General features: G+C 33.2%; 1 protein-coding gene across 1 annotated transcript; it reads right to left on the bottom strand.

Annotated features, from left to right (window-relative positions):
- Window positions 1–5154: 5154 nt before the first annotated feature.
- Window positions 5155–110028, bottom strand: LOC129224260 (hemicentin-1-like). Its single transcript, XM_054858687.1, has 12 exons — window positions 109804–110028; window positions 105947–106231; window positions 102024–102129; window positions 99070–99251; window positions 93033–93146; window positions 53723–53908; window positions 29678–29792; window positions 24228–24385; window positions 24016–24132; window positions 17443–17619; window positions 12314–12449; window positions 5155–7034 (listed from the first exon to the last, which is right to left on the bottom strand). The coding sequence occupies exons 1-12, from the start codon at window positions 109910–109912 to the stop codon at window positions 6980–6982; spliced, it is 1740 nt and encodes a 579-aa protein (XP_054714662.1). The 5' UTR covers window positions 109913–110028; the 3' UTR covers window positions 5155–6979.
- Between the last annotated feature and the right edge of the window lie 5085 nt (window positions 110029–115113).

The raw sequence follows: 115113 nt of genomic DNA on the forward strand, positions 1-115113 counted from the left end.
CAACCAAATTTAGTATCAGATCTGTGCTATGAGGGCGACAGTTGTAGTTAGATTTTAAATATTTGTGTTTTTGTGAAATTTATCGAATAAAAGTTCCAATATCTTCTGGCGCCCTTATAGTGACACCGATTTTGATACATATTTTTGATGTATGTAAGTGTGGCTAGAAAATGATCTAAAAATGTTGGCATCATCATGAAGGCGCTTTGAGAAAATTGGCCTTGAATATAGAAAAAAATTCATTTTCGGTCATTTTTAAACGGAGTTTGTGGGCGTCGCCCTCGTAGTGTCACCGATTTGACAGCTGTAACAGTATCTAACAAGACCATAGAGTAATTTGGAATTAAAAAATCCATGTCATTATAAGGGCGCTTCAAGCAACAAGCACATTAAAATCTGCAAATTTGAAAAACCAGCAAAAATGTGCCACGCCCCCTAAACAAAAGAAACTGTTTTCTCAAAAACGGTGAGTCAGACAAAACTCAAATTTCGGATTTACATTACATTCATGATAAGAAACAACCTATGTGAAAATAAAGAAAATTAAAAATCCCAACAATCACAACCTGCCTGATCCTTACAGACAATGGCTCTTAAAGCTGAACCATGCGGTTAATTTTGCTATACTTTATATATTTTGAGCGTATTTAAAATTTTTAAAAAATGTAGAAAGCCCTAACAGGATAAAGAAATACCTTTGTGCTGAACAGTAAAGAAGAAAAACAACGTTAAAAAAAGCACAAATTTGCCAATTACAGCAGACACGTGTTTCGGCGTTACAGGGAACGCGTTTTTCAATGCAAAAAGTAATGAGCTTATGGATGAAAAGACATCCGACAAAAGCCAAAAGCGTTTGTCGGATGTCTTTTCATCCATAAGCTCATTACTTTTTCCATTGAAAAACGCGTTCTCTGTAACGCCGAAACACGTGTCTGCTGTAATCGGCAAATTTGTGCTTTTTTTAACGTTCTTTTTCTTCTTTACGACCCTAGTAGGGTCTGTTAGCTAGGTTATGATTTCAATTTTCTTTTATCTCAAGGGGTTGGTGAGGGAAAGTGATCAATGGGGTAAAGTGGTCATCTATACTAATACTGTAAAGAGAGAGGGCGGATTTTTGTGTGTTTATATGTTCGAGGTAATCTCCGGAACCTCTGCACCTATTTAAAAAATTCCTTCACTATATGAAAGGTGCTTTCGTACTAAGTGACATAGGCTATAATTCGAAAGAATCCAATAAATAGTTCTTTTGTTATTCCAATTTAGACCCAAATTTCACATAAATTCCCGAATATCGGAGTGAAAAATTACTTGCACATAATAATATTATATATCGTTGAAAAGGGTAGAATTTTCCGCGTTCTATACAATTTGTTTCAGTGCTCATACTTAATTAGGCGGGAGTAATTTGCGTTTTTAGCTCAAATTTTTTAAGTTTAGCTGAAATTTAGGCACTACTTTCTTCATTAAATCTATCAATAAAAAGTGAAGGAATTGTCCCACAGTTTTCTTTTTGACACCAATGGAAAAAGCGACATTTTTTACTCCAGATCTCTCTCGACCTGTAGTCGAAAAACTTAGCTTCTTTCTTCAAAGGAAAAAAAAGTTACAAGCGTTTTCAAATCAAGTTCGAAAGATGCCATTTTGATTCAGGTTGTCAACCATTTTATTTTCGCGTTTCCACGGTTACGCTTTTTGAATCCATTGTTTCTTTCCTTATTTTGTATTTAATTTCTTAAACTTATTTTACTTTGCGTTTCCATGGTTACACTTTCAAAATCCATCTTTCGCTTTTGAATTTCTTAAAAGTATTTTAATATCTGTCGTCATTGTTTAGAAGGGTAAATTTGCTTTTGCATGGTGCTTTTTTTATTTTTATTTAAGCCTGATTGTGGAATATATGTCACTTGACACAATTTTTACTCTCAAGATAGACCGGGCAACACAGCTCTTAATATATAAAGATTTAAAAGCTACTGTTAATGTGATTTTATACTTTTTTGTTTGTTTCGCGAAACATTTATTATTGCCAAAGAAAAAACATCCGCTTCACTCGCAAAAGAGCTGGGTTCCGGTAGCGTGGTCAGTTGGCACGTTAGGCGCCGAGTAGGTCAGTATAGGATTATTGTTTTAAAGCAACCGTAAATGTAATTCATTGTTTTGGCGATTTGTTTTGAAAGAAAAGAAACTTTTGATTTGTTTTCATCCAAGTTAAATGTACGACACTTTCTTCTCTTTTTCTGACGATGATTTTTGAATGTTACAAGGGATGGTTTTTTTTTTTCGTTAGACGGATGGATTATGATAGCGTGGTTACTGGGCGAGTTTGGCAATAAATAATAGAGTTGCGGAATTATTTTTACTTTAGAAAGATATTACTTGATGTCTTTTTTTGTTTATTTGGCAAAATATTTTAAATTGCAGTAAAAACCACTTCACTCGTTAAATAGTTTTAAAGCAACTGTAAATTAGGGTTTCCAATCCCGCAAGGTACAGCACAATATTCAGCGGGATTTCCAATCCCGCAAAGATTTCCCATTTTTTTTAAGTCCATAAAGCGTATATTTCTGCAAGAATCCTGTAACATTTTAATCACCTTCCTATATATCTGCGGAAGAGCAAAAAAACTTGATGTCCCATATGATGATCGGTAGATTTACCATTCAAGAAAACAAATTAGAGTATATTTTTCTGAGAATAAATTGATATTATCTCATTCGAGATTTCAGTGTTCGTATATTCAGCAATTGCGAAATGGCGTAAAAACTATAAGCGTTTTCAAAAACCATCACTAAAATTTGAACCCTTCAATTTTGCGCTTTAGAAACAATTGAGAAAGTGCATTACAGATTGCAAAACCCGCTGGAGTATCCAGAATACAATGTCGTAACGGCTTCAGTAATCTTAAAAACACTCAAAACCTTTAACTTACTAAAGGTGCACAATATTTTTTTCCGAAGAAGAAAACAATGAAAAATCTTAACTTCTTTACACTCTCTAACATGTAGAAAGTGCCTACAGATGTCTTTGTGCTAATAATATAAATGTGACTCATATTTTAAAAATTTTGTGTCCTCTGGTGTGAAAATTCATTTGCTCTCACATCTGTTTCTCTTTACATTGCCATGAGCTCATGCAATGTAGAATCATATTGACAATGGCAGTTTTTTTTTTTTTTTTTTTTTTTTTACGTGTGCTCCAAACATAATACACCCTATACTTTTTCGAAACTCCTATATATCTTTCTAAAGAACTCTTATATTTTTCTTTTCAAACTCCTATATATTTTTTCCCACCTGCTATGAGCCCTGCAAACCTAATTTAGAAACCAGTTAACATAAATCGTATTAACTAAAAGAAATGGAACTGAAGATCGAAATAAAAACTATTAAGTCACTAGAATGTCTCCATTCGCCGCCTGCGGCAGCTGACGATTTCAATCTTTTTATCACCTAGTATCATCAGCATATTCAGATTTAGGGGAGCACAACAAGGTGGAATGGATTTAACGGTACCAGTTTTGGCTTGGTAGGCATCAGCAGTCCAGAGAAAATATGGTTAGAAAATACACAGATTTTAATAGTACCTTTTTACTTACAAAATAAAATTCAAAGGGTTAGTAAACTGTTGAAAATCATTCACATTTCATTTATTGGCGTGAATATGTTAGCAATTGCAGTTGCCTTAATCCTCATTGGTTTTGATATGTTTTAGTTATAATAATCAAATTAACTAATGCAAGCACATTATTTTAAATTTTTTTGTTTTTCTTTTCATATGACGATGTGTTTCATTTCTTGGCATTCCAGATGGCAAAGCACAACACTTCTTTACTTGGACGATCCCAATCTAGGATTAAATTTGCATAACTTTACAGAGACTACACCGATACCTAATGAGTTTGTTCTAAAAGCTCAGCACCGAACACCACAAGACTACGGATGGAAAGATTATGGTCTTGCAACCACAATAGAAGCAGCTATTGATTACGTGTTTCAGATGGGTTCCAAAGACATTCAAGAATTTCTAACTGGAGTGGGTCGTTTCAGTTCAATTGAAAATGGAGCCAAAATACTAGCTGGAATGTACAAAAAATATATAAATGGATAAGAGTGAGTGCTTTGTACAAATAATTTTTTAAAATATTTCTGAAAGTTAGATTTCTTTTAGGTGCTGCAATTCGGTTTCCAGCTGGTCTGCCTGTTAAGACCGTAGCCAAGACAGAAAAATCGGATGGACTTATCTTTTCTAAAAAATTTCAATAAAATACTTGGAATACTTTTTTTGGATGGAAGGTAGCCTATCTTCTATTCTGCACCCCTGACAATGTGTATACAAGATTTCATGATGATCCGTTGAGTGGTTAAGTCATGCATATTTTAAAGGTGTTTTTTTTTTTTTAATTTAGGTGAGGTATACATTTTTAAAATTTGTAGAATATTTGTTTCTTATCTTCATTTTAAAAAAAATGCTATTTACATTCATTTTAATGTAAAGTGCATAAAAAGAGAGTAGCTCATATTTACCTCCAATCTGCTCAAAATATTGTAAGTATGATGTAATTTTAAAGCAGTTTTGAAAAATGAGGTTACACAAGCAAAACTGCCATGGGTAGGCAAAAGGCTGTACCTACAAAAATAAGTTTTAGAGCAATTTGAAGAAATATGCTTTTCATTTCCCACAAAAAAACAGCAAAAATTAGAAGTTATTTCCATTCTTTGCTTTTGGTGGAAACAAAATAAGCATATTCTTACAATAAAACTAACATTAAGATAGATGACAAATTGCAAAAAACAAGGGAAAGAAAAAGAAAAAAAAATTGCAGATGCAGCCCTTTACCTACGCAGAACAGAAAAGAGCTCCTAGAACATTAAAATAACAAGCAGCTGTGAAAATTCTTTTAAGGAATCAGACATAAGTTAGTTATTTGTTAAGCGGAAAAAATTGGTTCATTAATATTTTAAAGTATTATTTTTAACAAAATATATGAGATGTCAAATGCAGGACAAAATGACTGTTTTCTGTAGAATGGCCCTAATAATGAGGCGCTACACAAATTTTTTTGAGCGTAAATGGTAGAATGGTCTGATGAAAATAACTTAAGAAATAGTCTTCAATAAAATAAATTGTACAAAAATTAATAAATACATGAACACATTTGAAACAATATTTTTTCTATTTATTGAAAGTTATAACAATTACAAATCTGAAAACTTATGATCAAAATGGTTGGCATCAGCATGAGGTTCAGTACAGTTTTAGCATCTTATAACAATGGGAATACTAAAAGTCATGAAGAAAGCCAAATGTTTCAGATTATAAACTCTCTTATCATCACAGGAAACATTATTCAAATAGTGATAAAACTTTCTGATTGGTTAAAACTGCAATGGTGATTCCTAAAAATGAGTCCTAAGATATTTCCAGTTGCAATATATCTTAATTGCACAAGAACCAATCCTCATCACACAAAATGGCACCTTGTCAGAATTTGAAAGCACCTTCATACAACCCCACAAGACCTAGACCTTAGGACCTAAAACCTAAAATACTTCCTTAATATTTGGCTAAATTTCTACAAGCTGACTTTAGCTCTAACTTACATAAAATGTTTTGGAACTTCTACAGAAAATTTGACACTTTTTGCAAAAGTTTGTAAATTAAGTTATATTTAAACTTGTTGGTTGATAAAAACGGATTTCATATTACAATTTGTAAATATAACATACAGGAAAATGCTTCATGTAGCAAATTTGACTTGCAGTATTTATCAAGCAATTCTATCATAAATATTAAAGTGAAGAGTAGAGTTTAATAAAGCAACAAGATTGCATTAAATAATTAATTCAGTATTTAAAGTATTATTTTCAGAAAAATAACAAATAAAAATATTGTAACAAATAATTCCTTACATTTCCATGAAAAATACATCAAAAAGAAATAGTCTGTAAAGATGTAAATTTAAGATCTAAATACTAATCTAATTTAGATTTAATTTTATCTCAGCCAATTTGAATACATTTTATAGCTTCAAAAAAGAACCTTGGATTTTATGACCTCTCAGTAACCTTGAAGAATGCAGAAGTTACTCAAATTTAAACAAAATCACAACAAAGCCAATGTCCAAAATATAAAATAATGTAATATTAATACAAAAACATGCATTAAATATGCATGCTTTTGTGCATTTTAAAACTATTATTCAAAACTATTTGCAGTTCAGGTAACATTGGATTATGCAAAGTTTATATCTTTTAATCAATGTACACATAATAAATGCAATCTACAATATAAATGCTGTTCAAAAATAACTTTCAAGCTAAAACTATAAGAAACAACAACAAAAAAGGGCGGAAACCTCTCAAAAAACCTAATGATTAAGATGGATCAATATGACACGTTAAAAATATAGTTTTAAAATCAAAACTTAAAATGTGAAACTGAAAGTGCAAATTAAAAATGATTACATCCAAAATACAGCAACGCAATATAGACTTGATTTTTTATGACTAAAGCAAACACTATGAAATTATCGCCAACAAAGGGGAAGGGGGGTATCTCCATAATATACAAAAATGGATATTTCTTCAAATAAAATAAATTTACAATATTTACATTTTAAAACCTAGGAATCCCAAATTTTCAGGACATTCTATGCTTCGCTTGAAGTTTTATTTAACAAAATCTTTTGAATATTAAACAACATCATTAAAGACTGCGCAAATAATAAAAACAAAGTGCACAGCAAAGAAAAATTGCTAGTTTGTCCTAAAATTTCAACACTTTCATATGCAATCAACAAAACTTATAACAAAAAAATTAAAAGGTTCAACTGTTCATGTTTTCCAAATCGTAATATAATTTATATGCTTTGATAAGTCCTGATATTTCTTAGAGGATGGAAAAACTAAAGTTATACAGAAGTATATGTGTATAAATATAAAACTAACAAAGCTTCAGTATCTCTAACATGGACAAATTTTTATTTCCGTTGTCTAACATCACGGCTCTTTTCCTCTTGATCTGGAACATTTTTGCTGCAAATAGAAAATATAAACAATAAGGAAAGTATTTTGACAAAAAAAAAAAGAATAATTTTAACTTAATCTAACAAAGAAACAATTTAACATATTCGAGTCTCGTATGTTGAAACTCCAAACACGAAAAATGGGTATTTTATGTATGATGGAGAAAATAAATGTAAGTATAAGTGCCTATGAGTATAAAAAATATATTTCTACACGAAGCTGGAAGATTTTTGGATAACTAATATAACCTACTATTTCAAGTACAATAGACCATGGTTTTACGCGGGGGTTATGTTCCACTGAAATGCCACGGAAATTGAAACCATGTAAATTGAGACTTAATAGTAGCGTTAAAATAGGGGTTAGGTTCCGTAGATAAAAAAATACTTCATGCTAGTGATAACTAATTGTATAATAAATTTAATGTGTACTTACATTGATTTCTATGCACAACATGCATAAGGAAAACATAAACTAATTTTGTATTCTGTTTATACAGAAGAGCTGGCTATGATAGTCTTTTAGCAGTCATTACAAATTTTTCTCAGTAATTCTTTGCAGAGCATTAACACATCCATGATCACTCGCGTCATTTCCATGATTGAATCTTCCTTCACTACCAAATCACAAAGATCATTTCTATTATCTAGGAATGACTCAAAATTTTCAATGTGAGCGTTTTCGGTTGTGTGTCACCAAAGTCGGTATCCTTGTTGGTTTTGGCCTCCTTTGTCACTCTTAAAAGCTCTTCTTCCAGTGAGTTTAATAACTATACTTCTGGAAAGAGCTCTGGAACCAATCGCATAAAATCTTTAGGAGTTTGGATTTTGAAAGAAAGGAAAATGTTATCTATTTGCATTGCCGCATCCGCATAAAACCGAAACTCATCCCCATAAAATAAAGACGGGTCAAATTTCAAAAACTGTGTATATTCAAAACCGCATAAAATAAACCTACGTAAAATGAGGGTCTACTGTACTTGTGAAAGAAAATTCATTAACTATTGTATAATTTAATATTAAAATTCACTCGTCTATTTCTGCCACTTAGAAAACTTTGGCAATGTCCAAGTGGGATTTATTACTATATTTCATTTCTCCCTTTTGTGATATTCACAGTGAGATCTAGAAATCACAGAACTTTTTAATGATAGAATAAAATAAGCGTGGTAATATGTTTTAAAGCTAATATTTATTAATTAGCAGGATCCATAATGTTTGGTGTGGTCAACCAAATTATCCATCGACTTTTTAAATTACGTCTTGGGAATGTTCTTTAGCACATGTGCAGGGCTGGCAAGTTTCTGCCGGGGTCGTTAAAACCACTGGTAGAAACGGGTTAAAACCAGCATGGCAAAAACCACTTTCTGCCACATTTTCGGCAGAAACTGGCAAAAACTCTCTCTCAAAAAAAAAAAAAAAAAATATTGACAGACAGTAGAAAATGCATGGAAAAAATAATTGTTAAACAAAGCAAAGTTTAATTTACAATATTAACACAATTCAGAATCAAATGTTACATTGTTTGGACCCTGCAGTTGCTTCTTGGAAAAGGTGGTTCCAAAAATCCAAATAGTTTTTCAATTTAATATGCACGAATGAGAAACTTTAGAATATTCTTGCAACAGAAGAGCTAGCAGGCAATGCATTAAGGAACAAGCAATATTCATGAAACTTTCGAATTGTATATTTTTTTTTAACTTTTCCATCATGTAATAACTAGGTAGTGGTAAAAATTTGACTGGAAAAATGAGTTTCGAGAAGTGGGGCCAATTTGTTTTGCAAAGCTGTGATATTAAGTACAAAATTTAGATTAATATTGGGAAGTAAAATTTAACTTTCTTCTTGAAGCACATGATAATTTCAATCACAAGCAACTTAGATGAAGCTTATTTGTGAGCAAATTACAAACAGTAATGCCAGTTTAATTCTGTATGTCCTTGCTCTATCCTAAGAACCCATATGATTTTTGTCCTTTGTGAGATTAATTCAAATATTGCGAGCATCAGCAATTGAAAAGTTCCCTTTTTGAACTAAATGAAGGGCACTAGCATAACATTTTAATTTTTACAATGATGAAATGAAGTTTAATTTTTTAGTTTATACATATCATTTAGTAATTACCTTAGTTTTTTAACACGTTTTTGCCAGTTTCTGCCGGTTATAACCACTTTCTGCCACTGGCACGGCAAAAACTAGTTCCTGCCGGCGGAAAGCCAACCCTGCACATGTGTCATGTTGCTTTAATGGCTGGAACTTGATGGTAAATATCTCCTTTCATTGCAGTTTTCAGAACAGAAAATAGCTTTATGTCTTTTGATCAATCACCATGTGGTTATTTTCTGTTCCCGAAACTTAAATAAAAGCTTTTTTTGATGACGTTCCACCCATTAACGCAGCTGTGTCATGATTGCTGAACAGGGGCGCCCCAATGGGAGGTGACGGGAGGTCAATGCGACCTACCATAAATGTCCTTATTCAGCAACTTTTGTCTAATGATTTGGCAAAATTATCATCATTCGGCAAATTGGACTTTTTGCCTTCCAGACACGAACATTGCCTTACTTACAAGCAAATGCATGTTGCAGTCTCTTGAACAGGAAATAAGGTGAATCAATGTTTTAAAATCTCATAACTATTAAGCAAAAAATTTTGTGTACCATGATGTTTTAAAATAAAAAGTACCGGCATAATATTTATTTAAGATAAGATATTTTTTTAACCCAAACAAGGTTGGGGCAACCTGTTAATACATACACACAAAAAAACTCCTAGTAATAAATTCGAGGATGATTGAAATTGATTTTTTACCTGCCCATGTGTTTGTAGGTTCTTATGAATGTTCAAATGGGCTGAAAAAAATACTCAACATACATTTGCGGGTAGGTTAAATGCAAATTTTGACCAAATTTTAAGGGAAAAACTTTTCTCAATTACAAGGCACCCATTAATACGTCGAAGAATAAAAAGAAGACTTTTGGGACTATAATTGGGAGACCGGTAATTTTAGCTCCTCATATAAGTTAAGAAATTTTTTTTTTAGCATCTACCATGTTACTAGCTGGATAAGAGAATATCTGAATATTTTTTGCAATCATATCAACTGATTGAGCAGTAAGAAAACTACATTATTTTTATAGTTAAGTACAATTACTTTAAAGCATATGTAGTTAACTACAATTATTTTTTTTTAAGACAGTGATTACAAACAACTTTCAAGATGTAGTCAAAACTTAATTACTATTAAGAGTTTTTTTTTACAACAGATTTCAATTTACTCCAGTTAGTTGTGAAATATGTAGTTCTATGTAGCTACTATAATTTGCAATCTAGACAAATACTTCCATTGTATCATTCAGCTGTTACTTACAAACATACAAACAAGTATTTTCTACACTAAAAGTGATTTTATTTCATTATGCAAAACTAACTTAGAACAAAATCAGCTCTTTAAATTTCAAACAAGTAAAAAAAAAATCCTTCTTTCATTCCATCTAATTAACATAGAACAAACACATTTGTTTAGTTAACAACACAAATTAATAATATTTCAAACTTAAAAATTTGATTTTGGAAATTGTTATAATTTTGAAATAATAGCTTCAACCCAATTCTAGAAACCACTTTCGGTTTTTCGGTAGTATAAATTTTGCAATGTTCCAGGGAGAAATTTACAATCACATTCTTGGCCTTTCTCTTTTCACCACATGGATGCTCTCATCTAATATGATTATGCTTATAATCATATATCGAAACAAAACGGCAATAAAACTTTCTTTAAACTTAAAGGTCTGAAATTCAGACTAAAAGTGTGAAGAATCTCTAAATATATTTCTTAGTAAAAGGCATATATTTCTTAGTAAAAGGCTTATTTTTGCAACTGAGACTGGAATTTAAAAGAACTCTGATTTGAAAATTATTGCTTTAAGAGGTTATTCTAGGCTAGAAATTTAAAAGAATCTATTTTTTTTACTTCATTTTCTCAAACTTTCTTTTAAGAATAAGTTTCTAAGAGGATTTATGGAAATTCAAATTATTTTTGGATTTACAATTAATTTTGTTAAAATAAACTCTTTTGCTGAAATGAGCAATTTTAAACGTGTGTTTCTCAAACTAGTTGTTTAGATATGGTTGACAAGATAACTCAAATTCTAATGCACCGATTTACTTGAAATTTGGTTCAGACTTTCTTCGTACGATCACAAATGTCTCCATGTATAGGCCAGTGGTTAGGGAGTGAAAAAAGGTTGAATACAGAAGTAATCGGTGGAAAGCTGGAAATTGCTTTAATCTATGCTGCATGAGTCTGGAATGACCATACTAAGTTTTCCCTCATCTACTAAGTGAGCTTTAGCCATTACGGACAAAAAAGTGACAAAAAAACCTGTTTTTCCATTAATATAACAATATCTCAAAAATAAGTAGAAGATTACTTGTAGAGATTAAAATTTTGAACAAAATGAGTGTCTATAAGCGCTTGATTAGTGGTTTGAGCCTAACATTGAAATAAAGTCATGCGCTTAGTAGTTAACGAAGATATATATTGTAGATACTCATTTTGTTCAGAATTTCAATCTCTACAAGTAATTTGCCAATATGTATGGCCTTTGGAAGAGTTATTTTGGAGATATCGTTATATTAATGAAAAAACATGTTTTTGGTCACTAATTTGGTCAACATGGCTAAAGCCCACTTAGTAGAAAGGGGAAACTTAGTATGGTCATTCAAGACCCATACTGCATATATTAAAGCAATTTCCAGCTTTCCACCAATTACTTTCGTATTCAACTCCCCAATCACTGGGCTACTAGGGTTTTTTAATTTTTTTATTTTTATTATTTTTTTTAAAAATACCGAAGTTCAAAAAAGAAGCCAAAAAATGAACTTTTTTTTTAAGACCTCCTTTTGTGAAAATCACATCAACCAGGAGACCGACCTTTTTTAAAGTCCTCACTTTACCAGCTTCCACCACTTCAATTTTGAATTTTTTGTCAACTATTATGCATTTTCATACTTTTAAAGCATCAATAAAAAACTGATAAAAATGGATATTGAAAATGGTCACTGTTTTTTTTTCCTTCCCCCATTACGCCCATAAAATCTCCTTAAAATCTAGCCTCTAGACTAGAATATCCTTTTTAATAGAAGTTTTCATCATTATTTAATAAAAATTCATCAAACACTACTGAATAAATCATTAACTAGAACATTTCAAAGTATGTACAATAACCTATCAAAACCTTCATCAAGTTACAAAACTAGACTTCTACACAAAGAATGTTGCCTTACTTCTCAGTATTGTGTTCCGTTTCTGATTCGTCAAAGTCGGGCTTCTGCCTCCTCTTCTCATAGATGAAAATGATAGTACAAAGTACAGCTACTTCGGCACAAATGCCAAGGAAAGGCCATAATGCAGCATATTTATCTGTGAACATAAAGAATTTAATTACATAAACTGGTAATCTAGACTACTAAAAGTTATATGCATACAGAATACATTGAAACTGTATGAAATTTTTAACAACATGAAAGTCTATAACAGTATTTTGAAATATATTTATGTATGACTCATTTAAACACCAAATAACATTATTGCGTAGACAATTAAACTGCCTGCCCCCCCCCCTGCAAATAATTATTAAAAGAAAAAGACCTTTTGCATTACTACTTAAACAGTGCAGATTTTCAGGTTTCATTTACATGGCATAAAATTTTATTTGCATATTTTATCAGCCTAGCCTGAATATCATCAATACAAATAAATTTTTAAGTTTTCAATGAATTAACAAAACAAATGTATAAATCAATAACTAAAAATCAAACATTTGATTTGTAAATGCAATCATTTGACAATAAATATAAACAGCAAGATTACCAACATAAATCTTCTATATATAAAAATTACTCCTTTCTACACCTTTCAATGTTATTGAAATAAGAATAATCTTATTCTTGGTTTATCAGATCATCTAGACTACATATGAAGCACAAAAAGGATTTTTATTAAAAGAGCAATAACGTATTAAAATGTTTTATTACTAAATCTGACTCATTGCTAAGATAACATTTTTCCGTACTTCTTTTCTAGTTACAATTGCAATTAGAAGCAAAATAAAAACTAAAACTACTGTCCCATATCCATTCTTGCCAACCGCTCATTCCAAAAGTGTTAACAATACACAGAAAAATGCAGAAAAAATAGGTAAAAATCTTGATAATAAAAGGAAATTAGTTATCTCACTATTAAAAATTAAATAAAAAGTTATTACAGTAGGTGCCACTTAATGTGATCACGGTTAATGACATCAGAATCACGAAGTCCCGGAAAAGTTGGATATTAAAATCAGAGACTTTGTTATCACTTTTTCATGAACTTTCAATTCCTCTTTTTTTTTTTTTTTGTCCTTCAATCAACAGAAATACATAGACAAACTTTGAAAAGACCAAATTTCTGTGTGACATTTTGTGGTTTACATTAGCAATGCAACAAAGAAAGTTCATTCTTAGTCACCACAGACTCCCCCTACAATGCCCTTTGTTTGCACTTGAGAAAAACCAAGCCCTGAACATGTTGCAGGTGGTGATCTCCTCTCGCTTTCAGAGAAAATTAAGCTTCCGGGAAAACAAGTTCCTTTTCTCATCAGTAAAGCAGAATAATTTTTTCTCCCTGTGCAGTTACACAAAAAACTTCACTCTAAATGGTCAAACATTTTAGTCATGGAGAAAAAGCGATATGATTTAACTGTCAAGGAAAAATTGACATTTTACAACGCACAAATTTACCTAAGATGAGTCAAAGAAATGCTACAACACAGCTAAAAATTTCTCAGCCATTACTTCGTAAGTTATTAAAGAATCGTAACAAGATTGAAAACAAAGCAAGGCTAAATGAAAATTTTAACACGTGAACCTGTGCTGGAAAAGATGGTGAAGTTGAATTCGCTTTGAATTTGTGGCCTACAAATGTAAGGGGAAAGGATGCGCAAGTAAATGGTCCGTTAATTCAGCAAAAGCAGAAGATCTAGCTTTGAAAATGGGTAAAAAAAAAAAGACTTTGGATGGTTTAGCCGATGGAGAAAAAAGAAAGCATCAACTTTAAACATGGAGAAGAAAAGGATGCTGATTTTCAAGCAGCAGAACGATGGATCACAGAAGAATGGCCAAAAATAACTACTGATTATTCACCCGACAAACTTTATAATATGGATGAAACCAGACTGGTCTTTCCTGCTCTGCCAGAGTATACTTATTTGTTCAAAAATAACAATGCTAAGGGATGTAAGATTTCAAAAGAACAAGTAACTGCAGTCTGTTGTGCAAGCATGAGTGGGGAAAAGAAGAAACTTTTTGTTAACAGGTAAAACAAGAAGCTGAGGGGCTTCAAAGGCATTACAAAATGGCCTGTTGATTATTCTGCAAATAAAACAGTGTGGATGACAGCTGAACTGTTCAAAGACTGGCTTCTGAATAGGGATAAAAAATTAAACCATGATGTCATTCTGCTCATCAATAAATGCCGCGCCCAAGATGTTGACCCTCGCCCAGGATGTTGACATACCAAAATATATTACAATCACTTTCCTGCCTGCCAACACTACATCAATTCTTCAGCCATATGACCAAGGAACAATTTGCACTTTGAAAGCATACTACCATGCAGAAATGTGCATGAGAGTTTTGGAAGAAATAGAAAACATGGATTCAAACGATTTAGCAAAGAAAACAAATCTCCTCCAGGCACTCCATCTTTCAGTAATGGCTTGGGAGAGAGTGACCAAAACAGCAATTTGTAATTGTTTTTCACAAAAAAAGTTTAATCCCATGGAACTGGATGAAGCAGCAGAGCCAGAATCAGGCGATGAATCATTCATTCATCCAATACTAGCCTGCGTGCCCGGCGTTGCACGGGCTACTTAAAAAATGAAAGAGCTGTTCAATTGATGTTTTTGTATTATTCTGCCATCAGTTTCTAAAGCGCTAAGGAGTAAATAATTGCGCATAATGCAAGGTTTGCAAAACACCAGTAGAGCATATTTTTGGCAAAAACCTCTTTAACGTAAATCATATTTATCAATAATACAAGTTATGAATATTTTCAATTAGCACAAAAGATGAAAATATATGCATTCTCAACTATAATATGTGCTCACTTTAAACTGAATTAAATCTGATAGAATATATCTGAAATATTTATGTACAATTACAATCAGCTTTTTACATAAAATGACACACACTTTTTTGTTGATTACGTGAAACTGAAGCACCAAGACTTATTAAATACCAATAAGCATTAATTTAATATCAAGCCATCAGATTCCAATTAAGCTTTAGTTAAAATCCTCAAAAACAATCTTTTTTGTTCAACTCCGTTTCACTTAAAGAAATCCAAACAATCTTAATTTAACGTGTTCTTTTAACGATACAAACTGTATTGCAAAAACCGAAACAGGAAGGAAAAAGAGATTTATTACAATTCGAAAACTCACCCATGTGACGGAAAAAAGTCCAACAAAATAAACATAATTAGTCGCACATCCTAAATGTACCCAAATATGAGGCCGGTGAATGATAAACTTACACTTCAATCAAAAAACATTACTAAAGAAACATTTTTCATGTGCTGAAAAGAGTTAAGAACGTTGAATGTGAAAAAATAAGAAAGGACAGACGATAAATGTCCGAATAGAGCAACCAATTTTAAACTAATTAAAAATGAAATTCTAGATGGAAACGTTGTTTTAAGATTTGGACAGCAGCCAAAAAAATCTCTTTTGACACAATTATTAGAATTTTATTTGCTCACCCATATGCAAAATGGCAACAGGAAAGAAATAAAAATTCCTGAATAGCGTTATGTTAATTAACGTTTTAATTAATATCTCCGCTAATTAAAGTCATACAATTATGAGATTGGTCCTATTGTTTTTTTTTTTGGAAAATTTCGAATTGATCGTATCTCGTTTGACTCCCGATTCGCAGTGGTTCTCGAGAAGATCGATCTTCAGACAGACAGACAGACGGACGCGAACAGATTTTAATATTATAGTGGATGAGTGAAAATGACTTGACTGAACGGATGTCCATAGATGAAAACATTCAAGTGGCTACACCAATGTCTGATGAAGATGTGTGCCTAGTTGAATTTTGTTCTGCAGTAAAGAAATTGATGAAACTACATCAGATGAAGATGAAAGCGATGCTTATAATGTTGTAGGAAATCCTCCAGCTACTGCAGAAATGAGAGAGGCTCTATGTGTCTCGGAGTGCAAGACAAGGACTGCAGATGATTTTCTTAAACAATACAAGTATGAGGGTTTCATAAACAATTTGCTCTGACAAAAAAAAATTCAAACATTGAAAGACGTTTTTTGGATTGTGAGTAATATTTTATTTCACTTATTGCTATGCATTTAAAAATTAGATATTTTAATTTTCCCTTTTATGATTCAAATATTTCCATTCTACTAGTTCAGTAACTTATGATTTAAAACCACACTTAGTTGAGTCATTGCAATTTTGAATTTGCAGTTGTAAAAATAAATGCATTTTAATTTTAAAAAATCAATTTGTAACTCATTCTCTTTCTACATTTTTTTCAGTTATTGTTATCAATTGAACTTGTTCCAAAGTGATCACATTAAGCGGAACCTACTGTGTATTTATCCTACTACAATAACATTATTATAAAAAACAATTTTAAAACTAGTGAGTCTTAATTATAATTTCACCATCTTTTTTCTTGTTTACCTAAAACACTTTTGCTGTAATATAATTAAATGATGTTTTTCATAAATAGATTAATTTCTTAGATTATCTTGTTTGAAACACAAAGAAAATTTTGATTGGTGCAGAGCTCACTCTCGCAATGGCAGCCTGACTTTAGAATGAAAACAAACCGGCCCAGCTTCTGGTTCTAATGGATTTATGTTTCCCAAATGTGAGGGAGATTTGGATGATCAATAAAAGAGTACATATATTGTAATTAAAGTGCTTAATTAATGGGGAGAGATGGGTACATATTTTTCCCTTACCTGGGCACCTGTTCGAACATGCCTTAGGTAAGCAGAAAATAGGAAATTTTAGTTTAAGCTATGGACATAGCTTTTAATCCCTAATGAACGCACACCACATTTGTTGCCAGGTGGATGAAACCAATTCAAAATTCAGCGTTGAACGCTACTTCCATCTCTAAGCATGTAAAAAATAAAAAATAAAAACATTAAATGTTTATATTACACAGTAAAGTCTTTACTTATAAATCTTCGTCTAAAGCAAAGACTCTTTCCCGATTAGGAACCACACTTTCTGTTAGCATCTTTGGAGGTTAGTTTGTAGGTTTTCAGATCTAGTCTCTTCACATTTATATAGATAATTGTACAATGGAACATAATTCTCAACAATTTAGCAATACTTTTTACCTTTAACTCTCACTAAAATAGTGGCATTCACTGTGTTTACTTCATTTGTAGCGACACAAGTGTATTCTGCCCGATCTTCAAACTGAGCATCTGAAATGGTCAAAGTAGTTCCTTCGATCCCACGAGGATCAGCTTGCAGAGTAATCCTAGGATTTGAAACATTTAGTGGTTCTTCATCTAAAAGACAAAAAAAAAAAATTCACTATTAGTCAATCAATCTACCTAAAATTTGAATAAAGTATTAGGACAGCTTTTTTTTGTCCCTACAATTAGCTATAATTTTTAAAGTATAAGAAAATATTTTTCAAACCGATATTTTATTTATGCTTTAATTTTTGTTATGCTGTTTGACCACAGATGAGATGGAAAGGTTAACATCTGGTTTACAGGCGGAAATAGACAGTTTGCAGAGATTTCAGTTTGTTGACAACAGATATGTGTTTGCCTCTTATTTTAGCAGAGTCACATTAAAATGAGCAAAACATGCAAATCATATCAATTTTTTTCCCTTCTCAATCAGATCTGTACTAACTGGCCACTTGCTAATTCCATGGTGAATATGGTCATGTAGCACAGGTTTAATTTTTTAGTAAAATTCATAATAAAGCTTTAAATATTGAAATTTGCATCACTTCTTAGGATAAGTACAGCAAAAAAAATAATTTAAAAAAATAAACAAATTTTAAATCAAACCTCCATTAAATCTTTACAATTGAAAATTGTTTCCTTTTTTTATTTATATTAACAAGATTTACAGCATTTCAAAAAATGAAATTGCAAATTAAAAATTTAACATTATTATTCAAAATAAAAAATACATATACATGTAAGCCCAATTTTCATATGCCTCGTATCAACTTCAATATCACTTTCAAATCTGTCACAATCAATTTGATACCAGATTGCGTGGGATTTTGCCATGTAAATGGTCAAAAACATCATGGGAAGAAGTTTATCCATCAGGAAATTCACCCTGTCTGACATGGCAGGGGTAGAGAAGGTAAATAAAGATTTTCAAATGACCTTATATCATATCACCTGTATAGGCAGGAAAAAAAACACCTGGAATTATTCAGCTTTTAAAATTACGTTGTTGGTTTGTCGATATTAATTCATTTACTAAAGCATAACTAAATGAGTCAAAAACAAGGTATATGCATGAAGAAATTTCAATACAAAATGAATGCATAAAAATAAATCCAACTGCCACATATGTGTATATTGTTTGTAATCTGCAACAGACAGACAAAATTCAGTAACCTTCCCTTTTTTGGTATGCATGAAAAATTATTTAAACCATCCAGTATTCACCGGGTGATGCATGCCACTTAACTTCTCATTTCTGTTACTCAGCTCAGACTGCAAAGTATAAATATGTATATTGCATAGATATAATGTAAAGCTTAATATTAAAATGTGTATTTTCTATCCAATATAAACTGGGTGCTTGTGGTATGTTCAAACAGAACATGCTATAATATTTAAATAACTACTTGAGGTTTAAGAAAAAGCAGTGAATACTTTTAATTAGTGTTTTTTCCTCATTTACTTTATTGGAACTTAAAAATAAACAAATTTCTGCATGAAGTAAAAAAAGTAAATTTCTTCAATATTTACTTTTAAAAAAAGCTTGGTTACACATTTCCTAAATATATTAAAAAATATTCTTCACCAACAGGCAAAAACAAAAACATTCAACTTTTACGGCACAGTATAGCCTATTTATTGTTCCCGCTAGGCCGTTTTTGAAGGGCGCAGCACCCTGCCCTTTTCTATATCGGCAGAATGTGCCCTGTTCTAGTTTTAGATCGCAAAATGCGCCCCGCCCTTTTCAAAAATATATGCGCCCTGTGTTTTTTAAAAAGATGCCTCATGCATCGTTTGGACCCTCAGCGATATCGGAGCAATTTTATTTGTCAAGCGATCATATGCAAAACCGCTCACGTGTTGCCATTGTCCCCGGAATTTCACCCTGAAAACGGACCAATGAATAAAAGGAGATGCAAACACCTAGGCAAAGATGGGATGAGATTCTCGGAATTCTAACAGACTTAACAGTTGGAAACAAAAGATAGATTTCTTCCTTCTACTGAGGATGGGTTTGAAAGGGTGAGGGAAGGTGTTCAGTCGTCCGCGATGGCGGGGGGGGGGGGGGGGGGAGAGATTATTGTTTAATTCCTCCTCATCCTTGAGTTTCTGAGAATCAACAATGAGAGAGAAAGGGTAGTAGATAGTCTTCCTATATTATTTTCATCTGTAGGACCAGGGGGCACCAGTTCCAGGAAAAGTAGAAGGGGTACTATTTCTCAGACAAGAACAGATACAGATGAACTGCTCCATTTCTTGTCCGAAAAGTCTGAGTGCAAACGTAAACGGTTCTTGATTTGAAAATACACGGTTCTTCACGATGATGTCGGCCAAAAAAATATGAAGTTTACTGAAATATTTCAAGCTGTTCTTTTTCTTTTTTCCTGCAAAACAGAACAGAAGCAGAGGGTTTGTATGCTCTTGATAATCCTTGTAAAGGGTTTGGAAAAAGCGTTTATGTTGAAGTGATTGATAAAGTTTTGAAAGCTAACATTGTGCTTGAATTCCTTAGAATCTACTAAGTTTGCGAAATTATCATTTCAAAACTCATTTACTGTTCTAGTTAACAATTTTAAGGTCCAATACAGGTCGAGTTTACCCCATTTAGAACTATCCCTTCCCCGAAAATCGCACGTGCAAAATCATCGGGAGATTAAAAGAAAATAATGTAACAAAAATGGCACCTTCACCAAAATGAAAATTATTTTTGAAATATAGTGTTGAATTGAGCAATAAACATCGTATGAATAGGCCATTTTCGTAGCGTTTCAGCCCTTTGTGTCCGTTTTCCTTTTGCACGTGGAAATTAGGTATAGCTCATTTTGGCGCATTACTAGTGATTGTGAAGCAATCTTTTTGCATCTGTTTCTGATTGGTGATCTTTCTAATTGTTTTCTAAGTAGTACACAGTACAAAGCCTACAGAACCAAAATAAAAGGGTATTTTTTTTGTTATCTTGAATTTTTAGCCCCCCCTCCCCCCCCCCCCCCCCCGTAAAAAAAAGAACGTCTGAAATGGATACATATTGTTCTGTGCAAAATTTGCTAAGGAAATTTTCTGCTGCGAATATGTATTATCTTTGAATACCATTTGTATACTAACAGATTATTTAAAAAACTTATTGACATAACTAAAAACATACATTTGACATACTTGAGCTTTATCCAACTAAAATGATCTTTCACTGTTTCTTTTTTTTTTATATATGGAAAAAAATTATAACATTACTTTTAAAAAAATCACAAAGATAAAATGCAGATGTATTAATTTTTCATAAAAATTATCAGTGAAATTAAAATCTTGGATTGGCCCAGCTGGCTGGATAGCATATACATCTGCAAATACATTTGTGTCAAGTCCAACTACACTAGGTATTCAAATAAAGCCTTTTTTGTTTTGCATCTTGCTACGACTGCATTTTTGAAGCACTGCACACAGTACAGGGTGGCGACAGGAACTGTGAAAAAAAAGTTCCCTGACTTTTCCCTGAAATTAAGTTCACCAAATTTCCCTGATTTACGTTACCAATGATAATGGTTTTCTTTCTTTGCTGTACTTGAAATCCATTGTATGTTTGTATAAAATGCAGTATTCTAAACGTTTTAAGCTGTGTAAAGTTGTTGAATTAAAGATATATTTTAAAAAGATGCTACTTTTTTAATAAAATGGTTTAAAAAAAAACATATCAAGTCAGTTTTTTTTTGGGGGGGGGGGGGGGGGAAGCCTACAAAATCGTATATTAAATTTCTCTACAAGGAAAGATTTAAAAAAAAAAATACTTTACTTCCAGAAACCACTTAGCATAAGAATTTTGAGAAGAGTAAAATCACTCGAAAAAACATATGTGTATTTATGATAGAACTAAAAAGTATTTGAAATTTTTTTGAACTAAATTTTCAAACAGTATAATAATTGTTGCAAGAATAACAAGTAATAGTGAAAGAAAACTAATTGACATATTTATGCAAAAAAGATGAAACCATTTGACATCCATTCATAGGGAGCTTTTCTCCAGTCAAGAACATAGATTTTAATGAATGAATACAGCATTTTAACAATAAAAAAATAAAGATATTTACTTAAGTATACAAGTTAACTCTATTTGAAATGATTTCAGTATGTAACGAAAAAAATCTTAGATTGCTTTTGTAACAAACAACTTTGAAATGCAAGAAAAAAAAAGAAATAAAAGAGCAATTAGTTAATTTTAAAATATATAAAAGAAGAATGCAACTTGGTTATAAAATAAAAGAATCACTTAAGTCTGAAGAAAAGAAAACCTTTATAACTTGTGGTGACAACAAATAGTAAAATGGCAAAAAACAAAGTTTCTTTTATTGAAAGTTCAATTTTAGCAATTAAATTAAAAATGCGAAGAAGTAATAACTTTTAAGCTTTCATAGTATTAATTCAAAAACCAAATATTTCTTCTTGAAATTGTGATTACAGTATGCTAATTACTTCGAGACAATGGAATAAAGGCAAAGGAGCTAAGGCATTAATGAAGGCTTCCTCTTTGCCTGTATGGTTGTTTATTTTACGTAGCATTGAAAGTGTAAGAGGAAATTTCAAGCTAGGTAAAATAAACAACCTAACAGACACAGAAGCAATCTTAGGAAGTTCATCCTGTGGGGAATAAGTAAGATTCAATACTTTGACGTTGAGGAAAAAAGATGCACAAATATGCGGCAGTGTATAATCGAACCTCATTAATTTTACTTTTTTTTTGAACAGATAATTGGCGGAAAATGCGTAGGGAATTAGAGTACTTAATTTTGTAAAGCCAAAAAAAAATTCTTCATAAAATCAATTTTCCCTGATTTTTTGTTTTTTTTTCAAAATTCCCTGATATTTCCCTGACTTTTCCCTGATTAATAAAGTTCCCTGACTTTTCCCTGATCTCCCTGATTTCCCTGATCTGTCGCCACCCTGCAGTATTTTAATAATTATTCTGTTTGACGTATAATATTTTTTAAAAAGTTGAATTTATATTCATCATGATTCTGATGTATACTAAAATACTTAATGGCATAATGTACATTACTAGGCAGTTTTTAGATATGAAGAGGGGATCCGTAATTAAATACTGTTCATCTTACATTGAAACTCAAAGGATTTTGAAATGTCTAGAATTTTTTATTCTTATAGGAAAAGTAGTCACAATTATGGCTGAAAAGTGTTGAAACACACCCAAAGCAAAAATTCAGCATTAGCTAAATGTTCCTACGGAGTTTAGAAAATGCTTAGTTGGCATTTAAGGGAGGGGGGGGGGGGTAATCTAACTCCAAAGACAAGTGCATTTTCTGAAAGAAATGATATTCAATACAGAAGTTAATGGTAGCGATCAGGAGGGGGGGCAGGGGGCATACAGAAATTTTGGGGCCCGTCACAAATGACTTTTCCAGGTCCCCCTCCATGTTGTTTGCCTCTATATTTCACCCCTAGTTTAAAAAATATTGGACCTCCTTTGAGGATCAGGCCCAGGCCAACAGGTGTTCCTTCTCCCCCCCCCCCCGCCGCTGTGCACGCCCCTGAGGGGGGGGGATGTGCTCATGATATAGAGGAATGAATGAAATTTGCACAAGGTGTTTTAAAATGTTACTTTCATCTTTTTTTTGGGGGGGGGGGCCTCAGTACTTTTTGAGAGATGAGTCATTGGTCTTGGATAGGGGAAGACCACGCTGAAATAGTGCCCCTTTCAAAGACCAGCACCCTGCCCTTTTTTTTCCTAGAGTGAACACTAGCCTATTAATGCTTTTGCGCTAAAGAACCTAATAAAACAAACCCAATAAACTAATTTCTTTTTTATATTGGTATTACTAAAAAACAATAAATAGTGAATCCTAATTTCAATAATAATAATTAGTAAGTGATCCGAGTAAAACATACCATGTTAACATGTGCTCCGTGTTCACATGAGCTCCCTTTTCTCCTACATGTGTTACTACATAGTTAAAATATTATCTTATAGGTGATGCTAAAAACAGTACAAATATTTCACCATTTCACTTGATCACAAATTCCCCTACAATAAGATGCTTGTTAGGGGGAAAGAAAAGAAATCACAATAAATAGAAGTATGGTCTATTAATTAGTCTCCAAACTTGTTATATTCCAATTTATGTGTAAATAGAAGAGTAAATATATTAAGTTATTGCTTTTCAAAGACTGCAAAAAGCAATTGAAATATATTGTTTAAATTTGTGCAAACATTTTGATCCAGATACTTTCCAAATCTAATAATTGTTTTTTAGCGGGAAAAATATTTAAACCAAATTTTTAAGATGCTATTATTTTTCTAAAATATGTATTCATTTTTTAATGCAGAAATAAAATTGAAAATGCAATTAGCATTTTTAAAAAATAAATTTTAAGACGAGTTTTTCCTCATATGACTTTATCTTAAGAATAGCTTTCCATGAAATGGCAAAAGAAGTATTTATTCTTAACAGAATTGCTTGCACTTAACAATTCTTAAAAGCTTACCTTTTAGCCATTGCAAGGTTGGCAGTGGCACACCTTGAGTAGCATTACATATCAGGACAATATTTTGACCCTGGACAACATTGCGAGAGTTATCAAATGTACCTAGCTTTACAGCAGCTGAAAAAGTTTAAAAGTCGAAAAGGAATTAAAATTTAAAATATAATTATCATACTGAAATGGCTATTTTATGGTATGATTCAAATAATACTCACTTCGAACAACAATGATGGCACTAGCAGCTGAAGGTGTAAAGGTACATGTATAATTCCCTGTATCAGTTTCAACTGCCTTTTCAATCAACAACGTATTAGTAGAGGCATCAATCTTTATTCTTTTATCTGTAGTATTTACTGGCAAACTTTCCTTCAGCCTGTTTATTAAAAAACATAATCATTTACTAAACATCTCTAAAAACAATGTAATACCTCAAAAAGAATTTATAAGGAGATAAATTTAGTTGTAATGTTTTGTAAAATTTCTTTGATATTTACAAATTGATTTCCATAGAAAGACATCAAAACTCGGTATTAATGTATCATCAGGTCAAGTAAATCTTACCAAACACACACAAAGAACTAGAGGCAGGGGTAGAAATTTAGAAAAATATGTGAGTTCTCCAATGGACCAATAACTATGAAATTTCACTGGTATGTACAAACTTTTAGTAGTCCAGTGCTGCATCCTAGTTTCAAATAAGTAATTAAAGAAAAACAAAATAAAGTAACATGACATATGGAGTCAACTAGCAGTTTACACGAGACAAGAAACAAGAGATAAACTATAAATGGCATAGCTGTAGACATTTCTTAAATTATCTATTATTGCATTGTAAGTATTGCATTTTGAGTAAAGGTACAATCTTTCTACACAATCAAAAAAACTTTTATGCTTAAGATTTTTGGAAGTAGTCCGGAGGCACAACGACAAATTTTAGGCGGATTGTGCACTTCAAGGTAAAAGCAATTTTGCTTTGGATTCTTGTTTTGAGACCTTTTAAGAATGTCTTTAGAAACGGAGCCATTCGCTGTGAGGTTTGAGTAATATTGTTCAGCGCCCGAAATTTGAATCGATTGTAACGATTTTTCCGCCTAATATACGTTTTTCAATGTGTTCCAGTTACTGTTGAGGCTGAATGCAATAATCAAAGCTAGAGAATGTAGGTGTGGAAGATATATCCTTTACTGAAAATTTAGTTTTATGAGCTCAAAAATGCTAAAAACGCCGATTTTTCAGAGCTGCCAACAGTGAAAAAATTAAAATATTCTTAAAATACTAAAAAAAAAGCTACACAGATACCCTTACAACTAAACCTAGTGAACTATATTTAAGAAACTTAAAACATCCACTTGCTTTGTCAAAAAGGCCGCGTGTTTGACGTTTAGCCACAAAAAACCAAAGATCTCTTTTGCCGCCATAGTCTGCTGGCATAACGAGAAGACAGCATTTTGAGGTAAAAGCAATTTTTTTTCTTAATTATGTTTTAGAATCATTAAGGGGCGTTTTTAGCCATGATAGCATTTGTTACATCATTTGGATCGTATTTTATAGTGTCGCAAAGTGTCTCACCCAGTAGTACAGCTGAGTCATTCTTAGTCGCTTTTCACATCAAAAAAAAAAACTCGCCAGGCTCATCAAATAATGGCATGTGCGGTTTTTGCATTGCGCAAAAAAGCCTTTGAAGAGAGTATGAAAATCAATGAGAGGACAGTCTGGAAGCTACAGATGAAAATGAGTGATATCTTTTCAGAAAAGGGAAAAGTTCACAGTTCTGTTCTTGTCAGCTCATCCTGGAGACCTAACTTCATGTCTTGACTTTCACACGGGCATTAACTTACATGCTGGAAATTGCAAACTCTACGTGCAAACTTTTTCGAATTTAAAGTGGATGTTCTTCTCCCTTGATCAGCTGAACTACGCTCACGTTGTGTCAAAGGGGTTTGTCTACATCATATCTATTCCGAATTCGGCAAAAGAAATTTTATGGTACGGAAGACAAGATGAGGGCATTTTCAGGAATGTCAATCGACGAAGCTCACAAACAAAACAATGCACTTATTAAAGTAGACGGTGGAGCTGATGACCGTCTACTATGCTCAGATGGATGGTTGCAGGACCTGAAGGCGCAATAGTCCATAAATTCAGTAATATTCTCAAATAAGACCAGCAGAGACGAGGGTAGCACTCACTATCAAATTTCTAAAGCAAAACAACTTTCATTCATCAACAGCGTTGAGGGTATGGTTAATATTTTGAATGAAATAAGCAATCCGTTCTTAGAACCAAGCGGTGACCTCATGGATTTGGACACACGATTACTTGAAGATTCTGAAAAGGCATCCAATTTGTGCAGTATGAAAATAATTGCGAATCTCAAGCAAATGAGTTCTTTTAAAAAATACTCATTGATTGCTCCGTTTCTATTGATACACCAATACACAAAAACAAGTTGGCAGTATCTAACAGTGCTTCAGTGAAATCCTTATCTGGGAAAGAGGAATAGCTTGCTGTCATAAAAAAGTTCGCAGCCTTTTTTCAAGGCCCTGTTACATTGCTTGTCAAGCACATCAGGGGAATTAGGATGCCTTTTCCAGTCTCGAGTATCTTATTTACCCTCCATAACTTTATGAAAACGGCAAACTTTGATTTGGGAAGAAAGCTGATCTTTACGCTTGTTTACAGCCTGACGAAGACAACACAGAGCAGCAATCTCAGAATTTCCATATGGTGGTGATGGATGGAATAGCGATTGTCAAATACCTTCACCTAGAGCCAAGGAGCACATTTTCTGACTATGAAATGAAAATCGTTGTTTATTTGAACAGTCCACATTTTGAAAGGCACAGAGAATGCATGTAGCATTTGATGAGTATATACCTGCTTCTTTAAAGTCTGCGTTAATATTAAAAAGAGGAAAATGTTCTCATGGCTGAAAATGGAGGCTACAAAACAAGTTCTTAAAAACTGGTCTGAATTTTTGAGAAACGACTCAAATAAGCAGGAACTACTTGAATGCTTAGAGGACCTTTCAGCACAATAAATTTTCAGTAAAAAATCGTTATTGTCACTCGTCACAGGAGTGTCCTTTGCAATGGCAGTTTTGATTTGACAGGCTTGATGCCTTGCTCCTATGATGAAGCCGACGGTAGAATATTGTTCCATGGGCACACGGTGCATCTCATGATTACAACCAAGTTTTCGTCAGGACAGTGGACAACTACGTTGTCGTTTTGGCCACTGCGCTTCTCCAAAACCTCGAGGGGTGTGATCAGCTGCTGTGGATTTGGTTAGACACTGGAAAATCATACCGAATCTTCGATTATCTGCTCCATAAAGCAACCACTTTGTCCGGAGAAGTGTGCCGGACTTTTGGCTTTTCACGTCTTTGCATGCTGTGACACAACCTTGTCTTTCAGAAACAAAGGAAAATGATCCGCTGGGGCAGCATGGCAAGCTTTATCAGCAGTCAACGACGTTTTTTAATCTTTTGCTACCCCTTACTCCAGAAGAGGTACTTTATATTGTATTTGGGCTAGAAAAGTACATCATAAAACTATATGATAGATGCAGTGAAGAGGATAACATCAACTTCTCACAGAAAACATTGTTACTCTTCTCAAAGGAAAATTGAAAACCTTCCCACAACTTAGGATGCACTAATAATAATGCTCTTCGAATTTCGCTACAAGCAGAGCATGTATTGAAGAAGCATCTACAAGTAACTCCATTCTTTCTTACCCTCAAGAGTATGGTTGAATAAAGTCAAGCGAATGGCCGGCGACTTGGAAGATATACCTATATTTTCTTCTCCCTTTCATTTAACTTTATATTAACTTGTAACATTTTACTATAATATAATGCAACCAAAAACAAATTTTCAGGTTGAATGGATTTCTATTCTGCTTCTGAAGCCTGTCGGGAAAAAATCGCAAGATCAAGTGTCATAACTCTCGATGCCGATGTGGAAAAGCTGGTCTCACTTGCACTTTGTGCAAATGTTCTTGTGAAAATGATGAAACCAGCTGAGATATGTCCCAGTAATGTTTAAACTCTGCTTTTGTAATAAAATTACCTAATTGATCACAATTTAAAATGTTTTTGACTGAAATTCTGTTACTTTTGTAAAAGTTAAGTAGATGATAATTAGTGCTATATTTTGAGACATTTTCAGGAACCAAATTTTTTAATGTCTTTCTATCGCTGCTTTTAACCAAACCCAGTGGCATGACAGCTCATGGGTGCCAAGGCCTACTTTGCCCATCTCAGTATTCCTGACAAATGAAGGGCTCTAGGTAGATGTTCCGATTAGGTGGTCAGCCGAACGCGGAACCCCCAGGGATTAGTTTCAAAGCACGCTTGGTACTCGCTGTTTTTAACAATATTATGAGACATGAAAAAGTGAAATTACACACACTATTGTCCGAAATACATCTATTTATTACAAACTACCTGAGGTAAGTCCTGTCCACACGCAAGATAACTTTGGGACTGGATAAAAAACAATCCAAATAACGTAGCGAATGCCTCTGTGGCTAAATATAATCCTTAAAGACCCTAAAACATAATATAAAAAAAAAATTGCTTTTACCTCAAAATGCAATCTTTTCGTCATGCCTCCGGACTAAAGGTATTAGAACGTCACTGGTCCCATGGATGGATCCAGGGAATCTTTCAAAGGAGGGGCAATTGATTTTTATTACTTAATTTTTACAATGCATATACTGTTTAAAAACATTGATCACTAACGTTTTGAACTTTAATTCTGAAACAGTTCCAAGATAGGGTCCCAAACCTAAACCTCCCTTTTCCCAGCATCAATGAAACCCGTGTAAATTATGTTTTTTGAACTTCATTTTCAAAAAAGTACCGGTGGAAAGTCCCTCAAGGGAGGGGCGCTCGCCCCTCCCTTATATCTCTCCCTGCATGGACTGACCACTAAAATTTATATTCCAATATTTTTCAATTAGCCTTGCCAATAATTAAAAATTATGTTAGTAGACTGTTTTATTATAACACAAAACTATTAAATATTTTTTAACCAGTAATTTAAAATATTGTTTAATTGTTCACTTTTAAACTATTCTGATTAAGATGTCCCTCCAGTTATGGTGACATTTTTGTAGATAGACCCAAGGGTGATGCAATAACGAGATTCAAATGTTCTCTACTTCTTTTCAAGCTGTTAAAAAAAGACTACAACTTTTAGGTTTGAAAAAAAAAAAAAAGCTGTTGAAAAAGGCATAAGTTTCTTTTTTTACAAGTGATGATAAACATTACTTGTAGCAGGTAAAAATTTTAGAAGTTTGGACAAAAATTGGAAATATTTTACTGAACTTTTGGGAAATAAAAGTTTAAAAAGAGGGAAAAGGAAACAAAAAAGTTTTAAAAATGATAGGCGATATTATACAACTTTCATACTCATGGGTGAAAATAATTAGATATCGATCTAGCTATTTTTCCCGAAATACTATTCACTGAAAATTTTTTTGAGAAATTTCCTTGTAGTGATGAAAATTCCAGAGGCATTTATTTCATTTCGAGAGTTGGGAGAAGGAACCAAATCTCTAGAGTCTATCGAACAAATTTGGGGGGGGGGGGGGGGACTGAGTAGCTATGACATAAGTTTTTTCACAACATTTGAGTTCCTAAAAATATGCTAACATACCATTGAATTGTGTCAGAAGGATAATCTGTGTTGTTGCACTGTAGCACTAAATCCAAGCCAGGTATTAAAACAATTCCTTTTCCTGGATAATTTTCATTAGTACTTACTTGATTATCTATGAAAAAACAAAAATATTACTATGAAAACACATTCCAAAAATATTACTATGAAAAGTTGAAATAGTGCTCAAACAAGCCGAGAGCATTATATTTATTTACCCATCAAGTTTTAAGTTAAACATTTCATTTAAAATTATTATTTAAAAACAGAAAATTATTTTTAAAAAAAAGGAAGAAAGCTAATAAATAGTAGGGCTGGGAACTCATTAGGGCACAAAACTTGTGTGAATCCCACATCATTAAAATGATTTAGAATTTTTCTCCAGGGTTGTTTGGTTTAAACCACGTTGGTTTAAACCAATTGGTTTTTTAAAAAAACCATGCGTTTTTTTTTTTTTAAAAAAAGCCCAAAAAAAAATTTATTTGACAGGTTTACATTGATTTCTCCACACATATTGAATAAGAAACAAATTAGGATTGGAAAAAGCTTCAAAGCTAGTCTTTTTCTTCAAGGCTTTCAACTAAATGAATTTTTTCTAAAGACTGTTAGAGAAAACAACAGTTATTTTGGTTTAAAGCAAAATATTTTTAATCTGTTACAAACAAAAACTGTAAAATTACATTTATAAATAAATATACAGGGTGTCCGAAAAGCAAGGTTCATACTCCATCCAGATGAAAAATTCCATGACTTTTCCTAGACTTTTTCATGACCTCATAAAAATTTTCATGACTGTGTTACAAGAAGAGAATAGCACTATTTAATTTCAAACTTGTATATTTTTGGAAATGAGCATTAGCAAAACTTCTAAGTGAATGTCAATATCTCATTGAAGCACTTATTTGTAATTGAAAAAATATCAGTGTACACATAAAAAAACTAAACTATTCCTCTTTGTCTTCATCAAATAACTTTAAATAAAGTAAAAACACAGTGAATAGAATATAATGATGCTAACTGTCTAATAATATTTTTTACAAACCGGCAGAATGATAATGAATGGGATAAAGGTTGAATGAGTCATTCTAAGTTTCAATAAATTTGCTTCAAAGGTTGCTTATTTACTGTCAACAGTACATTTAATCATCCACGTAACTTCACAGTATTTTGCTTCTTTAAAATAAAGAAGCCACATTCTTTCATTTATTCATGTTTCTAAACAGATATTTATTTTAAAAAGGCATTTAGTAGTGAATAAATCTTCAGATTCAAATGTACTTGTTTACTTATTTGCACATTTTCAAATGCGTAACAGATTCAGAAATTCCAGGACATAGTGTTTGATTCCTGACATAGAGCATAGCAGTGTATCACATGGATTAGTTCTGTGGGCCGCATGTTGGACACTACTGTTTTAGAGTATTAAGAATTCCCCTATTTCTGTATTCTATTGCCTGACTAAAGATCTTTCTTTTCTAAAAACTTCAACAAAAAACCTTTTACGAGTGATGGAAACGAACCGGGATGCAACTAATTGGCGTTTTTTTGAGTGGGCGTGGAAAAATCTAGAACGTACAAGTTCTCTACTACAGAATATAAAATAAAAGAAGTGTTGAACATAATATAAATTCAAAATGAGTGATGTCCAAGCAGTAAAATCACATTGCAGAAAAAGACAAGAGGCTGCCACAGAAGTGGATGCAATGAGATTTCAAAATTCAGATTTATTTTTGGGATCGTTCAAATTTCCAGTTTTAATGGCTATTATATGAGAAATACTGTAAAATCACCATAGATTTCTAAAGCTATTTTAGCTACTGTTGCTTTCTCTCTGCCCAAGACATTTTTCCTCGACTGAAAATAAATTTCCATGACTTGGAATGAAAATTTCAATTTTCCATGACTTTTCCAGGTTTGAAATTCGCTTACTTTTTTCCATGACTTTCCAGAATTTCCATGACCCGTACGAACCCTGGAAAAGTCCTTGACACATTTAGCTTAAAATACCATTGTTATGTGTCGAGGACTTTTCGGACACCCTGTATCTGTAATGTATTCAACTCATTTCAGAAATATGTGTATAAATCTTTTTACAATTACATAAAATCAACTTTAAACCACAATAACATATGCATAAATACATAGCAACTTTTACGTTATAAATTAATATTATTTTTATGTTATTTAGTACTTTGAACAAAAAGCAAGTTTTGAAGCTTTTCCAGAGCCTAATCAATTTTTGAGTTATGAATGATATCTAAATGACGAAAATATATGCACTGCACTTTTCTGAAGCTTGTTTTAGTAATCTTGAAGACTTTTAAAGACGGTTGCATTGCATTTTTCAAATTCTTTTTCCTGGCTTTTCCACCACTCAGTTACTGTTGCAGAAGATATAACATTTTTGGCAAAAAAAAATTCTTGAAATAGAATTTGCTACATATTTATGTGTTCTAAAGAGTTTACATTTAATATTTTTTAAACTTCAATGCTGAATGCAACATGTATGCCAGTAAATAAGCTGTAATTTAAGCCATGTTACATCAATTTTTGTATTTTTGATTTGGTTCTTTGTTTTAGCGATAGTCGATATCTTTTCCAAGTCTTTCCAAAATAAGAACGGAGTCTAATATAGAGAAGCACTTTTTTTAAAACTTCGTCAGTACAACAGCAATCGATTTTTTGACTGTTCAATCCTGTACTGTTGTACATTTTGCTTTACTTCAATATTTGCGACATTGTGTATGTAAAAATCAGCGTTATGTAAGATCAGAAAGAAAAAATATGAAAATTGTTCTTTTGAAAAGATTATGCTTAAAAATATAACTTTTACCTTTATTTGATAATTATTCATCTTATGTTGCAGGGGTCTGGCCAGAGGATATTTGGGTCCGTTAACGGACCCTTCACAAAAATCCGATCAACCAAAACGGACCTTTCAAAAAATCCCGATCAAACAAAACGGACCTTTCACAAAATCCCGATCAACCAAAACGGACCCTTCACAAAATTCTGATAAACAGGAACGGATCTTTCACAAATTGTTTATTGAAAGAGCAAATCTGAGAGCAAAATAACGCATATTAAACCAATTTTTGAAGCCTTTTTTGAAGTCAAATTGGAGGGATCAGCTATACAAAATCTGCTAATTTTACAAAGAAAAAAAATCGGCACTCTTGTGATGCTCCTGCAAACAATAAATTGCTACTGTCAAATAAATATACTGCTTGTTTGTTTCTTGGAAAGAAATTAAAACCTGAAAATAAGTTTGGTTTTAAATAATTTTGTTTGTTTTATCACAGCTAATTAGCAGCGGTGTTGTTGTAAACTTTTCTGAAAAGGCATTGGTAAGCACTTTTCTCCCACTGATGATTTAATAAACAATAACAATATATATCAGCGAAATGAACTTGGAACTGCAAAGGGATAGTAAGGGTGGGGAAAAAATATGATCGCTTCAGATAGGATTACCAACTTCAAAATTATCCCCATTTACTGTCTGGCGTTAAACCTTTATAATGACTTGATTAGAAAATATTCTCATCATTTTACTAGCTTGCCAATATTTGCGTTTTTACGGTGCTGTGCGATATTTAACTGTTGATTTGGGAGAAAATTATATGGGTTTGAATTTTCGATGCTAAAACGAGGATCATTAACTTTGAATAAACTGTTTTACTTGCCGTTTTTTTTCTTTAGATGTCTACAATTTGAAAAATACAATCTTTTAACATCCGATATAAGAATCATATTTTGTTCTTTTTTCAAGCTAACTTTGCTTTATTAATATGCAAATAAATGAAAAGTCTATTTTTTTTAGAACACGCATTTAAATTTTTTAAAGTAAAATTCCATTTTCTTTATGAGTCAAAAATTAAAATGCTGAATTGATGGTTTAATTTTATTTTGCTTCAACTGTGTCTACAGATATGATATGTTTATCATAGGACTCTAAAATGCAATTTAAAAAAAATTTTATCTAAATTTTTTCTTTTACAAGCCGTTTTTATACCTTTGATGCCTTCACTTTGAGAATTGCGATCTCTTTGCATCCTCTACGGGAACCCGATTTTTTGAAATTTTTAGAGACGTACCGAGTACTCGGTAATTACTCGGTACTCGGCATACTCGGCCAATTTGCCGAGTACTCGGTACTCGGCCAAATTCTGATCAGATACTCGGCCAATACCGAGTAGTTGCAAAAAATTGAATATTGTCCAAGACAGATACCAAAATTTATATTTAAAAAAAAGCAAACATTATATTCTGCAATAATTTACAATTAAAATTTATAAGTCAAATTTAAATTTTGAGAACAATGAAGTTTGTAATGCTTTAATGGTATAAATCTTTCTTTTAATGTCCCCAAAGTTTATTAAACTTGTTTATTAAAAATTATGCAAAAAAAGGCAAGTATAGAAAATATGGAATTTTTATATTAAAAATGGATATTTGATACAAACAAAAATTAGTTATAAAAAATATAAAAATACCTTTGCTAAAAAATTAAAGGAAATAAAACAATGTTAAAAGCACAGTGTAGGAACACTGCAGATACGTGTTTTGGAAGTTACAAGGAATTCCTTTTTCTATGCACAAAATGGGAGCTCGTGGATTTAAAGGCATCCGACTAAAGTTGGATTTTTTTGTTGAATGTCTTTACCTTCTCTAGCTCACATGTTATGCACTGAAAAAGACATTCCTTGTAAAGGGGGGGGGGGGGGCGGAAACATGTGTCTGCAGTGTTCTTGCACATTTGTTTTATCTGCTTTAAAAAAATATTTATGTTTGCGGACTAGAACTATAATTGATTGGTATACAGTGAAACCCCTCCTAATGGACACCCCTCTTATGCGGACAATTTTTAATTCCCCAGTTCCAATGCAAATAATATTATTAAACTCCTGTCCTGCGGACACCTCTCTATTGCAGACAAAAAAAATTGTCCTGTTAGTGTCTGCATTAGAGGGATTTTACTGTAATTTGTTTTAATTCCAACTTGATTAATCATACCTTTTATTTATTTTTAATTTTAAAAATCATTTTTTGGTAAAATTTTTGACAAACAAAATTGTTTATATAATGCGTAATTAAATTTCACCAGGAATTTAGTTTTAAAAACTATTATATGGACAAGGAGGTCTATACTACTATTCCAATAACATAACATAACACTCCAGGGTCCCCCGTACCTACCACTATGTGTGGACTACTATTCCAATAAGTTCAAAATTCATCACTTGTGTGTCGGTGGTTCTTGTTAAAACATAATTGGTACTTGGTAACTCGGCCGAGTCGTGAAAGGCCGAGTACTCGGTAACTCGGTACTCGGCCGAGTAGTGAAAGGCCGAGTACTCGGTACTCAGCTACTCGGCCAAAGTGCTACTCGGTACGTCTCTAGAAATTTTGATGTTTAATACGCTTTGTTAAGAAGTAAACAAATAAAATCTCTTTTTATTTTTGTTAAAATCACGGAATTTATAAGTTTTAAACAAAATTCTGTGTTTAAGAATGTCTTGGGTCAAAAAGTTAAATGCTGAACCCTCGTCTGAATTTTATTTATTTATTTACTTATTTATTTTGCTACAATTATTTTAAATGCTGTACAGAAATATTTCTAGTATAATCCAACATAATGTAGAATGGTAGATAAATATTGCTACTTGAGGGAGCGATGCCCCCCCCCCCCCGCCAAATACTAGAAAAACATCCCAGAATGATATTCTCAACATGGAACAGGAAAATACTCTACTATAAGTTTGAATGATGCAGTTTGTGCCCGCTCTAAATTCTAAAATTTCAATTAAAAAAAAAAATTTTTTTTTTTTTTTTTTTTTTTTTTTTTTTTGCGAAATTATTTGATTTTTCACAAAATTAATTCACTTTTCACAAAATTATTTTCCACAAAAAACAGACCCTGTGAAAAATCCTGGACAGACCCCTGTGTTGGTTTTATCAAGTTTTTTTCTTGGATCTTCATTACATTTTATCTTAACTCGCATCACAACCACTTCTTGAAGTATTTCGTCTGGTCTATATATACATGTATACTAATATGTTAATCAAGTCAAACATTTCAATCAATATTTCCCCGCAGAAAGTTATTTTAATTATTCAATTTAGTTACAAGATTTTGTTCTATCTCTTTAATTAATCAAGAAATTAGGTATAATGTGACTATTGAATAACTGTTAATTACATGGAACCTTAATTACCTTCTGAAAATTAATTGTTTTTCTTGCAAATAGTATTTAAACCAAAAAAACCCGGTTGAAACCAAAAAAACCTGGTTTAAACCAAAAAACCGGTTTTTTTACCAACCCTGTTTTTCTCTAAATCAATTACCAAACCAACTACAAATGATGTACTGTATAGGCCAGGGCTGACGAGAGGCCATGTAGTTGGAAACTAGGGGCCTGGCTTGAATTCACAATAGTAAGGGCCCTCTTTAGCTTTTGGCGTCCCTGCACCAATCCACAATTGTTGCTTTTTTAATCTCTTATTTTTTTATATAAATGTATATTAACATTGTTAAAGATAACTATTTATTTCTTAAAGTTTTGCTCATGGCAAAAAGACAATTATTTTTTTTTAAGGAGTGTCATAAAACAAGTACTGCAAAAATTCCAATTTTAAAAACCATGCGGACGCTTACAGCTCGTGTTTATGAAAGAAAACAGCAAGTAAATCATATCTCTTTTTTTTCCTCAGATAAAATAAAACAAATATCTTAATATTACAACCAAATTCACGTATACAAGTTTTTCATTTTTTCAGCAAAGCATTCCCAATGAATTTGGTTGTTCACATCATGATTTGTGCTATTAAAATGTTTGGAAAAATAGTTGGAGTTAGTTTTATATTCAACAAACAAAAATGAGGTTTAAACTAACTTCATGTGGGTGGGAAAATCTTCTACATCACAGAGTGAGTTTTTGTCCCAAAAATACTAAGAGTTCGTATCAGGAAAAGCCACATTAATTATAATAAATAAGTTTTTTTGAAAACAAACTGCATCTCAGAAAAATAACCATAAAACAAATAGTATACATTTTAAAACATAGATGGTGTTTAAATATGAATTAAATATCTATACCAATTATAACCTAGCAATTGCTGCCGGAAAGAGCCCATACATTTTCCAAGACCACGTAGAATTATTAGCAAGAAAGTATGCAAAAAGAATAAAAAGGTGTGTTCTTATCAACTCATACAAAATCGCGTAAATTTTAGATAGGTTACAGTAATATAAATTCAACATCACAAAATAGTTTCTTGTTATTGCAACGCACGATGACACTTACCTACACCAAGAACACTGTATATAAAAAGTACTACAAAAAATACTGTATAAGATACAAGATTCTTCATTATATCAATATTACAGCGTTAGATAAAAATACATGCAAAACGAGGTTTAATTTGCGATAAACTATTATGGAAAACGAACTACTAGTCAAAATTTCAAGGGACGTCCAGCACTCAGATAATCCGACATTAATATGACTACTCTCGTTTCCAATGTGATTCTTGAATTGAGTCAGCTGATCAACAGCCTCGATAGCAGTTGTCCCGCTGCAGAATGACGTAAGAAATGACGTCAGAGTTTAAAGGTAGCATCTGATAACAAAGTTTAAAAAATTTCTAGAACTAACACAGAAATACCATCAAGTTTACGCATTTTGTAATTAATTTCTAAAGTTGTAATTGTCATTGTTAGTTTTACATCTATTGCAGTATTGCAGTTATTCTTAGTGGATAACGCATATAAAAGTTTTTTTTTTTTTTTTTACTGTAATGGGGGTAAAACTAAAAATATCTGAATACATATTTAAAAGTTCAAAAATTTGCATCGCTTGATATGTAAGAAAAAGAGATGGTTTCATTTTTTCCGTATACAAGTGTTTTGACAGAAATAAGTTCAACTTTTTAAGAGCACTTTAAAATATACTTCGAACGGACTAAAAGCAGGGGGAAACTGGGTACCGCAAGAAGGCGCCAACTTGATTCCAAGGACGAAAAATTATTTAAAAAAAAAAAAAAAAACAAAGATTAAAGGGCGCAAAAAATAAATAAATAAATAAGAGGTGCACAAGGCGTAAAAAAAAGAAAAGAAAACGAAAGCGCACTCAAGGGCGCAAAAAAAGAAGAGAAAAACGCAGGAGCACAGGTTTGCGAGGGCAAAAACATAAAAACACTGACATTTGTGTTTTCGTTCATAAGAATCTAGGTTGTTAAAAGTATTTTTTTCTGAAAGAGCATTCGTAAAAACATAGAATCTGACCATTTTTTAAAGAATTTGACAAAGTTTAATATTTAAAAAATATATATTTTTTATTCAGTTGCTCAAATTCAATATCACTTTTTATGCTTCTGCACAAGACATCACAAGTGATGAAATGCCATTCACTGATGCCATTAGCGCAGAGTGCAATATTTAATTTGCCTCGTTACTCACATGTTGGCAACGATATGATTGATAGCAAGCATAGAGCACAATTTAATTCGCTTCTGAATGGGATGTCGCTTCCAAAACTTTAAAAGTATTTTTTTTCTGAAAGAAGTTTAAAAACATAGGATCTGACCATTTTTTGATAAATTTGTTTACGTTTAAAATTTTTAAAAAATTACTTAAATCCGAGCGTTTTCATTGTTTACGGCTTCTGCCGATGACATCACAAATGATGAAATACCATTCAGTGTTGCCATTCACAGCGCAAAATATTTAATTCGCATCTTTACTCACGTGTATAGGCAACGATATGGTTGATAGCAAGCGTAGAGCGCAATATTTAATTCGCTGCTTGATTATCATAACGTGGAAACGTAGCAGAAAGATGCAGCAAATGACGTCATCAAAACCACGCCTTGTTTGAAACATCGGACATTTTAAAAAAAATAATTAAAATTAAAAATTTTGAAAACAAAAGATTTTTGTTTTCGCTCCATTTTTTTTTTTTTTTCTCATTCTATCATTAACTTCAGTGACTAAAAGTAGTTCTTTTAACTGAGGAAATATGGGGAAAAAACCAGTCATTGTTTTCCCACCGAATCCACAAGCCTGGTAAACACATTTGCGCTTTGAATTTATTTCATTTTGATTCAGTCATATTTATCTCTAACTCACGTCACTGTTAAATGTACGAAATATTGTATTTTGATGCATTAAATTTAAAAAATCTGCTCTATACATATGTTATTCATCAAGAGCTTTTACCAACAAGTTTGTTCGACGCAAATCCATCTTTAAGTTTGGGATCCATATTGACTTTAAGTTTTCCATAGGTGTGCTAAAGTTAAGTATTTTGTGAACTGTTCAAAATTGAACGGGAAATTGTTCAAATCAAAAGATATTTTCTGTACACGTTCTTCATCAAGAAGTTTTTCCAACAAAGTTTGTTTGCAGCAAATTCACCTGTAAGCTTTTTTGAATTACTCAAAATTGAACAAAAAACTGATCAAATCAAAAAGTAAAATATAGGAATGAGGTGTCCTCGCCGAGATCTTCCGAATGAAAAAGTTTGTTCGAATCGGACTGTTCACTCAAAAGTTATTGAGGGTGAAGGGACAGACACATCAACAGACACACATTTTCCCCGTCTAAAAAAATTACTTTCCAATGTTTAATTTTTCGATGTATATTTAATTATTTTATTTATTTTCGACTTTTTAGTGATATTTTAAAGATAGAGTAAGTCTTCCTTCATGGTTTCTTCTTTTTTTCTCAACTGGAAAGTAGGCTAAAAAGAAAGATTTTGGAAGCTATTCAATGATGTTAAAGGAAGGAATTCAACGACTCTCCTCCCTAAATTTTTAGAAATTGGAGTTTTAAGACCTAATATTTAACAATTTTTGATGATACTAGAAGGAAGGAATCCAGACCAGAAAATTTTTCGAAATTGAAGTCTTAAAAACGCGATTGTAGGTTGTAGACCACATAGAGTAACGTTAGGTGCTTCGCAATGTTTCGAAACTAAAGCTCCAAAAACGAAATTTTATACGAATTTCGACATTGTTTATAGCGAGAGACTTCGGAGGTTCTCTCTTGGAATTTTTACAAAATTGAAACTCTTCAAGCGAAATTTGTAATGATTTTGGCCTGGGGAGAGGAGCTCGGAGGAGTAGCGTTTTGAATACTTTCTTATTTCAGATGGGCTATAAAAAAGGAACTAATAAACCGTGGAAGCAAAGAGAAAAATAGGAAGGGGCACATAAGTAATTGATTAATAAATGCAACTATAGAAAATTTTTACTTTTAAGATATCTTTTCGGAAAAAAATTAGGGTTAAACCAGCGTTCTTTTCCTTCTTTTTTTTTTCTAAAAATAACTGTTTTCCAAAGAAGCGTTTATTTCTTCTTTCCAATAATAAAGAATATTTTTGAAAAAATATTCAACTCAGTATCATAGGTGGCAAGAATTTATAGGCTCCCTTCTGGTTACGCCACTGCGGGCCACATGGCCCAGTTTCACGGGCCGCATGTGTCAACTATAGCCAATCACAACCAGTTAAAAACCACTTTTTCGAACCCTCGATTTAGTCATCTCTTAAACAATAGCAATGGATCACGTATGTCAGATTCGTGGACTCTATATGGCGAGCGGACAGTACATTGTACAAAATCGGCTAAGAATATTCTCAAACCTTTAAATAAAAAAAAAAATCATCAAAATCGATTCTTCTGCATCGGAGCTACGATGTCAAACTTAAAACCCCATTCCTTTTTACGTCGATGGTTAAAAATACACTTCATAGAAAAGTGCAGGGTTACGGAGTCGGAGGGAGAATGACCGACTCCGACTCCTTTACCCCAAAATCATTCGAACTCCGGCTATGACTCCGACTCCCCAAGCGCTGGCTGAGTTGCGGACTTTGAGGAAAATTGATCAACTACTCCAACCCTTTGAACTTTTAACCTTCGATTCCTTTTCTCACAACTCCGTCTCCGCAGCCTTGAAAAAATATAGTCGTGTGTTATTTAAACATATCGTTTGGGCCGAAACAGCCTTTTAATTTGTCCTGTCATTGTGCCTTAAAACTTAAAAATTATGAAAACTGCTCTGCAGTGTAACAAATTCTGCAAATGACTGAAATAATGTTACGATAACCATTGTAACAAGAATATTTGATTTGTATATAAAAATATATAGCGGTACAAATATATTATGGCAATAATAAATAACATAACGATCGAGTTTTTGTATTAACTTCCATATTATAACGAAATATAAAGTTTGTAAACTGACTAAAGGTTAATTAATTCGCAAATTTTAGACACTTACAAACTGATTTTGAAATTTTCTAAAATCTTACTTAATCGTTTTGAGCAACGCAAGAAAACATGTTTTCCACCCTTTTTTTCCCATCTTCAGTAGTAAAAGTAATTTCTTTTGATTCTGTTATTAAATTTTCTGTTTTTCTTTTATTCCTCTCTTTCTCTTTGTCGGTCTAAAAGCACCAAGGAGAAAAGTTTTCGTCATGCGCAGTCAATGACTCGGCAAATCGGGAAATAACAATGACTCTTACACTCAACGCGTCAAATGTTGAATAATGGCCTTCAATGTAAATGACATTTTCGTAGAAAATGTACTACAGCTTTCCGTTTCTCAGTATTCTAACGCGGTCTGAGATCTTTATTTCTTTAGATATCTTATTTCTTTAATCAAAGTAGAAATGCGTAAAGAAATGCGAGGTTGGTAGAAAAATTTTAGATGAACGAAATCTAATGAATATTGTGGTAACATACAAAGAATAAATAAATAGATTAAGATTTACACTTCAAACGGCAAAAATAAAAAAAAAGAAAGAATGGGAATTTTAATTAGAAACTAAGGTGATTTTTCTTTTTTGCTTTTCTTTCTTTCTTTTTTTTTCAACATAAGTAATCCGGTCGGATGGAATACACCCCAGCATCAGGGGCATGAACATGGGGAGGGGGGGAGAGAGAAGGGATACCTGTTGGCCCAGTTCCGAGAATGAAGGGGTCCAATATTTTTAAAACTAGGCGTGAAGTATAGGCGTAAACAATATGGAGGGGGGCCCGAAAAAATCATTTGTGACAAGCCCCAACATTTCTGTGCACGCACCTGCTCTGCATTATATTTCTTTTAGTAGATTAAAGTAAGAACATTTCCAATGAGTTTTGTTGTATTTATTAGAAAAAAAAAACTGGGTTCATTTATCAGTATAAATACAACTGAAACTGTACCTTAAGTGATATACGCAGCGCCATTTTTGTGAACAACATTAGAAAACGTTTAACTTCATAAGTCCGATTCTACTGGGATGGGAAACATTATCTAACATCTCATCAGTTAAGGTGAAAATAAACAAATAAAAGTTAAAAGTGAGAGCGGGGGGGGGGGTCTTTCTTTCTTTCTTTCTTTCTTTCTTTTTTTTTTTTTAAGGATTAAATTTGGACGAACTTCGGCGAAAGAATAAAAAATGTGGGCGGATTCATTGAAAGGAAACCTTTACACTGTGAAAAAAAAAAAAAAACTTATCTGACATGTGGTTTAACTAAAACATTCATCCAAAGCTAATGAGAGAGAAAAATCTGGCTCAAATTCAATTTCCTAACAGTTTCCCCATTTTTCTGACAAGTAAAAAGTCTTAAATTATATAATAATACAGATACTCTCTAGAAATTTGGGAAAAGTGCGCACAACCGTCTAAAGAAGAGGAGGGGGGGGGAGCAACTTCAGCTTTGAATAATACCTGATGAAAGATAGAAGTAACAATTGCAGAGTCATTTCAAGTTGTAAGAACAAGTTATAAAGTTAGACATTATGTGCTTTATTAACGCTGCTTTTTCATTTTAGCCATAGCACAAACATTTTGATCTTAATGATACAAGTTATAGGGTAATGCTACCAAATTATAAATATTTTCGTTCCGAAATCAAGATAAGAAAAGTACAGTGCCGGAACACATAATTATAGTTGAACAACCTGTCATATTTTACAATAATGCTACTTAACAAACCTCGTTCTGAAAAGCTATAATCTGCTCCTCCAGTCCAATATGAAGGATTTATAAGTTATATCTGAGACTCTTTTTTAGACGTTCCCCAATTGACAATGTCCCGAAACTTCACTTAGGTAACAGTAGCTTTTTAACGATGAAAAATTTGATCCAAAATTCCTGATGAGTCAGCTTGTCAAAGAAGTAAATTGAGAAATAAGATAACATGGCTTTGGCCAATTTTATCGTTCCTATTTTCTACATTTTGAACTAAATAACCATCATTTTTTTTTAAGTTTAGAAAATATCTTCATATTTTTAAATTCATGTACTAGTACAGTATGCCTTCTGCTACTTTTACGACTGCAGAACTGCGGAAATATATTTAATGCGAGATTTAAAATTGCCACATACATCGCAGGTGTTTCAATAAATGATGAAACGAAGCGGTTCAAAATTGATGACTAAGGCTTGACGGAAATTTAAAAAAAAAAAAGAAAAAAAAATCCTATTCCAGGATGAAAATGCAATTCTTCCAGAAAAGTACTAAACCGTGTGGACGCTGTCGGTTGGCATCTTTTCGAAGTGTCATGCGAAAAGCACGCAAGGGGCTTACAAGTGCTCCTATTAGTCATATTTTAAAGAAACTTTTTGAATCAAAATCATTTCAAAACCTTGCAACATATTTTTTTTCTCAGAATTAATATGATAAAATTTGTAAAGTTATGAAAAGGGTGGCGGTAACGTATAAATAACTAAAAAAAAAGTATTACACATAAAATTTTGAATCATTTCTATCATGTTCTTAAACGCTTTGAAATTACATTATTGCATTGTGAAGCGAACATTTATTTCATTCCGATTGGTTTGTTTCACATTTTTCAAAAATCATGATCGAAAACATGGGATGAGTTACTTTTTTCTGGCAAATTTTAACTTATTTTCTCTCTTTAAAAAAATTAAAAAAAAAAATCTTAAAACAAGTTCAGTCGGTGTTTTTATTTTCGCTGCTGACGTCTCAAGTGAACAAGTCACTAGGGTTACCAGAACAAAGCTCCAGGACATTGACATACTTTTGCCAAATGAATATTTTGCTTAACTAGCAATTATCGTTCCACAAAACATTGCTCGCAGTGAAAAATCACCAAAAGGGATTTATTTTACGCGAAAAGACAACCACCGCTCTTCAATTCAAGATGGGTGTCTTCCTTTGTGACGTCACACGAGTTTTAAAAATCTGACATTTTAAAAAAATTATTAAAAATTTTAATGTTGAGAAAGCAAAAGTATTTTCTTGCTCCATGTTATTTTTTTCTTTGCTTATTCTATAAATTTCAGTGACTAAAAGTAGTACTTTCGACTGAAGGAAACATCCCCATTGAAATAGACGTTTATTTTTTAAACGAAACAAATAATATTGCTCTCAAGCTATGTTATCATTCAAAACATAGACGAAAAAAAATGCATCAGCCCAATCTTATAGGTGTTATGAACTCTCAAAAGTATTCTAATAGGATTAAAAAATTACTCGTTGAAACTCACCACCGTGTCAACGTGAAGTGATTTGAGCTAAGTGTTTTCAATGTCATTTTATTAGAGACAGTTATACCAATTGCTCCAATTATAATCACACAAACTTCGAAGGAACTTCATCTAGGGCAGTTTTTTGTGGGCTTTCACTCGGTTGAAAATTAATGTAGATACGAGTTATGTTTTGATTCTAATGTTAAATTTAGAACCTTCTAGAATTTTTTTAAATTAAAAAATCCCATCATTTGAACTTTCGAGCATCAAAGAATCACTATGTCAAGTTTGGTGTTTGGAGAAAATTCAACGAAAAAGTAGACTTATACAGGGTGAGTTCGATCGAATCTGCCATACGAAAGGGGGTGATAGAAGAACCCAAGCGGAACTTCGAATCACCCGTTATCGTATCCAATCCTTAACCGTAACCGAGTTATGGTAGATACAATGAAAATGAGTAAAAAAGCAAATTTCAGAGAAAACGACCGATTTCTGAAATTTCTGTAGGAACTACAAACAAAATAAGTACATGTTTAGAAAGAACAAACTAAAGGCTACAAAATGACTCTTTTCCCGTCAAGATAGTCGCATTTTACAACGAGCTATACTACAAGCTTTGATTGTAATACTCAGAATTGAAATGGTGCCAAAGTTTTCAATCGACATTTTCAAAACTAATAGTAATGCGCTACAAATCAAGCAAATCTACCAAAAACTGACCCATTTCACTAACTTTCAGATGATACAACAACAAATCATATTGGGCTTTAAGTTCAGCAGAAATTCAGGCTTTTGTTTGATACAGTGTGAAAATCTGCATTTGTTGAAATAGAAAAAACCAGCAAAAAGTCGCAATTTTTACTTCCTTTTACAAAAAAGGAAGTATTGTATTCGCGAAAAAAATTTCACTCAAAAATCGCCCTTAATTTCCATTTTGCTCACCCCCAAATGAATGTTGAGTTTTTTTTTCGATTCGACCACATGCGGAAAAGTGCCTAAGAATGTATAGACACGCGAAATATCCATTTTGACCATCACCGAGGTAATTACAACGACTTTTCTCGTGACGTCTGTATGTATGTGCGTATGTGTGTATGTGCGTATGTGCGTATGTGCGTATGTATCTCGCATAACTCAAAAATGGTATGTCCTAGAAAGTTGAAATTTGGTACATAGACTCGTAGTGGGGTCTAGTTATGCACCTTCCCTTTTGGTTGCTTTCGGATGTTCCTAAGGGGGTCTTTTGCACCTTTTTGGGGGGAAATCATTGTTAATATCAATGCAAACTTAAGTGGTGTTACAATTTGGCGGACACTTGGCGATATATCGCCAGTCTTTTGGTCGCCAAGTTTTGTCGCCAACTTGGCGGAAAATTTGGCGATTTTTTTTATCTGGTTTTAATTTGGCCATCGTTTTTAATATTTAGAGATTAAACTATTGAATCACATTAAAATTGCCAATAATGGGAAAATGACATTAAAATGGAGTAAAAGGAAGTCATGTGAGGCACACATCAGCTCGTTTGTATTAAATTTTCTGTTCCACGTAAGCATGTTGCTTTCTTTGTTTAAGATAATGATATTTTTGTATCAAAATAATAGTTTTAACAATTTGTTAAGTGAAAAAACACAAGAGATAAGGGTCATTCCATAGTGACTAACGTAACATTCGCAGCTGATTTTCAAACTCTTTTACCGGGAGTAAAAAAAAAAAATCTGTTTTAGTTTAATATGCAGATCTAAAATTTACAAGGTGACTATTTTTTATTTCTACCAAGAATTTGAAGCAAAATAAACGCTAGCAGGTGTTTTTTGACCAAAAAAGGCATCGTGACTAACGTAACATTTTTGCAACCCTGGGAAACAATGCTTATGTTACGAGCTAATTTTTTCTGAAACTTGGGCAGACATTTAAAGTTGGCCGATATATTTGTAAGAGGTAAACAATCTATTTTTAAAATCGTACAACAGATTTGTTACAGACGAATCTTTTTTGGCCCTAAATGGTACTTTTCCGAAAAACTGTGTGTGACTAACGTAACGTGACTAACGTAACCATCGAATAACAAGCAATAAATGCATATAAAATGCTTTTTATAGTTAATTTCTTGCTCTTATATTACTTTTACACTTTTTAGGAACCTTCTTTGTGTTGTATTATGGTTTTTTCTTTACTTTTTTTCTATATTAGTGTAAGAAATTGAATGGAAGGATTCAGTTTAATTAAGTCAATTTGAATGTGCGAAAAAAAAAACTAAATAAAAAAAACTCCTTTTACAAATTGAATAACATCATTCTTGGTCTAATTAAATCCGAAATATCTCTCTTTTAAAAAATTAACTTTTTGCAAGTTGGTAGTTTCACTGAATTCTAGTATTCTGCTGATATACTAGTTATCGTTATAAGAAACTCCGTAGTACTTTTCAATGGCATATTATTTTTTAAGGTTTACTGATTCATCGAACGAATAGTGTTGTGCATCCTTTTGAATTAAAATGTAATATTGAAAAAAAATATTCGAACGTTTTATCAGAATGCATTTTAATTCCAGATATCACCGCAAATGTTTGAATTTCTAAATGATCATTCTTGCATTTTCTAAAATGTATGACAGCAGCAATATTGTCACTGTATCATGTAACATCTTCAAATGTTTTCCAACGAGCAGCCGTTACTTCATTTTAGTAATAGTTGGAGATGAATTTTCTAAAAAATAGAGACGTTCTTCTTTGTTAAGACTGTATTTCTATTATCTTAATTCTTAAGCTTGGATTCTTGTGTTGAATGCACATTCAGCAGAGTACTCATTTTGCTTTACTCACTTTTTTCTTTTTTAATAATTCTTTAAATTGGCAGTATCTTCATAAAGACCTTTAAAAAAGTATTTTTCTAAGTAAACAGTCTACAATGTAATATTACTGGTATTTTTCACCCTTTATTTTTTTAATTAATATAGAATGCCTACATATTCAAAATTGTTCATGAAAATTTACATTAAATTAAATAAATTTTAAATATTAGCAGTCATTTTTAAAATGTTACGTTAGTCACATGCAAACCGTTACGTTAGTCACAGCTCAAATGTTACGTTAGTCACACTAATTATTTTACATCTACTGATACTGAAATGAATATTTTGCACTTTTTAAGTAGATATGACACAGATGTAAGAAAATAAAAAGTGCTGTTTGGTTCAATCATCTGGTTTATTTTTTAAGCAGAAAATAGTACATTTTCGTGACTAACGTAACGTAAATATTTTCAGTGAAATAACCAAACTAATTAAAAGACTTATCTTATAATGCATGCAAAAAGAACAGTCAATTTTATTGGGCCAACATCTATTCATGTAGAATAAACATAGTTCTTTTAAAAAATTGCAAAAAATTTTACATTACACAAGAAAACGTAGACGCAATTTTTTTGCACATCCTAAGCCTTTTCTACAACCTCACACGTTTTGAGCCAGAAGAAAAACACCGAATGAAATTTTTGCAAACTGTTATTGGATTTATGTACTAGAAAGTACGCTGAATGAAATGATAGGTCACAATTAAGGTTTTGTGGGAAAAAAAATTCTGAGGTTGAGGTTGACATTTCTATGGAATAACCCATAACAATAAATCAAAGTAAAAGAAGAATTACTTTCCCGTGCTTTTCACAAAGAAAAAATCAATAATAAAAAAGTTACATAACATCAATGAGTACATTTAATCAATCATAACAATTTACAATAGATGCTGAAATTGGTCGCTGCCACATCTGATACATGCCCTTGCCTTTTTGCGAACGGAAACAACCGTTGCTCTATCTAACTGAAATTCCATTTTTTAGTTTTACTATTGCTCCATCAAGCCAGTTGCGCAATTCCTGCAAACTGGCTACTTTGGTTTTGTATGATTCTTGTTTTAAGAATCCCCGAAGTCCACTGGAGATCTAGGTGGCTAAGGAATTGAACCCATACGACCAATCCATTGGGGATACTGTTTAATCAGAAAATTCCGAAAGGCATTTGAAGAATGTGTGGGGATTCATCGTGTTGGAAAATGATTTTCGCTCTCTCTGGAGCAGGAATAGCATCAAGTAAGCCAGACAAATGATGTTCAATGAACTCTAAATATACGTTTCCTGTTAGGTTCCCTATCGAAACACATACGAGCAAACCCGGATTACCCAATAGGCCAACCTAGGCCCTGGCCTAGGGGCGCAAGCCAAAATGGGCGCATATCCAGGAGGAGAAAAAAATGAACAGCTCATTAGAAAAATAAAAGGAAAGTGGCATGCTAGTATTTGGACAGTAAAAATACAGCTAGAACTGATTGAGACCTTACCACTGAGCAGAAAAAAGCAATTAGAGGAGAGGGGGCGTAATGCTTGAGTCTAGGTACTGCTTCTGGTCAAAACAGATAATTGTCTATGGGCGCCGACTCCGAGGGCGCTGCGATGCTCCAGCAACCCCCCCCCCCAATATTTGCGGGGGTGCCGGGCACCCCCACTATCAGCAGAAAACTGATGAAAACCTTTTTGTATGGCCTCTTTTTCTACAAGCAGAAAAAAGACGCCATACAAAAAGGGACGAATTTTTTAAATATTTAGCTAAGCTTAACAAAAAGAACAAATTATACTGTTGTGTTTTTGTTCCTAAACTATTTGTGTTTTGATTCTCACTAAAATTTTCTCTGCTTTAATTTAATTCATTCTATTTTACTTTATTTTATTTTCATTTATTTATTTTTTTCTCGTAAAATTTTTTTGTGTTAAAAACCCGAATTAAAATAAGATATTTTCCGCCTAGTGTTTCTGTTTATAAAACTGAAGCACATTTTCTTGAGAGTTATACGCTCTGAAAAATTGCCCTTGTTTGGTCCATTGTGCTCGGTGTTTGAGCACCCCCACTGGTTTTCAAAACCCGGTGACACTAAATTTTCAATATCTTTGATTTGAACAATGATTTCAAAATTCGGTAAAGCTATGATATAGAAAGTGTTCAATGTAAAAAACTTGTTCATGAAACAATTTTTCTCTTGATGTCTTTAAATCATGTCAATAAGTATATGTTTTGCAATTAATAATTTATTAGTTCATGTTTAGTTTTGACAGTCAATAATTAGCGGCGCCCGAAGCTTAAATTTTTGAAGGGATGAAATTATTAATTTACCGAATGAAGTTTCAAATTTTACGGAATGACAAAACACGAGTATGCATAATTGCACGTGTAGCAAAATCTAACGAAAACAGACAACAGACATCCCTTTAAAGAATATTTTTATGTTGTCTCCAAACTGTCAGACATTGTTTGACGCATAAGGAAATTTTGGGGAGTTCACAGTGACCTCCTGCGGCCTTTGCCAATAATATCCCCTATTTTGTACACAAAATATTCACCATAGTCTGCTTTAGTTCTCCACACTAAGCATTGCATACAAGTTTCCTAATAAATAATTTCTTTGACACAATTTTCTATCTTTTCCTTTATAATTACCTCTGTTATTGGGTTTCACTTCCAACATATTATTTTTCTGAATATTTTTTTTTTCAAAACAATATCTAGATCACAACAAAGTTGATAAAAATAAAAGAAAAATTAAATATATTTACAGAGAGAGACCAGCAGTTTTAAATATTTTCAAGGTAAAAAATGAAACTATCAATCAATTCAAGAGTCATGATATCTAAATGTAAATAAAAAGGGGAAAAAATACTTCAGATATCACTGCTAAATATCATCTCAGCTCAAACCGGTAAAAGTTTTTCCTTGGGCTACAGACATTTGTTTTCCAAACAGATAAACATTTTGAGGCGGAAAATTTGAAAATTTCACAATGGAAAACCAAAACAGTTAAATGTTTTTGAAAAAGAAAAATTGAGGCAAGATGTTTGATAACATATTTTAAGAAATGAATGAAAATTTCGTGACGTAGCAATGTGGGGAGGGAGGCGTTTTCTGAGCCTAATTCCATCATGTTACGTCACCAAAGGTAACCTAAAATTGCGAATTTTATAAATTTAATTTCAGAAAAAAATTACAGAAGAGATTCCCCCAACCCACTTCTACTAACATCTTCAAAGTTTTTCTGAGTTTGCTTTTTATGAAACGTTAGTTTCAAAAAGTTTCCGAGTGTTTCTATATTTTCCGAACATTATCGAGATTTTTTTCATAGGACCTCAACTTTTGAACATCTGTGCAGGAGGGTCCCCCTCCCCTTCTTAGCATTTTGAAGATGGTCTAAAATTTCGAAAATTTTCCGGAAAAGAGTCCTCAAACCCCCAATCCCTTTACCCAGCACCATCAGATGCATTAGAAGTCCTACAAATGCATATTTAGAATTTTCTTTTCAAAGGCTTCATATCATAACAGATCGTCTAAAATTTTGTTTTTAAGTCCTCAAGCCCAAAGATTTTCCAGGGAAGTGACCTTGACTTCAGTATCCCCTCCCCCCTTCTCCAACTCATTTAAAATCGCCTAAGATTAGGACCTGAATTTAGAAAAAAAAAAAAAAATCCGGATAGCTGCAGAGTTCAACCTTTCTCCAACATTATTAAAATTGTCTAAAGCTTTGTTTTTAGGATTTTAAATTCAAAAATTTACGGAAGAGAGTTACCCAATTCCATCCCTCCTCCTTTTGTTATTAAAGATGACTCACAATAAAGTATTTAGGCTTTTAATTTCGAAAACTTTCTGGGGGAGAATGGCTTAACCCCATCCATTTCCCTAACATCATAAAAGATGTCTTCGAATGTTGCAGTCTTTAATTTCAAATAAGTTCCTTGCTAAAGCAACCCGCTCATCAAAAAAATATCCTCTAAAATTGTTTTAGGACCTCAATTTCTTCGTTGTCTCCCAGCATCATTAAAGTTTTTCAAAAACTTAGTTTTATGACTTTAATTTCGAAAAGGGAGGGGGAGAGTTCCCTAACCGATCCCTTTCTCTAACATCATCAAAGATGACCGTTACTTCGAGTTAAATGGCCTAAAATTGCATTTCTGAAGCGTCAATTTTGGCAAATTTCTGGAGTGCACCGGCAAATCCACAGCCCCCCCCCCCTTTTGAACATTAACCATGGGAAATTTGAAAATGAAACCCATCCCTTCATTTTCAAACTGGGGAAGGGGCGCGAAATTTTCACTTATCTCCCGGACGCTGCTACGCCTCTGAGAAAGAAGGGGGGGGGGATACGATTTCGATACACTTCGAATATGTGAAGGGAGTAGGAGGGTGTAATCTCTAAGTTTGGCCTAGGGGCGTAAATAGACGTTAATCCGGCCCTGCATACGAGATCCAATCAAATGATCGCCGATTACGCCAAACCAAACATTTAAGCAGAATCAAGTTTGGAACGATGAACTTCCGGTTAAAAAAGGATTATGTTCAGCATACTGGCGCCTGTTTTGCAAATTTATGATGGCCCCTTTAGTGAACAACGGCTCATATGTACACAGTATCTTTCATAGAAAATGGTGCTCTTCAATGTCTCAGGCTAGCAGCCATCTGCAAAATGTTACCCGCTTTTCTAAATCTGAATTGCGCAATTCTTACACACTAGCGTGAAATGGTAACGGTGACACTTTTGTTTCAGTGCAATGTCTTCCTAACTTTACTTTGTGAAAAATCACCTTCTCTTGCAATCGTGCATGAACTCACACTTGGGTTTTTCACTACTCGGACCAGCACATACTAATCAACATTGACAGAACCGTGATCCTGACCCCTTTCCTGGTTCGGAGAGGGCGGTAATCATTTTTAATCCAATTATTGAAATATCCCCGTCGGTTTTACTTGCTCATTTAAAGCACCATTGAGGTTTTATGACAAATTTTCTGTGCCTATTATGAGTTTTTCTCAAGTCGCTAACTTACCCCGTACGGCTCGCCAACTTACCCCGTGACGGGGCAAGTGTGCGAACTCTGCGAAGGTTTACAAAAAAATGATGTAAAAAAAAGACAAAACATAGTACTGTCAAAACAAAAATACGACTTTATTGCTGATACCATACAGCTGATACCACCCAAGCAATAAAAGAAAAATTTTCTACTTTATTTACAACCTTAAAAAAAAAAAAATGTTTAAAAAGTTCGCCAACTATCCCCGGTCTTCCCTACAATGTTAAAACTATTATTTTGATTTAAAAATATCATTCTCTTAAGCAAAGAAAGCAACATGCTTACGTGAAACAGAAAATTTAAAACAAAAAAGAAAAAGTACGACTCTTCGTTGGTTTTCCTTTTTCAACGAATGCAAATGCAGATTTTTACAGTTTCAAACAAAAGTTTGAATTTCTGCTGAACTTGCAGCCCAATATGATGTGTTATTGTATTATCTGAAAGCTAGGGAAATGGGCCCGTTTTTTGGGGTAGATTTGCTCAATTGTAGCTCATACGGTTAGTTTTGAAAATGTCGATTAAAAACTTAGGCATCATTTCCATTCTGAGTATGTACAATGTTTTAAAGTATGTAGCTCGTTGTAAAATTCGACCATCTTGATGGAAAAAATGTCATTTTGTAGGATTTAGTCTGTTATTTCCAAATATGAACTTATTTTGTGTGTAGGGCCTACAGAAATCTCAGAAATTGGTCGTTTTCTCAGAATTTTGCTTTTTTACTCATTTTCCTTATATCTACCATAACTCTGTTACGGTTGAGGATTGGACACGATAAGGGTGGCTCTAAGTTCCCCTTTCGTATGGCAGATTTGATCGAACTCACCCTGTATAAAGAACATGCTTACAAACATACCAGCATTCACTCCCACAAGCACATATAAATCTTTCATAACATTTAGACGTATACTAGGGATTCTCTACCCCTGCGCGCTTCACTTGCCAACCCCAGTTTCCGCCTACTATAGCGGCTCGTTCACTTGTGCACACGAACAATGTTCATTTGACACCTGTGTGCAATGAGAAAGTCCTGAATAGCATTCGATAAGAAAGTAATAAAGTGATAAGTGGCTTTCAAGTTGGTATTCATGTTCCTTCCCCATCTTATTCCTTATATAAAAAAAAAAAAGCAGGACTCGTGACGTATTTTTTGAAATCAACTGAATAATAAAATTTCGCAAGTGAAAAGCAAGTTTTCAAAAAAAGGTTTTCAAAAGTTATCTGAATAATTTGCAAACCTTAACATTTTTCAAAAATCCTTAATTTCACCCGAGATCGTTGCCATCTTTCAAAAGAGAATATAATTAGTTTTTTGACACGCGTTAGTGATTTCAAAGCACAAGAAAAGTGAAAACGATTTTAATTTCGATGTAAGTGGTTTTTAATGCGTAAAATCTGCATTGACAATAAGCTTTACTTCACCAGTATTTCATTTTTGTTTCTGGATAGTATTAAAAAGTTTGTCCCAACTAAACTAACATCAAAACAGGGCAAGTATAGTAACAGCTTTCAAAACAGAGTTTTTAACGCCTTAAAAATTATTTTTTAGCTTCAAACCTGCTACATTATCGGGACAGATAACAATATATCCAATCTCGGAAAGTGACCTTGGTGGGGATAAAACACTGAAAGCAGATTACCTCCGATCTGATTTACAAGCGAGATTGTTGGGAGTTTCTTACTTCTTACGGCTAACCAAGCTCTCGTATGCGCTGATCCCTCCAAGTTCTCCACTGCGCAAATCACTTCGTGATCATCTCCGTGCTTCACAGATTTGATGTAAAAAATAGATCCGGGCAATCCCTCGGCGTTGTCCTTTACATCGTAACGACTATCGTTCAGGTGGTATTGTCCGATAGGAATGTCATCTGCAAAATAATAAAGGAGATGTGTTAAATAAATTTAAATTTTTCTTTACTAATAATAAAGCTGAAAGTCTCTCTCTCCGGATCTCTCTCTGTCCGGATCTCTGTGACGCGCATAGCGCCTAGACCGTTTGGCGAATTTTCATGAAATTTGGCACAAAGTTAGTTTGTAGCATGGGGGTGAGCACCTCGAAGCGATTTTTCAAAAATTCGAAGTAGTTCTTTTTCTATTCCAGTTTCAAGAACAAAATTATCATAAGATGAACGAGTAAATTACGAAATTGTTAGTTTAACGTGGAACCGTAACATGGGCACAAGCCAATTGGCGAGATACGAAATTATCATAACGTGGAACCGTAACATGGGTACAAGCCAATTGGCGAGAAAATTCACCATACATGATTTGTAAATATACAGGCGAACAAAATATCTTTTAATTTTTCTATTACAGGCAAAGCCGTGCGGGTACCACTAGTAAAGAATATAGATAAAAGTGCAGAAAAAATGAAAATTTAAAAATTTGCAGTTAGCCCCCTTTACCTGCCCACGTCATTATATCCTACAGATCATAAATGCACACTTAAATAGTTTGAATGGGATTGTTTCCGAAATTTCAAAAGTTTTTTTTTTATTATTTATTTTTTTTTTTAAGAGCATGCGTAGGATTTAACCATTTTTTGAATAATTTGCCAAAGTTTAATATTTTTTAACAATTGTTTTAATCGGTGCGCAGACTGAAATTCATTCTTTACTCTCTTGCACATGACATCACAAGTGATAAAATGCCATTCACTGATGCCATTAGCGCACAGCACAAATTATCATAACTTGGCAGCGCGGTCGATAGCAAAGCGTAAATATTTAGCACGACAATGGATTAGCACGCCAAAGTACATCACGTGTGACGTCATAAAAATCACGCCTTATTTCCCAAATCGGACATTTAAAAAAAAAATGAATAAGAATAACTGTTGGGAAAACAAAAGTTTTTTCAGCTCCATGTTATTAGTATTAATATTATTGTTATTATAATTATTATTATTTTCTTAATCTATCAATTTCAGAAACTAAAAGTAGTAATTTTGACTAAAGGGAAACAACCCCATTCTGATTAAAAAATAAATTATTAAATAAGTGAAAAAAAAAAAGAAAACGACAACGTAAAAACCAAAAAAAAAAAAAAAAACTAAATAGAAAAAAAATATAAGCCCAGTAGTTTAGAATTTTATTAAGCATTACGGAATAACTACTCCATTGAAATAGTTTTACAATCGGTACGCGCATAAGACAAATCATAAATTCCAAAGCAAAATAGAAAGATCAACAGTCGGGGCCCATTCAAATTTTACAGGGTTCCTTTACTGATCAAAAAGGATACACACATATACATACACACATATAGATATAGACACACATACATGCATAAAAATATTTAACATAGAATCTGTATTTTGTCTTGATTTTTAATGTTTCCACTGTTGGACTGTTGTTATTTTTATTTTTATTTATTATAATTCTTTTATTCACCTTGTAGTGGTAAGGATGACAGGAGGGTGTCCCCTTAAGTCGTCTGTAGAACATCCATAATTTCAGGGGGTTCGGCGGTTTCTCCCCCGGGAAATTTTTTTACAAATAGATATAAAATCTGTATTTTGAAGAAAATTAGGCAAACAAAGTCTTTAAAAGTTATGCACTCTTTTGCAAATCAAGATCAATCAAAATAAAAATTGCATGCTCGACAATTCGTTGACATTAATCGACACAGAGGAAAAACGAGAGAGGAGAAAAGAGAAGCACATTGTCATTTGCTGATTTCGGCTTTTATTGAAGTTTGTTTTTGATCACTTCCCCAACCCCCCCCCCCCTTTTTCATCAAATGTCCTACAGTATAAAAATTGTATTAAATGGTTTTAAAGAAATGGTGTAGAGATTCAGAAAATAAGAACGAAAGAGTAATATTCTGGCCATTTGGACAATTCGTACTTTATTTCTTGATAAGAGACAAAATTGAAGAACTTTTCAAGGAATTTCAAAAACTTAAATAATTTTCAAAGACTCTCGAACAGTTGAAATTATTCAAAGCACTTTATTTGCAATTTTCAGAAGTTGATTGCAGTCTCACAAAATGATTATAACTTTGTAAGACACACCCGTTTTAAGTTAAAAATAAATGTAGCAAAATTTTTCTCAAAGCAAACAATTTTTTTTTCTCAATCACAAGTAGTGCAGAAAATGAAATAGAATAGAGTAACTTATTTTTTTTCTCATACTTAAGATATTAACAGTATGCAGTAGAAGTAAGATAAAAGCAAGCAATAACAAAATAACTTCCAAATTACTGAATTCGGTATTAAATAAATGGCAAGACATAGATCATATAAGTCACAAAAATTTATCTTGAAAAATATGTTACAAAAGCGAAAGAATCATGATTTTTGCATTTTTTACTCAAGATGTATCGAGGAGCTAAATTTGGCATATCTTGGTAACCAGATATTAGCCTAATCGGAAAATAGGGCCCGGCCCTTAGGGAGTCCAAGGCTCGAAATCGATGCAGTGTATGTTTTATAAGAGTTTAAGGGGGAGGAGGGCATAGGAGTGGACAGGGGGAGAAGAGACACCTGTTGGCCTGGGCCCGAGCCTGAAGGGGGGGGCACATATTTTTAAAACTAGCGGTGAAAATAGGGGTAAACAAAATGGAGGGGGCTCGAAAAGTCATTTGTGACGGGCCCCAAAATTTCTGTGCGCGTCCCTGGAGGAGGGCAAGTCTACCAAACTGACAAAGTCTTGCTTTGGCTCTGAATGGCCCTGAATTGAATTGGGAAAGAGAGCAGAAAGTCCTGATTAAGAGTCTAAATTTCAAGTATGCTTTGCAGCTAATGAGAACAAGCATTGCTTTTTCTGTATTTCTTCAAATTTTCACTCGTTTAATAGTAGTTACAAAATTAAGAATAAAAGAACTTTGTTATTTTCCTTTATCTGACATTAGAAATTAAAAAAGATTTCTTCTGTTTTACGGTACAAAATATCATGAGTTTCGGGGGAGGGGGGTTCAGACCCGTCACCCCTCCTCTGGATACGTCTCTGTATTCTTGATCTTTAGCAAAAAATGTGTGAACTTAAGTCAATCAAATCTTTCTCTTAAAACTGAACAAGAAGTTCTGTCTAGAACTATACGAGCCTACTTTCCCGTATACCCATACTACTTTCTGGTACCTGATCAATATTCTCAAAAATAGCTAAATTCGCAAATTGTTTCAAACATATTTTTGCTAATTTCTAGGAATAAAGCATTTCTTACACATCTAAAAAAAAAAAAAGAAGCAGCACCTTTTAAACAAAGCAGCTAATATACTTTTTTCCCTTAAAAAAATTCTTTAACAGCTTTCAAAACGAAAAAATTAATAATTTAAATTAATAGCTTATTAAAATAAATGCATCATATCAAAAAAAAAAAAAAAAAAAAAACGTTTATTTTTCCCTTGTTGCCAAAAATATTTTTTTTAAATGAATTGATGCACTTACCAAAATAAATAAAAACAATAAAATGTCAACTTAAAGAAATACTTTTCATTGTCAAAAAAAAAAAAAAAAATCGTCTGCGCATATCGTTATGTAGGAACATAAATGACTTCGAGTTTATTCGCCGAAAACTGAATACCTAAATTAAAACTTTAACGTAAAAATAAAAACAAATCATATCAACAATAATTATTTCACAGTGAAAACCATAGCTGCGGAGTCGGAGTATGAGTCAATCTCATTTTGGGGTAAACGAGTCGGAGTCAAATATCTAAGAATCGGAGTCAGTCATTTGTGCTCCGTGTATAAATTTTTGCCAAAGCTACGAAGTCAAAGTCGAAGTCGGGGAGTCTGAGTCCGATTAATTGTCGGGCACAAGAGTCGGAGTCGGAGTCAGGTGCCTCTAAATTCTCGGAGTCGGAGTCTGGAGTTTGGCGTCAAGAGCTATTTCCAACAAAATTTGTTTGAAGTAAATCCGCCTTCAAGTACGGAATCTACATTGACTTTCAGTTTCCCCGTAGGCGCTAATGTTAAGGGATTTGAACTGTTCAAAATTGAACGGAAAATTGTTCAAATCAAAAAGATATTTTATATACAAGTTTTTCATCAAAAGCTTTTTCCTACAAAGATTGTTTGAAGCAAATTCGCCTCACAGTTCGGAATTGCCTTGAATTTTCCCGTAGGCGCTAATGTTAAGTTTTTTTGAACTGTTCGAAATTGAACAAAAAATAGTTCAAATCAAAAAGTGAAATATGGGAATGAGGTGTCCTCGCCGAGATCTTTCTAACAAAAAAAAAGTTTTTTCGAATCGGACTATTCATTCAAAAGTTATTAGGGGGGAGGGGACAGAGCGACAAACCGACTGACAGAACGACAGACATTTTTCCCCATCTCAATACCCTACTTTCCAATTTTAATTTTTCAATATTTATCTAATTATTTTATTTATATTTTGACTTTTTTTTTGTTTTTCGAGATATTTTTAAGATGCATCAAGCCTTCTTTCATGCTTTTTTCTTCTTTCTCTGACTTTTACTGGGAAAGTAGGCTAAAAAGCCCGTCAAGAGAGTATGAGTACACGTCGCGAAACTCAGACCCCTGAATCACGACAAAAACAAATGCAACATGTTACAGATAGAAATCGAATTAGTAGATTTAGTAAACAAAAAATTCAGGCAATGAAAACGCTACCTGCATTTGTCGCACGCTATGTAGCACGCAGGTAGCGTGCGACACGATCCCAAACTGGCAATATGGCGACTTGTTGTTGAAATGATGAATTTTGATTACTGTCATGTGTTTAGTGAAACTCCCAAGGTTAAGACAAATCGATTGACGTAAGATTTATCAAAATCAGCCAAGGAGTTTAGCCTGTACAACGCCACATAGGAACAAACATACATACATACATAGACTATAAACACATTACCCTCCTTTGCGTCGCGCACGCGTAGTCAAGTAATAATAATGGTATGGTCAGCTGCGGTAAATTGGAAACGGAATTCAAATCTCTAGCTATGTTTCATCTATTATGCAAATCTTTCTCTTTCTTTTGAATAAGCTTAGAGATAAAAATTTGTGCATTTTGTCCAAGTGATCCCGATCCAATACTTTCTTTTATGCATTAGGTATAGAAGAAAGCAAAAAAGAAAGAAAATAAATTTATTTACCTAAAAAAAAACGCGAAGTAAAATTCCTCATCGTGAAGATCAATTTTCTAGTAAAGGCATGTTGATTTGATATGGAGTGGCGCATTAGCATTTTTAAAATTATTATTTTGAAAACTGGTGTTGAAAAGTTGCAGAGTGCGCCCCCCCCCCCTCCCGTAAATTTAGTGGCGCAAATTTCCCTCTAAAATTTTTCTGAACCCTCTTTCTGTCATTCCCTTTTTATTTTTTCGCTCTCCTTTTTTTTTAAATTATTTTTTTTAAGTATTTTTTATTTATTTATTTATTTTTTTAACCATTATTATTGTTATTATTTTATTTGAAAAGTAAGTTCTGTGCTATGCCAACCCCACTAAAAAGGATCTCAAAATTTTCTCTAGAAAGTGCCGCTTTCTTGAGAAATTCTGCAGAAATCTGAAGATATTTTTAAGATTTTGTTTTGCCTCAAAAATATCTCAAGAATTTTTTGAATCATTTTAGAGTCATTCACAGCTTGCTAAATTTGTCTCAAGAATTTCTACACAAATTTAAAAACAATTCGGCGCTAAAGTAAAATCTGAAAAAAATCTGCAGATACCATTAACATCGAACGAACAACGATTTTTGCGATTTTCTTTTTCGAAATTTTAAAGTTTTTTTTTTTTTTTTGAAAATTCATTTTATAAATGTTGTGCGAAGGTCCTTTGATGCTCAATTCAGAGGGGGACTCCTCTCATTCCTATAGTTGGGGGGGAGTGTCGATTATCCCCCCCCCCCCCCCATTGAAAAAGGTTTTTCTTATTCAAATTCAGTTTTCATCGGATCTAAAGGGATTTTGGCACCAAGGTCCTTTGATCAGGAGGAGCTCATATTGGTGTTTTTGCTCCCTGTAGGGGGTCGACCCCCATGGGGGGGGGCTTATAAAAATTCAGTTTACATCGGATCTTTGCTAAATTTGAACAGAGGTCGTTCAATGCTCAGAAATTTATGCAAGGGGAATCTCAACTTGTGTGGGAGGGGGGACCCTTAATGAGGGGGGCGACCCCCCTCATTGAGATGTCTTCTTTGTACAATATCTGTTTTCGTCGGATCTCTCAAAAATTTGACACAGAAATCCTTTGATCAGTAAGAACTCGCATAGGTGGATTTTCGCCCATATGTGGGGGGCGGGGGGTCACCCCCCATGGAGTTTTTTTAATACTAATCCACAGTTTGCATCGGATCATTGCTAAATATGAAACAGGCTCTTAATGCTCAGGAGTTTACATGAGGGGTTTTCACCCCTTTGCGCTGGGGGGGGGGAGTGATCGACCCTCCAGGGCGTTTCGCAGAAAATCTGTGAAACAGAATGTTTACACTTTTTTTTTTTTTACAATGACTGAAATTTTGGGATTCTAAAAAAAAAAGTAAGAAATCCAAAGTTATATAAATTTAAATTTTGAGTCATAAAATAGCTCTTTGAGAAATTTTACACTTTTTTTTCTTTTATTAAATGATGATGTCGAATGGAGTTTTTCGATGTTAAAGAAATTATTGTGAACATAGGTGTCCTTTAGGTTTTAAGTATATAATCTGTGATAGTACAATGCAATTTTGATGTTTTTGAAGATTGAAACTAGAAATTTGCAAATACTTATTTACTTTATCAAGTATTTATTTAAATTATTTTTTTTATAACTGATATCATAATTTTGATTTTTACTTTTTGAATTAAAATTATACTAATTGAAGACATATTTCTACATTTTTATCCATAAAAACAAGATACGATTGACATAAAAGAACCAATCTATAAATGAAATTAACTTTTGATTGCGCAATAACTTTCCTGTCCTACTGCAAAATCTAGATAGTCCAGCAAAATCTAAGCAATTCACGACAATGAAAATTAATACAACACTAGTTCATATTCTGATAGTTTGTCCGAAAATGCTGCATTTTTTTTTCTTTTTTAATTCGTTGTAGATTTTTTTTAATTTAATGATTTATGAACCACTTTTTTTCATATTTTTTTTGCTCCATACTAATCAGTTTCGGGCTTGAAGTGAAGAGAACTTGCTTGCAGCTTTACCGGCGACCGGCGATTTGTTTACGTGTTTGCCACTTCCATGCCTTCGCTCATTCAATTTTTTTTCGCTATTATTATAATTTTAAGCTTTATTTTGTCTTTAAACTGCTTTTGCTCATATTAATTGAGCTCTGGGGTTTTTTTTCTACAAGGTTTTTGTTGTCATGTGATTTCTTTACTATCGTATATCGCCAAATCGCTGGGCTTGTTAACGTGAAACACGTGCTTTAATTGCTAGTTAATTCTTTAGATATATACTTAATTTTCAGCTTCGTTATTTCGTTGTTTTTGTTTAATGCAAATTGAGTCTTTGATGTCCCTACTGTGCTTTAATTTTCATATTAATGTGAGGGGGAAAAAATCACACCTTTGTTCATGTGCAGCTTTTATTGCGTATTTTGGCAGTTGAAACATTGTTCGTTTTATTTGATATGTTCGGGTTTTTTCTTTTTACTTTTATTATGATTATTGCGTTATTTGCACGAAATTGAAACTACAGTTGACTGTGAGTAACTTAATGCATAGAAGTAACCTAAAGAAAAACGAATTTCACATAATAACACTCAAATATCAAATGTATAGTTAAAAATAAATTGAGCAATGTGCAAGTAGACAAGCATGGAAAGATAGACGCATGTTACTTGACTATATAGTGAAAAATGTAAATGAAAACTTGAATGTAAGTAAAAAATTTCTAATTAATAAGTAACCCGAAATTAAGAACAAATCGGAGAATGAGTGAAAGCGTAGCAAGGCAGACGTATACACTATAGCTGAAGCATTTATTATCAGGTCGGTCCCCCTTGCCAGAAACCTATTGCATACGTCTTTCATTTTTTGTCAATAAGTATAAAAAAATAGCTTAAATTAGAGACATACTGAGAACTCGGTACTTCGGCTTACTTGGACAATTTGCCGAATACTTGGTACTCAGCCAAATTTTGATGAGGTACTCGGCCAATACCGAGTAGTTGTAAAAAATTGAATATTGTTCAAACCGGATTTTACAGTTAATAAAAAAGTACAAGCATATAAAATACCGCAATCATTTACAATTCAAACTTACAAGTAAAATTCAAATTTCGAGAATAATGAAGTCTGTTATGCTTCAATGGAGTAAATCTTATATTTTAAAGCCCCAAAGTTGATAAAACTTAATTATTAAAAATGGGGACAAAAAAGGTAAGTACAGAAAATATGAAATATTTATATTTTTAAATGGATTTTTGCCATTTCCAAAATTATTTATAAGAAATATAAAAATACCTTTTCTTAAAAAATAAAACAACGTCAAAAGCACGAATGTGCAGGAACACTGCAAACACGTGTTTTGGCATTAAAAGGAATGCTTTTTTCAATGCACAAAATGTGAGCTTACGAATTTAAAGACATCCGACAAATATCCGATTTTTTTTTACATTCATATTCTCGCATTTTATGCACTGAAAAAGATGTTCCTTGTAATACAGAAACACTTGTCTTGATGGCTCGTGGCTTAATTTGGCTGGTGGGCCCGCTGTTATCAAGGGCACCCCGATGGAAGTCATTGTGGCCTCCCAAAATATTCTTTATTTGGCAAATTTGGAGTCCATATAGCTGTTTAGGCCTAGAGTATCTTCTAATTATATTTAAGTACGTGCATGCTCATTTTTTATCATTTGGTAAAGTTCGGAGTTTCATTTTGTGAATTGACAACTTAACCACTCTCCTCCTAAAAGTTTTAGTTCGGGTTGCCTCTGACAATTGTATAAAGTTTTCACAAAAAAAAAAAGAAAACAGATAAAATGAAGAGAACTAAGGTGAGTATGCCAAATAATAGGGCAATGAAGACCAATGAGACCCCCCCCCCCCCCTCTTTTTCCCATGCAGGTTAGCAAAAATTAGATTGTGACTGTGATCATGCAGCAGCACTAACTTTCACTTTAACATGCTTCGTTTATATCAAATTACGAAACTGGTAACTAATTTTTCTAGAAACACGCAGTTTACTTAATTACCAATACGTTATTTTTATAAGAAAATTAAATTACTTTTAATTTTAATTGAGTAATAATTTAGGCTTGCTCAGTGCTAGAATACTCTAGCGTAGTAGAGGCATGACAATAAGCCCAACACGATTAAGACTTATTACTTAAACCAAATATCTAGCTTGAAAGAAAATTGAAAAAATCACACTCAATGAAGACTATTTTAGGAACAGCTTTAAATTCAAAGAAATAGTCTTAACTCTTATTATACTATCCCGACACTGAAAACCAACTGAACCTAAATTCAAACTGAAACTTAAACTAGTATGTTGTGGCCATCACAAAACTTTCTTCTATATTTTTCCTTTTTCTGATCCCTCCCCATGCTTGACGAGGAAGCAATATTCCTAACAAAAACAAAATTACACATGCAAAAACTTGACGACCCTCCCAATGTCTGAATTATTGCAAAAGCAAAGCAAAGAGCGAAAATTGAAAGTTATTTTAAAAGCCTTGCTTGAATTAATTACAAATATTTTATTTGTTAACAAACATAAGATGGCAACAGTTAAAAATTTTAAATCATTGAGATAATATTTCCTATCATTTCCATACAATTAAAATCACGAGAAATACGCAGACGACAATCTATTACGATTTATCTTTCTTATTGTTGCATTAATAAAAATATTTTTATGCGCAAAAAAAAAAAAAAAAAATCAACACCTCTTGAAGCGATCGGCGTCAAAATTAAACCAGAGCCTGTTTACATATGGATTCACATATATTCCAAATTTCAACCAGAACGTAGCATTACTTCTTGAGATAGGGCACTCAAAATGGAAAAAAAGAACGAGTGTTTGCGCTACCCCCTTTTTAGCTGTTGACACAAAAATAAAATCAGTTCTTATACCCACTAAGGGCTACTTGCCGATAAATTTTTCTTTCATTCCGTTCATTATTTCTTGAGATACAGCAGTCACAATTGACGACAAAAAACGTTCTATAGCTCAACCCCCGTTTGAGTTATTGACACCAAAATTGAATCAGCACCTGTTCCTGTTAATACCAACATATGGACCAAATTTTGTTTGATTCCGCCAGTTACTTCCTGAGGAATAGCAAGCACGCGTAACTCGAAAAACGTCCCATTGCTCCACCCCCCTTGGAGGAATTCGCGCCAAAAACTAATGGGCACAAGTTCACATAGGGGCACATATGTGTACAAAATTTCGTTCGATTTCATGCGGTAGTTTTTGTTGTAGAGCGGCCACAAAAAACTGGTCACACACAGACGTGACACACATACATACACACACACATACATACATACACACACACATACACACAGACAGACAGACATTTTCCAAAAATGGTCGAAATGGACTCAGCGCACCTCAAAACGTACGAATCCGTCAAAATTCGAAATTCGAAAATTTGCACGAATCCAATACTTTCTTCTATATATTAGATATAGAAGAAAGTAAAAATGACAAACGCCTTTTCGAAAATAAAATCTCCATTCAGAAATTTCGAGAATGCGCTTTTAGTTCCATAAAGATAAATAAAATAGGTATCCCATGCAATGAAATGAGTGGGAACCCAAAATATTGTAAACCCCAATACCTGATAGTAACAGCCGTTCAAGATTTAAGAAAAGGAAAAAATGGATTAAATCAAAAGAGAGTGAGAGAGAGAAAGCAATGCGAGAACTTTTCCTTTCCCCGTGGGGTGGGCTCCGAAATTTCTGCCCTTTGCCTCACTGAAACATTGTATAAGCAACGCCAGACAAGACACATTCCCCCCACTGCTTCTACTATTGCTATTGGATGAAGATATTTTTCGAAGGAGAGGAAGGGAGCCGGCCCATACACATCGTTCGGGGTGACATCGCTTGCCGTTTTCGTAATACTCGCGGTTGGTTAAGTTGTGGGCCGTTGTTGAAATGGCCTGAAGGATCATTCTTAAAGCTCTGTCGCTAGTCAACGGAAAAGGAACACTTTTTTCTTATATTAGTGATTAGCAGAGTGCTAGAAATTTAAAATCAGTTTCATGCCTGATTTTATTTAAAACTGAAACACAAAAAGACATTTTTATATAATCTAACTATGCACAATTTATCCGGCTGGGCTCGGCCCATAGTGACGAGCCGTCACTGACGTGTCTGCAGTGCTCTTGCACGTTTGTGCTTTTAAGGTTGTTTCATTTGCTTTAAAAAATTATTTGTTTGCCGGACTAGAAGTATAGATTGATATGCTTGGTTTTAATTCCAACTTGATTAATCCTATTTTTTTATTTTTACTTTAAAAAATGCATAATTAAATTTCAGCTGGAATTTTGTTTTAAAAACTTATTTGGACATGGAGGTCTATACTACTATTCCAATCAGATCATAACTCGTCATGTGTGTGTCAGTGGTATTTCTTAAAACACAATTGGAACTGGGTACTCGGCCGAGTAGTGAAAGGCCGAGTACTCGGTACTCGGCCAAAGTGCTACTCGGTACGTCGCTACTTAAAATCTTTTTTTTTTTCTGTCTTGGATCCCATTGCCAAGGTAGCATCTATTTTCTTCCTCTGTGACAGTTGTGAAACTTTTCGAGACTGCCCCAAATTTTTTAATTTGTATTGTCCGCAGGTGCGAATTAAGAAGGAGGAATAGATTGATTTCAGATATTTACTCTTTTATAAATTCGCAAACCTCCGCCTTGTAACATCATGGAAGATCGTCTCAGATAAATTTTTAACTTCCATTCCTCAAAACTTACCGTAATAGTGTACTCCCCCCCCCCCCGTTCCTTACTGTAATGTCTTCAAAGGCAGGCCCGAATTAACGTACCTGTCATGTGGGGAAGGGGGGGGGGCACGCCTCTAAAACGGCAGTGGCTATTAGTGCCATAGCATATTCTGGTGGACAGTTAGGGGCCCAAAAGTTACAGATCCAGGCATGATCAAAGGTGTCCTATTCAGTCGACTCTCGATAGTAGTAGACCCATCGCTTCGTGCGGCAGAAGGAGGAAAACAACTCAACAGCCACTATAGTAGGCAGAAGGAGGAAAACAACTCAACAGTCTTGAGGGGGCGTGGTCGTCTTGGAATTTTCTCGTAGTCTTTCACGGGGGTATTTTAGGATGACGTCACTAATTTCTTGTAGTCTTTTACGAGGGTATTTTAGGATGACGTCACACAATTTCTTGTAATATTTCATGGGGGTATGATGACGTCATCTATGACGTCACGCTATCTTGGTTTGTCCGCCACCTTGTATTACGTCATAGAACATGTTTATTCATGTCTTAGCTTGAATTACGTAATTAATGTAAATACTAATTTTTAATTTATGCAAATTCTTACTTTTAATTTTTTAGTTAACTCAATTAATTTATTTATTGAATTTTTTCGGAAATAGGGGTAATATTCTAAAATGCTCTCCCTGGGATTTGAACCCGGGACCTTTTGCTCCGAACGAGGGTATGCTAATCACTAGACCGGATTAAGCAGTTAGTAGGGAAGGATAATAAAGCTTTAAATGGATAACATTCAGTAGTGGCGCCATCTATCGGAGGCTCGGGCCATGACAGAAAGCTTACCTGAAAGTGTGAATTTAATTGAGTAGATTTGCTGGTGGCGCCATCTAGTGATAATGGATGATAAAACTGCTTAATTGCGATTTTTTTAAGAGTTGTTTTCGAAGGGAAAAAAAAAGGAATGTGGAAATATTTTGGAAAAATAATTTAAATGGTTCAACGATGGTGGCGCCATCTATCAGATATTTTATGACTTTATATTTTCATTTTATTAATTTTTTTTTCTTGCAATAAAAAATGTTTCTGGCGGGATTTGAACCTGGGACATAAAGTTTCCACAGTCGGCGGTTTGGATAACACGCGAGACCGCTCGGCTGTGGAAACTTACGAAGAAGAAACGATTTAAAGGTTATATACAAGCACAGTTGACTATCACCCAAAGCATTTATTTGCATTAAATTCAATAATGAAAGTCAAGAGTAGATTAATCAGGCAACACAATTTTACCCCCTCATGATGAAAAAAACGAATCAACCTTTTATTAAAATTAATTAATTATGAGTTTTTTGAAAAAAGAGTAAGTTTTTTACGGTTACTTATATGTGCATGTTTTTTATAATTTAAAAGTTTAGAGGTCGTTGAGAGTTTCTGGCATACTTACATAATAGTCGTATAAAAAGAGGTGCCCAAACATTTTTACCTCATTGTATCGATATGAACTTTAACGTACGGATTGATCATAATCGTTGCTGTGATGGACAAGGTTCTGAATCCTCTGTATCGGGATCCTCAAGTTCCAGGAAGTTTTGGAGGTGTGAATGCTTTACATCGTGCTTTAAAAGGACGCGTGAAGACAAAGGAGATCAAAAAATGGTTGCAGACCAAGGACTCGTACACTTTGCACAAGCCTATCAGACACAAGTTCCAGAGAAATCGAGTCATCGTAGGAAGTATAAACGAGCAGTTTCAATCTGATTTGGTCGACATGCAGTCCCTAGCAGATACCAATGATGGTTACAAGTATTTACTTACTTGCCTGGATATTCTATCAAAATATGCATGGGTTGTACCGCTAAAAAGTAAGAAAAGTGATGAAATCGTATCCGCTTTTGAAATTATATTTTCAGAAAGAACACCGGAAATAATGCAGACAGATGCAGGTAAAGAATTTACAAACAATCAAGTGCAAAAATACCTGAAGAAGAAAAATGTACACTTTTTTACAACAAACAATTCAACAAAAGCATCGGTCGTTGAGCGTTTTAATCGTACACTTAAGACAAAAATGTGGAAGTATTTTACAGAAATGAATACAAAACGCTACATCGATGTGATTGATAAACTGGTTTACAGTTACAATAATACGTGGCATCGAAGCATAAAAATGAAGCCTTCTTCAGTTAACATAGATAATCAAGATATTGCTTGGAAAAATCTTTACGGAGATCTTGAAACCTCTTCAAGGCATGGAAGTAAATCTTCACTTAAAGAATTAGACACCGTAAGAATAAGTAAAGAAAAATTGCGATTTGAGAAAGGATATGAGCAGAATTGGACGAGAGAAATATTTACGATCCATAAAGTATTGCCCAGAAATCCCGTAGTGTATAAACTAAAAGATCTCACTGGCGAAGTGTTAGAGGGGACGTTTTACTCACAAGAGCTTCAGAAAATAACAGATTCTGGATATTATCCCATTGAGAAGGTCTTAAAAACAAGACGGCGATTAGGAAAGACGGAATATTTTGTTAAGTTTCAAGGCTATCCTGAAAAATTCAATGCATGGGTGAATGATGTGAAAGGGATATAAAACAGTGCTGTACTTACCTCTTTCATTCAGTCGCAAACATGTCATTCTATGTGACGCTTATCAGTGACAGCTCTAGTCGCTTCTTCCCTGAGAATAAAACTTCTCATTTTATTACACAGCTTCCCTCAAGTATTCATTTGAGCCATCATGAATGGGAAGTAGGTTTAACAGATATTATATATCCTCATTCGTGGTATAACATCAGGTCGGACAATAATTTATTTGGATTTGATTTAGGCGATGGAGTGGTACAAGGGCGGCGAATACCTCCTGGTTGTTATGAAACAGTCCCAGATCTCTTGAAAGCTATGATTTTAACGACATTCAAAAATAAATTAGAATTTCACTATCATCCTGTAACAAAACGAGTGACAATCAAAACAAAAGAAGGTGGTAAAGTCATTCTTCACACAGGCATAGCAGAACTTTTAGGTTTTCATGCCGGAGAATATAATGGAACGACACAGAGTCCCTTTATAGCCGATCCAGCAGCTTCCTTTCCCGTCATGTATGTGTATTGCGATCTCGTAGAGCCACAAATCGTGGGTGATGTCAAAGCTCCTCTGTTAAAAATTATCAAAGTAGAAGGAATGGATGGTGAAATGGTTAATGTTCATTATACGAGACCTCACTACTTACCTGTCATACGACAACATTTTCAAACGATTGAAATAGATTTGCGTCTACACTCTGGTGAATTCGTTCCTTTTGAACGAGGCATGGCATACATCGTGCTGCATTTTCGCATGAAACAAATTGTATAAATACTGCTTAACATTGACGTACATCGTCATTTGTGTACAAAACGTGAATCATGCTTGTTCCTTACACTTGCTGTCCGAAAAAATTTGAAGACTATTATGTCGGGCAAACCGGAAACGGTATGCCCTTTTATCAAGGACTGTCTCTGCAAAAGGGACACGGCCTTGGTGGTTTCTTCGCAAAACTTTTCCGCACTGCACTGCCTTTCCTGAGAAGTGGAGTTAAAACAATCGGAAAAGAAGCTTTACGAACTGGAGCCATGATTGCTAATGATGTATTAGCTGGTGAGAAATTGGAAAACTCAGCTAAAACAAGAGGCAAAGAAATTGGAAAATTGTTAGCTAAGAAAGCTCTTAAAAAGGCGGATGAAATGATTGGTCACGGCAGATTTAAAAGGAAGCGCAAAGCTTATAAACCAGTCATTCGAGCCAAAGTCAAGAAAGCTAAAGGACGTGATATTTTTGACTCCTAGACAGAATGGCTTACCTGTTAAAAGATTCTCCTGAATGTGCTAAATCTGAACTTAATTTATTTACTTTACCACCCACGCAAACAGTTATCGAAAGAGGGCAGTGGATAGAATTTCACCCTGTTGCAAATGTGTCTGACGGTAGTCCAATAGAATTTAACATTTCTGGAACCGGTGACGATTATTTAGACTTGTCACAGAATCTCTTATTTGTTAAAGTTAAAATTGTGAACGGAAATGGAACTCTATTAACAAAAGAAAATGTGGGTCCCGTCAATTTATTTTTACATGCCTTGTTTTCCCAGGTGGATGTTAGCTTGAATGAAAGATTAATCTCTTCGAGTAACAACACTTATCCATACAGAGCAATTATCGAAAAATTATTAAACCATGGATATGAAGCAAAAACGTCACAGCTGTCTTCTGAATTGTTTTTTAAGGACACTGCAGGTCAAATGAATAACTATGATTTGACTGACGCAAATAAGACCCCCAACGAAGGATTTACCAAAAGAGCAAATATGTTTAAACTCAGTACTGCAGTGGATATGATTGGGCGTCTACATGTTGACATATTTCATCAAGATCGACTCATGCTTAATATGGTGGATATGAAAGTTAAGCTTATACGAAGCAAGCCAGAGTTTTGCTTATTAGGAGATGGTAACTTTAAAGTAGTCCTGGAGCAAGCATCGATGTTTGTACGCAAAGTTCGAGTCAGCCCTGGCGTAGTGTTGGGGCATGCTAAAAGCTTAGAGAAGACAACAGCCAAGTATCCTATTAACAGAGTACTGTGTAAAGTCTATTCCATTCCTGGAGGAAACATGAGTTTTGTGCAAGATAACATCTTTACTGGACAAATGCCAAAGCGCTTGGTTGTAGCCTGTGTTGACAACGATGCTTTTAATGGAAGCTATAAAAAGACACCATTTGAATTTAAACATTATCATATTAATTTCATTGGAGTTTACATCGACGGACAACCGATGCCTCATAATCCATTGCAGCCTGATTTTACCAATAAAAACTATATTCGTGCATTTAACAATTTATTTTGCACTTCAGAAGATCGAGGACTTTATTTGTCAAGAGAAGAATTTCCCGACGGATACTGCTTATTTCATTTTGATCTGTCCCCTGACCTGTGTGATGGAGCTCATTTGAATCTCGTTCGACACAGTAATTTAAGACTGGAACTTAAATTTAAAGTGCCTCTACCACAGACCATTTCTTTATTGGTGTACGCTGAATTTGAAAATTTGATTGAAATCAACAAAGCTAGAAATATCTTATACGATTTCGGTAACTAATGAATTCTTTGGATATTCGAAGAGTATTGCTTCATCATCGCCATGCATCGAGATATTTTGTAGGAGTTTTTCCTTGTGATAAAATTCCTTGCATTACATCGTTTCCTGCAGCAGTAGTTGTTAATACTGATAAACATACAGAGCCGGGAACTCACTGGATTGCCCTGTTTATAGAAAATCCTCAAACTGTTGAATTTTTTGACTCTTATGGATTGACTCCTCAAGCCTATGGTCAGCATATTACAAGATTTGTAAAGAAATACGAATATGTAAAATGGAATCATGCACCTCTTCAAAGTTTGACTTCAAATGTGTGTGGACAATATTGTATTTACTATCTAACCAAGAGATGTCAAGGTTTATGTATGGATATTATTGTGAAAAATTTATTTCAGAAAATCAGTGATTTTCAATTGTATCAATATGTTAAAAAGAATTTTGGTGTAAATATGATTTTTAAGAAATAATATCCATACATAAACCTTGACATCTCTTGGTTAGATAGTAAATACAATATGGAAGCTGCTGGATCGGCTATAAAGGGACTCTGTGTCGTTCCATTATATTCTCCGGCATGAAAACCTAAAAGTTCTGCTATGCCTGTGTGAAGAATGACTTTACCACCTTCTTTTGTTTTGATTGTCACTCGTTTTGTTACAGGATGATAGTGAAATTCTAATTTATTTTCGAATGTCGTTAAAATCATAGCTTTCAAGAGATCTGGGACTGTTTCATAACAACCAGGAGGTATTCGCCGCCCTTGTACCACTCCATCGCCTAAATCAAATCCAAATAAATTATTGTCCGACCTGATGTTATACCACGAATGAGGATATATAATATCTGTTAAACCTACTTCCCATTCATGATGGCTCAAATGAATACTTGAGGGAAGCTGTGTAATAAAATGAGAAGTTTTATTCTCAGGGAAGAAGCGACTAGAGCTGTCACTGATAAGCGTCACATAGAATGACAAGTTTGCGACTGAATGAAAGAGGTAAGTACAGCACTGTTTTATATCCCTTTCACATCATTCACCCATGCATTGAATTTTTCAGGATAGCCTTGAAACTTAACAAAATATTCCGTCTTTCCTAATCGCCGTTTTGTTTTTAAGACCTTCTCAATGGGATAATATCCAGAATCTGTTATTTTCTGAAGCTCTTGTGAGTAAAACGTCCCCTCTAACACTTCGCCAGTGAGATCTTTTAGTTTATACACTACGGGATTTCTGGGCAATACTTTATGGATCGTAAATATTTCTCTCGTCCAATTCTGCTCATATCCTTTCTCAAATCGCAATTTTTCTTTACTTATTCTTACGGTGTCTAATTCTTTAAGTGAAGATTTACTTCCATGCCTTGAAGAGGTTTCAAGATCTCCGTAAAGATTTTTCCAAGCAATATCTTGATTATCTATGTTAACTGAAGAAGGCTTCATTTTTATGCTTCGATGCCACGTATTATTGTAACTGTAAACCAGTTTATCAATCACATCGATGTAGCGTTTTGTATTCATTTCTGTAAAATACTTCCACATTTTTGTCTTAAGTGTACGATTAAAACGCTCAACGACCGATGCTTTTGTTGAATTGTTTGTTGTAAAAAAGTGTACATTTTTCTTCTTCAGGTATTTTTGCACTTGATTGTTTGTAAATTCTTTACCTGCATCTGTCTGCATTATTTCCGGTGTTCTTTCTGAAAATATAATTTCAAAAGCGGATACGATTTCATCACTTTTCTTACTTTTTAGCGGTACAACCCATGCATATTTTGATAGAATATCCAGGCAAGTAAGTAAATACTTGTAACCATCATTGGTATCTGCTAGGGACTGCATGTCGACCAAATCAGATTGAAACTGCTCGTTTATACTTCCTACGATGACTCGATTTCTCTGGAACTTGTGTCTGATAGGCTTGTGCAAAGTGTACGAGTCCTTGGTCTGCAACCATTTTTTGATCTCCTTTGTCTTCACGCGTCCTTTTAAAGCACGATGTAAAGCATTCACACCTCCAAAACTTCCTGGAACTTGAGGATCCCGATACAGAGGATTCAGAACCTTGTCCATCACAGCAACGATTATGATCAATCCGTACGTTAAAGTTCATATCGATACAATGAGGTAAAAATGTTTGGGCACCTCTTTTTATACGACTATTATGTAAGTATGCCAGAAACTCTCAACGACCTCTAAACTTTTAAATTATAAAAAACATGCACATATAAGTAACCGTAAAAAACTTACTCTTTTTTCAAAAAACTCATAATTAATTAATTTTAATAAAAGGTTGATTCGTTTTTTTCATCATGAGGGGGTAAAATTGTGTTGCCTGATTAATCTACTCTTGACTTTCATTATTGAATTTAATGCAAATAAATGCTTTGGGTGATAGTCAACTGTGCTTGTATATAACCTTTAAATCGTTTCTTCTTCGTAAGTTTCCACAGCCGAGCGGTCTCGCGTGTTATCCAAACCGCCGACTGTGGAAACTTTATGTCCCAGGTTCAAATCCCGCCAGAAACATTTTTTATTGCAAGAAAAAAAAATTAATAAAATGAAAATATAAAGTCATAAAATATCTGATAGATGGCGCCACCATCGTTGAACCATTTAAATTATTTTTCCAAAATATTTCCACATTCCTTTTTTTTTCCCTTCGAAAACAACTCTTAAAAAAATCGCAATTAAGCAGTTTTATCATCCATTATCACTAGATGGCGCCACCAGCAAATCTACTCAATTAAATTCACACTTTCAGGTAAGCTTTCTGTCATGGCCCGAGCCTCCGATAGATGGCGCCACTACTGAATGTTATCCATTTAAAGCTTTATTATCCTCCCCTACTAACTGCTTAATCCGGTCTAGTGGTTAGCATACCCTCGTTCGGAGCAAAAGGTCCCGGGTTCAAATCCCAGGGAGAGCATTTTAGAATATTACCCCTATTTCCGAAAAAATTCAATAAATAAATTAATTGAGTTAACTAAAAAATTAAAAGTAAGAATTTGCATAAATTAAAAATTAGTATTTACATTAATTACGTAATTCAAGCTAAGACATGAATAAACATGTTCTATGACGTAATACAAGGTGGCGGACAAACCAAGATAGCGTGACGTCATAGATGACGTCATCATACCCCCATGAAATATTACAAGAAATTGTGTGACGTCATCCTAAAATACCCTCGTAAAAGACTACAAGAAATTAGTGACGTCATCCTAAAATACCCCCGTGAAAGACTACGAGAAAATTCCAAGACGACCACGCCCCCTCAAGACTGTTGAGTTGTTTTCCTCCTTCTGCCTACTATAGTGGCTGTTGAGTTGTTTTCCTCCTTCTGCCGCACGAAGCGATGGGTCTACTACTCTCGATAACACGAAGCCTTACACCTTGAATATTTCTTTATCTCGAGGATTTCACTCAGTCCTAAAATAATTTAGTTTTTTCAATACAAAGTTCTCTATATCTCGAATAAACTCCTTTTAAGTTGGAAAGTTCTACGAAAGCTTTGTTTTGTCTAATGCGTTAAAATGCATTTAAAATAAGAAAAAAAACAAGATTTTCTAATCAGCTTGTGTGAGGGGATAATTATTTTATATTAGTGCTCCTAAAATGCACACAGTGCTTATGAAATCACTACATTCCTAGATTTTACACAATTGCGGCAAGTACCGTGTGTAGCAGAGTCAAAAAACTTACCCTAATGTTGAGTAAACGGTGGCCTAATTTGGAAATGCCAGGAATTCGGGAATGGGGTTTAACAACAGTATTTTCAACCTACTCGATGTGTTTCTGAGAGTCTGCCAAGTTATCCAGTTCTGAGACTCTACTGTATCTCTTTTACATACGAATGCTTCTACTTTATGCTTTAAAAGGTAAAAATATATTGCTAAAAAATGTTAAAATTTTAATTCTGATTCTACTTTCATAATATCTTATTTATGCACTCTTTTTCAAAGCACGAAAAGAGTTGATTTTCAAAAATTTCACATTAGCCAAGAACTTATTCTTATAGTAAAAAAAGAACTTATTCACATCAAGCATCACGCTGAAAATTCAAAAATATCTGCAGGAATGAAAAACAATATGCAATTGAAAGATGAAAATAAATGACAATCCCATTGGCTTTTTTTCCAATCATATATCCATGACAGCAAAAGGGGAATTTTTTGCATTAATTTACCTATTTTGAAGATACTTAGTATGGATATTAATTAACAATTATCAGGCAATGCACATATCTACAGCAAATATATGTGCGCACAACATGTGCCTCTGTAATATCTATGCATATTCATTATAGGGTCAAAATACACCATTACTACTTTCCCGTTTGGAACATGTAAAAATGTTGATAGAAAATGGGAAGCTCGGGTAATTCTTATCTAAAATTATTCATAAGTGTGGAAATGTAGTTTACACAACATGAAGAATGTTTCAAATATTTGTAGGTTTTCCTAAAATTTTGTTGATCAAGTTGGTAAGTTAATTTAATTGTTTATTTTATTCTGATTATTTATTTATTTCATTTGGTTGATTCTGAACTTGATTTTAGTAATTAGTAAATTATTGATAGTCACGCATTTAAAAAAGAAAACTGCTAGCTTTCAAATGAATTAAATCTTAGTGTCTTTCTCTGTTCTTAAAATAACATATTTTTAAAAATAAGTTTCAAAAAAAAAAAAAAAATGCAGTAAATAAAACCAGTTTAGCAGGTTCCTTTGTTTTGTAAAATCAGTATTTTTAGTAATTGAGAGATTATTGTGTATTATATCAGATATTTCAAGGAAAAAATAATAAATTTGCTTTCATGAAAATTCCTACCTAATTTTTGTATGATTTGTTGAAAACCAGAAAATGTTCATGAAATTTATTATTTCTGTTTTTTAGTTACAATAGTAGTTCAGCTCATTACATTTCGCTTTAATTTAATGTGCTAACTGTAGTTCATGTGGTTGAAATTTTATTTTTCACAAAATACTAAATTTCGGTATTCTTGTGAAAAATGCATGTTTTTTCTACGAAATTGTAACTCATGAGTCATGGAAAGTTGCAACTAAAGTCATGGATTTCAAAACTCTAAATGTAGCAGCCTGCACTTGCATGATTTTCAGTGCCTCTGCATGCATAAACACATGTGATTGCCCTACATTATTATTGTTTATCTTGTCTGATCTAAAAATTTGATAAAATTTAGGTTTATGATTAAAGGAAGTATATACACATGCAAAATAACCTCTCCCTCCCTGCAATATAGTGCTCTATTTTCGCTAAAATTTGAATGATTAAACATCGCTCTTTGTAGTGACGCTACTGAAATATATACAGTGGTGTTCCCATAGGGTATACTTCATATATGCCGTATACTCACAAACATTTTTTAGACATATAGTATACCCTCAAATTGCATAAATTTTCATATTATAATATACTATGTATATGATCATGTATACCAATTGTGAGTAATGGATTACTGGAAGTATAACCTCAGAAAAATTGATGTGAACATCACTGAATATATATACAGTGGAGCTACATAACTCGTCACCCCAAGGGAAATTAAAAACATGTTGATTCAAGCGGATGTCAACTTACTGAGGTTCCATAATTTTAATTCCTGAAGAGTTTATGTATCACTTTTACTTACCAAGGCTGCAGAGTCAGAGACTGATAGATTTTAGGACAAAAGAGTCAGATTCAGGAGTCGAAGGTTTAAAATTTCAAGCGTCGGTCATTTTCTCCCTAAGCCCGCAACTCTGCCACTGCTCGCGGAATCGTAGTCTAAGGGTATGAAATTTTCAGAGTCGGAGCCGGTCATTTTCCCTCCCTACACCACAGCCCTGTCACTTTCTAATGCTTAACATTTACATCATGGAAACTAATTCCAGTATATGAATTTTCTTACTTCGAAAAGTACATAATAAATCCATAATTTTTGAAAAGAGATAATAAAGATTCTTGTCAGTCAGGTCTGAATTCACACCCCCAGGGAACATGAAAACATGTCGACTGAAGCGGAAGTCAACTTACTGAGGTTCCATAATTGTAATTCCTAAGCAGTTTCTGTATCACTTACCAGGGCTGCGGAATCGATGACTGACATATTTTGTGGCAAAGGAGTCAAAGTTTTAAAACTTCAAGAGTCTGGGTCGGTCATTTTCTCCCAAAACCTGCAACTCTGCCACTGCTAGTGGCGTCGGAGTCTAAGGATCTAAAATTCCCAGAGTCAGGGCCAGTCATTTTTTCCCTCTACTCTGAAGCCTCGTCACTTACAAATGCTTAACATTCACATTATGAAAGTTTATTCTAGTAAATGAATTTTCTAATTTTTAAAAGTACATAATAAATTCGCTATTATTTTTTTAAAGAGATAAAACAGATTCTTGTCAGCCACGTCTTAAGATAAAGTCCTGCTCACCCTTGTTTGAAAAACATGTCACGGTGCAACCTTTCTCTAGAGGACATTTATCTTACCTTAGCCTTTTAGAATTGCACTAACAGCACAGAGTGGTGGCTGACTCCCCTGGATAAAAATGGAATTCTCTAAAAGAGCTTCCCAAAAAAGGATTGACTGACCAAGAAATCACTGCATAAGGTTCTGAGAAAAGTTCAGTATGAAAGAATGTTGAAAGAAAAAATTGTGGACTAGAATAGCAATTGGATGTTGACTTATAGGGGTTCCTGAAAATGTTCGTCAAGTTAGAGAGATTTTAGTCCATTGAAATAAGCATTGAGCCAACCATAAGGAAAATACATGTTGAGCTACCAGGTTAGTCGAGTTATCCGTAAGTCGAGTTTCCAAAGTTTCACTCTACATGAAACTAAAAGTTTGAAATATCTGGCAACTGTCCACATGAGATGGTGAAAGTCAACATTCTCTTATTTAAAGCTTTCACAGTAATATATGTTTAAATGTATTTAGGAACAAAGAAATTGTTGCACAATTAAGTCTCAGAAGTGTAGAGTTGATGCTAAATATCTCATATCAGAACAAAAAAATTATATTGTGTGTGTATTCTTATATATACTGCCAGCCCCGCTTAAACGGGTAACGGATAAACAAATACCCCAAATATGAATAAAACCTTTTGGAACTGAATACTTCCCCACTGAGGAATTGTCAAAGATCCTCGCTTAATCGAACAATATTGATCAGCTTTCACAATATTTTACTAAGAAGTTTTTTAAATAATTTAAAAATTAATTACGTATGAACAATTATTCATGTAAAAATATTAAATTATATTTTTCGCATACAACAGATGAGGTTGTAAGTTGCATTTTTTTCCTTGCGCCCTTCTAATATATATTTAAAATTATTATACCTATTATTTTGTCGTTCACTTAGCTTGTTTCAATATATTTTTACCAAAAACATTACTTCCATTATATAGTTATTGATTCATTATTATTACGTTTTAAGACAAATGTTGTCAATTTGGTATGATAAAGAGTATTTCCCTGCTTAATCAAATAATATTTCTTGGAACTGACAGTATTCAATTAAGCAGGGCCGACAGTATATATATTTTCAAAATCGGAGTAGAGCAAATATTGTATTACATATAATGTAAAAAAATAAAATTATTGCAAGGTTATTACTATCTTCCCATTAAATTATATTCTTCCTACTCTGATTGGAAAAATATTCAGGTGCATACCACTTCTCATTAGCCAATGAAATACTTTTCACAACAAAATTTTCCACAGTATAACTAACTGTTCTAGAAGTAGAAGGGATTTCTGTTGTCAATTTATATTTGAAATACTTGACTTATGACCATTATCCTAAAAAAATTAGTACCATCTACAAGATATAAAAAAAGTGTATCCTATTCATAACACCAATGAATTAAAAACACATTGTATACGCTGTCCTACATCAGTACGGTGAACACATTTTAGTCTAAATTAAAAAATCTTATTTCAAGGTATCTGTTTTTGCCAAGCACAATGAAAAAAAAAAAAAAAAAAACCTCTAGGTTTATTCTTCTGAACTAATTTTTAGTACTACATTCAAAGTTATTTCTGGTAGGAAATTTTTGTTATGACAGCATCTCATGTATGTAGATTGAAATTTCAAATGCTTCTTAAGCTTTTATTTGGATGATCTACGCACATAATCAAATCTAGATTAAATAAATTATCATTATGCAATTTTTAGGGAGTTTCAAATCATTTGGAACTATGTTTTAGCCGAAAGAGTTCTAAGATTTTTTTTATTACTGTATTTTTCAAAATAAATAAATAAAATTTCTGAAAAATTGATTTTTAAAGAAAACCTTCAGAAACGCCCACCTTCAGAAAATCTCAAGTTATTTGGCCCACTTTAAGCCTATATATTCTAAGAAAACCTTGAGAATAAAAATTTGAAGATTTTCTTCAGAGCTTTTTACAGAAAATCTACAGATCTTAAGTCTGTAGATTTTCTTAAGATTTAGGTTTAAAAGTGGGCCAAATACCTTCAGATTTTCTCAACTTGAGAACATTCTGCAGAAAATCTAGAGATCTTCAGTCTGCAGATTTTCTTAAGATGCAGGCTTATGAAGTGGGCCAAATACCTACAGATTTTCTCAACTTTTTTTTTAAAGTTTTTTTTGAGATCCTTTTTAGTGGGGAATGACATACACACACACAAACTAAATAAATAACTGAAATAAAATATAAACAGAATAAAATAAAATAAAATAAATGATTTAAATTAAAAATAAATCAATAATGAAATTTGAATAAATAAAATTAGAAAAAATCCCTTCCCAAATGCCATAATCCCCCATGCCACATGCGACATAATCCTCCCCCCCCCCTCGCGCTGTGGGCATCCCTGAAAAGTTGTTTAAAAAAAACTTTTTTTTTCCATCATTTTAAACTCTTTTTATAGTTTGTTACTTCTTTGGAAACAAAGAACGGCAATCTGTCATTCATTAAAAATGTCAACCTAGCGACTTTTAAAGCTTAAAAATCTTGCCCAGATTCGTGATTTACTCATAACATGAAATTTTTATCTCAGTGCGAAATAAATAAATAGAGCTCCCAGAATACTTCAACATCTATTTTCATTCTACTTAAACCTATTCATCGTGTTTACTTCCCTCTTAAGTTCATAAGAAAAGCAAAATATTTTAGGTCGTTTTGTATCAATACACGCTCGTTGAAAGATAAGTTAAAGTGCATTGACGAACTTTCTGTTGATAACAAAAGCAGGTGTATTGACAACATGACTTTCCCAACTCATTTTGCATTTTTATTTTCGATTATCTTGCGCCACTGGTTTCATACACGTCTTATCAGTGCTGTTGTAACTTCATAAATTGTGCCAGACATGGCATTTATGTTTGAAACTGAATTTCAGAAGAATTTTAAATACTACCAATCGAGAACTACTGAAGAACTTGACAAAGCAGAAGTATCACTCGCTGTCATGTAACTCATTTCTTGTTCTTCACTCTTTTTTTTTTACTGTAGGTATACCCTGAATTCACTCATATTATCTACTAATCTTTACTCTCACAATTGAAAATTCAAAAGCACTGCTATGGGGACATAATGAAATAAATTTCTTCTTATGAATGGTGACATAAAAACTGTTACAAAAGTCAAACTTTCAAACTCATACAATCGCTCAGTAATTGGTAATACGCTGGAAATTGTCTTAATCAATTCAGTTTATGTCTGAAAAATGCATCTTCTAACAAGTAACTCTACCCAAGTGTGACACGCCTATTTGAATAAAACGTCGCATATCGATAGAACACTTAAAAGTACTGAATAGGTATTTTTTTTCTCGGTAATAACCACTTTTAACGGGGTGAAATTTATCCCTAAATATTGGATAATTGGGATTTTTGGGGGTATAAAATATTTTTCTTTTTTAAATTTTAACTACAAACACTAAAATAATGATTGAAAATTTGAAAAAAAAAAAAAATGAACAAGCTAAAGTTTACGTGTTTCAGTAATTTTCGGCAAATACTATTTATGTGGGTAAACCATCCGTCGAAATCTTACTCCGTCGCCAGACTAGTTGCCTATGAATTGTGCATTCCATGTCAGATAAATCACCTTCTTAACCTCACAATTTCTGATTTCATTTAAATTTGGTATGAAGAACACACATGACAAGATAAGTAATCCTGCCCATTTTTTAGATTTCTATTTCGAAAATTGTACAAAATATAGTTCTGTTAAAAAACTCAAAATATATGAAACAAATGAAAAGTGTTTCCTTACATTATTACCTAATTATAGTAGAATGAAAAATCAAAAAACGTTGTAAAGCAAAAAATGGAGCTTTTTTTTGATATAGTACATCACTTTGTTACGTTAGATTTAAGTTTCATGGTCATTCACCGTGACGAGATAATATTGCGAAGGATGGTTTAGCCTCATTAATAGTATGTTCAGAAAAACCCCGAGACACGTCAAGATTAGTTTGTTTAAAATAAGAAATAACAACGTCAAAAAGCAAAAACTGCATATGGAGGAAAAGACATCCGACATCGCCTTTTTTCGTATGTCTTTGCATTGGAAAAGGAATTCCTTGCAACGCCGAAGCACGCGTCTGCAATAATCTGCAATTTGTGCTTTTTGACGTTGTCATTTCTTATTTTGCTTTTCAGCACAAAGGTATTTATTTACTTAATAGCTTGTACAGTTTATACAAATTTTTAATCAGTTTTTGAATTTTTGTAATTAAAATTTAAAATAAAAAATGTATTGAACTCTCTAATCTCACTATTATCCAATATTTAGGAGTAAATTTCACCCCGTTAAAAATGTTTATTGCAGATTTAAAAAGAAATGCATGCTCAAAATTTTCAAGTGTTCTATCTACACTCCGAGATTTATTCAAATCGGCAAAATCTAACTTAACCCCTTCAAATTTTTATTGAAGGGGTTACTTGTAAGTTAGGTTACCTCGTGCTATGTAAGCTTCAGCGGCTATGCACAAATTTAAAGACAGCAAACACCTTTTCTTCATTAATAATAACAATGTCTAGGAAAAAGAAAAGAAACTTTTACTTTCTCCATACGAACGATGTGCACTGGCAGAGCTTGCTATTATAAACAAAATGACTTTAAACCAACAGTTTCGTTGAACATTAAGCTTACAAATCTGTTTCAAAGTTTTGCTTAGATCATTATGGTAGCGTGAAAATAACCTTATTCCTCGCAGATTTTAAAATCCCATCGAAAATGAAAGTTTTTTTTTTTTTTTTCAAAAGAATTATGCTTTGACTGGGTGATGGATTATAATACATCGTTTTTTTCATTGTGACCTCAAGAAAACAGGGAAGGAAATGTGGGGTAAAGTGAAATAGCAAAGGCAACTTACTTTTTTCAAAATGAACAAATTGGAAATTTGTTTTAAAAATTACACTACATAAAAGAAAGAAAAATGTTTCTTTTTTTTTTTCTCAAAAAAACTTGCATTAAAACATTACTTTTTATCTTTGGTTGTAACTTTGTACCATAAAAGTGAATGGGAAATTTTCACTTTTCTTTTTTGTGTGGGGAAAAGTAAAAAAAAAAAAAAAATAAATAATAAGTAAATATTTTCTATTTGATTTTCAAAAATGTTGTTGATCAAATTAATGAGTAAATAAAATGAATTAGCGGTATAAGAATTTAGTTCTTACGCTTATCAAAGTACATCCAGGGGTGCTCCAATACTAGAATATTAATTTCCTTTTTTTTTTCCTTTTTTTTTTGGAGGATTCCATTTACCAAATAAAACTCCGAATTTTGCCAAATGATAAAATATGAACATACTGCATATGTTGAAAATTGACGTAAAGCATCATAATGTTTTTTTTAAAAGAATTGTAATTTCGCAATGTAGTCTCAAAAATTGCTGAGAAAGAAAACTTTTTGGGTGGCAACAGAGACCTCCCGTGACCTCCCACTAGGGCACCCTTGCTTGAAAGAAGAGGGAAATCATTGAGCGGATAAAATTACATGTGTCTGAACTAGAGATGTAAAATTTCCGGAAATTTTGAAGTGGTGGGAAAAAACCGGTTTTTTGCCGGTTTTTTCCGGAAAATTTGGAAAAAATGGGAAAATTGATTTTCTTATGAGTAAAAATAGGGTTTCTTAACCCTTTCCGGCGCGGTGGTCACAAAAAGGGACACCAATTTTAAAAATTTCTTTAAAAAAAGTTTTTTCTTTAAAACTCCAAAAATCGCTGCATTAGTTGCTTTTATTTCTCTTTAATGCACACAGATGGCAGCGCTATTAAATATGACTCTTTTTGTTGGCTTAATTTCTTGTTTAAAATACCTCGATTTTCAAGCTCAAATACAATATTTCTTTCAAGATTTTAAAATTTACACCATAAACTAAATTAGTCAACCATTTTCCCTCGGGAATCCTGAGCTAATCAATCATAATTTTGCAAAAGATTCGAGTTCATTTTTGAATGCATAAACAAAGTTTCTTTCCAGGTGTCCCCAAATGTGGACACCGCCCGTCTAGGGTATTGATCTCACTGTTGTGGGTGAAAGATGTAATTTGATACATTTAAGAAAAGGGGGACCAAAAGAATAGTTTACAATGGGCTTTTGTTTATTTATTTTGGGTTCTTGACCCAGAACAGGTGAATATGAAGGTCCATGACTGCACACATTTGAGATCTGCTTTTCCTACCAGACAATTGTATACTTTTTTTATTACCAGCTTTGATATTATTTTTTCTGTAAATGGTATTATACAGCCGTATTTTTTCATTTAATATTTTATAGCACAAAAGGAATGCACATAAAGCAAGGACAATGTGCCAAAAATATTTTTAACATTTTAAGTTGCTTATTTAGATAATTTTATATAATCTATATGAACATTCTTGAATTTTACTTCATCTTTATCTTGGAATTTTTATAGTAAAAATATTGAATTTTGTGTTCTAAATATTCTTAATGGCATAAATTATTGAAATAATTAGTAAAAATGCTTAAGAGCTTAAAATATTTGAAATTACTCCAATTGTCATACGAGGTAAGCATAACCACTTCAGAAAACAATTTTTGCTCTAGGAGGGCGGTGGTCACAAACGGGGACACCACACCCAGCTGGAGGGGGTGAATTAAAAAAAAAATTTGACTGTAAAATCTATGTCCAGATAACCAATTTATCCCATCCATTGTGTTTTTTTATTATATTTCTAAAATTTTAATGACCCGCGCCTGTAAGGGTTAATAGCTCTATTTTTTTGGAACATATGAAGGGTTAAACATTAAAGAACATAGGCAATCTACACATCTTCTTTTTCTGCTTGACAGAAATACACATAAAGGTAAGTTTAATTAGGAAAAAAAAACTTTTTGTTTTATAACTGAGAACTTTCTAGGTCAGACACCAGAAATAAGTCAAGTCGTTGTTCAACCAATAATATTGAGTAATGTATGTCTAATCATAACAATTACATTTTCTATTTTAAATCACCTTTGAAAATTGAAATATCAATTGTAATTTTTGACTTTCAAACAAGATTGATATTGTTTAAAAGAAAAATAAGTATTATTCCCCTTCCTTACAATGCAATTTTACTGTCTGAAAATGAAAGCTATTAAGTTTAGATTTTTTAAAAGTCAGTCTAGGTCCAAATCAAAACTTAATTGGTTTTTCTTTTAATTTCCAACAGAAATCCCAAACCAAAACTGCATAATGATTTCTAAAGCTGAACCAGAAGTTAAACTGGAGTTCCGTTTATTCATACGGACGTGCTAAGCACAGTAGTAAAAGAAACCATACTTACACTTTTCAACAAAACTGAGTTATTGTAACCAAGTTTTTATCTGTTTTTACTTAATAAATAAAATGTTTTTGGGTCATTGCATCTATCTTATACAATTAAAAACTAAGCGTATGTACCTATGTATCTAAGTTCAAGCTTCTTCTCCCGAACGACAGTGAACTGACCATCGATCCAGGTATCGATGAATTCGTAATTTTCCCGTCTTGGCTATTCGACATACTCCTCCGATAATAATTAGTGGAGATATCAATTAAAAACTATTAATTATGACACTTAGATTTCGACATAAAATCCCTATTTTTCGAAGGCTTTCCTCCATTCAAATTATTATTCAGTGCTCATCTCAATTTCCGAAACAATGCTTTTATTAAAATTTATAGTGGTAAAGAAAATCATTGAGACGAAAGATCTGTTGCGATTTTTTGTCTCGAATATGAGCAGATAAAATTCTAGGTTTTGTTTTAAAGGCTTCTCCTGTAATCGGGGGATTTAAAATGTTTACTTTTTGGTTAACTTTCCGCAATCTGGCGCAAAATTTTACTGATTTTTTTTTCTTTTTGTTCAAGCCTGAGTGTTGAACACGCATCACTTGACATAACTTTTATTTTCGAGGTAAACCGTGCAAAGTCGAGCGACGCAGCTAGTTTTTTTAAAATAAATTCTAAAAAAAAAAAGACATTTGAATCAACTATATGGAAAAGCTAAACTTTATTTATTTTTTTTTTTTTTCTGGATGAGGGCCTTAAAATGAATCAAAACTACTCATAAGTTTGGTCTCTCTAAACCAATTGCTTTATAGGGAATAGGATTGATTAAAGGGCTTGCGACCCTTGAATGAAAACTGTCAATCAGTCGTTCTTTTGTTTTACTTCAAAAGGCAGCCAGTTTGAAACCAATTAATTTATTCATTGCTAAAGGTCTTCTCATATTATTATTTTTTTTCGTTTCGTTAATTTATTTAATTTTAATAAAGTTATATGGAAAATTGCTTGCCCACTTTTTCCCCCGCACCCCGTACATTTGGTTCGCACAGTCAGCAGAAACATAGTTCTGTGATTAAAGTTATGATTGTTTATTTTATGAAGAAGGAAAATAAGTTCTTCAATAAGGATATTGGTTTAAATTTTTTTTTTGCAAAATTATAAAATGTTTTTTGATCTATATGCAAATTACATTATCATACAACAACTTGCATTATGAAAGTTAGAAAGTATTTTAACATACAAGGAGGGGTGGGGGGGGGTGGAAATTGCATCAGAATTTAAGTATGAGAAATTTCTAATTTCTAATCATTCTTGCTGAAAATTTCAATTAAAACTTCCTGAAAAGTTGAAAAAATCCTTTTTTCAATTTTTCCGAAGTGGAAATTAACTCCTTCGGAAAAAACTTTTTTTCCGTTTTTTTCGGAAATTTTCCGGTTTTTTCCGATTGTTTTCATCTCTAGTCTGAACACAACTGAGTAAACAATTATCCGCAGCAACCCTCAGTTTCTAAATACAAATTGTCGCCAAGCACACAAAAGAAGCATCTAGGTCATGGCCTCCTAATTTGGATATTTAAATCTCGAACAAATAACAGTGCTTTTTAGCATCTTCTGCTCCTGACAGCCTTGTTGCTGCCCACGACGTGTTCCTCATAAAGAGCAAATTAACTGATGGCAAATAAGATAACTTGGTGACAACAGACAGAGGCATATAAAACTGATTAATCCTGAAATTTATAGACCTGAATTGTTTATGACTGGAAAACATGCCACAAGAGGATATTTCGTGCACTTAGGAGAGATTAGAACGTCTTTTCCTATTTTCTACAATACTTTGCTCAAGTCATGGTTTCTTTCGCAAAGACGGAAAATATTTAGGCAACCTTTCAAATGTTTTCAAGTAGATATCCTGACTTTTGGCTTTGATTCCAGCTTTTATATATAGAAATCTGTTTTTATATGAATGATCGTTTGTTTGAATTTGTCATTAGCAGAAAAAAAACGCTCATTTGTTTTTGTTTTTTTATTACTTCGTTCATTTTTGGCTGCCTCCGTACTTTGCACACCTCACAGATAGTACAAAATCCAAACCAGCAAATAGCTGACGAAGAATTACTGAAAAAAAAAAAAAAAGAAAAATTTGCTTAAAAACATATATTTTTTCGGTTTTTGGAATGGTATCAGGCGCAAATTACGCGCTGGCGTTACATCAGCTTCCGTTTTCCTAACTCCGCTAGAATAATACTAGAACTTTAAAACTTTTGTAAAACTTACGAAAATGCTACGAAGGTAGCAAATTCCGGTTATTGAAAGTTGCATTCCTGCAGCGTTTGCAATAAAATATTCCGAAAACATATTCCGAACTTGAAAGAGTAAATAATGAAGTGATTACAACTTGTTCGGAATTCAATTATTTGCCTTTTTTTTAACACCTAAAGAATATATTCTGAAATTGAATTTGTTTGGATATACAGTAGCTCCTCGTTATATCGGCCTTGTTGGGAGAAAAAAAAAAACGTAATTTTACGGAAGTCATTACAATTGATGATTGAACGAACACTCAAGTCACTCATATACTGTAAAACAATTCCGAAACGTCGCTGACTATTTCCTGTGAAAATCAAGCATCTTTGTCAAAAAGTTTCCGAAATCACTACAAGTTGCTCGAATGCAGGCTTCTCACTGCTGTGAAAAGCTTGCTCTATCTCAGTTTCAGTTCGACTGAAAAAATACTTGGTTTATTATATTTAAATACTGATTATTCATCGAATACCGAAAACCCATAAAAATTTAACTTTTTCATTATTTCGGAAAATTTTGGGGCCCATGCGCGACCGAAAGATATAACTGATCGAAACCAAATTTAAAGACAATGTTTTGAGTCTCTGTTTAAAGACGTTACAAACTATTGCATTAAGAAAACATCTAATTAAAATATTTTTTAAAAAAATCTTACGGAAGATGGCAATCGATTTCCATAATTCTTTTTTTCCCTTGGTTTGTCATTATAATTCGCAACTTTTCCGCGCTATTACAACTTCGAAATGCAAAAAAAAAAGGAGTTTTTTCGGCCCACCCTAGTGTTCAAGTTATTTCTTGTCACCCTGTATTTTTGAAACGTATGCAAACGTTTGAGGGAAATCTGAAAAAGTCGGATATGAAATAAATAATATGTTAACACGTACATCAACAACGTAATATGTTGGTCATGCAAAGAGAAGATTATGAAAAAATAAAGATAGAAAAAGTATCTCGAAGCTTAAGATATTCTTCAAGCATTCTCTTGGCTTTCATCATTATGGTCCAACAACGGATTAAATTCATCGAAGCGAAATCGTACCCAAGGACGAAGCGGTTTCTTCCGGATCACGTGAACTGGGAAGAAGTTTTTCTTTTGTAATTAATAGCAATGAAGAAACCCATCTATTTTTTCTGTGTCCGGAGAGGATAATGAATGTTTTATCTTCGAAAACATGTGTCTTACAATCCGTGAATGCTTTAGCTCTGGCTAATGGGCGGTAATTTACTGAATATGTGTCTTACAATTTCATAGTTTTGATTTTAACCCCTCATAATGCAGATAATTTCGTGCTTTTCTCATGGGTACATGGGCGCCCTTGTGCAAAATTATAAGGGTGGGCTCAGATATTTTCCATATGGTTTGGCAGGATATTTTCCCCATGGAAACCGATTTCAGAACACATTAGAGTTATTAAAATTTGGCCTTTTTAATAACTCATTCATTATGGCTGGAGAAGAATGATTTTACATTTTTACAACAAAAAAAAAGTACTAAAAGCAAGAAAGTTCTAATTTTAAAGAGGGGGGGGAGCTTAAGCCCCCACTTGCGCCCCTGTATGGGCACCCATGCGATATGTACGCAAGAAATCGTCTGAATCGAACAGTTCAAAATGTCTGTGCGTGTTTCCTGCGCTTGTGCAAATCCAGTTTATATCCCGTGGTGGATGTACCATGAGAATTCAAAAATGTGGAAGACAAACTGAAGCAGTGAGAAGCAAAGGGATGGAAGAGGCAAAATTAAAAAAAATTGGAGATAACCTGTACAAATAGTAGGGAACCTCTTCTCAGTCATTTGGCAAAAGACGGTATTAGTAACCCTGGTAGGTGCTGTTGTACATCATTATTTTTAAAAAATCAATGAAAGCCTACCTAAGAACTACCTTTAAACGCGTTTTGCTCAAAACTTGAAATTGTCGACTTACATGCATCCCATTGCTTCTCACTGCCTTAAATGTTTTACATAGTTCTGCGATAGTGAAAAGGGCCACCAAAAACTCATTGCGATGCACTGTTAAAAATTCAGGAAGATTTTCTGGTAATTGTTACTGTAAAATGGCGGACTAAACGCATCGCTGATTTCTAGGGTAATTTATACCGGATAAATAAACGATCCCAGCGCCAATTGGTAGATGTGGCCTACCGAGGAAACCGTAAAATTTTACAGTAACATTTGATTTTTACGGTAATAGTTACTGGCAACATGGATGCCAGTAACAATGACCGTAAATTATCCGGAAAATTTTTAAAAATGTGGGCTTCCAAACCAGTGAATCCGCCACTATTTACATCGAATTTTCGCCACATTTAGCACAGAGGTCCTTTGATGCTCAGGAAATCACTTAGTGGGGTTCTCGCTCCCTATTGATGGAGAACACACGAAGAGAAACTAAATTAACTAAATTGACCATATCAAAAGGGAAAGATTTAGATTTACATTTTGAGTTACAAAATTGCTCTTTTCTACACGTAGACGGGAATTTTTACGCATTTTTTTTTCCTTTCTTTTTGTTTTAACCTTGATTTTTAAACATGCGTCACTTAATACAACTTTTGTTTTCCAGGTAGTCCATGCAGAGGCGGAAAACGTAGCTAGAGATTTGATAAAAAGTGTTGCATAAAAATTAGTTTGGAAAGCTTGTACAACTATTATCAATCAACAACAGTGAGTCAAAATAAAATTGAAAACCAAATTACAATTAATTTTTCCCTTTTAGAAAATAGAATCACGCAGAACTTTACATACTTAAAGTGCTTCTCTCAAATTTATCATCATAGCAGTGATTTACAACGGCAATATTCCGATATTGGAGTTCAAAAAACAAAAATGTCTCCTATATTTCATGACCTTAGAGAAGAAATAAGATTTGGAACTCTCTCTCGATGTTTTTTTTTTTTTTTTTTTCGAAATAGGAGTTTTATAAAACGCATTTTAGACTTTCGCTGGTGATATTTGGAGACGAGAGGTTCAGTAGCCTACCTCTGGACTTTTTTCAGAACTGAAGACTTAGAAATGATATAAGAGGCACTTTTTGGTGATGTTAGACGAAGGAATGAGGTTCAGTTACTTTTCTCCGCTTATTTTCTGAAAATGAAATTTCAAAAGCACAATTTCAGACGATCTTCGATGTTGTTAGGCGAATGGAGATTCGGGGACTCTGCCCTGAACATTTTCGAAAGAACAGTCCAAAAAACGCTATTGTTAAATTATCTTTGAAGAACTTAGTGGAAGTAATTGAATCCAAAACTCTCTCCCGGGGGGGGGGGGGCAATTTTTTTGAAGTTGAAGTTCCAAAAGCGTAATTTTTGACGATTTGATGATCTTTGGGAAGGAGGGAGGTTCGAGGCCATTCCTCCAAAATATTTTCAAAATCAAAACGATGTTAGGACTCTCCTCTGGAAATATTTCCAAATAGAAATCCTAAAAAAGATTTGACGTTAGAGAAAGGAATAAATTTCTGAAGTCTCTCCATGAAATATTTCGAAATGAGGTTCAAGAACGCAATGTTAGACGATTTTCGATGGTTTTAGGCCGCAGTTGTCAAGAGACTAGATTTGCGACATATGTCGATGATGTTAGGGAAGGAGGAATATTCGGGGCTCTCCCGCGAAAATGTTCTACGGCATTGAAGCATTTGTAATTAACATAGGCTTTTTATGATACGTAGTAAAAGATAAGCGATGAAAAATCAATCGTCCATTCATTGAGAAATTTCTGGTTTGGCACTTGATAATTACTCTTCCTTTCTATTTCTTTCTTTCTTTTTTTTTTTTTTTGAGCAATCACGATTTCCTAGTGCTTTAATTTGACTGTTTTTAGCGGACTATCATTTTATTTTCCCGCCAGCACCCTCTGCAGCACCACCGTCGACCGGCTCCTCACGATGCTGCTCCTATAGCGAAAACCGTCTCCAGGTTGCGTCAATATCCTACACTTACACGCATATATACACAACTACACACACACACAAACACATACACACAACTACCCACACATTCATGACTGCAAACAGACACAAACACATATGCCTACACACACATACACATACCCCGCCCCCACGCACACAAACACTCATACACACAACTACCCACACAATCATGCCTCATGCCTGCACACAGACACAAACACACATGCCTACACACACATACACATATCCCCTCCACACAAAGCCTCCACACACAAACACACACGATTACATACACACACACTCGTGATTGCGAAAAACATAATTTGAATTCAAAATGACAAAATTCTTTTTTTTTTTTTTTTAATTTTACTTGTAACGTATCAAAAACTTTAAAATAGCGACAAAAATAAAATTGAATAAAACACCAAATTTCCTTTTTTCTGCCTCAAAAGGTTATCCAATAGTTTAGCTTAGAAACCATACGAAAACGTTATTATCCTTCGAAATATTTCTCTTTATAGTGGAAATTTTCTTGAGATACCGCCACCAATATTTCTTTAATACCAAGTTTTTGAAGTAAATTTCTAAAGAATCGTGTTATGTTGTCTGAGGGGGCTCTATAATAAGTCAACCGATCGATCATAAAATTATTTTAATTCCTTTATGATATCTTGGAGTGAATGCAACAAGTAGGAAACTACATTCTTTTTTCTATTTTTTTGTATTTTGCTTCCAGGAAATCTCAATAAAACAATGTTTTTCTCGAGGGAGTGTGAAGACTTGATTTTTAAATGATATTCAACTACCATTTCCATAAATTTCATTTAATTAGAAGTATTTTTGTCTTCCTTCGAGCAAAAACTTTCAAAAAAAGAGAAACATTCTATTTTTTCTGAATTCGCAGTTACCTAGTTGTAGTGTACAGCAGGGGCGTGCACAGAAATTTTGGGGCCCGTCACAAAGGGCCCCCTACTCCTACACGTCCCTACATTTATGTCATCCCATGTTTTTAAAATCTCCGGTCCCCTTCAAGCTCGGACCCGGGTCAACAGGTGTCCCTTCTCCAACCTCCTCCCCCCCCCCGTGCCCACCCCTGGTGCTCAGTCGACGATATGTAACTTTTTATTTCGTATCATAACCAAAAATTTGAAAGAAAAACATCACCTTTAATTTTTTTCTTTTTTTTTACCGATAAATCCAGAAAAAGTGTGTTGATTTTTCCTCCATCCGAATGAGAGGATTTTTAAAGCAATGACTGTTCACTCCAGCATCTTGATTGAGGCAATAACACAAAGAATACTGTAAACTCCGACTAAAATTCCAACTATAATTGCATCTCTCAAAAAATAATGTGCTTCATTTCAAAAGCTGCTAAGTAAAAATGTGTACAAAACCTAAGCCAAGGTGACCACTTTTATATCGTTGGATAATACTTTTCAACGATTCATAAAAGCGTATCTTTGTACAAATATTGTAATTTTTACAGTTTTAAAATGCAATTACATTTGCATATGCTTTAAAACATTACTCTGTTCTTTGCTTTTGCTCGGGCAATAACTTTGTTTAATGCCAGTTAAAGAGAACAAAATTCGGATCGGTCATGGGTACTCGTGAAGAGACCAGATACGCCCCGAACTTAAATTTTTTGAAAGGCGGAAATAAACAATTTGCTGAATGAAACTCAAAATTTCATCAAATAAAAATGATTTTGTCGAATTGAACTCCAAATTTTGCCGAATCAACAGAAAAAAATTTGTCGAATAAGGAAAGCTTTGGGAGGTCAGAGTGATCTCCCGTGACTTCGTATCGGGGTGCCCCAGCTCGAAGAGAGACTTGAGTTTGTCTTTGGTGCAATTAAAAAATGAGAAAAACTTGGAACAGTAATCTGCATTCCCTTACGAAAGTGGTTTGTTTTCTTAATACCGCCTTTTAGTGAAAGTATCTGCTTTTCGTAAACATCGCAGAAAGTGTTCGTTATCACAACAGAACTTGACCTCCACTGATTGATAAGCTAAGCTTTCCTCCCAGTACCCTTCTTTAAATAGATCAATCAGTGACGCCATCTGCATAGATCAAACAAGAGATTCTTTCAGGAAACTGACCTACAAACCAGGCTATCCGAGGAACCGGAAAACCGTCGACTTCGCATTCCAAAAAGAAATCTCTGTTCAGTATCGGTCGAATTTGCATGGGAAATGGCTTCACTCGTGCGGCATCTAAAAAAAGATAAAGAAAACGGCAGATTAATAAGTCGTTGAGAAAATGGTGTTTAGAATTTTGATGATGAATCTCGTGGAGGCTAGATCGGAGACAGTTTACTTAGTGACGAAATAAGATTGCTGCGAATTGATTTGATAAAGAGCATATCTTAATGCCAGTAAATACTACTTCATTGACAGATCTTACAAACGATAAATAACATATTTGACTTCAATAACCGTTACAGAATTTCGATTATATATGAACGACATCATATGAGGTAGTGAGAAGCAAAGGGATGCACAAGTGGCAAAATTAAAAATTTGGAGATAATCAGCACAAATGGTAGGTGAACCCCTCCTCTGTCTTGGGGCAAGAGATAGTACTAGTAGCTCTGGTAAATGCTGCTGTATAGCATGATTTATAAAAAAAAAAAATCAATGAAAGTCTACCTAGGAGCTAATCTTTTAACGCGTTTTACTCAAAACTTGAAAATGTCCACTTACATCCCTTTGCTTCTCACTGCCTCATGTGTTATAAACATATTTAAACAGCTTATACCTGCTATCATCAGCGTTAAATAACAGAAATCAGTTGGAGAAAAACGACAACAATTGGAGAGACTGTTTTTTTTTTTTTTTTTTTTTTTTTTTTTAATAAATTATTTAAGCAAAGCGAAATTGCAAGTTTGCAAAACATTTTATTTGTTTATTTTTTCATTTTTTATTTATTTATATTTATTTATTTTTTGACCAATCAAGGTTGCTCGTTGCTTTTACATTACTTCGTGTCTGACATTTAGTTTACTGATTGGCAGTGCATTGGGGTGAATATCAGAAAAAGTGCCGATTTACCCTTGTAAATGATTTTGAAAATAAAATAATTACTGTACGTTAACTACACATTAGTAACAGATTTTTTTTTTAAATCAAAGGCATGGTCAAGGTGAACATTTACTCTCATTTTATCATCGGGGCTGTATTTTTGGACTGTTACAGATCTGACAAATATTTTAGATTTATGTTAAATGTGCATGATATATTACCTGTATATGATACAATGAGTAAAATAATATCAATGTATAGAAAGTACGTGCGATGTTTCATAAATTGTAATTTATATTGGCAGGTGTGGAATTACATTATTAACATCTCACGTTGAAATTTTCAATTTAATGTTTTCAGAAACTGAAATTATTCATTATCGACTGAGGAAAAAATAACACTCGAATAAAACAGTAAAATGAAACAAAAACTTAAAACTTCAATATCATCAAAAATCAAAAATTTTATATTTGAACTTCAAAGATGTTGAAAAACTAACCATCTTCAAAGCTTTGACACAAGAACTTGTGAGACTTTTATAACGCTATTGTGAAAAGGATAAATTTTTACCTATAATAGCTCTTTGCTATTAAAACATCCAAGAATTGTCCAGAAAAATTTCCACATTTTGATCGAGCATTGCGTGTAAGTTTAAAGAAAATATCTATTTGCTCTGAAGCTAAACAATTTTATTTTTTCAGAGGTGCTACGCCTCCCCCCCCCCCCCGTTAACAAAAAAAAAAAAAAAAAAGAAAGAAAAGAAGAAAGGAAAAAATATACATTTTTAAAACTGTAACGAAAATTGATGATTGAAAATTTCAACTTTCTTCTGAAATTTTTACACAGGGTCAAACTTAAGGTGAAGAATAATTTGAGAGAAAAAAATCTTTATTTGTTCTGGACTTGTGTATTTTGGTGCATTGAAAAAAAAAGGGTTTTTTTTTCTTGGAAATTCAAAATTTTAAGTTGATAAAATCTGTCTTTATTAAGCCAGCGGAAAAAAAAGAAAATCGAACGAAAACATGTTTAGGTATCCCGCACGAGGCCTAAAACTTATAAGTTTCTTCAAAGAATTTATTTTATTTTTTTTTTTTTTATTTTTTTTTTTGTATTTTCCTTAAATTAAGCATAATTTTTGAAAATAGCTTGTAGAAAAATATGAACAATAAAATATAGGGAATTAATGATAAAAAAGAATGTTTTTGTTCTCAGGCAATATTTCATTTTATACATATTATATTTGATATTTGTAAAGGTGGATTTGAAAGAATTATCCCTTGATAAACAATCTTGGATGTAAATTTCGTGTCATTTCATTGATAAAAGTTATTTGATTTTTTTAATATTAAATTTGATATATAGATTTGAAAGAAACATTTTCATTCAGTAAACTAGCAATTCATTATTGCAAAGAGTTAAATGTAAAAAACCAAAACGTATGTCCATTGTAATACGGTATATTCATGTTCAATCAAGATATTAATATTAATAAGTTTTCCAACAACTTAAAGAGATGAATGATTTTTGCAGTGAATTGCTTCAGTTCACCCAATTAGAAAAGGTGTGCTATCGTGTCCGAACCTACCAGTTTTGAAATTTAAGAAAGTAGAAAGTGTTTTACCAAAAATTAATCTGCAAGAATTCAGTACCAACAGGGAATTATTGAGGGATACATCCAAAACTATAATTTTAGGCAAATATTTTCAAAATTTTACAAAGACAAGCTCTCTGGAAGCAACTCCCACGCGAGATGTCTCACGATGGAAAACAGAGTGTTTTGGTCATACATCGCATCAGGTGATCTAAGTTTGAAAATAAATAAATTAACAGAAATAGACAGAATTTAGAAGCCCATAATGTTCTAAAATTTATGATTTAATCTTATTCTCAAAACGAAATTATTTTGTTTAATATTTATTTCTGTTCTAGTAGCCGATATTGTGCAATTTTTATAAACTTGTAAGTGATGGTAGCATGGGAGGGGGGGGGGGGCATTCCTTGTAAATTTTTCGGAATTGAAGTCTTAAAAAAACTGTTGTAGCTCATCTTTGGGGACATTAGATGGCTTTGGAAAAAGGAATGGGAGGGGCAATGCACTAGCGGGCAATGCACTACCTTCTGATGACTGATGGCCTACATTTAATATTACAAGTAAAAAAAGCGAAAATTCTACGTGAAAATCCACAAAACCCCCTTTCTATACATCAACAAAGGTCATTTGAAGTTGTCGTTTTAGGAACTTCAATTACTAAAAATGTCTAGGAGAATTCCAAACCTCATCAGTTCCCCTAACGTCATCAATGATAGCCTACAATGTTGATTTAAAAATATTAAGTTTGAAAAATTTCCTGGGGAAAGCCTCCGAATCTCCCCTCTCTCTATCATCACTCAAGTCGGTTTAAACTTGCGTTTTCAGAATTTCGATTTTTAAAAATTTCGTTTACCGTGTTTCGAATCCCATTCCCTTCTACAAAGCCATTTAATGTCCCCAAAGGTGATCTACAACAGTATTTTTAAGACTTCAATTTCGAAAAATTTACAAGGAAGGGCCTCTAAACATCTATTTCTCCTAAAAGCGCGAAAGATAATATAAAAGTGCAGTTTTAGAGCTGCAATTACAATAATTGTCGAAGGAAGAGACGCAGTAGCTCTGTTTCTACTGGAATATAACTTTATCTCCAAGTTCATATTGCTAATTCTTTTTCTTCATGTATATGATGCAAATTATGCTTATGTCTGTGATCGTATTAGAGTAATGACCCCCTCCTAAATCAGGAGCTGCATCTGATCTGTCTATCTTCATTTATATAAACGTTTGAAAAACAAAATGGGTCGTCAAAATTATACACCATTTTTTAAGTTTGTAACGGCCTTTGACCGAGAGATGAGTGAAGGTCATTCCCACAAAAAAAATTCGTGAGTATCCTACGATGCAAGTCAAGTGCTCTACTTTACATATAAATGCCTAGTTACGACCCTGCCGCCCGACATAAAAGCAATAGGGAAGTTTTCGATTTTTCAATTTTATTTTTATATGATAGAGCAACATGTATGAACATCATAGGTGAAAAAATTTTTGCGATACGATAAGTAGTTTTTATTTAAATTAATTTTTAAAGTTCAAGCCCTTGTGACGTCAAATGGCATAGGAAGTGACGTCATGAGCTCTTCCGATAGGAGAGAAACGCTAGCGAACCGGTTCCCATGTCATGGGAGAAACCGAAGAACGTGCATTCGACTTCGAAGACAAAACGTAAAAGGCTTATCTCCTCGCATTAAACTCCTCGTGTTTCTGGTCATTAAACCTCTCATCCTCTCGGAAATATTCGAATATCACCATTGATATTATTTGAGAAAGATTATTTAGATTGTGCTTTAACGAATCCGGCCTCCGTAGTGTGTTCAAAAGGATTATTGAATTTCTAAAAAATAAAAATATCAGCGAGCTCAAAATGTCCCTAGCGAAACAAGGGATCTTCGGCAGAAGGCTGCCCATTCGCGCCCTGTGACGCAAGCTCGTGACGTTTCAGAAGAGCGCACTTTTGCGCGTGGATTTTTAAAAATTCATTAAAAATCAACCACGGTGTTTTAAAATTCGGCGATGGTGAATTTTTTAGTTTTGAGGGTCAATTAACAATATCCAATAGCCAAAATACGAACATTCAATAGGTTGCAACTTCCCTAATAGGGCTAAAAATGACGCTAAAAATATCACGCATCTTTTTAGAGCACTTGGAGAAACTAGTAATGGAAATAGTAACATAAATATGTGTATTACACGTAAAGTACAGCAACGTAGATTTTGGCTGAGTATTTGCATAAAATTTTTGCATCAAAATGTAAATAATATTTGTAATATTATTTTATACGATTTATATCGATTTCAAATCTAACAATCTCATGCTATAATCATACGTTACGTAATTTTTATTCATGAAGCGACATTAAACTTGCATTAAAAATTGCGTATTGGCAAAGAAATTTCTAAATGAACATTTAGAAATGAAATTAATAACAATAAGAATAATATGTTTCAAGTGAAAAAAATTAAATATAAATATTTAACAGTCCTATTTTTAAGTAATATGTGGGACACCTAAATATTGAATGAAAGCAAAACTATTTTTTTTTTAAACATTAAATATCTACATAAGTATTTATTTTTATTGACTTGTATTTTAGAAAATTTATATTTAATTTTCAGAAAAAATAAATACAGAGAAAAAAGTCAATTTTTTGAAGCCAGAAGTTGTGCACACAGAGAAATACTTCTAAGTTATGTCAAACAAATCAAAGTGAAAACGTATTCTCTTACGATATTTAATACATCGTGATGAAGTATCTTTACACTGCTTTCTGTCGGCACCAAAAACCGATTGTCTATTTTCATTCTACAAGATATTCGGCAACGTAAGCGATAACGTAGTTTACTAGATATAAATGCGCAAATAGAATGATTATTTTTTAACTATTTTTTTCTTTCGCTTCTTATTTATTTTCCCTCTTTCTATTTAGTTTCATCCATTAAATTTTTAAATTTATTGTCATTATTATTAATATTATTTTGCAAATAATAAATTTCGTCTTGCTGATTTTCTTTTTTTTTTAAATTTCTTATTTATTGCTCTCTTTTATTGTTATTCTGCTTGCTTGCTTCTTTTTTATTATTCTGCTAAAAATAATTTTAAAAAAATATTATTTTTCTTCTTCTTTTCCTTTTATTTTGGAAATTCTTGCTTAAATAAAAAGAAATGAAATACTTATATTATGTTACTTTGCTCCAATTATCTGTTGCTTATTGTTAGAGGTAGCTGATGCAAGTTTATTAATAAGTTCAATGCATATAGGCTCGTGCATGATTTATTGAAGTCTTGATTCCATTGATTTAAGTCAAATATTTTGCCATTCATTAATGAGATGTATGTGAATTCATGCACTTTTTTAAAAAATATATCAGCAAACACTGCAGTTGTCATAGAGATGAAGAATGTCGTTTCCAATAACGATAAATCCATTACATCTCCACTGTGCCCAAATTTCCCACTCTAGCCTAATGTAAGTGAGCCACTATGAATTACTTTCAAATAGAGAATGTGACTCTTTAAAGTACACTTACATGTGACTAATATATGGCTCCCTAAATGGTCAGCAAATGGATAAGACAGCCCAGATACTTCGATGGCGCAAATATAATCACCAGCATCACTTTCATTAACTTTCAAGACGTTCAATGTGCGCCCTTCCATAATAACTTTCGAATCTTCCTCCAATTGAAGCATTCGTTTCCCGTCTTTGTACCTGGAAGAAAATTTTTCATATACAACTTTCAAGATTTGGTAATTTTTGTAATCGCAGAAATACATTTTTGGCAGAAATATCATCTAAATGTATAATGTATAATATCTATATCTTTTACTCAATTCTTAATTTCTAAGAAACATCCAAATTATTCGCTATATTTGGATTGGAATTCTTTTTACAAAATTAGTTGCTACAAAATGAGGCGTGACTTAACAGAGTGTGAAGCTTGGATTATTGAAACCAATTTGATACTTATATAAGGAGGGTAAAAAGGAATGTTTCGTAAGTAAATGTTAATTTTTGGCATATCCCCTAAATAGCTAAAACATATTCAAAAGCATCCAGATTATTCGCCACATTTAACGGAATTATTTTTCCAAAACTAGTTGCTACAAAATGGGGCGTGGCTTCACAGTGTGCAAACTTCGAGATTTTGAAATTAAGTTAATTGGATATAAGGAGGGAAAAAGGGAATATTTGGTAAGTAAATGTTAATTGAAAACATATCAACCCTGAAATAGGTAACATACATTCAAATAAAAATGTAAAATTATCAATATTAATAATCAGTGCAAAAATCGTAGGATAAAACCCGAAACGTAAACCAACCAGTATATTGACTTTGAACGGGTTATCATATTTGCAGTAAAACACTTTTTTTCATTTTCCAAAATAGATCAACAATGTCTAGTTTTTGTTTACCTACCGAGAACATTGACCTTTAACACGTATTCAAAACTTTAAAAACAAATTCAAAAGCAAAAATATTTGGTTCATAACTATAGCAATACGAAAGCTTGAGAGTAGAGAATTTTTCTTTTCTTTTCTTTTTTCTTCTTCTTTTTTTCTTTTCTTTCTTTCTTTTTCTTTTTCTTTTTGTGTGCATTTTCTATGGTTGAAATGAAAAAATATTTTAATAAAAGTAGAAAAAAAAATCAAAATGGACATCCAAAAACACTTCATTATCGGTTAATAAAGAACATTGTTGTCCATAAAAGGCGGTGTGCCTAAATTCAGATTCTTGTGACTTAATAAAACGTTCAAAGGCGTGCTTTACCGGTGCGGTGTGCTTAATTCAGATTCTTGTGTATATTTAACGAAACGTTAAAAAAAATATGTTTTACCGGTGGGTAAATAACAGCATAAGTGCTAGCAAGAAAAAATTGAAATCATTTGAATGAAAAATAATGCTTTTCTAAAAAATATTATGATCGTTTTCTTTTCTTTTCTTTTTTTTTTTTTTACTAAAAATGCAATATAATTTTTTGCATGAAAACGTATAATTTGTTTATTGCTGAGCAAATTTAACGCTCCACTTATTTTATACTGACATTTATATGTTAAAAGGCGCATAGATCAAACAAATTAACAAAGTTTACATATTACCTAAAAGTTATCACAATGATATTTCGTCTGGTCAACCGTAAATATTTTACTTAAACTATTTCTTAACTTTTGTTCAGAAATAGCTCATTTTTAAATATCCATTTTTATCAATCATTTCGACTCTTTTTCAACAAAAAAATTAATTTGTTAACATATTTTGCAAACCTTCATGAAAGTAATTTAAAATTATCAGACGTCCCAGAAATGTTCACAACTCAGCCCCTCCATTTTCAGTAACAGCAACAATTGTACCAAGCTATGTTATTTTATTTGTTTTTACTTCCTTTTACAGAAAAAGGAAGTATTGTATTCGCGAAAAAAATTTCACTCAAAAATCGACCTTAATTTCCATTTTTCTCACCCCCGAATGAATGTTGAGTTTTTTTTTTTTTTTTTTTTTTTTTTTTTTTTTTTTTTTTTTTTAGACCTGACCACACGTGGATATATGCCGAGGAACCTACAGACACCCGAAATATCCATTTTGACGACCCCCGAGTTAATTACAACGAATTTTCTCCTGACATCCGTATGTACGTATGTATGTGCGTATGTGTGTATGTATCTCGCATAACTCAAAAACGGTATGCCCTAGAAAGTTGAATTTTGGTACGTAAACTCCTAGTGGGGCCTAGTTGTTCACCTCCTCTTTTGGTTGCATTCAGATGTTTCTAAGGGGGCTTTTTGCCCCTTTTTGGTGGAAATCATTGTTAATTTCGATGTAAACTCAAGTGGTGACATAATTTGTCGGACGCTTGGCGATATATTGCCAGTATTTTGGTCGCCAAGTCTTGTCGCCAACTTGGCCACAAATTTGACGATTTTTTTTTTATTTTAAATTTGGTTTCAATTTGGCAACTGTTGGTGATATTTAGAGAGTGAACAATTGAATCACATTAAAAGTGCCAAGCATGAGGAAATAACATTAAATTGGAGTAAAAGGAAGTCATGTGATGCACACATCAGCTCGTTTTAACTTATCCTACAGTGCCGGCAAAAAAAACTTCACATTTGGTTGGCAATTAAAATCTCTACACGCTAACTTCTTGTCATGATTTTATTGGCATACTCCTAAGCAATTTAGTCGAATACCGAATATTCGGTCTAGGTTGTTACAATTATTTCCCACCTAGAAGTTGAATCAGTCGTAGTATTAAGAGAAGATTGAAAATCTTTGAATTAAACTCAGTTAAGCAAGAGTTAAAGTACCGGACTAATTTTTGCGATAAATCAAGAGTGACGGAAATTTCGTTTACGCCTTGTATTCGAGTAATAGCAGAACTAATTCGATTGAAGGCAATTTAATTTCTTTTTGAATTTTCAATGTTAAACTGTTTAACGAATTAACTTAGGGAAAAAAAAAAGCGTAGAAATGGAAGTACGAACCATGTAATAGGAAAAATAGTGTTTTCTTCCTTATCGCAAACTAGTTTCAATTTTCTTCCTGGCCTCAATTGCACTCGGTTCTGTACTTTCATTTTTTCATCTGTCTCTAAAAATGAGAAATAATTCAAAAGAATCATATCAAATATTGCATGAGAAGCCATGCATATAACAAAGAATGCCTACTGAGTTTTTTCTTTCTTTTTTTCATACATTGGTGTAGTCATTTAGCTTAGTTCTTTCAACAATAATGATGTTAAAAAAAAAGGCTCATACAAAAGGTATGTACAAATCAACTGTATTTTTCATTGATATAAAAAAATAATAACTGAGTTACAATATTTCAAGTCAGAATTCAGGTATTTTTGGCACAGAAACATATTTTGTAAAATTGTCACATTTTTTTTTTTTTTTTTTTTATTTTGCTTTAATGATACTTGTATTTTCACACAGATATTAATTTTGTATCGGGTGCATTTTCGAAATTTTTTAGTTACGATAAAAATAAAGAGGAAAAGCTATAAATCTCAGAAAACCAGTTTCTAGCATGTATTGAAATGTTACGAAACTTCGCAATTTCCTCTAACAACCAATGGTTGCTGAATAATGACTGTTAATGACTGTTTTCGTCCTTAAAAAAAATGTATGGGAGCTTTTTCCACGCAACTTTGAGTAGGTGTAACGCTTGTGTGATCGTTTTGTCAACGAATGTAATAACACGAAGATCAATTTAAAAAATCTTTAATTCCATACTTAAAAAAATATTTTATGACTAGTGTTGCGTCTGAAAGAAAACCAGAATAAGGTTTCGGGGATCATTAATGAACAAACAAAAGCTTAAATGATTGCTTACAAAAAAAAATGTGGGTCACGGGACGCTCGGCAGAAGTGATAACTTTCATAGGATTAAATTATTATCATTATTTAATCTTATGTAAGTAACAATTGACTTATGGAGCTTTAATAAGCAACGAAATTTTTGCATCGATATGTTATCTAGAAATCTTGCAAAGACTGCATCAAGTACAGTTCTGTGACTTGTAGTGGCTTCTTCTGACTTTGTATTTTGTAATTGTAATTTGGATTGTAGAAACGATACTAAATTTTTTGCTCGATCAGAAGCAAAATCAACATTAAAATCTCTGGTTAAAATTAAAAGAATTGTATAATAATCTTCATTAATTAAAGCAGAACCTTCATGTGTATAATTTAAGGGCTGCTTGTGAATAAATTGAATAATACTTGAAATACTTTTGTTTGGAGATATAGATATGTTGGCAGTAATTTGTTGCTTTGCTTCATTGAGACGACTTCGAAATTGCTCTAAATTAAAAATAATTTTATTCTTTGATCACTATTCAGACTACTTTTAAACATAAGTTTTGATGTCGGTGCAAAAATAATAGATTAAATGACGCGTCGTTTCTAAATATTTCGTTTATCAGAAAAAACACTCAAACTTTCGAAACATATTGTTTACAATGTTATTGGTATTATATTGTATTGTTAAACTCACCTTTCGTTTGGAGATTGCGTTATGTTGCGACGATCATTCATCTTCTGTTAGTTTTATTACTTTTTCTACTATAACTTAACGCTTAAAGCTGACCCAAAGGGTAAAGAAACAGAATTTCCCCGAGCATGTGCGCTTCTGTCGTATGCGCGAACGAAAGGAATGCCAGACGAGAGTTGCGCCGTTACGCGTTATGTCACAAATCGGTTTACCCTAGCTCCCATAAGAAGTTATCACTTCAAAAAAACTGGCCGACAAAAGCTGTGCTTTTATTGAAACACGTAAGCTTTAAATGTTGAACCTACATTGAAAAAACAAATCGAATTAAGTCTCAGTTAATACAGTGATATTTATCAAATCAGCATTACAGGCTTACGTCATTCAAAGAAGCAGTCCCTATAATTTCCAGCAGCCTTCTATAATTTATTTTTATGTCAAATGTACTTAAAAATTTAAAATGGGGCAAAGTTAACTCATAAGGTTAAAATTTTCTATAAATGAAAGTGCATACGACAAATATTTTCACCGAAAAACTGCTCTCATTCTCATAACCCCGATAGTAAAGTTTGGGCATAACTTCCCTCAAATTTTACCAGCATCTATTTTTTTTTTTTTTTTTTTGGTACTACATTTGACAAAATAGTAACTTTTTAAACATTTTCTGAAAGCAACTGTGTTATTAGTACTTTCCCCGTTTTTAAAAAAATGTAAAGATTTTAAACTTAAAGCACAGAAAAACTGCATTCTGCAAAAAAAAAAAAAAAAAGTTAAAGAATTATATGTATTTTTTATAGAAACGGCATATTTGACTGATAATGGCAGATATGTATTTTCATCATTGAATTTTTTCTTTCTTTCTTTCTTAATTTGCTCTTAGAAAACGGAGAATGTATCTTTTAAAAATAACTTATGAGATGAATAGTTTGACGTTTGGACGAAAGTTGATTTGTGCAGGGTTGCCCACCTGAGGGGGGATGGGGGAGGATAATAGCTTAAAAGATTTCTGTATCTTTCGGTAATGATATGCAAGTTTTAAAATTTTGAGACAGCGGGACATACTTCACGGAAATTGTGATGAACGCGTTTTGCTAGTCAAGTCTCTTTATTTCTTTTAATTGCTTCATGTCTGTGGCAACACCTCCGGTAAAGAATCCTACTCACCCTTTTCGTGATGTCCCGATATGTTTAGAAAGAACAATCACGATCGGAGGCGTTGACTTGTGATGGCTGTGATCAGAATTTTTAGTGTCATTTAACACATGGCTTGCTATGTAAATATATAATTTAAACAAATATAATCACAAGCTCGAACTTCTGAAGTGGACGTGCATTAGTTAACAAACAGCTTTTTCAATTTCCTCGACTTGGGCTGAACCCTGAAGGGTGATAGTCTTCTTATGCTGCAAAGAAGTACAGTACAAAGTGGTACAGCAGAATCTCTTCAATCCGAACTATAAGAGGCCGAGGGGGGGGTCAAAGTGTACTAACTCAATCCAAATCCTGTTGAAAAATAACGAAACCACGCCGACTTATAAGAAAATACATAAATCTCTCAAAGACAGGGACATACAGATGCCCCCTTTTGACCCCCTACTCAAATGACGGACCTAAAGGCGGAAGGGGGGGGAGAATTCGGACAGTCAAATCGTTAAAATTACAGAACATATTATGGTTTTCATTTGTCCTATACATAACAACAACTAGAACGGTGCTAAAATGGATCATAAGTGTTACAGAAAAGACGGAAATGATTTGCAGTACAAAAAAAAGTATATTTAAGAAATGGAAAGCATAGAACATAAACAGTATTACAGTAAAGAAAAATTAAATCAATAAACATAGAATTCAGTACAGTACTGTGCACATTGTGCTTTCTAGTCAAGATCTTAAAATTTAAAAAAGTCGCTCCTTTTCTGAGCAGTAAATTAGATGAATTTTATTTATAGTAGTATATGCATTTCATCTCGGTGGCGATCGGATTAGTGGAAGTTTGGATACGAGGGATCGGATTACAGATGGTCCACTGAATATAGATCCCAACCTAAAGGTTTTATATGTGTGTACGCTCCTTCGTGTGTGTGTGTGCGTGAGAGAGAGAGACAGAGAGAGAGAGAGGGAGAGATTTAGTTAACAATTTTAGAATAAATGTTTTCCGAATAAAGAAAGTATCTCTGCTCTCAGAAGCTCGCACGGAGGAAAATGAAACGCAACACAATCTCTGGCATTCGAGCTAACATCTCGGCAGTATAACATGGTGTTCAGTCCACTTTAAACTCTTAAAGGAAAGATTTAAAATAAATTATTTTATGAGAGCAATTTTTCGACTCTTGATTTGAAAAATAATAATAATTAAAATTTAAAGAAAAAAAATTCTGAAAACTTTTTCATAAAAGCAAAGTAAAAAAAAAAATACCTTTGCTTGGAACTATTTCAATCCAATGACTTTGATTTCTCAAGGGATCACACTTGTATTCTCCTCTGTGGTTCCATTTGGCATGTTCAACTTTCAGCTTCATGGAGATCATTCTAACAGGAACGCTTTCTTCCGTAAGAATATATTCAGAATCTACTGAACTAATTATCACACCATTCCTTGTCCATTTTGGCACACCATATTTTGACCGTAAGCAGGATATCTCGAACATAGAGTCTTCCGACACATATTTTCGTCCTTCATAATTAATATCCGAAAGAGAATCTGAAAAGCAACCAAACTGTTTTTAAAACTCAATTGGAAAAGCAATTTTACGTCACCTTGAAATTATAGATTTAAATTTATCTGTTTGTAGGGTTTAAAGCGTTAAATCATTACAATTTAACGCACTGTTAAACACTTAGGTTAACAGCTGAAGTCGTTTTCTAGATTGAATGAACTTCAATGCACTTCTTTACCTTTAAACAATGCTGCTTTATCTATAGGGTGTATCAGTACAGTGTTTACAGACTTTCAGGGCAGATAGAGTACACCTAGACGATGGGAAACTACATAGCAAACATAGCGACACAAATCACCAAAAAGACAAGACACGAATAAGAAAACATGTTTATTATTCTTAGTACATCAACAGACTAAAATAAAAAAAGAACATAACGACTGTCATCAAAGTAGGGGTTCAAAATTACGACCACTGCTGCGATGCATGCCTCACATCTCCGGCGTATTGAAGATCGAACGTTAGCGAAATTACCGGGCGTGTGTGTCGGACTTTCGGTTTAACAAAAACCACGTGTGCGAATGTACCGTCATCTGATGCTTCGGTTTACGTAGCAACATCTATTGCGTACACCAGACAAAAACTTACCAGTATTTTTGCTGCATTGAAATTAATAAACATGTTTTCTCCTCTTATTCGTGTCTCGTCATTCTTGCACTTTGTGTCGTTACTGTCGCGTCAGGAAAGTTTTTCCGACCATGCATTACTATGTGATTTCCCATCGTCTAGGTGTACTCTATCTGCCCTGAAAGTCTGTAAACGCTGTGCTGATACACCCTGTATAACAGTTGTGGTTATGATAGTTTTTATTTATCTTAATTATTTTGTGATTTGAAATATTAAAAAATCATCCATGAGTTTTTTTTTTTTTTTTAGTTAGAATTGCTAAAAATGGAGACTTGGAGATAAACTATAGATATTTGACAGGTTTTAATTTGATTTTCTAACCAAGGTACAAAACTTAGGTACCTGCTTTTCGTAGAATATGTCATTTCCTATTATAACTTCGAACAAATAAAAATGTTTAAGAATTCAACTCCTATTTCATGACTAATATTCAAGATCGCAGCGGGGAGGGAGGAGGTCAATCCCTTCCCAGAACAATTGATATGTTACCATGCCTCTAATCCTCGTGTGTTGTGCAAATGAACAGCCTGTTGTGACCACCCATACCCCAGGATAATGCTATCAAAATCTACACGAAGTGCCGTAAATGAGAAAATAACCAATCATGCAGTGGTATCTATAGTAAAGATCCAGATGGAGAGTAGGAGATGTAAACTAAAAATCCAAACTTGAACTCTGTCTTCAGAAGTGAATTTATCATTTCTATTGAAGAGGAACTAATGACTATTCTGGCAGGTGAGCTTTGAGGTGAGGTATGATTAGTATTAGACAGTAAGAGATCCAACATCTCTTACTGTCTGAGAGAGCAATCCAACATCTATAAGACTGGAGTGACGCGGGAGACAGAACTTCTATTTCCATTCTTTTGATATGCTAAATCAGAATTCCTTGACGCAGTGGCGTATCGAAAGAGGGGGGGGGGGCTTTTGGGGATACCCCCCCCCCCCCCCTTTCAGAAGCATTGATTTTAACATAAATGCTTATTCCAATACAGTAGTTCAAACAAATAAAAGGACTGTTTTAATCACGAAACTTCTTAAGAAAGTAGTTTTGACCTAAAAGCCCCTTCCAGAAGGTATTTTTGATCAAAAACCCCCTTCAGAAGGATTTTCTGGCTTCGCTGATGCATTGACGCGTGTAGTACTTCTGGCACTGGATACGCTCATACGTCAACGGAAATGAAGTTGCAAATAAATTTGCAAAGAATGGTTCAGAGGCCCCGTCTCACCGTCCCTGTCTAGACCTTCAATTAAATCTTGCAATTTGGAAACAAAAAATAAGCTTAAGTTGGCTGTTACATCCGTCAAATAATTGGTACAAAACATCCGAGTCCTGAAGATTTTTAAGATTAACTTACTACCGAAGATCTCAGACTGCTTTATCCTGATTTGCTAGTGGTCATTTGATACGACTAAGTTTTTATGGACGACTAAAGATTTTCTCGGTTTGCAAGAAAAGGGCCTCTAAGAATGCTATTCCAGAGCAGTTTTGGACTGCCTCCAATTCACCCAAGATGTCTTAAATCGAGATCCTCTATTGTTTCTGAACTTTTTTGTGAATTTTTAACCTTATGGGACAAGTCTAGCTGCTGCTAGACTTGGAGGATATGAAACAACAACAGCACAAACACCTTTCAAGCTAAGAGTTACAAAATAGATTTTCCTTCAATGCGAATTTCAAACACATAATCTCCACTCACCAGCTGTACAATTTTTATCGCTAACCCATCAATTCCTCCTTATGCCTTCATAATTACGTACCTTGTATTTGTGCGAAGAAATTTCACCAGAGTTGCTTTCCCTTTTCAATCTTGTCACTATTATGCTGAGGGGACCCAACACTTCTCGGAAAAATTTTGCTTCGACTTCCAAAAACATATTTTTCGGTATTTTTTTTTGACATAAGTTTTATGAACTAAAAAAAGTTTCACATGCAAGATCAATCACTGTGAAGAAACGTGATAAACAGGTATAAAAGTCAAATGCATATTTTCCTTTCAGTGGGGGGGGGGGGATCACGCACTTATCTCAGTGACCCACTTCCCCCCACCAACCTTTCATCCAAAATGTTTGAATGAGAAGAAAGTAAATATTATAGGCAAATATTTATCGCCTGGTCTGCAGGGCGGGTAAGGGATGGAGCGGGGTAGCGGGTGGTCAAAGAACGCAAGTTTCCTTTGGATATTTTGCATATTTCTGTACAAAATCTTCAGATATTTTGAAAGTTAAGCCTGGAATCTTCAAAAATATCTTCAGAATTTCTTAAAAATACCTTCAGAAATTCTTAATAATACTCCAGATTTAAATCTGCAGATTTTTCTAAGAAATTACAGCAAATTAAGGTTATTATGCTTAAAACTTTAAATTTTCGCACGAAACAAAACGTGGTGCTGATATGATTGCATTAATTACTTCATGTATTTACATACCTGTATTTTAATTACAATTATGTAGTAGAATCAATGCATTTGCACGTATGTTGGCAAGTTTTTTGATGTTTTTCGATATGACATGAGTGCCCTAAAAAGGAAGGCATTTATCGCGCAAACTGTGCCGTTAAAATTTTTATGCTGGAGATTTTAAAGGATTGTTGATCTCCTTCTGAGAGTGTTCTTTTTTCCATAGGACCAGCCTTTGTGGGCACGTGTTTGTTCTTATGTATACGAACAAACGTTAATTTTACAAATCACGTTCATGTAATAAATCACGTTAAATCAACCAGGTTCAGTAAATCACGCTCATCAAATTAATCAGGTTCATTCGTTTATTCAGTCAAAAAAGTCCGTTCATTAAATCATATCGGTGTGCGTTTTGCGTATACAATATAAAGGAATAAAAGTAATGAAACAATAACTATACAAGCGAACAGCTTATCTGACTTGAAGAGAAAAACGCCAGAACAACAGTGCTAAAATAAACAAAGTACTTACAAACAATTCCCTGGATGAAGCAAAGGAGGAGAATGTATCCATATAAGTGTCCACTGCACATGCTTGTTGAAAACCTTCCCTTTTTAAAATCTACCTGACAAATGAACATTTTTTTGAATGAATTTCAGCGAAGGAAGTACAGTCATACTGTCATCTGGACATGTTAATTGATTCCTTAAACAAGCACTAAAATTCAGTAAAATTAATGTTTTCGAAGCATTCCTCCTCGGACATGGCTGGGAAGACGCCTGCCAAGAGTCCTCCCTTTCTATTTCTAGCTGAAAAGCCACGGCAAGTTCAAAAGAGAGAGGTAAGAGTGTTATAAATATACGTTCTCTTTTTCCTCGTCAAAGTTTTAAAAGTAGAAGAAAAGAGATGTCACATGAATGAAGAACTCACAGTTTGAATTACCCGCAGAAGTTGATTAATGTTTGCCTCAAATGATGACAGGAGTCGTATTGTGTTTTTGATATGCTGTTAGGATGTTAATTGCTACGCGGGGACGCTTCATTTTGTGATTGATATGAATAAATGTGCACGTGCTTTCACTTATCCCTCGTATGTTATGCTCTTCGCGAGGGTGAGGGGTTAAAGCCCCCTTTGGTTTTGTGCAATATTGCCAATCCTGGTGTGTTAATACACTAAATGTACATTAGCCACAACTACAGCCAGAAATACCTTCTGAAGGAGGATTTTTTGATCAAAACAGCCATCCATATGCATGAACTACTGTATTAGAATTTGCATTTATGTTAAAACCAATGGCTCTGGGACGTGTTTTCACATCCCCCCCCCCCCATCGCTTTGTCAGTTTGCCACTGACATTAGGGTATATCTTTTTTTATTTGTTTAGACATTGACTTTTTTCATTTCTATCATATATTTGAAAAATGTTAAGGTTATCCAAGAGTTTCAAAGTTTAAAAAAAAAGTAAAAAAAGGTCAGTTTCCAAAACTTGTTATGAAAATTAGAATGTTTAAAAGTCTTGTTCTGATACCATTCAAAAGCATCCTTTTAACATTATTTTCACATGTCTTTGTGATTAACTATATTCCTTTACATTTTACATAAGAAACAACAGGAATAGTGTCAGAAGCCTTTTCATTATGAGAAACATAACTTTAACTTTAAACCAAACTAATATCCTTAGTTTGGAGAACTATGCGGGAGACCTAGGTACTGCATTAGATAAATAGTTTTTTTTTTTACAATAATGTTCACTTTATCGTTTCTATCAGTCAACTTGAATTTAAAAAAAAAAATGACGTTAATTTTGAAAAAATATAAAGAAAAAAGGATTTATTTGCAGAAAAATATAAACTTTTTAAACCTTGTGCTGCTCACCTAAATATATTTTCATTTGAATAAAAATGTTTGTGTTATATGGTTGTCTGTACGAGCTACTCTTTCTATCAACTTGACATTTTGAATTTCCAAAAAAAAGTTTTTCGGTACACCCTACGACACAATAGTATCGTATAGAAGTTTTAAATTTGCCATAGAGAAATATATAGTTCCAAATGCTCCTGGTTTTTTAATTCAAGTAACTCAAAATTATCCATTAATGTACTAAATCAGTGGCTCCCAAGCTTTTTGGCACATCACCCCCTCTAGAGGTTGACTGACACATATTGCCCACCCCCTCCCTATTCCTTGAAAAAAAAAAAAAACATAAGTTAGCGCTAGTGAACGAAGCCATGAATTATTTAATTTAATTTTAAGTAAAATGAAAAAGCAACAAAAAAAAAAAAGAAAAAAAACGATTTTCTTCAATCACTCGTAAACTAAAAAAGTAAAATAAATAAAAGTATCTCGCTTTCGTTTTTTCCCTTTCTTTTCCAATTTGAATGGTATTTGAATGGAAACATTTAGCGTACTTTTCAAAAACAGACGCACATTTTTTCATGAAATTATTTTTTTTAATTTGGAATTTGCCGAAAGTTCCACTGACTCTTCAAAGCTTTCCAAAAAAAATAAATAAATAAATAAACAAATTTATTTCTTTACTAATATTAAAGCTGAAAGTCTGGATATCTGGATCTCTGTCCGTCTAGATCTCTGTCTGTCTGGATCTCTCTCTGTCAGAATCTTTGTGACGCGCATAGCGCCTAGACCGTTCTGCCGATATTCATAAAATTTGACACAAAATTAGTGTGTAGCATAGGGGTGTGCACTTCGAAGCGATTTTTCGAAAATTCGATTTTGTTCTTTTTCTATTCCAATTTTAAGAAAATTTTCCCGAGAAAAATTATCATAAGTTGGATGAGTAAATTACCAAGTTATCATAACGTGGAACCGTAACATGGACAAGCCAACTGGCGAGAAATTCACTATACATTATTTGTAAATGGGCGATTCTCGAAAAAATGTCCCGTTATATTGGGTCTTTAATATTTTTTAAAGTTTCTTTCCTGAAATTTTTCAGTTTCACGAAATGCTTATTATTGAGAAATTAGAAATTCGCCCGTCAAGATATGACGGGTGAAAATTGCTCCTACATTTGAACGAAGCGATTGCCTGTTTGATGATACTTTGATAGTTGAAATTTTATTCTTAACTTCAGTGGATTAACCCTAAATCCCAGTTGACCACTTTTGCATTTCTTCATTTTCCTAAAATTACAGTTTCACTAGTAAAACAATAAAGTTACCGGATCCAGTTCAGCCTTGTCAAAATAAAGCATTTCCCTGCATGTCAAACACTGCCAAAAAATAGTATCACATGATCATGCTAGGCGGGAGTTTCATTGCTGATGACGCCTGGAGCGTTACTCGATCAGTGAATTGGCTATTATGTATATTAGGATTCTTCAATAATAAGGAAATTTTGTGCTTAAAACTTTTTAACATATAATAACATATAATAAAGAAAAAATAACATGTCAATAACATATGAGGCAGTGAGAAGCAAAGGGATGCAAGTGGCAAAATTAAAAATTTGGAGATAACTAGTACAAAATCTTTTAACGCGTTTTACTCAAAACTTGAAAATATTCACTTACATCCCTTTGCTTCTCACTGCCTCAGGTAATAATAAAAATATTTTAAGAAATTAAAATATTAGCTGCAATCGTTTTATGAAAGTAAAAGCATACTTCTGTACTTGGTTCAACTATTAAATAAATTTGTCACTCAATCTGATCACGCATTCAGACCACAGAAAAACATCGTGAAAACTTCGAGCTATGCTTCCGTGAAACTTGTGACCCAAATCTGTTGTTAGTTTATCTGAATTGTTAAAGTGAACTTCGTGAGACAAATAACACATCAACGACACGGAAGTGTGTTAATTTTACTGATTACAAGAAGTATCTTAGTTAATATGTATGACATTATTCATTATGTTGAGTGATACCTGTTCGAGTTTCTAAACCTTTCAGTTTCTAAGGAAAAGTGGTACTTCTCTCATAATTTATGTTTTACTCTAAAAATGAAGTTATGTTAGTCTGAGAAGTGCATTTGTTTTTTAAAAAAATATTTGCATAAAAAAAAATGTACAATGTACGTTTAAGAGCAATTTCATTTTCAGAAATTCGTACACCATTAAAAAAAAAAAAACCCTGCAGCATTTGGTAGGTGGCAGTATAGGAACATTTTTATTGATATGTGACTGATTCAACAAAAATTATTTTCAAATAAAAAAAGAACCGACTTCAAAAAACAAAGAGGAATTAAAAAGGAAAAAATAATTGATCATACGTACTTACATACGATTACCTACCCAAACGTATAAATCAAATTTATTTTACAATTCCTGTACAAAAATCAACTAAACTAAATACCCAATTATAAAATAAATACTAATTTTAATTACTATACGATGAATTATTTTAATACCTCACTAATTATATGTGATCTCTAATTTTTGATAACCATTTGAAGTCGGGGCCTCGTATAAACTACTACCTAACGTAACTGACAACCCACCAAACCCTAAGTTAAATACTAATTTAACAAAACGCGAAAGTCTTTAAAACTAAACCTATTCAGTTACGTTAGGTAGTAGTTTATAGGAAGCCCCGAATTCAAATGGTTATTAAGAAATAAGAGATGGTATGTAATTAGTTAGGTAGTAAAATAATTCATCGTATAGTAATTAAAATCAGCGTTTATTTTATAATTGGGTATTATAAAACTTGGGTATAAAAAAAAACAATTCTTGTACAAATTGTAGTTTAGTTGATTTTTGTACAAGAATTGTAAAATAAATTTGATTTATACGTTTGGGTAGGAAATCGTATGTAAGTATGACCAATTATTTTTTACTTTTTAGTTCCTCTTTGTTTTTTGAAGTCGGTACTTTTTTTATTTGAAAATAATTTATTTTTTGCTTTTTAGTGGGGTGAATATAAAATAAGTACGTAGGGTAGAGTATGTGGTACACTCCTTACGTACATCTCGAGTGAGAAAGCGTCTAACACAGAAGTCTGAAAATAGCTAAGATGAGCAAAATAGAGAAAGAAATAGAGCACAGCTTCTCGGAAACTTCCGAAGACTAAAGAAATGCTTTTTCAAATGCGCAATTATTTACAAAAAAAATTGTCTTCATCATCACTTTGACTTTATCAAAATAAACTTTCCGAAATAAATTCACGAGTCATTAAAAAAATACTAGACATCGCTTTAACTTTGCCCATATAATTTGAACAGTTTTCTTGATTTTCCCAGGATCTCATCTTCATATACTGACCTGATGACCATGAGATCACCTGGGAAGTATATACCTTTTCAAACGAGGAAAAAAAAATCCAAATTGGTCTATGCGTGTTTGAGTTTACGGGGGACATATATAAAAAGATTCTGACAACATTTTATACGATTGGCACTAAAAATTGATCTTTGTTCCTCTCCAGTATTAATTTGTGCACTAATTTAATCAGAACCATTTAAATTTCAATGGCTTTCACAATAATAAGTATTTCGTAACTCGTGAAAAAAGTCACATTTCTCTTTACTTGTCCCCGTTATAGATAAGCACTAGAAACAGAGTATCTACTGTGATGTTGTATATATGAAGATCAAAATACTACTAGAGCAAATACTAAATGAATTTCCTGTTTGATTCAGAGGAGTCTTTATTCAAAATTTGCATTATGACTACTAATGATTAATACAGGGGAAACATTTAGGGTCACACCCTCGAAGCAAGATCCACCCTAAAAAGGAAAAATACCCCTCAACCCCCCCTCCCCCTGCCAAGGGGCATCCCTGATTAAAATTAATGTTTTATTGTTCTTTCTTTAACACCGAGTAAAGAAAGCACCTTTGTTTCATGGCCCAATATTAAAATTAAATGAAGTTTTTTTGGTTT

Source organism: Uloborus diversus, chromosome 6 (genome assembly GCF_026930045.1).
Source record: "Uloborus diversus isolate 005 chromosome 6, Udiv.v.3.1, whole genome shotgun sequence".
NCBI classification, from domain to species: Eukaryota; Metazoa; Arthropoda; class Arachnida; order Araneae; family Uloboridae; genus Uloborus; species Uloborus diversus.

Bases quoted from the DNA above. Each gene is read 5' to 3' on its own strand.
- LOC129224260 (XM_054858687.1), bottom strand. From the start codon at position 109,912: ATGTTCATTTGTCAGGTAGATTTTAAAAAGGGAAGGTTTTCAACAAGC. The intron at 99,252-102,023 runs GTTCGTACTTCC...ATTTTCTTCCAG, and splicing joins ACTATTTTTCCTATTACATG to GTACAAAGACGGGAAACGAA. The intron at 17,620-24,015 runs GTAAGCTTTTAA...TTTGTCTTTTAG, and splicing joins AACCTTGCAATGGCTAAAAG to ATGAAGAACCACTAAATGTT.